We start from the raw sequence: 144,179 nt of genomic DNA on the forward strand, positions 1-144,179 counted from the left end.
CTGACCCTGGACCACACAGCCCAGGAGGAGCCTCTACTGTATGTACACACTCGCACTCAACACTGCACTCACCCTCAATGTACTAATACAATATTCATTGTCGCAAACAGAACACATGTCCAAAACTACGTCATCTGACAATTCCCTAAATTCAGTTAGTGAAGGTCCTCTCTCTACAGTTCTGAACAGGTCATTTGCTTTTCACTAACTCTGGCACATACACAAGCCTGTTGCCCAGTTGGAGGTAATTACATGCGCTAAGGGTGCATATGGAACCTTTACTGCCCATGCAGTTCTGTTATGTGTATGTTGGGTCCTCAGAAATACAGACCATTTTCCCAACACCCTTTCATCTTCAGCTGTTTGGAACCATGTCAAAACAGCGGGTGAAGAAGATCTTACTGCTCTCTGTGCATTATAGTATGGCACTTCTTTTAAGGCAGTGGGGAATCTTTCAATGTGCTGTATCTCTCAAAATGCATCCTTGAAGGGTGCCTGACTCTGCTGTTGTGAGGAGTCTTTAAAGAGCAGAGAGGAGGAGGTAGTGTTAAGTTTGTGGAGATGTGGAGCTAGGCCTCTCACCCAGTCCAGACTGTTGGTTTTCTCCTCAGAGAGTGCTGCTCACTTACTGATCTCTGTTTTTCACCCTCTGTGCTGACTGCTGATTGATATGAGGCGGCCAGAGGTGAGGAGAGGGGAGATTGAGGGGAGAACGGGGAAGCCGCGGAGGATCTGAAAACCAGACTGTTCTCTACACTACTCTCAATGTTCATCACCCCTGTCTCTGAGTGTTCTCTAGGGTCAGACGTTAAAATGAGTAGCTGGGAGTAAACACCATTATACCTTTACACCAGGCACTTGCACAGATAGTAGTCAAACTGTGCCCAGCACATGCCCCCTTGTCCTCACACTCATCCTTTTGGGTGGTGGTCTAATTTTTTCGTATAAAGTTTTGTCGTTGTTGTTCTGGACCCATTGCCCACAAATCGTTGTGGCGTTGTAAAGTTCGTAACCCCCACCCAATGCTACCCAAGCCGGCTGGTCATTTGTTCTATCGGTTTGGTTGCTAGAGACACGACCCAGTCGTTCAGTCTTTTTGTTCTGTATCTATGGACGTGACCCAGTTGTTCGTTCTAAATGCTCCATTGCTATACTGGCTGGAAACGTTCTCATTCCTTGCTTGCTAGCTAGCCAACTACGGCTAATTTACAGTCACATCAAAATGTGCAGCCGGAATAACAGCAAAGTAGCTGCATTTGCATCTGTTTAAGCGGTTTTCTAGTGACATTTATTTGGATACATCCATAACAATGAGCTAATGAGGCGCGATTCCGCCTGGCATAGAACATGTGTTCTCTCGTCAGTCAGAACACTGTTGTTCAGAGGAGCTAGACATCAACACAACTAACACAATCAGTTCAAACTGAAGCTGGAAAGACTGCAAACTAGCTGCACTTTGTTTCGTTTGACCTTTTTTCAATTGACCTTTCTTTGTATATATTCATAAACATTATGCCAGCTGATTCATGATTTCGACTGGCTGAGAAATGCTGCCTGCCTGTCTGTCTCATCCCGACTCTCGACACATTCATTATTATGGGACAGCTGGAGATGGAATTTGAAAATTGAAACAATGTTGCAAATGTTGGAGAGACAGACAGTAAGGTTTATACAAATATCCACTGTTGAAAACTAACAGTTAGTCTAAAAGAAATTTGCTAGAATGTCTAGATGCTTTTTATAGTGGAGATTAGTTTTCCCTGCCTGGGCTGGATGAGACAGTGGATTGCGCAATCAGATGGAACAGAGTAAATTGGCATTTTAACGTCATAGATTTAGCCAGTGGTAACTTGTGGAATAGACAGACACCAGCTGGAATGAGGTTTTAACCAATCAGCATTAGACCCACCAGTTGTATAACATTTGATTAACGCTTAATATACTGTACATTCATGAATATTCGGTCTGATTTGCTGATATGTGCAGCAGAGAGTACCAGAACGACCAGCCTGGTCTCATAGAATAGATGTAACATACTAAATGTAAATCTGGGACAGTCAACTTAGTTATGTTATGTTATGTTTGGTATGGTTATATAGTAAGACAGAAGGTTACTTAATTTACTGCAGCAAGGTAAATCAGGGTCATACAAAGTGTTTATTGGTAGTCTTAAACTACTTGGAAACAAAAGTAAACACCTTAAACTCATGGTTATGGGCAACAACAACAAAAAAGAAGACACTTGTACCATGTCAGATATAGAGTTGAAATCTATTCAATTTTGAGTTTGCACCCCAATGTAACACTCTATAACACTCTGTAACACTATATACATCCCAGAAGACTGAAATATAACTAAACCGTTTGACATATAAACACTGGATTTTCAGAGTTAAAAAAAAAAGTTTATTAATTAGGAAAAATTCATAACATTCTGCCTATGAGGCAAATAGAGGGCAATTTGGTAATTTGACTGCAAGAAAGAGCGACAGCAAAAATGAAAGGTGGGTGGTTGGTGGGCATATTATATCATACGTATTGCAAATTCGTAACATATTGTACGAATTGTAATTCCTTATATATTATACGAAATGGATGATGGACATCCACAAATTAATACATAACATACGAAACGTAAAATATCAAACAAAATGGAGGCAGACAGATTTACATTTACTATGTTACATTTACACCTGAGTCCAGGTTCCAGCGACTGAGGGGAGTGGCTGCATCAACGACCCTCCCTCCGACCCAACTCCTCCCTCAGTCGGCAGCAGCAACACAGGTAGGTCTAGTCTATATTAAAATATCCACACAAGCCACTAGCCAGCCAGCCATATATCTTGAGTTAGAAGTTATGAATATTAAATTATGAAGTTATTATTTAAAGACTCTGAAGATAAATTACAAAACAAATAGGCGTATGCCCTTTTTTCAGTTTGAGCACCTGTCCGTGCACGGCCCTGCATTACACCATGTTTCCCAATGTACTAAAGCTGTCCTTCCAGCATGGTTCTGGAAGGCAAGATCCACAGTTACACTGTGGTTTAAAAGTTGTTTAAATCTACTTGTTTGGGGTAATGGAATTATTATGGAAGTAATCAGGTGATTTGTAGAAAACATGTGAAACAGACTATTGAAACTAATGTAACAGTTTAAGTGTGTTAAAGTTGAAGTATATACACACTGGTTGAATCAACGCTGTTTCCACAACATTTAAATTCAATTTCTTTGAACCAACATTCTATTTCTTTGAATAGACGTTGAATTGACTTTTGTGCCCAGAGGGTACAGAAGGTCTATAACAAGAGTGAAAATAGCTGGTGTGTTTGTTGGCTAACCATGGTATGTGTGATGAATGAATGTCTGTCCATGAATGTGTCTCTGTGTCTGTCTGTGGAAGTTCCTGGGCTGACTAAGGGATGAATTGTCAGCACCTGTCTCTGTCACGTTAGGGGAGCAGCTGGCAGGAGCGTCCCATTCCCTGCTCCTCCGCCCCCGCATGCCCTTCATCACGCCCACAACACAAACTCCATCCCCCCATTCCTCAGCCAGACCACAGGGGGTGGAGAGGAGGTGGTTGGATTCCCCTCTGAACACAGGGAAATAGTCTACTGCCCACTTCTGGCCATCCATGGTCACACGCCAACTCTACATTTCGCGTTAGACTAGCTGAGTTCCATTGTTTTCTCATTGTACAAAGTATAACCCCAATATGCCGTTTTTTTGGTAAGCAATACAAAAATAATATGTTCTTGTCACAGATCATTTAAAAAATATACAGTACCAGTCTGAAGTTTGGACACACCGACTCATTCAGGGTTTTTCTTTATTTGTACTATTTTCTACATTGTAGAATACTGGTCAAGACAACAATGAAATAACACATATGGAATCATGTAGTAACTTAAAAAGGGTTAAACAACAAATATATTTTAGATTCTTCAAAGTAGCCACCCTTTGCCTTGATGACAGCTTTGCATACTCTTGGCATTCTCTCAACCAGTTTCAACTGGAATGCTTTTCCAACAGTCTTGAAGGATTTCCCACACTTGTTGGCTGCTTTTCCTTCACTCTGCAGTCCAACTCATCCCAAACCATCACAATTGGGTTGAGGTCTGGTGTGGGTGGAGGCCTGGTCTTTTGATGCAGCACTCCATCACTCTCCTTCTTGGTCAAATAGCCCTTACACAGCCTGGAGGCATGTTGGGTTATTGTCCTGTTGAAAAACAAATGATAGTCCCACTAAGCGCAAATCAGATGGGATGGTGTATCGCTGTAGAATGCTGTGGTAGCCATGCTGGTTAAGTGTGCCTTGAATTCTAAATAAATAACAGACAGTGTCACCAGAAAAGCACCATCACACCTCCTCCTCCATGCTTCACGGTGGGAACCACACATGCAGAGATCATCCGTTCACCTACTCTGTGTCTCACAAAGACACGGCGGTTGGAGCCAAAAATCTCAAATTTGGACTCATCAGACCAAAGGACAGATTTCCACCAGTCTAATGTCCATTGCTCGTGTTTCTTGGCCTAAGCAAGTCTCTTCTTATTATTGGTGTCCTTTAGTAGAGGTTTCTTTGCAGCAATTGGACCATGATGGCCTGATTCACGTAGTCTCTTCTAAACAGTTGATGTTGAGATGTGTTTGTTACTTGAACTCTGTGAAGCATTCATTTGGGCTGCAATCTGAGGTGCAGTTAACTCTATTGAACTTGTCCTCTGCAGCAAAGGTAACTCTGGGTCTTCCTTCCCTGTGGCGGTCCTCATGAGAGCCAGTTTCATCAAAGCGCTTGATGGTTTTTGAAATTTTCCATATTGACTGACCTTCATGTCTTAAAGTAATGATGAACTGTCATTTCTCTTTGCTTATTTGAGCTGTTCTTGCCATGATATGGACTTGGTCTTTTACCAAATAGGGCTATCTTCTGTATTCCACCCCTACCTTGTCACAACACTACTGATAGTCTCAAACACATTAATAAGGAAAGAAATTCCATGAATTAACAAGGCGCACCTGTTAATTGAAATGCATTCTAGGTGACTACCTCATGAAGCTGCTTGAGAGAATGCCAAGAGTGTGCAAAGCTGTCATCAAGGCAAAGGGTGGCTACTTTGAAGAATCTCAAACAAAATATATTTTGATTTGTTTATCATTTTGTTGGTTACTACATGATTCCATATGAGATTTTTAATAGTTTCACACCCTGACCTGAGATATTTCTGTTTTCTTTATATTTTGGTTAGGTCAGGGTGTGACAAGGGTGGGTACGCTAGTTTTTGTATTGTCTTTTTTGAATGTCAGGGTTTTGTAGGTGTAGGTGATTTGTATGTCTATGGTGGCCTGATATGGTACCCAATCAGAGGCAGCTGTTTATCGTTGTCTCTGATTGGGGATCATATTTAGGTAGCCATTTGCCTTTGGTGTTTGTGGGAGCTTGTCTATGTGTAGTTGCCTGTCAGCATGCATTTGTATCGGGTCATTTTGTTAGTTTGTTCAGTGTTCATTCTTTTAATAAATAAGAATGTACGCATACCACGCTGCGCCTTGGGCTGATCTTATAACGAACGTGACAAATAGTTTTGATGTCTACACTATTATTCTACAATGTAGAAAATTGTAAAAATAAAGAAAAACCCTGAATGAGTAGGTGTGTCCAAACTTCAGACTGGTACTGTATGTATTAAGGAAGAAGTAGTCAAGCATTTGAGAAGAAAAAAAAGCTATAGAAAAAAGCTATAGAGAAAATGTCAAGCAGCAACGATGAGAGCAGGGTTTGTGGTGTTACTCATGCTAGAGATCTCTATTAAGAGTATGGCTCACCTCTACTCTCATTTGTCCTTGTAGAGCTCTTACATTCGATGCCCATGGAGGTGATAATAGTAAGAGCTGCCTGTGGTGGTTTGGTGCTCATTCTCTGTGTCATTTTACTCTGCCGGGGTGACTCTGACCATTCTGAAGCAGCAATAAGAACAGTAGCAAGCATAGCAACCTTTCTCCCCATCGGGCCCAGAGATAATGAGACAGACAGTACAGGGGTGTGTCATTAGGACGACACTCTGGGTGTCCTCATTATAATTATACTGCCTTAGGTGGATATGATGGTGCTGGAAATAAGAAGGTATGTGAATGGACACTACGGTTGTGTGTCTGCTCTCTGGATTGATCTCTAGCAATTATTCAATTCAACATGTTTATTCGGCTTCGAAAGTATTTTACGTTCTCCCATCACTGTATATTTGCTGTGACCAATTCATATTCTGTGTTGTGATTAGTGGAGTTTGTCTTTGTCGTTGGCATGTAAATAATAAAGGAGTTCATACTCACCAGAAGAGGGCGGTAGAAGACTATCTAACAGACACATTGGGCTTCAGAGACGCTCCTTCACTGGTCCTAAAAAATCTACTGCCTCCTAATCGCTTATCTTTAAAACATATATTTCACATGATCTTGATCTTCTTATTCCCCCCTCTCTTTCTCAGTGGCTATGAAGGATAACGTGAATCAGTGGTCATCTTCATCACCCCATTTAGTTTATTGTATCACCTCAACTATGAGATACAATATCCAGGTTCATCAAGCCCCATTTAGGATGAATGATGTGACCATTCTTCCACAGCCTGTTGTAGGCATATAGCCTAATGATCCTATTTGCAATCAACTGCAGAGACAATAGAGCAGCGTTACTCAAGTAGGGGAGACCGGAGGGGAGTAGGGGAGACCGTAGGGGAGTAGGGGAGATGGTTGGAACGATTTTAGATTGTTTTTGTCAATTTCTCCAAGATTGTTTGAGTTACTACTTTCAAACTGTGACAGGAGCAACCTCCATCTGTCTGCTACAAAGTCCTATTGGTATTATCTCTCTAAATCAAACAGACAAGGTGTGACTTTGTCTCAAATAGAAGGAGTGAAATGTTACATTTTACCCCACCTCCCGGGTCAGTTGGAACAGGGCTTGGGGTGAAACATTACCCCACCTCCCGGGTCAGTTGGAACAGGGCTTGGGGTGAAATCATGCTTAAATCATGACATGCAACAAGATACTGAAAGCCTTTATTGAAAACATGAGAACAACACTGCCATGTTTAACATTTTGTGTTGCATATATAATAAAGTCATAATACAAATAATTGTGAGTGAGTGAGTGAGTGAGTGAGTGAGTGAGTGAGTGAGTGGGTGAGTGAGTGAGTGAGTGAGTGAGTGAGTGAGTGAGTGAGTGAGTGAGTGAGTGAGTGCGGTGGTGAGTGAGTGAGTGAGTGAGTGCGGTGGTGAGTGAGTGAGTGAGTGAGTGAGTGAGTGAGTGAGTGAGTGAGTGAGTGAGTGAGTGAGTGAGTGCGGTGGTGAGTGAGTGAGTGAGTGAGTGAGTGGTGAGTGAGTGAGTGGTGGTGGTGAGTGAGTGAGTGAGTGAGTGAGTGAGTGAGTGCGGTGGTGAGTGAGTGAGTGAGTGAGTGAGTGCGGTGGTGGTGAGTGGTGAGTGAGTGAGTGAGTGAGTGAGTGAGTGAGTGAGTGAGTGAGTGAGTGGTGGTGAGTGCGGTGGTGAGTGAGTGAGTGAGTGAGTGAGTGCGGTGGTGAGTGAGTGAGTGAGTGAGTGAGTGAGTGCGGTGGTGAGTGAGTGAGTGAGTGAGTGAGTGAGTGAGTGAGTGAGTGAGTGAGTGCGGTGGTGAGTGAGTGAGTGAGTGAGTGAGTGAGTGAGTGAGTGAGTGAGTGAGTGAGTGAGTGAGTGAGTGAGTGAGTGAGTGTGTGCGGTGGTGAGTGTGTGTGAATGTTGGACATGTTCACTCAATCAGTCACAGTTGTGACAGTGTAATGGTAGTCCTGGGATACAGGTTTGGTGGGTCCATCATTTGTATTCCCAGCACTACACCCAGACCTCATTAGACTTACAACTAAACCTGACCCTTGTGGCCATTAGCTAGCTTCAATTTTAGCTACGCTACAAATTTAGCCCCCAAAATCACTTTCTTACTTCAAAATCAGATTTATTTCAATAATATCTGCAGTTTATCAAAGGGTCTTGCTTCTTCACATGAGGGTTGAGGACTAAACTGAGCATGTGCACAGTGAGTCACATGATTTGAGCTTGTTCCTGATTGGAGATATTGAGAGTGTTACAACTATTCCGTGTTACAACCATCCTCGGTCTCCCCTACAGTACTATTTGTGACGGTCCGGTCACATACATTTCCCAGGTGGCAGAGGTCCGAATGGATATTGTCGTCTATCGGCATAGTAACAAACCCCCACCACGCAACCCATGTGACCCCAAACTGTTCACACCTCTTTTGTTGGCAGAGAGAACAGCTTGTCGATTTAAAACAAATGTCCCGCAATTCTACACATTTTCCATGGGGCAGAGATTTATTTAGCTGTTTTAAAGCTCATATCCGGCAATTCTACAAGTTTTCCATGTCTTATGTGTGTTAATATGATACTAGGGGTCAAAGCCTGACCAAGTTTCTGTAGTCGGGAACATGGGTCCGTATTGACCCCGTTCAGCCATATGAGTATGGAGGCAATAGAGATATGATAGCTCACCAATAAATTCAGTTTGAGATTATTGGCATCACCCAACAGTTAAAAAATAACAATAAAGTGTTAGAATTCTGCAGTTTCATGTTGTTGAAGTTGAGTCCATTCTAGGGTTTCCAGGAAAATCTCCCCGTTGATACTTATCTTTGTTATGAGAGCCCATTTTGGTCTATGGCCCTGAATGAGCTGAGCCGAGGTGCTTTCAATGTCTTTGTTAGATTCCCTTTTAGAAATGAACAAACGTTACAACATCTGTCCGCATTATACATAATTATCATTATCAGCATTAAGATGAATATGGTCTGTCATTAGATTTTTTCCCCAATAATTGTATGATTTTATAACAGGATAATAAAGACTAAAAAGGTATAACAAAATATATCAAAATATAAAATAACAAAATATCATATGCCTCAGATCTTCAAGTTAAAATATATTATTGATAACTAGAGGAGCCTCCAGTTATGGGGAATAATTCATAAACAAATTTCAAATCAATACTGCTTTGTGAAGAGTGTGGGTGTGGGGCAGGAAAAAAATATGGTTTCTAGCAGTGATCAAAGTCTGTTTGTTCTGCGCCCTCTTTTTGATTCATCTTCTGCCTTCTCTGTATTCCATCTCTCTCTCTCTCACTCTTTATAAGACAGACAAGCCTATGCTTTAAGGGGTCTGAGGGTAGCCTATCCATCAGACCCCCTCTATCCCAGCGCACACACACAGACCAACCACAACACAAACGGAGCACAGACGGAACACAGAGAGGGGTGTTCCTAGACTGGCGAGGGTTAAAACCTACAGCCACCTGTCCAACCAGACATGTCCATTCTTCCTCCTTTAATGACCTCCCTGAACAGGAGAAGAGCGGAGTGAGAAAGGAATAGAGACACCCAGACCCAGGAAAGATCAGTCCATTCTGACATGAATCACTACCTATCTGAATAAGATCAGTCAGGATCAGGAGGGTCAAACAGCTATGGGAATTAAACACATGTAAAGCCAAACTATTAACAATGACATGGGATGAAGCTGTGGGTTTTGAAGAGGGCTCACTGTATTATTGAGAGACAGTGGTGGGCAGACAGACAGGGGAGGTTGAGCTAGCTGGAGCTCCACTAGCTAGAGCCAATTAGAGCAAACACGTATGACACACTTGACTCCCCTGTTTGAACCGTGGGCAGGGATAATGGGCCTCTTCCTGCAGCTCAATCGATGACACCGAGTCCCTGGATGGACATCTACCTCACTACACCACCAACACACAACACCGCCGCATCTACCGCCTGTCAGGAAGGCAAATGTCAGCTCTGGCTTGTGCACGCGCACACAATCAATCAAATTCAATCAAATGTATTTATAAAGCCCTTTTTACATCAGTAGATGTCACAAAGTGCTATACCGAAACCCAGCCTAAAACCCCCAACAGCAAGCAAGCAATGCAGACAGACAGACAGACAGACAGACAGACAGACAGACAGACAGACAGACAGACAGACAGACAGACAGACAGACAGACAGACAGACAGACAGACAGACAGACAGACAGACAGACAGACAGACAGACAGACAGACAGACAGACAGACAGACAGACAGACAGACAGACAGACAGACAGACAGACAGACAGACAGACAGACAGACAGACAGACAGACAGACAGACAGACAGACAGACAGACAGACAGACAGACAGACAGACAGACAGACAGACAGACAGACAGACAGACAGACAGACAGACAGACAGACAGACAGACAGACAGACAGACAGACAGACAGACAGACAGACAGACAGACAGACAGACAGACAGACAGACAGACAAAAAATGTATGAAAACAGATGGACAGATAGACACACACAAATACATACTCACAGATAAACATACACAAATAACACTAGAGCCTTTCAGAAAGATGTTCCATTCTACAGCCAGCCATAAGTAACAAAGCATGCCTGCATCTATCCCCAGGGGGGTTCCTGGACTGTCTGAGGGCAGCCGTGTCATGGGGATTACACACATATTAATGCATATGTAATATACTGTATATAAGCCCACTGCTATAGAAAGGCCTCTGTCTGTGAGATACAGTTACTGACTGGGATCAGATACCTCTCTGCTGTTATTAGTCAAGACGTCAAGACGCCGTCATATGGTAATGTAGTACTATAGAGTACTACTGTTGTGAGAGCAATGTGACAGAGGAGTTGGTTTGTGACTGAGGGTGTGTGTGTGTGTGTGTGTGTGTGTGTGTGTGTGTGTGTGTGTGTGTGTGTGTGTGTGTGTGTGCGTGCGTGCGTGCGTGCGTGCGTGCGTGCGTGCGTGCGTGCGTGCGTGCGTGCGTGCGTGCGTGCGTGCGTGCGTGCGTGCGTGCGTGCGCGCGCGCGTGCGTGCGTGTGTGTCTGCATTGCTTCCTTCAAAAATGAAGGAGAAGCAAGAGAGAAAGAGAGCTAGATATATTTTGTTGTACTTTTAAAAATACTTTCACTTACTTAGCTAGGGAATGCAGCTAGCTCGTTTAGCCTACTCAAACGCCCGGCTCAAACAGAGAGGGATGCTATGTTAGCTAGCTGGCTATGGCTTTCCAACACTGGAACTTTTCCAAGTCAAGGTAAGCGTTTGATTTTATTCATTTCTTGACACCGGGGTCCACTGATGTAACTGCTAAACTGCTTGCTGTACACTGTACTGCATGATTGTTGTGGGTTTACTAACATGTTAGTTCTAGTAGCTTTGTTGACTATGAGGTTAGCTAATATGTTGACAATGACGCAGGCTGTGTGTAGTGGCTAGCGGTTATGATATGATGGTTTGACTTGGAAAGGCTTTTTTGCCTGGTCACAGACAGCTGTTGTGTAGTGCAATTCAGTCCACAAGCGAAAGGAAAAGGTGAGAGGAGAGAACGTAGATTCGAGAAGGAATTATACAACAAGCAAAGTGATCATCTTGTTTGTATGTGGCTGCTATGAAAGTGAACTGTATTTGCGGGTGATCAGGGGTGTATTCATTCTGTTTTTCTGTTGAAAAATAATTCTTAAAGGGAAGCAAACGGAAGGAAACAGGGATAAACATACCTGCATTTGTCCAATAGACAATAGACTCTTGTTTGCAACTGTTTTGACTAATGATTACACCCTAGATCAACTAGATGCAGGGAAAAGTGTGCAAGACGGTATTGAATGTTTTACTGTCTGTTACATTGATTACTACAATTTTTCTCTTGACCTGTGCACTTACTTTGTAAACTTTTATTCTTATTGTAGCAACCTCATGATGGGTTTAGGGAAATTAGAGTATCATGTAGTAACCTAAACCTATCAATGTTAGATTGAGCTGGGTGAGTGGAATATGAATGACGGTCATCAAATATGCTATTATAGAAATAAGGCCATGCTCGTGTGTGTGTGTGTGTGTGTGTGTGTGTGTGTGTGTGTGTGTGTGTGTGTGTGTGTGTGTGTGTGTGTGTGTGTGTGTGTGTGTGTGTGTGTGTGTGTGTGTGTGTGTGTGTGTGTGTGTGTGTGTGTGTGTGTGTGTGTGTGTGTGTGTGTGTGTGTGTGTGTGTGTGTGTGTGTGTGTGTGTGTGTGTGTGATCAGTCACTGACTCTTGCAAGTCTAGAGACTGCCAACTTATATTTAAATTATCAGCATGCCTTGTTATTTTGCCATCATCTCTATTTATGAGAGCCTTTCACTCAAGTGAGCTGTGTTACACTGATTGCATTCGCCTAATTTCTGACATCCTCACGTGTGAAATTGAATTGCATTAACTATTTGTTCACTTTCATGGTGTGCTGTGATCTCCCAGATAGACAGATAGACATGAACTACATTGACTTGAGTCCGCTTTTGCCAATTCCATATCACCTCCTCCCTCCCCAAACTAATTGCTAAACACGCCTCAGAACTATAGTTAAAAGGAACTGGAACTTATCTTCAGGCATCATTCGAACGTCCACATTGTTTTGCTGCTGCTCATCTCCGTCCGCTGTTGGAAAAAGACACCAATCACAACGCTCTCTACAGCACTACTAAAGGAAAGTGCTTGTTTCAAACGTCTGAGTGTCACTCCAATTGTTGGCCAGTAGATGTTGTAATTTGATGTTTTGTGTCCCCCATGGCTACAAACACAGGGGAAATACCTAATGGAGCTGCGAGAGGCTACATCCAACACTACAACCCAGCAGGCCCGGCGCAAATCGAGAGACAGACCAGCAAGCAGCAACCAATCCAAGCTGAGTGAGTGTGACTCAAATTTTTGGCCAGTACATCCTCTAATTGTATGTTTTGTGTCCCCCGCCACTACACACCACACGCCCGACGCAGCTAGTGTGTATCGAAGGACAGCCGGCAACCTGCCATTGACCACCGAACCAGCTATCGACTAACGACCCCTGTTCGGAAGGAAGAACCGAACCCTGCTCGGGTAGAGCCGAATGAACGAACCCTGCTCAGAAAGAGATGAATGAACTAATATTGGCCACTGCTTAGTGAGTGAATCAACCGTTGCGTTAATTTCCCCCAGTGCTCATAGTTACCCTATAGCCCCAAATCCTAGCCCCTCACCGAAGCAATACGGAGTGCCTGGATACAGCCCTTAGCCGTAGTATATTGGCCATATACCACAAACCCCTGAGGTGCCTTATTGCAATTATAAAAGTTGTTACCAACGTAATTAGAGCAATAAAAATAAAAGTGTTGTCATATCCGTGGTATATGGTCTGATATAGCACGGCTGTCAGCCTATCAGAATTCAGGGCTCGAACCCCCCCAGTTTATAATTGTATACAGTGCCTTCACACCCCTTGACCTTTTCCACATTTTGTTGTTACAACCAGAATTTAAAATTGAATAAATGCAGATTTTTTGGGTCACTGGCTAACACATAATACCCCATAATGTCAAAGTGGAATGATGTTTGTTTGTAATGTTTACGAATTAATTACATTTAAAGCTGAAATGTCTTGAGTCAATAAGTATTCAACCCCTTTGTTATGGCAAGCCTAAATAAGTTCAGGATTAAAAATTTGCTTAACAAGTCACATGAGTTGCATGTGCAATAATAGTGTTTAACATGATTTTTGAATGACTACCTCATCTCTGTACCCCACACATACAATTATCTGTAAACTTCCTCAGTCGAGCAGTGAATTTCACACAGATTCAACCACAAAGACCAGGGAGGTTTTCCAATGCCTCGCAAAGAAGGGAACCTATTGGTAGGTAGGTTAACATTATTATTTTTTTTAAAGCAGACATTGAATATCCCTTTTGAGCATGGTGAAGTAATTAATTGCACTTTGGATGGTGTATCAATTTACCCAGCCACTACAAAGATACAGGTGTCCTTCCTAACTCTGTTGCCGGAGAGGAAGGAAACTGCCCCAAGATTTCACCTTGAGGCCAATGATGACTTAAACAGTTAGAGTTTAATCACTGTGATAGGAGAAAACTGAGGATGGATCAACAACATTGTAGTTACTCATAATACTAACCTAATTGACAGTGAAAAGAAGGAAGCCTGTACAGAATAAAAAATATTCCATAACATGAATCCTGTTTGCAACAAGGCACTAAAGTAATACTGCAAAAAAATGGACAAAGCAATTAACTTTTTGTCCTGAATACATAGTGTTGTGTTTGGTGCAAATCCAACACATTACTGAGTACCCCTTTCCATATTTTCATGCATAGTGGCGGCTGCATCATGTTATGGGTATGTGTGTAATCGATAAGGACTGGGGAGTTTTCAGGATGAAATGTAGCTAAGCGCAGGCAAGCCTGGTTCAGTGTGCTTTGCACCAGACACTGGAAGATGACTTCACCTTTCAGCAGGACATCAACCTAAAACACATGGCCAAATCTAGATGAGTTGCTTGCCAAGAAGACAGTGAATGTTCCTGGGAGGCCTAGTAACAGTTTTGACTTAAATATACCTCAATCTATGGCAAGATCTGAAAATGGTTGTCTAGCAATGATCAACAACCAATTTGACAGAGTTTGAAGAATTTGGAAAATAATCATGGGCGAATGTTGGAAAGTTCTTAAAGACTTACCCAGAAAGACTCCCAGCTGTAATCACTGCCAAAGGTGCTTCTACAAAGTATTGACTCCGGGATGTGAATACTTATGTAAATGAGATTTCTGTATTTCATTTTCAATACATTTGCAAAAATTATGCGGTATTGTGGGAGGAAAAAATCCTCTATTTAATCCATTTTGAATTCAGGCTGTAACACAAAATGTGGAATAAGTCAAGGGGTGTGAATACTTTCTGAAGGCACTGTAAGTGTGTGGCTGCCTGCATGCTGAAATGGGGAGACAGAAGACTGTTTGGGGGTCAGTGCACACCCCTCCCATCTCGCTGCAGGGCAGGTGGAGGGGGCAGCGAGCGGCTTTTTGGGGTTGACAGTTGCCAGCGAGCGTGAGCCTAATCTCCTCCATCAGCTGTCAGAGCACGGGACGTCAGGGCCAGGGAGGCTCCACTCCTCGCCTCTCCTCACTCTCTCACTCCACCGGCAATGTCATGTTGTCAGCCCACATATGCTCGTCTGCACTGGGGGAGATGTGGGGGAGACATGGGGACACGGGTAGCTTCCGTCTTTTTCCTGTCGCTCCGAACTCATCTCTATGCTCCAACACGGCTGCTCGCTCTCGCCTTTAACCCCTACTACTCTCCCCCACTCATGTTCTATCTGCCTCTCTCTCCCACTCTCTGTCCAAAAACACTTCCATTCATGCTAGAATAGTTCCTCTGCCATTCATTTTACAGTGCCAAAGTAAAACAAAAAATGCATTTCAAAATCACCCAGCTTTTCTGATAATAGTCCTAGGTTTTTCACACAATGTGAATAAACGGTAGGTCTGTGTCCTAAATAACAGGAAGTACCATATGCCAAGGACAGCAGAAGGGCATATGTCTGTGTTATTTGACTAAGGCTGACCCAGTGAACTACCTCCCAGCACCAACCACAGGGTTGGTAAGGGACGCAGTGTCAATCACACATAACACATGCAGGGCCCCTCCCTCAGTGCACAGGGCATTGGTGACTCATTATATATGAGCCTGGGATAGAGACACACATATGCCCTGATAATGTCTGCGGCCGTATGTAGCGCATATGTGCCTACCGGAGCGCACAACATCTCTGTCTCAACATGCATGTTGAAATAAGTAATCCCATGCAGCGTGCGCGTAGGGAAAATGCAGTGTAGCGTGTCACTGTATGTGCTGTTATCATGCTCCTCTGCAGCAGTGCATGGGTCACGTCCTTGTCTAGGACAATTCACATTCATGTGGTGTTTTCGATGTTAACCAATATTTGTTCAACTATCACACCACCAAGCCTAGACAGCTCAATGGCATTCTTCTGGAAAGGAAGGAGAGGTCTTCATTCTAGATGTCATTCTACGGCATCTACCCATCTCACTTTCATATTGTGATATGGTTGACAGAACTTAGCAGTACATTAATAAACCCGACCGTATACAGTTTTTCATCAACAACCGTGCACACAGTTAGACAGTCATACAAAGCAAGGTTATTATCTTAGTATATATATTTTTTTAATTATGATAGTTTGAAGATGTTTATTAGAAATATATATTTTTTTGGTAAGGTATGTTAAGAATCCAATTCATACACAATTTTACACATTTTCTCTGCTTAAGATGCCGGACGTCATTTTTAAAGGAGCCACCCCAGAGGAAGTTGCCGCCACTATTTCAACATAATTTCCTGTCCTAGAGATGAAATGCACGTTTAGGTTCCACTCCTCCGAAGAATGACAAAGGCTACTTATACATATTCAACAACTGGGTGTGAGAATTCCACATGGTGTTGATGAACATCACAAATAGGGCACTGACGGCTGTCAGTATAGCTAGCTAGCTATCTTGCTAACCTTATCTAGCTAGCTAACGTTATCTGTAGTTACTGTTGTACACTGTATTCAAAAGATTAGCCAGCTGGCTATGGCTGATTCTGGAGCTGGATTTGTTGTAAGCATTGATTTGGGGAAAACTTCCGACACAGATGGAAACCACTGGCCTATCTTTGACTTCGCCATCTATTGTTATCTCCAAAGTTTTGGCATCTTCCATAAATTGCGGCCACAAATCCGCCATAGAAATAGTTAGAAAGAATAAGATGAAGCTCCGATAATATGGATAAGTATAAAGATGGCTGATATGCATTTGTTTTACATTGTAATTGGAAGGGTGCAAACTTTGTCAGGCTGCTGGCAGGCTTCGGCTGCTGTACAGCAAGGCCAAGTCAGCCTGCGCTCATGGTTTTCATAGGGGAAGTGAAATGATAGACGACAATGACTTTGTTCATGATCATGCTGCAAATGACATGTAACTATAATCAGCGGGGTAAAGTACTTAAGTGAAAATACTTTAAAGTACTACTTATTAAGTCATTTTTTGGTGTATCTGTACTTTACTATTTATATTTTTGCTACATTTTACATTTACATTTAAGTCATTTAGCAGACGCTCTTATCCAGAGCGACTTACAAATGACTTTTGCTTCACTACATTCCTGTGCCCAAAAGTACTCGTTACATTTTGACAGAAAAATGGTCTAATTCACACACTTATCAGGAGAACATACCTAGGCATCCCCTGTCTCTGATCTGGAGGACTCACTAAACACAAATGCTTTGTTTGTAAATGATGTCTGAGTGTTGGAGTGTGCCCCTGGCTATCCTTAAATAAAATAAAATAAACAATAATTGTGCCATCAGGTTTGCTTAATATAAGGAAGTTGAAATTATTTTAAGTACATTTTAGCAATTCTATAAGTACATTTTTAGCAATTCCATTTACTTTTGATACTTAAGTATATTTAAAACCAAATACTTTTAGCCTTTTACTCAAGTAGTATTTTACTGGATGATTTTCCCTTTTACTTGAGTCATTTTTTATTAAGTACTTTTTTCACCACTGACTATAAGTGCCTTGAATTTTCTTTTGCAGGTGCTTTTTAATCTTTATCTGGATAGACACTTGTGGTTTCTAGCTAACGTTACATCAATCAAAGCAGTGAAGAGTGTAGTGAAGCAACATTTTAGTGGACAAAACCCTTCATCTTTGGGCGCTGGGGAGCGGGTTTACAAAATGCTGGTTGGTGGTAACATTGAAATAAAAGACAGCCCTGAAACAAAACCTAGGCTGAAAATAAAGTATATGTCACATCATAGGAAAGGATACTGCATTCACATGGAGTTGCATGAAGTGGGCATTTCGGATTTGTCAGTTTGAGCCCAAATATATCATACTTTGACTAAAACGATGACTTATTGACTTCAAGCAACATCATGGGTAGACTCTGCCCATCGTCTTTCAACAGTGGTTTTCTACTGGTGTGTGCATTTAAGTTGAATAAAAACATATTTTGTTTTTGTTATTTACAGTAGTTTGTTTTATACTGAACAAAAAAATCAATGCAACCATTTCAAAGATTTTGTTGAGACACAGTTCCTATAAGGAAATCAGTCATTTGAGAGAGAAAAAATCATTAGGCCCGAATCTATGGATTTCACATGATTGGGCAGGGGCGCAGCGATGGGTGGGCCTGGAAGGGCATAGGCCCATCCACATTGGAGCCAGCCCCAGGCAACCACAATTAGTTTTTCCCCACATCTGTGGCATTGTGTGGTGACAAAACTGCACATTTTAGAGTGGCCTTTTATTGTCCCCAGCACAAGGTGCACCTGTGTAATGGGCATGCTGTTGAATCGGCTTCTTGATATGCCACACCTGTCAGGTGGATGGATTATCTTGACAAATAATAAAATGTTCACAAACAGGGATGTAAACACATTTGCAGTGGTGGAAAAAGTACCCAATTGTAATACTTGAGTAAAAGTATAGATACCTTTAATAGAAAGTTACTCAAGTAAAAGTGAAAGTCACCCAGTAAAATACTACTTGAGTAAAGCTCTAAAAGTATTTGGTTTTAAATATACTTAAGTATCAAAAGTAAATGTAATTGCTAAATTATACTTAATTAAAGTAAAAGTATAAATAATTTCATATTCCTTATTTTAAGCAAAGCAGACAGCACCATTTTCTTGTTTTAAAAATGTACAGATATCCAGGGTTTTTGTGTTTAGTGAGTCTGCCAGATAAGAGGCACTAGAGATGACCACGTGTTCTCTTGATAAGTGCGTGAATTTTTACATTTTCCTGTCTCGCTAAGCATTCAAAATGTATTGAGTACTTTGGGTGTCAGGGGAAATGTATAGAGTACATTATTTTCTTTAGGAATATAGTAAAGTAAAAGTTGTTAAAAAATGACAGATGCCCCCCAAAAATACTTAAGTAGTACTTTTAAATATTTTTACTTAAGTACTTTACACCACTACAAATCTGTGCACAAAATTTGAAATAAGCTTTTTGTGTGTACGGAACATTTCTGGGATCATTTATTTCAGCTCATGAAACATGGGACCAGCACTTTATATGTTGTGTTTATATATTTGTTTAGTTGTAGTCTTAGGGACAGAAAGAAACCTATGCGTGGGAAGCTCGGAGACAGTCTTTGTTTTTTGGGATGTCACTTTTTGCCACTGTGGGGCAGTAATGCGTAAGGTGATGGGTCAGGCCATAGGATAGGTTCGGTTTAAAGAGTGACTGCCACTAACAACCAACTAATCCCTTTGAAAACGGCCCATGCGGCATTGATATGAGTTAGAAAAATGTATTGTCAAAATTGACTACAAAGTGTATATAGGATAATTTTGGTCACAAAGTCAGTCTCGTCTGAAATGGAGTTTGGAACCTGAGTGCGTCACAATTAGTAAATTAAGGTTCATACCTGTTTACCTGTACATAGCCCATCTGTAAATAGCACATCCAACTACCTCATCCCCCTACTATTATTTATTTATTTTTTGCTCCTTTGCACACCAGTATCTCTACTTGCACATTTATCTTCTGCACATCTATCACTCCAGTGTTTAATTGCTAAATTGTAATTATTTCGCCACTATGGCCTATTTATTGCCTTACCTCATTTGCACACACTGTATATAGACTTTTTCTCTATTGTGTTATTTACATTTACATTACATTTAAGTCATTTAGCAGACGCTCTTATCCAGAGCGACTTACAAATTGGTGCATTCACCTTATGACATTCAGTGGAACAACCACTTTACAATAGTGCATCTAAATATTTTAAGGGGGGGAGGGGGGGGGTGAGAAGGATTACTTTATCCTATCCTAGATATTCCTTAAAGAGGTGGGGTTTCAGGTGTCTCCGGAAGGTGGTGATTGACTCCGCTGTCCTGGACTTATTGACTGTATGTTTGTTTATTCCATGTGTAACTCTGTGTTATTGACTGTATGTTTGTTTATTCCATGTGTAACTCTGTGTTATTGACTGTATGTTTGTTTATTCCATGTGTAACTCTGTGTTATTGTTTGTGTTGCACTGCTTTGCTTTATCTTGGCCAGGTCGCAGTTGTAAATGAGAACTTGTTCTCAACTAGCCTACCTGGTTAAATAAAGGTGATTTTTAATGTTTTATTAAAAGGTTGCGTTTGGTTAAAGTGATGTCAACAAATCGCCCGTCCACGTGCAAATCGCCCCCTTCGCCCACATCACGTCCCTTCATTGAAAGGGACTCTGTTGTTTCTTTGCCACCAACCAACGCTTTCAAGGGATCACGGCCGTTTGAGACTGAAAAGCCCTACACAGATTTTTAAAAATGTAAAATTGTTTGATCATGCAATGCCTACTTCCAGCAGGATGCACAGCCAATAACTATGGCATGCCCTGCTGAAGGAACCTATCATGTGGAATAGGTGGTTGGAGTTCATTGGTCCCCAGTGGTGGTGAATCTACCAGTAGCTAGACCATAGACTGCTGGTTATGTATATTGATAATCATTATCACTAACATCGCTAGCATAGCTGACATTAGCTAGCTAGCAACCTAACTAGCTCGCTAGCTAGCTGACTGTTAGCCTACCTCAATACAACTCGGATTTGGCTTGGAAACACGATAACATTTCAAAAGGCAAATAATTAGTAGGAAAACCTTTTGTCATTGTGCTATGGTGGTACTAGCTAACTCAGGTCTGACTACAACAGTGTACTAACTAGCAGCAACAAACTCAAACCAACCCAGGGCCATAGCAAAATATGTCACAGTTGGTGCATAGTGTAATGGCATCAACGGACTGAACCTAATCCAATCTGGAACAAGTCAGTCTACATCTGTAAAGCATATAATTAGCTTCCAAACAAGGTTACGTTATTTCTCGAGCTGTGTTTATAATTGAGGGATGATGACAATCGTCAACCTTGTTTTTCTGTCAGACAAAGTGCACAGTTGGGTGCCAGACCGATCTTCTGGTCATGAACAGATGCTGGGACCTACCAGAGGGAGCAAAGGTGGGCATCATAACATGTCCAGCAATGTGATTGCAGTGGTTTAGCGACCTTAAACTCCTTTCATTTACTGTTCACTAGCTATTTTCACTGCTTGTCAGGCAAGACCTCAAAATAAAAGTTTGTCATGCGACACAAGTACCCTTAACTCCGATGAAAGTCTCCCTCAACTTCTATTAAATGGACACGCAGTTATGAGGCCTCTGATAGTGACCCGAGTTAATGCCCTGATTACACAGATGACTTCATCAACAATGACAGGTGTTATGTGAATTTTTTTTATTTTAATTTTGGTTCATAAAATAGTAGGCTAATTCCCCAGCCAAGCAGATACAACTAGAAGAGTCATATTGGTTAGGAAGTGCATTAGCAAAAAGCTTTTCTTTAGAACAAAATGCAATTTACCACTTGGCTGCCTATTATATCACCCTGTTACAGACCCTCCCAGTCAACACCACCTCCTAAGATTGCCTGCTGCAGGGCCTCCAGAGTGGCGCTACAGAGCCGGGTTCGATCCCGGGCTGTTTTGCGACCGGGAGACCCGAGGCGGCGTATAATTGACCAAGTGTCGTCCGGGTTGGCTGGCCAGGATGTCCTTGTCTCATCGCGCTCTAGCTACTACTGTGGTGGGCTGGGCGCATGCACACGGTCACCAGTTGGACAGCGTTTCCTCTGACACATTGGTTCGGCTGGCTTCCGAGTTAAGCGGGCAGTGTGTCAAAAAGCAGTGCGTCTTGGCAGGTTCATGTTTCGGAGGACGCATGGCTCTCAACCTTCGCTTCTCCCGAGTCCGAATGGGAGTTGCAGCGAAGGGACAAGACTGTAACTACCAATTGGATTTAACAAAAATTGGGGAGAAAAAGGAGTATAAAAATGACAAAATAAAAGATTGCCTTTTGAAGTTGCTTTGAGATATGACCAGTTTGAAGCCGAACATGCATTATAGAGAAGGCCAGCAAGAGGGCCCTGTTCAGCATCATCCAGACAGGCCCTTGCTGTGAGCATTCCTATGAATAGAACAATTGGCAAGTATCCGGCCAGCAACCTTCACCTGTCAGCGGCAACAGCTTTCAAAGGCTCATCATTTGTACAAATACAGAAGGTAACCCTCTTTGATACATTTGATAACCCAATTGTGAAACATAAAATATGTAACCTGACGTTATTTGTTGCTTATTTTCTACTTCTTAGTTGCATATAATGTCCAGGGCATATCTTAGCCTGCTAGAACCAGTCTGGTTGCTGTTTTCACCATTCTATTTCACTTCACATTTTAGGATATCTGAAGTCAAATAAAAAGGTGAATGCAGCGATCAGGTTGGTTCCATCAGGCTAATCATAACCACCATTGATAATGTAATCAGTGATCTCTCTCTCTCTCTGGGTCTCTGAGGGATGATGACTGACAGACAGACAGACAGACAGACAGACAGACAGACAGACAGACAGACAGACAGACAGACAGACAGACAGACAGACAGACAGACAGACAGACAGACAGACAAAGACCTCCCCTCCAATCTCATCATGGACAACTTGAGCATTTTAGATAATTAGCTACTTTGCAACTACTTAGCATGTTAGCTAACCCTTCCCCTAACCCTAACATTAACCATTTTAGCAAAGCCTTCCCCTTCCCCTAACATTAACCTAACTCCTAATATTAACCCTAACCTCTAGCCTAGCTAATGTTAGCTACCTAGCTAGCATTAAGAACAACAAATTGTAATTCGTAACATATCATACATTTTGCAAAATCGTAACATATTGTCCAAATTGCAATTCATAACATATCATTTGCATTGTAATTAGTAACATATTATACGAAATGGATGTTGGACATCCACAAATTAATACATACCATACGAAACGTAACATCATTCTAAATGGGGTATCTAGGATTTATGTACAGAATAATACAAAATGTTTTGAGACCAAGTTGGTTTGCCAAGGTAGCCCCATTACCTCCAGAAGAAATGCAGATGGGCACAGTATCTGTATCGGCTGGGAATGAAAATGAAAGATGAATGGTGCACATTGTTATATTGGCATAACACTGCTTCTTTGGTGTTATGAAAAGGGTTGTTTATTTTATATGGACCTGTTACTACTTTTGAAAATTATTAAAACACTTTGTTTAGAATATCTACAATACCAGTCAAAAGTTTGGACACATCTACTCTTTCAGGGGTTTTTCTTTATTTTTACTATTTTCTACATCAGTTGTTTTGAACACGCATTCATCCTGCAGCCATTTCCTGCATTGTGGGAGGCTCTATTATCAACCAATCATTAGGGTGTTTTTGACCTACGTGAACGTGGCCAAAGACGTGACAGAAACAGGAAATTTGTTGTGATTTATGTGCAGTGGTGGAAAAAGTACCCCAAAAAAGTGAAAGTCACCCATTAAACTACTACTTAAGTAAAAATCTAAAAGTATTTGGTTTTAAATATACTTAAGTATCAAAAGTAAATGTAGTTGCTAAAATATACTTCAGTATCAAAAGTAAAAGTATTAATCATTTACAATTTCTTATATTAAGCAAACCAGGCGGCACAATCTTCTTTTGTTCAGTGAGCCAGATCAGAGGCAGTAGGGATGATCAGGGATGTTCTCTGTTCAGTGAGCCAGATCAGAGGCAGTAGGGATGATCAGGGATGTTCTCTGTTCAGTGAGCTAGATCAGAGGCAGTAGGGATGATCAGGGATGTTCTCTGTTCAGTGAGCCCGCCAGATCAGAGGCAGTAGGGATGATCAGGGATGTTCTCTGTTCAGTGAGCCCGCCAGATCAGAGGCAGTAGGGATGATCAGGGATGTTCTCTGTTCAGTGAGCCAGATCAGAGGCAGTAGGGATGATCAGGGATGTTCTCTGTTCAGTGAGCCCGCCAGATCAGAGGCAGTAGGGATGATCAGGGATGGTCTCTGTTCAGTGAGCCCGCCAGATCAGAGGCAGTAGGGATGATCAGGGATGTTCTCTGTTCAGTGAGCCCGCCAGATCAGAGGCAGTAGGGATGATCAGGGATGTTCTCTGTTCAGTGAGCCCGCCAGATCAGAGGCAGTAGGGATGATCAGGGATGTTCTCTGTTCAGTGAGCCCGCCAGATCAGAGGCAGTAGGGATGATCAGGGATGTTCTCTGTTCAGTGAGCCAGATCAGAGGCAGTAGGGATGATCAGGGATGTTCTCTGTTCAGTGAGCCCGCCAGATCAGTGGCAGTAGGGATGATCAGGGATGTTCTCTGTTCAGTGAGCCCGCCAGATCAGAGGCAGTAGGGATGATCAGGGATGTTCTCTGTTCAGTGAGCCCGCCAGATCAGAGGCAGTAGGGATGATCAGGGATGTTCTCTGTTCAGTGAGCCCGCCAGATCAGAGGCAGTAGGGATGATCAGGGATGTTCTCTGTTCAGTGAGCCCGCCAGATCAGAGGCAGTAGGGATGATCAGGGATGTTCTCTGTTCAGTGAGCCCGCCAGATCAGAGGCAGTAGGGATGATCAGGGATGTTCTCTGTTCAGTGAGCCCGCCAGATCAGAGGCAGTAGGGATGATCAGGGATGTTCTCTGTTCAGTGAGCCCGCCAGATCAGAGACAGTAGGGATGATCAGGGATGTTCTCTGTTCAGTGAGCCCGCCAGATCAGAGGCAGTAGGGATGATCAGGGATGTTCTCTTGAAAATGTGTGATTTGGACCATTTTCTGTCCTGCTAAGTATTCAAAATGTGACGAGTACTTTTGGGTGTTAGGGAAAATGTATGGAGTAAAAAGTACGCAATTTTCTTTAGGAATGTAGCGAAATAAAAGTAGTCAAAAACATAAATAGTAAAATACAGATACCCCAAAACACTACTTAAGTAGTACTTGAAAGTATTTTTACTTAAGTACTTTACACAACTGTTTATGTATGCAGTTTGTCGAGATTTATGTGCAGGGGTGAAAGTAGAATTACATTTAAGGGAACTCCTATATGTATTTTTTATGGGCCTAATCATATAATTACAAAAAGAATCCTTATTAATTCAATAGGATCTCTATGGGCCTAGTCCTAAAAATGTATCATTTAACTTTTCAAATGTATTACCTTTTATTGTGGCATAAACACATCCAGTCATAATGTTTTCATCTGATTCTCTAACGTTCATACCTCAAAGGGCTCCTTTACTAGGCTACCCATGAACATTCATCCACTCGCAACACATTTCCAGCCTCCAAACTGTGGTGAATGGAAAGAGACACACAAAACAAGTGCCATTAGGCCATAATGTATGCGTCCACTGCTGTCTCGGTGTCGCCACGCATCTCTGCCTTGGAAAAAGTGTTCTCGCGGAACCACATCTCATTTTGGAGCGTAGGCTATACCACCTGTTCAAGTCCATTCCCACATTTTTCACGCCTCTGACATGCGGTAATGATAAAAAAAAGTGGTGTAATAGGCTACATTTTTCGTGACATTTTGTTTTAATTATTATGATTATAACATGAGGCTCATGTTTTACCGATACAGCGTACCCCCACTATTTATTTTTCCGGGACGCCGTACCGTACCGGACCATACCACCTTACTTTCACCCCTGTTTACATGTACTCTATCACTAATTCATTTTACAATGTGTACACACATTATATTATGACTTCCGTTTTTGTGAGTGTGTAATACGGGGGTTAGATACATGTTTATTTCAGCATTACATAAACAATGCCAACACTGCCATGTTGATCTGAGTCTTGCTGTTGGAAAACCACATTGGTTTCTGGCTGTCGCAGACGCACCACTCCAACTTCATTCCTCGACTTTGACTTTGGTCTACAGTCGGTTGCTTTAGCCTTACCACTGAAACGCGTACAATATCTATAGGGCAGCTCGTGGCATCGTCATCTCGCAGAGTCTACCTATATATTAAGTAAATCTCAATGTGACCCGCCAGATTCAGAAGCTTGAAAACCCCATTTGAAATACCCCATTTGATTTTTGCTCCCCCCCAAAAAATGTAAACTAAACATAATTCATGATGGTTTTTATTTTAGTTAGTTTTGGAGCCAACGTTCATAGTTTCAGTATAGTTTTTCAAATGGGTTTGTTCATTCATTTCAGTTTATTAAATTGTCATGATTCGTTTTTGTTTCAGTTTTCGTTTACTATAATAACCTTAACACGCAGACAGAAACACACAGAGACAGAAACGCGCACACACACACGGATGGGCCCGGACTATGAGTGCCCTTGCCCTGGGCCTGAAAACACTTCCTGCCACCTCCTGCGGCCCTTCTGCTCCCAGAGATAGTGGTCTCTTTGGTAGGGAGGCTGTCTAAATGCTTTATGTGTGCTATAACAGAGTAATCATTGTCAAAGTGAAAAAGATTTGTCAACATGGTGATACCAAAGGCAATTTTCCAGTATATATGGATATTGGCCCATCCTGGGCCTATTTGTGGTTTCCTTTCTGGGAAAAGATAGTACTCCTGTTGATCTCCCCCCTCCCTCTCTTAGATTGCCTCGGCTCTGTTTTATCCTCCTCCATGCGGTTTGAAAACAATAAAAGAAAAGTGATGTGTCTTGTTCAGCCACTAAATAGCTGTCTCCCCCCCCCCCCCCCCCCCCCCGAGGTGGCTGCACATCACTGCCTGCCCCATTTATCAGGTCCACGCAGGGCCCTCAAACTTCCAGGAATAAAGATGATAAATACCTCACCCACTTCTGCCTGTACAGAGGTAAAGGGCAAGGAGAGATGGAGGGAGAGAAGGAGAGTGGGAGGGAAAGAGAAATGGAGATAGAGAGAGACCCTGAAAGTGGAACTAAAATGTCCTTAAAGCACACCTGCCTCCCCAGCGCTCAGCCTCCCTCTTCCTCCCTCTCCTCCCCCTTTTGATTAAATAGCATTTTCTCCCTCCTTATCTGTCGCTGCTCCTGCATGAGCGAGCTATCTGCAGCCTGACTGACAGACGCCTGGCTGCTTGCTCTGATAGGATTCCACTTTGGTTAGATAAATAGGAATTTAACTGAACTGAAACAATTTAAACAGTCTAAATGCAGAGATTAAAACTGGTCAAACAGTGACTGAGCACACGGCAGCGTCATTTTCAGGGCGGTTGCAGCATTGCCTGAGAGAAGCACAAACATACATACACTCTGACAGAACCAAAACCAGAATAGCCTGGGAGATCTTGGATGTTTTTGAGGCCCTAGTGCCACTCCACTCCAGTTCATCCCCATGCCTGTCCATGTCCACCATCCCCATGCCTGTCCATGTCCACCATCCCCATGCCTGTCCATGTCCACCATCCCCATGCCTGTCCATGTCCACCATCCCCATGCCTGTCCATGTCCACCATCCCCATGCCTGTCCATGTCCACCATCCCCATGCCCAAACACACAAAGGGAGAGGGGCAGGCAGGATGGACCACAAGACAAGTTTCCGCTTGGACGCCCCACCACAGCCAGCTCTGCCCAGAGGCCTTCCCAGACAGCCCACTCGAGTGAGCGACCTACCCTGACTCTAACGCTGTTTGGCAGGGGGACCGAAAGACAGATGTTCTCTGCCACTGGCATAGTACTGGAGAGGAGATTTCAGCATGTGTGAGTGTGTGTGTACATGTCTGTGTTGCTTGGCTTTGTGCTTGAATGGCAGTGTGGTGAAGGGGGATGGTGGTGGTATGAGAAGGATAAATAAATCAAGTCAAAGCAATTTGTGCCCAGGACGGCTGCAGTGTCATTAGAAATCCTGTCACGCAGCCTTACTGACACATCACGCTGCTTACGCAGGTCGACAGTGGGCCAAAGAGGAATTTTAATTTCCCCTCCCAACACTGCCATTCCTCTGCATTAAAGATGTCCTGGGCTAGATGGATGGGGTTGTGGAGACAGTGCTATGTAGAGATATGCATCTGTATATCAAAGATTGATCTATTATATATAACGCGTACGTACAAAAACCAATACACAAACTCTTCCAGACAGATACAGGAATGCCCATACACACAAACAGTGCCAAAACCCAAGAGATGAGATTGACCAAAACCTTTGTTCCATCAGTGCTCTGGTACTGTCTGTCTGTCTGTCTGTCTGTCTGTCTGTCTGTCTGTCTGTCTGTCTGTCTGTCTGTCTGTCTGTCTGTCTGTCTGTCTGTCTGTCTGTCTGTCTGTCTGTCTGTCTGTCTGTCTGTCTGTCTGTCTGTCTGTCTGTCTGTCTGTCTGCCTGCCTGCCTGCCTGCCTGCCTGCCTGCCTGCCTGCCTGCCTGCCTGCCTGCCTGCCTGTCTGTCTGTCTGTCTGTCTGTCTGTCTGTCTGTCTGTCTGTCTGTCTGTCTGTCTGTCTGTCTGTCTGTCGTTCTGTCTGCCTGCGTGTGTGTGCGTGTGTTCCTCCTGCATTGTGGAGGAGATTGTGGTAATGACCCTGGCCATTGCAGCACAATGCTGCATATTTCTCTTTCCAGCTGCCACTTTAATGAGCAGATAAAATGGGTGCCGCTGAATAATTAATACTCAGACCCATTAACGAGGCATTAGAATGCATTTTTACCTCTTATTGATTTTCCTCCTCTTATTGAAAAATGTTTTAAAAAACGTTGACGTGGTTCGTGGTCCACTTTGGGTCTGGTGCTAGGCTGGAGAGGGTTGAAATATGGCTGGTCCTGTTTAAATGTCAGCTTTGTAATTACACATAGAGCACCCGTGTGGCGATCTCAATGCCCCCTCTGATTTATGATCAGGACTAGACGACAACCCACCCGGCTCGGCACAGACACTCAGCTCCGTCTTAGTGGAGAGAACAGGCATGACATTACACATTAAGAGGCACAGCCCATAACTCATAACCATGGACAGTCACACAGCCAATCTGCACTATTGTGAGACCCACATAATATCCTTGCAATTTTCTCTGGAAGATAATACTACTCAATCACATGCACCAATCCTCCATGTATCCCTTACCCCAGGCCTGCCTGATCACCTTACTGAAGAGACTGTCCTGCCCCTGGCCTTACTGGCTGTATGTCTGAGGAACAGAACAAGACCGTGCATCATGCTCTGAGAGCAGGATTCATCAGTCAGATACCCCGCACAGATAGCTGCACAGAAAATCAATCCCTATCTGGATGGATGAGGACGAGAGGCCAGATCAATGTACAGATATTGATACACGCACCCATGCAAGGAGCTGCTACCTACATCCCCTGTACTCATTCTCCCTCCCTCAAATACAGATTGTGAATCTAGATTAACTGCTGAGTAAGGGAGGAACGGGTGTGAGAGAAGTAGAGAGAGAGAGAGACTCGTGGGAGATAGATGTTACCAACCCAGAGTTTAGTGTCAGTGCAAACGGGTCAATAATGAATAGCTCCCTCCCATTTCTCCAGTCAGTGTGTGCGGCGTTACTCCAGCACCTGCTGACTCCCAGATTTACCAGCAGATTTGTCCTGTATCTATTCATCAGCCGACAATGATCCTCACAGTGGGCCTCTCTGCTACACAGCAGCACACTCAGATACACAGCCACACAGCAGTCAAGCTTAACCACTAGAGAGAGAAACAAAATGACCGTTTCTTTCACACACTAAAGGGATTCCACACCACAGCCATCTGCCCAGCAGGTTGGTCTGATGGAGACGCCTGTTTGTGAGGAGTTTTGATTGGACTGAAGAGGATACTGAGAGGAGAGGAGCATCTCTGACCAGGCTAGCTCACCTTGGGGCTGGGGTTGGGGCTGGGGATGACGGGACAGCCAGGTGTTTTATAGTATTTGTGGCTGTGATCATCCATCAGAGCGATCGATCACGCTCCCAGCAGCTTTTATTAATGATCTTGTCAGCCGCCCAGCTCCTGGGTGCCTGCGCTTGTCCAGAATGATAGATCATTAGCTAGTCTGCCTGCTATTTATTCTCCCATGACCTTGTCTCTCCCCATTGTTGAGAAGAGCGAGTTATGAGTGCTGGAACATGATAATTCAATATTGATCCCTTTTGCTCCTCAAAAAGTTTGCAGCCCAGATCCTCTGTCCATTACAGATAAAAACTGCAAACACACAGACACATTCGGGCACAGAGGCACATGCACACCCACACACAGACTGACACACACACACACACACACACACACACACACACACACACACACACACACACACACACACACACACACACACACACACACACACACACACACACACACACACACACACACACACACACACACACACACATTTGAATTCTCACATATGCAGAAAAGAGAAATATGGAAATGGAAACAACTAACCTCTGGGAATGGACGATGAAGAAAACATCAAAAACAAGATAATACAATTACAGTATGTCTTTATTTATAGTATGTATTTTTCTTTACAGTGTGTCTTTCTTTACAGTATGTCTTTCTTTATAGTATGTATTTTTCTTTACAGTGTGTCTTTTTTTACAGTATGTCTTTCTTTATAGTATGTCTTTTTCTTTACAGTATGTCTTTCTTTACAGTATGTATTTTTCTTTACAGTATGTCTTTCTTTACAGTATGTATTTTTCTTTACAGTATGTCTTTCTTTACAGTATGTATTTTTCTTTACAGTGTGTCTTTCTTTACAGTATGTATTTTTCTTTACAGTATGTCTTTCTTTACAGTATGTATTTTTCTTTACAGTATGTCTTTCTTTATAGTATGTATTTTTCTTTACAGTATGTCTTTCTTTACAGTATGTATTTTTCTTTACAGTATGTCTTTTTATGTATTTTTCTCTATCATTTTCAATCCCTTATATAATTGATAGACAATTTCAAGACATTCTTAAATCTGTTAGGACAATTTATTATTGTAATAATGTATACTTCACATCCAATCCCCATGAGAGCTCAGCCAGTTGTAACATTGTGTCAGTGGTGACGAAGAGTCAATCGCTCTCTGTCCCTTTAAAAGAGATCCCAAGTCAGCAGGAGTTGAATGAAAACCAAGCCTTGGGCAGAACCACAGAGGTAGAACAGAATAAACATTAGCATGCAAACAGCAGCACTGTACTGCCTGAGTGAGCTGGCTTCCACAGCACATAGCCCAAACAGACACTGGGGGGTGAGCGGGGAGGTGAGGGGTGTGTGCCCCCCACCGTGTCCCGTGGCTGGAAAGAGGCTGAGGGACAACACGAGGCCTGTCATCCTTCCATCCCTCACTTCGCTACGTTTTATTAGCTCTGTCACATTAATCAATTAGCCACCAGCTTGGCATTCGGGCACTGCAATGTTCTTTTGAACACAGCCTTTTGTTATTGTAAAAGTGTGTACGTGTACATGTTTGACTGTATGTGTTTGCAGGCTGTTTTTTTCTCCTCCTCTCCCTCCCTCTCGGCCAGTACATACCATCTATGTACTATGTTTTTAATACATTTCATTCCCTGACTTATTCTTTGTTGTTTTCTGTATCTCACAATTACTTCAAACAGTCAGACCTGTTTACTCTGCAGTAGGAGTGTTCAAAGAGGATCCAGCATGAACCTCTCTCTCTCTCTCTCTCTGAATCATTTATGATGGATCCCTTTTATGTGCCGAGTGACTTAGAAGACTCAAAAGAGAGAAGTTTGAAAAAAGAAACATGGAGGGGAAAATGAAGAAACACCTTGAGCTCAACAACTGAGTGGAAATACAAAAGCTCTCAATTAGCCAGGTATCAATACAAAGCAGCAGGGCATTCTCTTTGAAAGCCCACACTCTTTCAAATATTAAACCCCCCTCGCTCATTTCAATTCAGTGTTAGATTGCGATGGCATTTGGCTTGCTCTAGTCTCCTCCCCCTCTTTCTTCTCCCCGTGTGTTAGGGGAGAGGCTGTCTGTCTTTCTGCATGCAGCTATAGCAGTATTCATCGCAGGCAGGCAGGCGTGCAGGAGACAAGATGAGCCCAGTGAAACGCGGCAGAGGCGGGCGGTGCTTGCCCTTCTCTCTGCCTTCTCTCCCTGGTGGCCCCACCGGGCCCTGGAGCCCAATAAGCAGCCATCTGCAGACAACCTCCACCACCACGCTCCAGCAGCTACACAGCCAGTGGGGTGGGGGTGTGTGTATCTGTGTGTGTGTGTTTGGGAGAGAAGGGGGGGAAAGAGGAGGAAGTAGTCCAAGGGCACAAGCCCTCCATCACGAGTCCTGGAAGTGACCTCCCACCACCTGAGTGTTGGGCCCACCCTGAGTGACTGCCATGCTGGCCAGGCCCAGCCACAGTGTGGGAGCTGCGAGCACAGAGCCTGTCCACTGTTGCCCCAGCACATCCATCCTGCCCTGCCAGCCCACAGATCGATAGACCTGCTCTTTTAATCAGGTCTCTGGTGACTGTGGGTAGAGGAGGAAGGCTAATTCCTTCTACTCTCTCCCCACCTCTTTACCACTCTCTTGTTTTCCTATTTTTTTCCTCCCTTCCTGTCCATTTACTCCATACTTGTTACATTTCTATTTCTTTCCTTCTCGTCCTCTCTCTCTACACGCTGTACTGTAGGTACCTGTGTTGTCTTCCTCTCTCTACTGTACCTCTCTCTCCACGCTGTACTGTAGGTACCTGTGTTGTCTTCCTCTCTCTACTGTACCTCTCTCTCCACGCTGTTGCCATGACGTTGGCCTGGGGTAGGTTTATGACAGTCATAAATACCTCTTACCTCCTTTTTCCTCTCTCTCTACCCTACCCTTACATTTGCAAACCCCTTGGTTAACATAGAGATTCTGGGAACATCAGAAGGTGGGGGGAAATGGACTATATTCTGGTAACCCGACCAATTGAACATATGCAGTGGTACTTAATGAATATGATGTCAGTTCGGTTGTCATCTGAGACATTCTCATCAATGATAAGATGACATAAACTCTACTGTGTAAAGTCTACACATCAGAGTTATCGGATTCACATGGAATTGTTGTTCAATTTAAATGTTTGAATATGAAATTATTCATGATGGGATGAAATGTGATTTTAGCTTCTAAAATGTGAGATTTGGGCTATACTCAATCAGTGGCTCGCCCCTGTGAAGGGACATGGGCTATAAAACTTTTCAAACACACCCTCCTCTCCCTTCCTATATAAAGCCTTGACGACAATATAACCTCTTGTTCCGAGGATGTGAGGACGACGGTCCGATTTCAGAATGGTTCAGATAATAACTACAGAACGAAGCCAACATCAGCGTGAGTTTTGGTTGCAAATGGTATGAACTTTGAACTCTTATTCACTATAGAAGTGATACCTCCTAGCCGTTGAGTTAGCAACAGCAGCTGCAAACGCAGGTTAGGAAGGAACAGACAGAGTATCCTGTCTACCACACAACGACGTTACTCCAACGTAGCCAATTTACCAGCAGAGACATTCTTCAAAGGACAAAGGACTCGGTTGGGCAACGCGGCCTTCCATCTATCACCAACCTACCGAAGCGCAGCTCAGAGTAAATATTATTGCATTTTCCTTTTCCAAATGGGCGGTAATTTAGAATGCATAAGATATTGTATTTACGATAGCACAGCTTTGCCCTTTGTTCCTCAGTCTTCTCGCTCTTTCACTCAAACCCAGCCCCTTTTCTTTTGTGTAACAAGCTGTCATATCTGTTCCGCCCGCTAGGGACGTTTTCCTTTATGACGTACTTTGTAATCAAGTTACGATTAATTATGTGTATGTGTGATTAGTTAGGTATTTAGTAAATAAATAATAAATAAATAAATACAAAACCCAATATTGTATTGCTGATTCAACTTGTCAGCCAGGGTTCATGAAGATAACCAAGAATATACAACATTCAGATGAGACTGAATTAAGGTGACGATTAATATTGACTGCTATTGATGTAAAATATTACTAGGTCTTTAAGAGTTTATTCGGAAGATAGCAGCTCTATAAATAGTAGTTTGTGGTGCCCCGACTCTCTAGTTAATTACATTTACGTGATTAGCTCAATCATGTAATATTTACGGAGAAATTATTTACCTGTGTTGTCTTCCTCTCTCTACTGTACCTCTCTCTCCACGCTGTACTGTAGTGTGTATCTGTGTTAGCAGGTTGCCAGGTTTCAGGGAGCCAGTATCCCAGGTTTGCCCAGCAGCACCAATGGCTCCCAGCCTGATGCTGCCAGGCTCCAGCACTGCCTGCCTGCTGCTTGGCACACACACTGTAATTGTGCTGATTTATTGATATGGAGCTGCGCCATACCGTAACATCATTTATACAAGATCACTCCCAAAGATGCTAACACAAAGAGAAGCAACGTTGGGGCTCTGATACATCGGCGAACTTCACAGATCTCCCCCTGCCTCCGACACCTCCAACTGAATTTTACTCTGCTATTTTCAAGGGTGTGTACAGACTATCAAATTGTATATTAAATGATATACAAACTCTATATTCAAATTGAACAGGATGTTGCCTCTGGCTGCGCTTAACAAGCCAACACATCAATGGTAGCAGTACTTTTGAGTCTGTCTTCCTCAGAACCCATGGAGTCTTTGTGTAGTTACATAACAAAAATATAACATGCAACAATTTCAAAAATGTTAAGTTACAGTTCATAGAACGAAATGAGTCAATTGAAATAAATGAATTAGGCCCTAATCTATGGATTTCACATGACTGGGAATACAGATATGCATCTGTTGGTCACAGACACTTTATAGAAAAGTAGGGGTGTGGATCAGAAAACCAGTCAGTATCTGGTGTGACCACCATTTGCCTCATGCAGCGCAACACAGCTCCTTTACATAGAGTTCATCAGGCCTGTAGAATGTTGTCCCACTCCTCTTCAATGGCTGTGCAAAGTTGCTGGATATTGGAGCGAGCTGGAACATACAAGTCGATCCAGAGCATCCCAAACATGCTCAATGGGTGACGTCTGGTGAGTATGCAGGCCATGGAAGAACTGGGACATTTTCAGCTTCCAGGTATTTTGTACAGATCCTTGTAACACGGGTCTGTGCATTATCAAGCTGAAACATGAAGTGATGCAGCGGATGAATGGCACGACAATGGGCCTCAGGATCTCGTCACGGTACCTCTGTGCATTCAAATTACCATAGATTTAAAATAAATAAAAAATGGTGTTCATTGTCCGTAGCTTATGCCTGTCCATTCCATAACCCTACAGCCACCATGGGGCACTCTGTTCACTACATTAACATCAGCAAATCGCTAGATTTGCCATACATGCTGTGTGCCCTGTACAGTTGAAACCGGGATTCATACCTGAAGAGCACTTCTCCAGCATGCCTGTGGCCCTCGTAGGTGAGCATTTTCCAGCTGAAGTTGTTTACAAAACCACAATTAGGTCAAGACCCTGGTGAGGATCTAGAGCACGCAGATGAGCTTCCCTGAGACGGTTTCTGACAGTGTGCAGAAATTATTTGGTTGTGCAAACTCAGTTTCATCAGCTGTCCGAGTGGCTGGTCTCAGACGATCCCGCAGGTGATGAAGCCAGGTGTGGAGTTCTTGTGCTGGCGTGGTTACATGTGGTCTGCGGTTGTGCGGCCAGTTGGACGTACTGCCAAATTCTCTAAAACAACATTGGAGGCGGGTTATGGTAGAAAAATGAACATTACATTCTCTGGCAACAGCTCTGGTGGACATTCCTGCAGTGAGCATGCCAAATTAACGAGTCCTCAAAACTTGCACATTTTAGAGTGGCCTTTTATTGTCCCCAGCACAAGATGCACCTTTGTAATGATCATGCTGTTTAATCAGCTTCGTGATATGCCACACCTGTCACATGGATGGATTATCTTAGCAAAAGAGAAATGCTCACTAACAGGGATGTAAACCACATTTATGCACAAAATCTGAGAGACATATTGTGCATATGGAACACTTCTGAGATATTTTATTTCAGCTCATGAAACATGGGACCAACACTTTACATGATGCATTTATATTTTTATTCAGTATAGTATATGAAATGTTGCCATTCTGCTAAGAGGGAATGCTCATGTTATCTGTTCTTGACCCATGATGATGGTGTCAAACAACGAAGGATGTAGTCACTGTCTCTCACAGTAGCCCGTGTGGGAGGAGAGATGAAAAGAGAGGAGGAGGATGGAGAAGAAAGGAGGAGGAGGATTTCCAGCTGTGGGACACTTCTCTATCTAGACTCCTTCCTCTCTGCCTCTAGGCTCTCATCACACCTGTGTACCCACAGCTGCACACACACACACACACACACACACACACACACACACACACACACACACACACACACACACACACACACACACACACACACACACACACACACACACACACACACACACACACACACACACACACACACACACACACACACACACACACGTCACCCCTTACACAGTAGCTGAATATTAAGCAAGGCTGCAATCAATAAACCAAACACCAAAAAACGGCATGTCCATACATCACCCATTTTATTACATTAAAATAAACTTCATTGCCAATTCAAGGGCATCCATCTGGATGGTAATTATGAACAATTTAAGAATGCACTGTACTCCCCTCTTCTTCTTCTTCTGTGTATAATGTCAAGGATCTCTTGCTGCTCTTATCATTTTCACGGTTTACTAATGTACTTGTGTGTTGGCATAATTATTCATGTCATGATCTCCAGTCATGCTAATGATCGCAGCACTCAGTCTTTAAAGAAGGCACCACAGCCTTATCGTATTAAATCAGTTCGCTGTCATAGCAGCCAAACTAAATATATCTCCACAGCAGTTGAATCACGTGTAAGACAGCACTGTTGAGCTCAGTGCCTCCAGGCCCAGCAGTGAACAGTCCTACGGTAACTCAGAGCTGAGTGGGGTCAGTGGTGTAGTTAGTGGGATCCTCAATGAGGTCTCTTTATTCTTCCCCAGACCACTGTCTGGTGAGTCAGTCACTTGGAGCACATCTCAATGGTTCACTGTAGTATGAGGAGGGTCTCTGCTCCTTCTGGAGGGAGGTGTCATGGAGGAGGTGGGCCGTGAAGGAGGTGCAGGCTTCTGTACTAGTTAGCTGGAGTAGAAGTGCTTGACTAGGTCCTTCTTGTTGACCTTCCCCATCTGGATCCTGGGCATCTCCTCCACAAGGACCATGCCTGTAGGGATGGTGTATGGAGCCATGTGCTCTCAAACACAACACATGACAATTAACACACAGGACTGAAACACAACACATGACAATTAACACATAGGACTGAAACACATATAAAGGCATGCGCATATTCATTATTCTACTGCTTAACACACAGGCACGCACACACAGGCACGCACACACAGGCAATCACACACAGGCACGCACACACAGGCACGCACACACAGGCAATCACACACAGGCACGCACACACAGGCACGCACACACAGGCAATCACACACAGGCACGCACACACAGGCACGCACACACAGGCACGCACACACAGGCACGCACACACAGGCACGCACACACAGGCAATCACACACAGGCACGCACACACAGGCACGCACACACAGGCACGCACACACAGACACGCACACACAGGCAATCACACACAGGCACGCACACACAGGCACGCACACACAGGCATGCACACACACGCAGGCACACACACACAGGCACAAAGCCACGAGACACTTATTGAGCGTACACACAATAACAATTACAGTGGAACAAAGGCTGAGCCCCTGGTGTTGCAGTCAGTTTGAGAGATAAGACAACGTCCTTCATACGCACTAGAGCGTCTCTCTCCCTCAGTAATATTCCCCAGACTGCTTCAAGACATTTCCTATTTGGTTAATACAAAACAATACAATCAGCATGAAGTAAAAACAAATAGTCAAGGCAAAAACACAAGGCTGAGCTAATTAAATGTCTGCCATTTTGAATGCATGGTTGTTATGTCGAGTCGTGAAGCCTGCAGCGTTTTTTATTATCTAATGGCTGTGTTGTGGCGATAGACAGAGAATAGTAAATCAACAAATCATATTGTAGCATAGCGTACTTCTGTCCCTCGCAGCAGACGGGTCTGTCTCTCTCTGCATTTCTCTCTATACATGTGGCTGCATGGCTGTGTCAGACAACTGTGTGTGTGTGTGCGTGTGTCTCTCTCTAATGGGGCTTGTTCACACACCCATCTCTCAGAGGCTCTGCCTGTTGTGTGTGTATGTATGTATGTATGTGTGTATGTATGTGTGTGTGTGTGTGTGTGTGTGTGTGTGTGTGTGTGTGTGTGTGTGTGTGTGTGTGTGTGTGTGTGTGTGTGTGTGTGTGTGTGTGTGTGTGTGTGTGTGTGTGTGTGTGTGTGTGTGTGTGTGTTAGTTTTTGTGTGTGTCTGCACTAGTTAGTGAGGAACACAGCGCTTGACACAGATACAGGGTGACAGCTGAAGCCGGGGCACTGAGGAGTGAGCATCCATGCACTTGTTTGCCCCCCCCCTTCTCCACCTCCCTTTCTGTTCATCCTCTCCATCTCCTTCACCCTGGCTGGCCCTGCCTTGGCCCTGTGCTTGCCCGTCCGCAGGCAGCACCTGTGGGTGGGGGGTGACAGGGTCATTGGCAGACAGGCAGCGCTGCTAATCCACCATGCAGGACCAGCAGGGCACAGCAGTAGGGCCGGCACACCCCCACACCATATGGAGCCCGCAGCACAAACAGACACACACAACACACACACACACACACACACACACACACACACACACACACACACACACACACACACACACACACACACACACACACACACACACACACACACACACACACACACACACACACACACACACACACACACACGGCGTGGGCAGAGAGTGATAGAGAGAAAGACAAAGACAGATGGAGGGAGAGAGACAGAGGGAGACAGAAAGAAAGAATACAGACAGCGAGTAAGAGGGGGGGGGGGGCACAAGGAGGGAGAGAGATGGCCTGAGCCATTCCACAGAAAGGGACATTCTGCCAGTGTTGGGGGGCAAAATAAAACCACAGTGACATTTAGAACAAAAAAGAAGCCAAGACCGAAACAGCAACGGCTTGCCTGCCTGACTGACCTCCATCATCACCCCTCCTTTCTTCATCCTCCCTCTCTCTATTCACTCCTCAGCTCTCTTCATCAGTCCACATCTGCCCTTGGCCCCTTCAGTTAAATGAGTGGCCTCTCTCTCTCTCTCTCTCTCTCTCCAGTAGTTAGGTTTCTATTGATTTTGAGGCTTCAGCAGCAGTTACTATAAACAAGTCTGGATGACTCCCCGGGGGACTGAGCAGTGAAGTCTTCCTCTAATTCAATAAATGCAGTGGACAAAATTCTATTTTCAAAAACACACAATTTAAGGTTTTCGCATGTTCCCAAATAGTAAAGCCACAGAACCATGAACACCAAATGGTTGATGGAATGGAGCAGCATGACAAAGCACAGCTAGCTAGCAGACATACCAACAAATCTAATATACAGTAGATCTATGATTTATAAGCACCTGTATGGAGTGGTTTTGAAATAAATACCTCTACATTTATTGGGAGTTTTAATGTTTTTATATATATATTTTTTTACTAATGCTGCTTCATGGCGCTATAAAACTAGTGTGATAATAATGTCCTTTGTTTTGCCTGTAACCTGCCCCAGGTCTTCAGCTCTGACAGGGTCATGCTCCGCCCTCTCTTCAGCTGCACCACCGCTGTCACCTTCTGTTCCCAGGTGGCGTCCCGAGCACCAATCACAGCCACATCTGAGAGGTCAGGGGTCACCACACATGGACAACACCCTGAAAGCTACTGTAATATGTCAACGAGTCAAATGATTAATGATGTTTAAATCCAACCAATCTAAAAAAAATGGTGCTAATCTCAATGGTGCCAGCCATGGAAACACAAATGTCTGAGTCTTTAGGCCAAGCGCCGGTGTAAGTCCCTGCAGTGGAAAAGCACCATGAAGGAGCCAGTGGAGGGGGTGTTTACCTGTGGTATCAGGGTGGGCTAGCAGGGGTCGCTGCACCTCCAGAGCACTGATCCTATAGCCTCCACTCTTTATGATGTCCACAGAGGTGCGGTCCATGATCCAGTACACTCCATCCGTATAGACCACCGTGTCCCCTGCAGGACACCATACAAACAAGGGATACCGGGGCTTAGATAGGAGAAACACAGAAAAAAAGCCCACGCTAAACAAAAACTGCTTAACAGACCTCATTTATCAAAGGCATGCACATCTACCATGTACTGAAAAAACGCACACACTCCATCATTCAACCCCTACTCCCACCGGGTTGTCATATGACTTGGCATATTGGGTGTAATATAGGCTTGTGTGTGGAGGAGGGAGAGAGGGTGGGTGGCATAACCACACAGGCCTGCTCAGTGTGTCTGAGACTCACAGTACCACAACGCAGGCCTGCTCAGTGTGTCTGAGACTCACAGTACCACAACGCAGGCCTGCTCAGTGTGTCTGAGACTCACAGTACCACAACGCAGGCCTGCTCAGTGTGTCTGAGACTCACAGTACCACAACGCAGGCCTGCTCAGTGTGTCTGAGACTCACAGTACCACAACGCAGGCCTGCTCAGTGTGTCTGAGACTCACAGTACCACAACGCAGGCCTGCTCAGTGTGTCTGAGACTCACAGTACCACAACGCAGGCCTGCTCAGTGTGTCTGAGACTCACAGTACCACAACGCAGGCCTGCTCAGTGTGTCTGAGACTCAGAAGAACCCCAGTAAACATGGCCAGCACAGTCCACAGACCACAGCAGAACAGCTGAGACTGAGAGCTCCATCAATCAGCAGGTGAATGGCAATATCCTGGACGCTACACACAGGCATGAAAACACACACACACACCCAGGCTGCTGATGCATTCAACCTGCTTTGCCTCTATCTCTTGGGCAAATAGCTGAGAGGGAAGAGAGAGGGAGAGAGAGAAAGAGAGCAGCTCAGCTGGAGTTCCCCTTAATTACCTCCCCCATGCCCACCACTGATTAGCAGCACAACGCCAAGACTCAGGTGTGCTGGGCTGTCTCAGTGGCACTGTAAGAACAACAGCCTATATAATATATAAAAACACAAACAACCGTGGACTATATCTGGGAGCTGGCTGACATCCAGGCCACCTGACACCTCATCACTAGGTAACACTTTCTCTTAGTGGAAACGCCACACCTACCAGCCAGGGCTCAGAGAGAGGCTGAGGAGAGGAACACTGACTGTCTGTCATACTGTGACCTCAGACAGAAGAGCCACGCTAGACACCTACTGGTGTTACCCCGGGGGAGTATTGGATGGGTGTGTGTGTGTTTGGGAGTGGTGTGTGGAAGGGAGAGTTTATGTGTGTGTGTGCGCGTTGGGTGGGTGGGGGCTGGTTATTGAGTGTGAGGGCTCAGCTGGGGCTGGGGGATGATGAGGAGGGGAAGTGGGTCATTGTGGTGGATGAGTGTGGGACTGAGAGAGGTAGAGAGGGTGAGGGGGAGGTGTGGAGAGAAGGCGAGAGTCCTGGTGGATCATTACAGAGTCCCCAGCTGAGGCAGGGAGAGGGAAATGAAGGCAGCGTGAGAAGTGTGGGGATGTATTGGGCAGCGTGAGAGGTGTGGGGATGTATTGGGCAGAGTGAGAGGTGTGGGGATGTATTGGGCAGAGTGAGAGGTGTGGGGATGTATTGGGCAGCGTGAGAGGTGTGGGGATGTATTGGGCAGCGTGAGAGGTGTGGGGATGTATTGGGCAGAGTGAGAGGTGTGGGGATGTATTGGGCAGAGTGAGAGGTGTGGGGATGTATTGGGCAGAGTGAGAGGTGTGGGGATGTATTGGGCAGAGTGAGAGGTGTGGGGATGTATTGGGCAGAGTGAGAGGTGTGGGGATGTATTGGGCAGAGTGAGAGGTGTGGGGATGTATTGGGCAGAGTGAGAGGTGTGGGGATGTATTGGGCAGAGTGAGAGGTGTGGGGATGTATTGGGCAGCGTGAGAGGTGTGGGGATGTATTGGGCAGAGTGAGAGGTGTAGGGATGTATTGGGCAGAGTGAGAGGTGTGGGGATGTATTGGGCAGAGTGAGAGGTGTGGGGATGTATTGGGCAGAGTGAGAGGTGTGGGGATGTATTGGGCAGCGTGAGAGGTGTGGGGATGTATTGGGCAGAGTGAGAGGTGTGGGGATGTATTGGGCTGTGTGAGAGTGGTGGGGATGTATTAGGATTTGTGTGTGGGGGGGGGGGGGGGGGGGGGGTTAAGCAGGTGCTGGAGAACGGGGCCTGGCCCAAGGCTGGTGGGTGGTGACTGGTGGAGGACAAGTGGAAGGTGCAGCAGGTGACACATCCACAAGGTCACTCAGCCTCTCTCTCTCTGTGTCTCTCTCTGACTGCCTTCATTAGAGATACAGCATCAGGAGAAGAGAACTACGACATGACCTTCTATTCAGTCTCACTTTTACCAGACGATAAAGTCACCTCTACCTTCTATGACTCAGATCATATCAGTGTACATTATCATATGCATAGTACACACTTGCCATCGTATATGGTATCAAGGTAAGGAAATACTAGATAAAGACTTGAGCATAAATCAAAACCAGTTTTGTTACAGTCTCTCATCTCCTCTCTATCACTCGCGCACTTAATCATCTCAACCTCCCAAAATGCATTTATCTTTCCTCTCAACTCTTCATCTCTCTATCCATCCTGCCTCTTTCAGCACGCTCCTCTTTCAGTACTGCGACTCCTCCATCCCCTCCATCTCCCCTTTCTCACTCTCTCTCCCCTCCCCCTCCTTTCTACAGTGTCTCTTCCTCTCCCATTGCCTGCCTGCCTCCTCTCTCTCTCTCTCTCTCTCTCTCTCCTCTCTCTCTCTCTCTCTCTCTCTCTCTCTCTCTCTCTCTCTCCTCCCTGCCTCCGCCGAGCACAGCATCAATAGAGGGCCCATCTGTTCCCATACATCACGCACTTCATTTCAGTTTATTAGCCGGGATAAATCATAAATATTTCATTATACATCACGGGCGGCTGTCGCAGGGACGCCGCAATTTATCACCGCTGCCCTCTCTCCCGGCTCCGCGCCGGAGCAATAAGCTTTCCAGTCTATTAAACAAGATTGATACAGTGTGTAAATTTAGATATTGGGAATTTCTTCACAGACCACTGCTCTGCACTGATAGGCCGGGGCAACGGGGGAGGAGGGGAGGATGAGGGGAGGAGAGGAACTGGATGGGTGTTAACATCAGTAATAGTGTATTTACAGTTTACCCTTCCTTCCCTTCGGTTTTAAGGAAGAAAACCCCAAAAGCCAGGAATAATTTAGTCACAGGCGTGTAGCCCCGTTCTCATGTAAATAGAAAGTAGAATGAGAACATGTTTTACATGACTACAGATGCCTGGAATGCCATGGGGTTGGAGGGGAATATATGCATAGCTTTTCACTTCACCCCTCTTTACTGCTCAATGATATCTGAGGGTAAAGGGGTCTACACTCACAGCAGACAGACATACAGTGGGGCAAAAAAGTATTTAGTCAGCCACCAATTGTGCAAGTTCTCCCACTTAAAAAGATGAGAGAGGCCTGTAATTTTCATCATAGGTACACTTCAACTATGACAGACAAAATGAGAAGAAAAACATCCAGAAAATCACATTGTAGGATTTTTTAAATGAATTTATTTGCAAATTATGGTGGAAAAATAAGTATTTGGTCACCGACAAACAAGCAAGATTTCTGTCTCTCACAGACCTGAAACAACTTCTTTAAGAGGCTCCTCTGCCCTCCACTCATTACCTGTATTAATGGCACCTGTTTGAACTTGTTATCAGTATACAAGACACCAAGACCACTGATAATCTCCCTCGATCTGGGGCTCCACGCAAGATCTCACCCCGTGGGGTCAAAATGATCACAAGAAAGGTGAGCAAAAATCCCACAACCACACGGGGGGACCTAGTGAATGACCTGCAGAGAGCAGAGAGCTGGGACCAAAGTAACAAAGCCTACCATCAGCATTTCAAGGTCCTGGAGTGGCCTAGCCAGTCTCCAGATCTCAACCCCATAGAAAATCTTTGGAGGGAGTTGAAAGTCCGTGTTGCCCAGCAACAGCCCCAAAACATCACTGCTCTAGAGGAGATCTGCATGGAGGAATGGGCCAAAATACCAGCAACAGTGTGTGAAAACCTTGTGAAGACCTTGTGTTTGACCTCTGTCATTGCCATCAAAGGGTATATAACAAAGTATTGAGATAAACTTTTGTTATTGACCAAATACTTATTTTCCACCATAATTTGCAAATAAATTCATTAAAAATCCTACAATGTGATTTTCTGGATTTTTTTTCTCATTTTGTCGTCTGTCATAGTTGAAGTGTACCTATGATGAAAATTACAGGCCTCTCTCATCTTTTTAAGTGGGAGAACTTGCACAATTGGTGGCTGACTAAATACTTTTTTGCCCCACTGTATTACTACCATACAGTACAGTCAAACACACTTCAGCTGACTTTGAGACACTTGGTGCTCACTTGACAATGGCTGTTGTGACCTTCTGTCTTTGAGGAAGGGGAAAATAAGGAGAGAAACAGCGCCTGTTTGGAATGAGGGACCACTGGGAATAGTGATTGGAGAAGAAACCGATAAAAATGGAGAGGGGGGCTTTTGGAAGTGTGTTACCAGGACACACTGAAGAATACTTGTGATTTGGCATCCCAGTCTCAGTACTGTTGTGGAGGACAAGCGGAGGAGGAGGGAGATATGGACGAGTGGCTTTCTTAATTAAAACGATAAGAAGCCTAATTGCGCTGGGCTTTCATCTCCTTCGTAGGCACGGGGGGGAAAAAGCCATGGATGGAACGGAAGAAATGAAAAACAGTGGCGTGAGGAAAGAACGGAACAGAAGATGGAGTGCAGAGAACGTTCCTGGTCTGCAGTGGCATGTCTCCACTCCTCCCACCTCTCAGCACCTTCCCAGTGTCTGCCTCCCCCTGCCTGCCACCATGATCTCAAGCCTGGCCAAGTCTGAGACAGGGAAAAGGGCAGGGAAGTGGCAGTCAGCACTGCCCAAAGCCAGAGACAACACAGAGGCACAAACATACACCCACACTTGTCTCTGGGTGCTCTGGGCACACTCAGTGGTAAGGTTACACCGTAGGAGGTTTTTGGTGTGTGAGGGGGCTCTAGAAAGGGCAGAGTGAGACAAATGACAAAGGCCACGCTCAACGGCACACACACTTCTGTCAACTCCAGGCGCCGCTGCTCTAGGTGTTAGAGAGGGACACATGGAACAACGTCTGTGCCAGTTGAAAGACATCAAGTCAGTCCTGTATCAGTCAGTTAGCATTTTCACCTCACACAAGACGCCATCAACCAACTAAGTAGCGTATTGATGAAGATAAGCCAGTAGCCATGTTCTCAGTGAGGACATCCAGCATCACAGCAAGAGGAGAAGGCCTTATCGGAGCTGGATGAATGGGGGGTCTGCTACTCTGTTCACAGCCATCTCTCTTTAAGAACAACAGTCAACACAAAGCAGGGAGACATTAATATTAATGCCAACATTAAAACCCAGGCGGCTAAATGGAACAGCTAATGAGGATGAATAACAGACAACCGCCGACAAAAATCACCAGCTCTGATGTTATTTATCATCCTTAACTTTTGTCACAGCTCCTTTTTGCGTAATTAATATCGTACAAGAAAGCAGCTTCGCACTCGGATGAGTGATCTCATTTGTTTAATACAATGCAATTAAAGGGAGAGAATTGCTTTATGTTAATGTTACTGACTATGTTGCTCGCGGTTGATTATCGTCTTGGTGAGATAGCGAACAAACTTTTACGATTGATAACCTCTCCCGGGAGATCTGGCGTGTACTTAAACTAACTACTTGACTACAGTTTGCATGCAACTGTTCACCATGTTTGACACACCGAGCCGGTGCAGTAGCAAGCTCCCTAGAATCTAAACCGAAACCGTGTATGCCAAGACATAGCCGAGATCAACATGGCAGCACACTGACTACACTGTAGCGGTATACTTACAGCCTGTTCCTTCCATCCTACCGATACCTCCATCCTCTCCTCTCATGGCCAACTCTATCAGAACAACACAAAGCGCTCCCTCCATCCCTTTCCATCTGCCATCAGCCACAGCATGCCCACAGTTGACAGCCAGCTCAGAAAATATTCACTATTCATCTATCAGTCTTTCCAGTAAAAAGAGAAAATCAATGCCAAGACAAAAGTAGAGTAGGTCAATAAATCTAATGTGGGCTGTCCTCCCGGAGTCTTTGTTTCTTCTTTGGGCACACAGAATGTTTATAGCATTTCAATGTAGAACTAGTGGTTTACTACATATCCTGCAGACACAAGTGCTTAATGTGTTGAATTGCAATACCTGTACCAGAGTATTTGGATACACAGAGTCCCACATGTCAACACCTTGATTGGAACATATTAGAATGGACGTGTAGCCTTACCATAGGGGAAATGGAACAAGGGGAGGGTGAATGGTAGAGTCGTGAGGGGAACATGACATGGGAGGGGCATTGTGTTGTGACCGGAGGTGAAATGTGACATTGGGGAGGGTGAGAGGGAAGGAATGTTTAAATCTCTAGTGATGGCTGCCTGCCTGGAAAATAAGGCACACTGCTGGCTGACTGTCTGTCTGTCCTGCAGACTCTAGTTTCACCTCAGCTGAGAGGTTAAGACTGACAAAACTTTCAAACCTAACACGCACTGAGCACGCACACACAAATGTAAAAAATATTTGCTGATTGAATGACAAATACGGCCATAGAACAAACTACACACAAAATCAACGGACCACAGACTAATGATTGTGGAAAAAAATCTATAAATGAGAGTACGCAATATTATTTATTCTATAACTTCAAGTATAAACAAAAAGTCTAATATACAGTATATGAGGAAAGTATTCAGACCCATTGACCTTTTCCACATTTTATTACCTTACAGCTTTATTCTAAAATGGATTCAATTGTTTTCCCCCTCATCAATCTACACATAATACCCCATAATGACAAAGCAAAAACAGGTTGAGACATTTTTGGAAAACTTGTGAAAAAAACCTGAAATATCACATTTACATAAGTATTCAGACCCTTTAATCAGTACTTTGTTGAAGCACTTTTGGCAGCGATTACAACCTCGAGACTTCTTGGGTATGACACTACAAGCTTCGCACACCCATTCTTTCTCACATTCTTCTCTGCAGATCCACTCAAGCTCTGTCAGGTTTGATGGGGAGCGTTGCTGCACAGCTATTTTCAGGTCTCCCCAGAGATGTTTGATCAGATTCATGTCCGGGTTCTGGCTGGGCCACTCAAAGACATTCAGAGACTTGTCCCGAAGCCATTCCTGCGTTTTCTTGGCTGTGTGCTTAGGGTCGTTGTCCTGTTGGAAGGTGAACCTTCGCCCCAGTCTGAGGTCCTGAGCACTCTGGAGCAGGTTTTCATCAATGACCTCTCTGTACTTTGATCTGTTCATCTTTACCTCGATCCTGACTAGTCTCCCAGTCCCTGCCGCTGAAAAACATCCCCGCTGCCATCATGCTGTTGTAGAAACATCTCAAGGATGATCAATGGAAACAGGATGCACCTGAGATCAATATCAAGTATCATAGCAAAGGGTCTGAATACTGATGTAAATAAGGTATGTTTTTTATTCTTAGTAAATTTGCAAACATTTCTAAAAAACTGTTTTCCCTTTGTCATTATGGGGTATTGTTTGTAGATTGATGAGGAATAAAGAATAAAATTGATTTTAGAATAAGGCTGTAACGTAACAAAATGTGGGAAAAGGGAAGGGGTCTGAATACTTTCCAAATGCACTGTAGTGTGTGTGTGTGTGTGTGTGTGTGTGTGTGTGTGTGTGTGTGTGTGTGTGTGTGTGTGTGTGTGTGTGTGTGTGTGTGTGTGTGTGTGTGTGTGCGTGCGTGCGTGCGTGCGTGCGTGCGTGCGTGCGTGCGTGTGGTAAAGTAATGGTAATGAGCCTGGCTCTGTGAGAGGTTCTGCACTCCTCTCTGCCCTGAGATGAGCTGAGGGAGGAAGAGCTCCACTCCTCTCCTCTCCTCCTAGTTAACATTCTCCCCTCTCCCTCCAGTGGCCTGCACACCCACATCCAAGCCTGCCTGTTATTTACGAGCACAGCAAGGCTAATGTGCAGTCCCCAAACAGTGCTTACCCGAGCACTGGCAACTTTTAGGACGCATCCATTATTCATAAGTATGTGCACGCAGCATTTGGAAAATTGCTAATGCTTTCCCTCCCAGCCATCTTTATTTATTGATATATTTATTTATTTATTGTTTTTCAGCGCATAATCCATTCCCGGGGAAAAAGAGTGAGCTGTCCTGCTAGAGCGCTGGAGACCAGCTGAACCCCACTTCTCCCAGTCTCTCCCTCTCTCCATTTCTATCTCTGTAGCCCTACCGCTAATAAAATTAATGGTCTTGTTTACGAGGGACAGTCTTAAGGACTCCACTGGCACAATGGAAAAACCTTATTAGTAAGAGCCTAACCACACAGGCAGGCAGCCTGCACACAAACACCAGAGGCAGACGAAATCTGACCACAACAGTCAATATCTCATGGAGAGAGTCGAAGATAACGATCCATCTACAACATTGGTTATGAATTCATGATGGCGTTAGGCCTTGACAGGGTTCCTCACACCGTCTGCGTGCTTGTGTGTCACCAGGTTGAAAAGATGTTAAGATCCTGATAGAGGGATGAGACTAGCGGAGGCAAGGTTTCAGTTACCACGTCCAGAGACTGGCTCATCATTAGTGCTGTATACTTGGGAGGCCATTGGAATGGTAGACCCCAGTCAAACAGTCAGTAACTCTAAACCAGTGTGAATGATCTGCTCAAAAGGTGGCCTGGAGTCCCTGGCCAGTTAACGAGACTGACACACACTGTCCCTCTCCTTGGTAGGTAATCTAGCAGACACAGACAGCTGAAAGGGAGCTACTGAGGAGTACATTTGAAAGCAGGGCAGATTGGAGGAGAGGAGAGAGGCCGAGTGAGTGAGCTGACACAAAGAGAAGTGAGGAAAATCAATGGGAACAAACGTGGTGTGGAGATGGGCGCAAAGTGAGCGCTCAACAGGGTGACAGCTTATCCATAGAGGTGCCAGTCAGGCTGCAGCAGGGCCACACTTACCCAATTAAAGAGACCGCGAGGCAAACAGAAACCATGTTGACCTCTTGGCTCTCCCTGTTCTTTTCTCTTCCTCCCTCTCTCCCTCGCTTTCTTCCTCTCTCGTCGCCCCCCCTCTGCCTGAGGGAGTCTGTGTGTGTGTGGTAAAGGGTGAGCACACAGGGTCAAATCCAATAGGAGGATGAGAGGTTTAAGAGATGGTGAGAGACAGACAGCTAGTTCAGGTGAGGGAGGGAGGGAGGGAGGGGTGTTAGATGGAGAAGCGAGCTGGCGGAGATGGGGAGAGTGTAAGAGGGGGAGTAGGTGTGAGGGTGAAAAGGGTATGAGTGTGAGAGGAAGTCGGTGGAAGTGAGGGAGAGTGTAAGTAGTACTCGTCTTGAATCTCACACCTTTTCACCCTGCCTACCAACAGAGCCAAGATCACACATAGCGACAAACAAAGAACCAGGCACTGGACAGGGAGTAGCATTGTGAAAACTGACAGTGTGTCATGAGTTTATCATTACAAATAAGGCTATCTGCGTACCTTCTCCAGCCTCCCTATCCAAATACATGAACTGGCCAGAAGCCTTCAGATGAGGTGACATCAGATCTGACACTCCTAACACCTAGAAGGGCAGCAGAATAGAGTGAATAGACCTGGGCATATAGGGTATGTCAAAGTAAATGTAAAGTAGTGCTGTGGTGAGCAGAGGAGGCTGCTGCGACAAGCTATAGGAGGACAGGCTCATTGTAATGGCTGGAATGGAATAAATTCAACGGTATCATACAAATCCAACAAATGTTTGACTCCGTTCTATTCCAGTCCAGCCATTACAATGTGCCCGTCCTCTTATAGCTCCTCCCACCAACCTCTGCTGGTAGTGAGGATATAGCTGCCTATGGAGCTGGTGGATGCAGGGTCGCCATGGCAAGCAGGCTGCCTGAGGTGATGGTGCGTGTGACTTTGTGTGTGTGTGTGCATGTGTATGTAGGATGGAACAGGCAGGCAGGCGGGTGGGCAGGCAGGCAGGGTGCTTGGCAGTAGCAGCGGCTGGCTAGGGGACTGACTGGCTGGCTGTTCTGTCTGCTGGGAGCTGATTGTGCTGGCTCTCATTATCCGGCCAGTGGGCCTAATGGAGTGTGACAGCAGCGTGCGGCGCACTGGAACTCTGTCCTTCCAGCCCTAAAAGCCAATTAAACCCACTCCACCCTGCCAGCTCCCGCCTTCCTCCCTGCCAGTTCTCCCGAACTCTCTCCCCCTGCAGCCCCTTCTCCATCTGTACCTCCTCCACTCTTTCTTGCCCACTTCTCTCCATCCTTTATCCCAGCCCATCTCTCTGTCTCTGAGCAGCTCCTCTCTCCCTGTAGCCCTGTTCTAAAGCAGGGCTCCTTGGGGGAATGCACTGGGCCAGAGAGGGCCTAGTCGGCCTCTGCACCACTGACAGCTCTGCTCTTCCTCTCCCCAACCCACAGAGGAGTCACAACCACTTAGAGAGGAGAAATGCCTCCCAGCACCAAAAACACACATCCTCCATTTATCACAAGCCAGTCACTGAAGGGGAGCGAGACGCATTCTTCCTAAATGTTTAAATACAGCTCCTGGAGAAAGAGAGGTCATGACAAGCGTAGTTCTGACAATGTGCCTCATCCAGTGTTCTGGGTGTGATTGGTGAAGTAGAGAGAACATGGTGAACCCTAGCCAATATTTCACATGAGCTAGTGGTCATGTGAAATATTCACTAGTCTTTCGCAGCCCTCTCGTAGTATTGTATCATCAGGCTGTCCCTCAAGGTATGGGCCTGTGTCCTGTAGCTGCATACCAGTCAATAAATCATGAGATGACAGTGTGTTCCTGACAGACAGTGTACTGTACCTGTTTTGAACCAGTCCTCCTCAGTGAAAGACTCCCTGGTGGCCTCTGGTTTGTTCCAGTACTCTGTGAAGACCTGGTCTCCCCGCACCCTCAGCTCCCCCTCCTTCCCCTCCAACGCACCTAGAGACAGAGAGACAGACACACACACACACACACACACACACACACACACACACACACACACACACACACACACACACACACACACACACACACACACACACACACACACACACACACACACACACACACACACACACACACACACACACACACACACACACACACACTACAGTGGGTGGCTAAGACAGACAGGGTCCTGGACATGCTAACCGTATATGTTTTTTAACAACATGAACATTCTGCTTAGACATATTTTTCTTCTTCTACAGAATCTGTAAGTTCTAATGTATCTATGGATGTGAGTGTTTCTGACTGCTGAATACCTGAGTTTCTCTGCTGTTGCCCTCGGCGACGGTGGTGCTGACTGCTTTCGTCATGACGATGCAAACCTCCACTCCTGGAAGAGGGACACCGACTGCACCTGCACACACACAAACAACGCTAAATACTCACATCATGCATACACAATGGAACTAATTACACTCTCACAATTAATGCGAATGGTTTTAAGTAAAACCATTTTCACGTCCAAAATATTTGCATGAACAAAAATAAATGAAAATATAGTGATTTAATGACAATCCTTCTCCTACACATATGAATGCACACACATTCCCCTCTCCTGAGGCATTTTCTCCTTCTGTCTGACCTATAGAGAGATAAGCTCTAATGACTGCCTCCGCCAAAAGAGAAGGAAACCTTTGTGCAGCCTTCTCTCTCTCTCTCTCTCTCTCTCTCTCTCTCTCTCTCTCTCTCTCTCTCTCTCTCTCTCTCTCTCTCTCTCTCTCTCTCTCTCTCTCTCTCTCTCTCTCTCTCTCTCTCTCTCTCTCTCTCTCTCTCTCTCTCTCTCTCTCTCTCTCTCTCTCTCTCTCTCTCTCTCTCTCTCTCTCTCTCTCTCTCTCTCTCTCTCTGACACTGTGGGCCATGTCATTTCACAGGCCACTGCTCTCCCAATAAAGAACAGGGCAGACAGGCCATGATTACAAAATAACTCCCTGCTTCATATTGATCTAATCAACTTTAGCCCTGATTGGCAATGCCAATCAAACACACTCCGTTTCCACTTCATCATCAGAGCAAGAAGCACAGAGATACAAACTCTCTTCCCATCGTTTCAAAACCAGACCAGCCTAGTTTATCTCTGTCAAGTCAGTCTTCTCTCTAAAGCCACTTCCTGTCCTATCCCTCCTGTCCCCTTCATTCAAGGTTTTTTTTTGTGTGAGAGGATGATGTCCATCTCAGTCCCTGTCTTGTTGTTTTTCTCCCAGGGTTGTGTCCCAGTGAGCTGGGTAATCGTCAGCGTGTCCTCATTCCTCCTCACTCTCCAAACACAGCAGAAAGCTGCCAATGACGGGGTGATAAAAAGAGCTTTCTCCCCTCAATCACAAAACTAAACAAAATCCATTTATACTTGAGCCCGAGCAATCTCTCGCTCTTCCCCTCTTGGTCTCCCTCGCTTTTTCTCTCCATTCACGAAGGAGGCCAGACATATTTTGGAGCCATGTAGCATTCAAGTCATCGTTACTTTACTGAGAATTGAGATTGACTGCCACTTCAAAGGCTACAGGCAGAACAGAAAGACTGGAGGGGAATTACAAAAAGGGGACGAGGGCTAAACGAGTGACTAGAAACTCAAAATAGAAGATAGAAATATTACAGAGCCGTGTTCTACCCACATTCCACACAGGGAACAATTACTAACCATGCAGGGGAATGAAGACAGCATTGAGAGGGGCATAAGGTCGTTGAGTGACAGCTGGAAATGACTAATGAACTGATATGGCCAACATCAGCCCTCTGCCAAAAATAGCATAAATAATCCATTCAAACAATAACAACATTCCAGTGGTATTAGGAATAAGATAACATCTTATTATGCTGACGTCCTCATTACTGCCCTTTTCTTCATGCCTATTAAAGCAGAGTTGAATTAATATAGCTGTACAGATATACAGTAAGTGTGTGTGTGTGTGTGTATGTGTGTGTATGTGTGTATGTGTGTGTATGTGTGTATGTGTGTGTATATGTGTGTATGTGTGTGTATGTGTGTATGTGTGTGTATATGTGTGTATGTGTGTGTATGTGTGTGTATGTGTGTGTATGTGTGTGTATGTGTGTGTATGTGTGTGTGTGTGTATATGTAGTGGAATGTAGCCGGCCCTGTGGCGACAGCCCTGTCAGAAACACAATAGCTCCCCTGACTGCACAGAGGCCCATTAACAAGGCTCCATCAGTGGGCCCATCTGAACCTCTAATTACGACTGCAGCATCAGCCATGCCAGCCAGCCACACACTCAACCAGCCAGCTAGAGTTTTCAAATGAGACCAGCCAGGCAGAGAGGAGGAGGAAAAGGAGAGGAGAGGATGGAGGGAGGGAGAGGAGCAGAGAGCTGTGTGCGGTGCAGCTCCAAGCCTGCCTTCACCATGCATAATTCAGCAGCCTTCCTTCACGCTGTGCTCTCTCTGGGCTGCCCTGGGGAACTGACAGCCCTGCGCCCCCTGGAGCCCTGCTGGAGCACTGCTGCTCAAACCCCCCAACAACCTCCCCACAACCTCCCCCAAACACAAAGCACAGGGAAGGGAGAAAGTGAGATGGAGAGGGGAGAGAGAGGGGGAAAGGGGAGAGGAGAGAAGGGGGAGGGTGAAAGGGTGTGAAGTGAAAGGGTGGGGGTTGAGATGCTCAAAGTCATTCTGCTGAAAGGGGACATGTGTCTCCTGCCAGGGCTGGTGTTAGAGGGGGAAACAAAAGAGGAAACAAAAACAGAATGAAAGAAAAAAATACAAATGAGATGGAGATGAATAGATTAAGAGAGAGATAGCTTTAGGGTATAGCCTACTCCTCAGTGTGAAGCCAAACATAAATCAAATTACGACCACAAACATGACACAAATACAACTCTGTGTATACTCACTCATAAAATAACAATACATGTCTTTAATAGACTGTCATAAATATATGCCATTTAGCAGACACTTTTATCCAAAGCGACTTACAGTCATGTGTGCATACATTCTACGTATGGGTGGTCCCGGGGATTGAACCCACTACCCTGGCGTTACAAGCGCCATGCTCTACCAACTGAGCTACAGAAGGACCATAATAAAACAAGTTGATTAGTTAACAGTTGACAGTTGTTTTGAATGGGTGGAGTGCTGTGGAGGGAGGGGTCGGGGGACTGGAGTGTTCTTTTCTGAGAGCTCTATGGTTGTTATTGATTTGTTTCACCTACTTTAAACGGAGACGGCATCGCACACGCTCTTCCACAAGTGTCTCATAGACTGCTGCTGGAAAGACGTCGATGCGACCGCAGCATCTCAGGGCTGGTCTTAATAACCACCTCCCAGGATTAAATAGAACCTGCCTCTTTATTTCAAACAGGCGCTCACAACAACAGACACTGCATTAGCTGGGCTACTGACAGCCAAATTAGGCTGCCTTGTCATAATGCTGCTTTGAAGATCCTCCACTCAAAAGACTAGAAGGGGAATGGAAAGACTGAAGAAAGGAACACAGCCCTCCAGTCACCTGAGGATGAAACCAGAAACAACAACAACAGCAGCATAGAGCTTTGATACTGAACCACCTGGAATAAGAACATAGGTAAACCAGACAGAAATAGTCTGATCAACACCATGTTCCTCAGACAACTGAGACAACTGTCAGACAGAGCAAAAAGACAGCGCTCCAACAGAGCCTGTCTGCATGTTGTAATATTAATTAAAGACATTCTCACTGTCATACAGTTTCTGGATGTGTGTGAGGTTATGACATCACTGTACAAAGGAAAATGGTGGTGGTCAATGGTGTGTGGGATACGAGGACCCTCCAGGGGGTTGGACAGGGCCATGCCTATCTCTGTCATGCCGTAGCGATCCAACAGGGTGTGTCCTGTGATCTCCTCCCAGCGTAGAAGGGTGGGCTGGGGCAGGGCAGAAGAGCCAGACACCATCGGCCTGGAGTTAGAGGGGGAAGTCTGGGTCACACACAGTAAAGGCCCAGGCCCTGATGAAGCCATCTCTTTTCAATGGCCTTAGCATTGACTGGAGTAGCTTCAAGAGGGAGTAGGGTTGCAAAGGGAGGGTATATTACTGTAAACTTTCTACCAGTAAAACTTTTTACCAGTGAACTACCAGCATTTTGGTGACTTTCAGGTTTTTGGGTATATTTTACAAGGTGACATCTAGTGGCCTTTTGGGGTACTTCAGATTATTACATGTGTCTTATCTCTGGCCCTGTGTGGCCTTATCAAATTATGACAAAGCTGTAAAACATTATCCTAAATCAAGATTCCCCAACTGGTTGGCCCATGAGCCAAATTTGGCCCACGGGTGGCTTTATTTCCCCCACCCAAAGGTTTAAAATTATTATGTTTTAGTCAAATATGATATCTGTTTGGGTTTCTTGCGGTCAATTTGCAGTCTACAAATTATTTGTAATTATGTTCCGGCCCCCCCAACCAACCGCGCAAGAATTTTTTTTTATCGGCCTGTGGCCTAAATATAAACCATCAACTTAGTGAATACCATTGGTGTTTGAAGAGTGACTGCCCCTGAAAAGCAACTTCTCGCTTTGAAAACAGCCTATGTGGCATCGATATGAGTTGTAAAAAATTATTCTAGTGTCAAAATGTACTACAAAGTGCAAATAGTATAATTTTGGTCATAAAGTCAGTCTCATAGAAAACGAAGATTTGCGAGATGATAGGTTAAAATGGTATGTTAACAGAATGAAGGGTACCGTAAGAGTTTTCCGTGGGTTGGATTTATTTTAATCATGCTCACATGCCCACAGCTGGCAGCACCCAAGTAATCATGAATTCAGAGAGCAGCTGCACGCGACCCAATCATAACGCCCATGGCCAATTTGGTTTGACGTTCAATATCCCTATGGGGCTAGTGAAGGACCCTCAGTAAATTACACAATGTACATGGGACAAGATTTTAAAATGACAAAAGCTCCAAATTTCAATTACTTAAAAACCTCAAACCAACTATAAATTGTAGAAATTAATTTACAATATTGAAAGCATTTAATGTGCAACATTATAATATTGTCCTATTTACATTGTGTGATTTATTTGAAGGTCGCTAACTCACCTCAAAGATAGGCTATCCAATGTCAAACCTACTTTGCCACGGTCACACACCAATATGTCTTTGTTGTAAATGTTTTGCCGCCAAACTGGTAGCAACGGTGAAAAAAGTCAATAGTTTGAAGAGTCGCAGAGTTAATTGAAAACAATGCCATTGCTGATTAGATGCTTTTTCCATTAATTAGGTCATTTTCTCTTGAACCATATGGTCTATCCACTAGAAACATAAAAAGTTGGTACTTTATATTAACATTTTTTAAATTTATTATTCAGTTATAAATGATCAAAGTTACCATACATTTCCTGTTAATTACCGAAGATTCAGGTCACTTTGGTAAATTACCGGTAGCTTTGCAACTTTAGGTTGGGGTAACAGAAGTGCTAGGCTTTACATAGAATGTATAACTCTATTCCATCTACCGCGTCCCAATGCTTTCTTCACTCTCTCTTGAGCATAAGCCCTGGTACATTTGCAGAAAGCGTCTGTCACATCTCACTACAAAGCCCTGTCTCTCTTTAAAAACCATCCCTTTGATCTCTGACACATATCCCTTCCCCTTCAAACTATCGCTTCACTCTCTGACGGAATGAGAAACCACTGTCCAGATTCATGAGAACCCATTCGCTCTGAAGATGTCTTGTCAGATATTTTAAGAAAGCAATTTCATCACAATAGATAAGCAATGAGCTTGTTAAAAGATATTTGTCCATTTATATGAATATTATGATACTGCTAATGATGGAGATCTACTCATTTCCTGAGGTATTGACACGAGTATAAGTAGACTATACGGTTCTTGCTGCCTGATTCTCTTCTTGCAGGCAGCCCTGACAAAGTCCTGGTCGTGTGGCTGGGAGAAGTGCTGCTCATTGTGCCGGATCAGCTCGGAGTAGATGGTTGGAACAGCCATGAACACATTCACCATAAGAGCCTTGGAGCTGAGCAGGACTTCCCATACCTGAGAGAGAGAGAGGAGGGGGGGGGGGGGATTGTACGTAGATGGAATATCTACCCTATATTAATGCAAAAAAAAAAATTTCATCCAGATCACAATATGTAACGCAGATGGATAGGGTGTCATGGTATTGTGAAATCACAATATGTAAAGAAGATGGATAGGGTGTCATGGTATTGTGAAATCACAATATGTAAAGAAGATGGATAGGGTGTCATGGTATTGTGAGATCACAATATGTAAAGAAGATGGATAGGGTGTCATGGTATTGTGAGATCACAATATGTAAAGAAGATGGATAGGGTGTCATGGTATTGTGAGATCACAATATGTAAAGAAGATGGATAGGGTGCAATATGTAAAGAAGATGGATAGATAGAGTGCCATGGTATTGTGAGATCACAATATGTAAAGAAGATGGATAGGGTGTCATGGTATTGTGAGATCACAATATGTAAAGAAGATGGATAAGGTGTCATGGTATTGTGAGATGACAATATGTAAAACAGATGGATAGGGTGTCATGGTATTGTGAGATCACAATATGTAAAACAGATGGATAGGGTGCCATGGTATTGTGAGATCACAATATGTAAAGAAGATGGATAGGGTGTCATTGTATTGTGAGATCACAATATGTAAAGAAGATGGATAGGGTGCCATGGTATTGTGAGATCACAATATGTAAAGAAGATGGATAGGGTGCCATGGTATTGTGAGATCACAATATGTAAAGAAGATGGAGAGGATAGTGTATTGTGAGATTGTATGTAAAGAAGATGTGCCATTGTATTGTGAGATCACAATATGTAAAGAAGATGGATAGGGTGCATTGTATTGTGAGATCACATGGTATTGTGAGATCACAATATGTAAAGAAGATGGATAGGGTGCCATTGTATTGTGAGATCACAATATGTAAAGAAGATGGATAGAGTGCCATTGTATTGTGAGATCACAATATGTAAAGAAGATGGATAGGGTGCCATTGTATTGTGAGATCACAATATGTAAAGAAGATGGATAGGATGCCATTGTATTGTGAGATCACAATATGTAAAGAAGATGGATAGGGTGTCATGGTATTGTGAGATCACAATATGTAAAGAAGATGGATCACAATGAGATCACAATATGTAAAGAAGATGGATAGAGTGCCATTGTATTGTGAGATCACAATATGAGATCACAAATGTAAAGATGGATAGGGTGCCATGGTATTGTGAGATCACAATATGTAAAGAAGATGGATAGATGGTGTCATGGTATTGTGAGATCACAATATGTAAAGAAGATGGATAAGGTGTCATGGTATTGTGAGATGACAATATGTAAAACAGATGGATAGGGTGTCATGGTATTGTGAGATCACAATATGTAAAACAGATGGATAGGGTGCCATGGTATTGTGAGATCACAATATGTAAAGAAGATGGATAGGGTGTCATTTTATTGTGAGATCACAATATGTAAAGAAGATGGACAGAGTGCCATTGTATTGTGAGATCACAATATGTAAAGAAGATGGATAGGGTGCCATGGTATTGTGAGATCACAATATGTAAAGAAGATGGATAGGATAGAGTGCCATTGTATTGTGAGATCACAATATGTAAAGAAGATGGATAGGGTGCCATGGTATTGTGAGATCACAATATGTAAAGAAGATGGATAGGGTGCCATGGTATTGTGAGATCACAATATGTAAAGAAGATGGATAGGGTGCCATTGTATTGTGAGATCACAATATGTAAAGAAGATGGATAGAGTGCCATTGTATTGTGAGATCACAATATGTAAAGAAGATGGATAGGGTGCCATTGTATTGTGAGATCACAATATGTAAAGAAGATGGATAGGATGCCATTGTATTGTGAGATCACAATATGTAAAGAAGATGGATAGGGTGTCATTGTATTGGTGTAGATAGGGTGCCATTGTATTGTGAGATCACAATATGTAAAGAAGATGGATGTGTATTGTGAGATCACAATATGTAAAGAAGATGGATATTGTGAGTGCCATGGTATTGTGAGATCACAATATGTAAAGAAGATGGATAGGGTGCCATGGTATTGTGAGATCACAAAATGTAAAGAAGATGGATAGGGTGCCATTGTATTGTGAGATCACAATATGTAAAGAAGATGGATAGAGTGCCATTGTATTGTGAGATCACAATATGTAAAGAAGATGGATAGGGTGCCATGGTATTGTGAGATCACAATATGTAAAGAAGATGGATAGAGTGCCATTGTATTGTGAGATCACAATATGTAAAGAAGATGGATAGGGTGCCATTGTATTGTGAGATCACAATATGTAAAGAAGATGGATAGAGTGCCATTGTATTGTGAGATCACAATATGTAAAGAAGATGGATAGGGTGCCATGGTATTGTGAGATCACAATATGTAAAGAAGATGGATAGGATAGAGTGCCATTGTATTGTGAGATCACAATATGTAAAGAAGATGGATAGGGTGCCATGGTATTGTGAGATCACAATATGTAAAGAAGATGGATAGGGTGCCATTGTATTGTGAGATCACAATATGTAAAGAAGATGGATAGGGTGCCATTGTATTGTGAGATCACAATATGTAAAGAATATGGATAGGATGCCATTGTATTGTGAGATCACAATATGTAAAGAAGATGTCAGGATTTGGCCAGGGTTGTTCCGGTTTTTGTTCACTAGATGCCCCCATTGTGCCTTTTGACCTTTTGTTTTCTCTTGATCCCCATTATTATTTGCACCTGTGCCTCGTTTCCCCTGATTGTATTTAAACCCTTTGTTTTCCTCAGTCCTTTGCTCTGTGTTTGTATGTTAGCACCCAGCCCTAGTACTCTGTGAACTCTTGTTGATCCCGGTGGACTCTCTTGTGGAATTCTGTTTTTGTTTGTTTGTTTGTTTTTTAGTATTTTTTTTAGGCTTTTTGTGCTATACCTTCCACCTTGTGGATTTACCTTTTTGTCTTGGAGGATTACCTTTGTTCTTGTGGAATTCCTTTTGAGGTTGTGGAGTTACATGTTTTCCTGAAGAACTTCACTTTTTGCTTCATTAAATACACCGTCTCAAGTACTGCTGTGTGGGTTCTGCCAACTGCCTCATCTTCTGGGTTCTGCCAACTATTCGTTGCTCAGTTGGTTAAGTGACTGTTTCTCACTCCGGAGACCCGGGTTCGTAACTGGGTCCTGACAGAAGATGGATAGGGTGCCATGGTATTGTGAGATCACAATATGTAAAGCAGATGGATAGGGTGCCATTGTATTGTGAGATCACAATATGTAAAGAAGATGGATAGGGTGCCACTATATTGTGAGATCACAATATGTAAAGATGGATAGGGTGCCATTGTATTGTGAGATCACAATATGTAAAGAAGATGGATAGGGTGCCATGGTATTGTGAGATCACAATATGTAAAGCAGATGGATAGGGTGCCATGGTATTGTGAGATCACAAAATGTAAAGAAGATGAATAGGGTGCCATGGTATTGTGAGATCACAATATGTAAAGAAGATGAATAGCGTGCCATGGTATTGTGAGATCACAATATGTAAAGCAGATGGATAGGGTGCCATGGTATTGTGAGATAACAAAATGTAAAGCAGATGGATAGGGTGCCATGGTATTGTGAGATCACAAAATGTAAAGAAGATGAATGGGGTGCCATTGTATTGTGAGATCACAATATGTAAAGAAGATGGATAGGGTGCCATGGTATTGTGAGATCACAATATGTAAAGAAGATGGATGGGGTGTCATGGTATTGTGTGTACATTATTTACAGTGAATGAGGATCGAGGGCATGGCTGAAAAACTGTCAACAGGCTAGTTTATTACAAAAACGTTGACAGGATCGGTCAGTCTAACAGCTTCTTAAAGAGGAATTCAACAGGAATGTTATTGAGGTCAGTCATAACGCTGTGGCACGTTGAATTTTAAAAATACCTTTTGCCCGCTTTTATTTTTTAACAAACGTGGAGCCAAGAGCCCTCCTCCTTCTCTTTCTCAGTCGTACTCAGAGACGGATGCACATAAACAGAGACTAACTGACACATGGCTACACATTTATACATAAGCACCTCGTATACACTCACGCAAGGACAAAGCTACTTACACAGTACGCACAGATACAAACACACACACACACACAGATATTACGAGTCCCTCATACACCCCCCCGCACGCCTGGCTGCACCCCCAACACACAGTGGGAGGACAGTGTGAATTAATTGAAGGTGAACGACAGATTCTCCTTGGCTCTGTCCCCCCTGGGAGCACGCGCACGTCTCTCCCTCCTAGAACCTCCTCCCTCATTCTCCCTCATCCTCTCTCCCACACCCTCACTCTCTCCATTTCATAATTTCCTGCTTCACTGCCCCTACTCTTATCAGTCTTCCTCTGTCTGTCCCTCTCTCCATCACACCCCACACCGATTCTCTCCTCATCTGCCACCCATTCCTCAGCTTCCCCTCCTCCCTGTCCTCTTAAATCACCCTCATTTACTGCCTACTCTCTTTAGTTAACTTCCCCTTCTCAACTTACCTGCTTTGTCATTTTATCAACCCTGCCTTTTCGCTCCTCTTCCCTTCAAGCTCTAAATATTGCAATATCAAAATAGATTAAGGTTGAAAAATGATGTGTCTATTAAATAAACAGGCAGAAGCGTGGACTATCCCACAGAGACCCATCTATTCACGCAAACTCACAAAACTTTATCTATCTGCTCAGCCACACACATCCACAACCACGCGCACACACGGACAGACTAGATAGCGGGGTTCAGAGGGGAATATTATTTCCTGTGTCTGTTCTGGGCATTCTGGGCCGTGTCTATCAAGCGCAGTGGAGCGCTTCCCCCAGCAGCCACTCAGGAGGGGGGAAAAGCCAATTTATGTCCGTCAAAGAGCTGCCCTCCACCTGGGGGAGTGTATGTTGGAGACCCTCGGCTGCAGCCTGCATCCCAAACAGCCCTTAACCCAGCAGCATCCAGCTACTCTATACTAGCCCTGTAGCCAGTACCTTTTCTCCACCACCACACAATGATTCAGTTCAGTTTTATGAGGATGAATCAGGACCTCCCAGCCATTAACCTCTTGTCCTCTGCTCTCCTGGCCTCTGGTCTGTGAGTCCAGTCCTGATATGTTATGTTATCTCTCCTACTGTACTCATGGCTGGGGCCCATGGACATTAAAACCAGTCGCGTTGACGTCATTCACTTATTCCTATAGAAAAACCCCGATGGCGCATGAAGCTGGCAGTATTTGAAGCGCGCCATATTGCTGAGTGGTACCCCCAAAAATCGCTAAGGATCATAGATAAAGTGGCCATAACTAGCAAAGGATCATGGTCGATGTAATCGTTTTCATCTTGTCTGAGAGTCAACCTTAATGTTTACGGCATGAGGGCGCGAGCCTCCTCATAGCCTGCCAGCCCATAATTGGTCTGTCAGAATGTGATCCTGTGTGCTGACAAATGTAGATGTCAGAATAGAAATATATCTCGATTTGTAGCGAATTAAAAACATTATTCACCATGGGGGTCGGAATTGTTTTTGTGTGGCCGTTCTGGCGATCGTAATTTAAATAGGTTTTCTAAGGCAGACTGGGGATTTTGGCACTGCTAGGTTGCTACACAGTAGCCGACCAGCAGATCTCGAGATTTCACGCTCCAGACTGGACACTGGGGGCCTGCTGGAGCTACACACCCACTCCTCTGCTTGATCGACTGAGCAGAGCCCTCCTTCCTCTGGGGTCAGAGACAGTCATGCACAGGGACCTCCAACCATCCCTCCACCCACTCACACACCAGGGTTTCCGTTAGGAACATGCTGCTTAACTGGGAATATTTTAATTTACCCACAATTTGAGAAATTTACCAAACCCATATGCATTGGTTGCGTAACCCATTAGGGTGTCCACCCACGGTGCGCAGAATTAAATAAATCACATTTAGATGATGGTAATTCATCCAAACAGAACATGCAACTCCTGTAATGAAGTGGCCGATGCAATTCGTGGGAAAACACCATTCTAAACAGTTCACCTGATGAGAGCTGTTCCGTATCTCTTAGAAACTTAGAAAGAGGGGGAATCTAAAGATGCAACAACTAGGACGTTTTGCTAATATGACTAGGATTGCACCTTTGGCTTCTGCATGGACAAGGAAAGAAGGTTGATATGAAAACAAATACATTTGCCAAAATTAGGCTATATAGGCCTAATTACTCCTGTCTATACAGAAAGAAATAAAATCATTCAAAATCATTAGCGTCTTTAAAAAAAAAAGATGTGTGTAACGGTTTTCTTGTGTTGAAGGAGAGGTGGACCAAAACGCAGCGTGGTTATTATTCATGGTTCTTTAATAAAGAAACTATACATGAATAGACTAAACCAAGAAATGTGAAAAACCAAAACAGCCCTATCTGGTGCAAACACAGAGACAGGAACAATCACCCACAAAACCCAACACAAAACAGGCTACATAAATATGGCTCCCAATCAGAGACAATGACTAACACCTGCCTCTGATTGAGAACCATATCAGGCCCAAACACAGAAACAGACAAACAAGACATCCAACATAGAATGCCCACTCAGATCACACCCTGACCAAACAAAACATAGAACATACAAAGCAAACTATGGTCAGGGTGTGACAATGTGAATTGTTTCAAATCACAAGCTTATAGGCCTATGCCTATTTGAGAAGCCTGCAATTTTGGCAGCGCACATGGCAATAGGCCAAGTTGATAAATGAGTTGCGGCTGTCAGTGAAAAGCATCTAAAATATGTGTGAAGATAATATGTCTTGAGTATAATTTAAAATGTTGAGACAAGAAGGGTGTTGTGAAGATATAGGCGAGATCCTTTTAACATGTAAATCTGGATTGCCACGCTTGTTTCACCCTAATGTTGGTGCTAGCAAGCAGGCTAGGTCGTGCTAGGTATCAACAGCCAAACCAGTAGTCTGGAAACTATAGTGAGCTTCGATTGGTCAATAGCAAGGCGATTTCTCTGAGTATTAGTATACAGTTCAACTTTCCCAAACTGTTGTCCCCCCAGTTTTATCCATGCAATATGATACAAAATGTGGCAAAGATGTGCTTCAGGACCATGCGGATGCCTCAGAGCAGTCGACTGGATTTCGGACCGCATGGACACCACAGAGCAGGCTTGAGTAAAGTTCAGTGTGTATGTGTTGCGCTCTTTCACCAAGTTGAAAAAGCCTTAACCTGCCTTAATGACTACCGACATGTAGCACTCACGTCTGTATCCATGAAGTGCTTTGAAAGGCTGGTCATGGCTCACATCAACACCATTATCCCGGAAACACTAGACCTACTCCAATTTGCATACCGCCCAAACAGATCCACAGATGATGCAATCTCTATTGCACTCCACACTGCCCTTTCACACCTGGACAAAAGGAACACCTACAGTGGGGCAAAAAAAGTATTTAGTCAGCCACCAATTGTGCAAGTTCTCCCACTTAAAAAGATGAGAGAGGCGTGTAATTTTCATCATAGGTACACTTCAAATATGACAGAGAAAATGAGGGAAAAAATCCAGAAAATCACATTGTCCGGGCGGTATGTTTGGGATCATTGTCATGCTGAAAGACCCAGCCACGTTTCACCTTCAATGCCCTTGCTGATGGAAGGAGGTTTTCACTCAAAATCTCACGATACATGGCCCCATTCGTTCCTTTACACGGATCAGTCGTCCTGGTCCCTTTGCAGAAAAACAGCCCCAAAGCATGATGTTTCCACGAACATGCTTCACAGTAGGTATGGTGTTCTTTGGATGAAATTCAGCATTCTTTTCATTCTTTGTCCTCCAAACACGACGAGTTGAGTTTTTACCAAAAAGTTATATTTTGGTTTAATCTGACCGTTTGACATTCTCCCAATCTTCTTCTGGATCATCCAAATGCTCTCTAGCAAACTTCAGATGGGCCTGGACATGTACTGGCTTAAGCAGGGGGACACGTCTGGCACTACAGGATTTGAGTCCCTGGTGGCATAGTGTGTTACTGATGGTAGGCTTTGTTACTCTGGTCCCAGCTCTCTGCAGGTCATTCACTAGCCCCCCCCCCCGTGTGGTTCTGGGATTTTTGCTCACCGTTCTTGTGATCATTTTGACCCCACGGGGTGAGATCTTGCGTGGAGCCCCAGATCGAGGGAGATTATCAGTGGTCTTGTATGTCTTCCATTTCCTAATAATTGCTCCCACAGTTGATTTCTTCTAACCAAGCTGCTTACCTATTGCAGATTCAGTCTTCCCAGACTGGTGCGGGTCTACAATTTTGTTTCTGGTGTCCTTTGACAGCTCTTTGGTCTTGGCCATAGTGGAGTTTGGAGTGTGACTGTTTGAGGTTGTGGACAGGTGTCTTTTATACTGATAACAAGTTCAAACAGGTGCCATTAATACAGGTAACGAGTGGAGGACAGAGAAGCCTCTTAAAGAAGAAGTTACAGGTCTGTGAGAGCCAGAAATCTTGCTTTTTTGTAGGTGACCAAATACTTATTGTCCACCATAATTTGCAAATAAATTCATTAAAAATCCTACAATGTGATTTTCTGGATTTTTTTCTCATTTTGTCTGTCATAGTTGAAGTGTACCTGTGATTAAAATTACAGGCCTCTCTCATCATTTTAAGTGGGAGAACTTGCACAAATGGTGGCTGACTAAATACTTTTTTGCCCCACTGTATAGCCTCGCTAATGTTATTGTATTGCTGCTCTTTAATTATTTGTTACTTTATTTCTTTAGCTATTTTTCTTAAAACTGCATTGTTGGTTAAGGGCTTGTAAGTAAGCATTCCACTGTAAGGTGTTGTATTCGGCGCAAGTGACTAATACAATTTGATTTGTAGTGTTTCCAAATCTAAATGATTAGGAAATATTCACTTTGATGCAAGTGTGCTTGCCATTGTTTGTTTTCATGTGAAGCTGATGACTTAGTTCTCGTTGCCTGTTACCTTGGTAATAACTTGAAGTGAAGTCAATAAAGTCAGCTAAACCAAAGTTACTTGTGTTGTATTTATGTGACTCACTTCCATTACTAAAACACTATGGAACTCAAGTGGAATTTAATCACACCAGGTAAATTCAACATAAGTAGAGGATTTAGAAGTGAGCTAATAAAAGCGCTATCTATAGCATTCACTCAATACAACCGTGTTAGATGTACCTAACTCTATTTAGTAGTAATCTATATTTGATCATTAATATTTACTCAACACACTTTTTGAGTGTAGGCTATCTGTATTACTGGACAATATCAGCCAATATGGGAGATGTAGTTTGACGAGAGCAGAGTAGGAGAGACTTGAACTTTCTCTTGAGCTATTCTCATAGCCTACCTTTTAGGAGTCGGAAGATCTTCAGATGGAGAAATATAGGTGATCAATGTTTATGGTATTAGGCTATAGTAAACTATACCCTAATCATAGACCTATTCTCCGCCCATTCATTGGCCTACTCTATTTAATTGAGACCACACGCGCACCTGATCTAGCAGGTATGGTTACTGAACTTGAAGCAGCAAGAATTATAACAGCAACACTTGCTACGTTTTGAATAGGCCTATAGGATATAGCCTACCTGTTAGGAGGACGATTTGCAGGCAGAGACAAATAAATGGGTAATCAATACCTACTGAAAATGAAAAGGACCAACGCTCGCTCACCATAGTCGCCTACCTATGTGCGCATTGTGCCTTTTCCATTTCAATGATGATTACATTTTTTGATTGCACTTCGACTCACATTGGTTGAGCGCCCACCACTTTTTTTCCATGATCAATATTTATTTACAGAGACATTGTAGTAAACTACAGTAGAATCATATTTAAGTTAATTTCATATTTAAATTAACTGCCACGTGATTCTCTGCCCATCTAAGCAGCATGCTATATTTCAATGAGACCACACATACTAGGCATACTTGAGCTTTCACGCCCAATGAGGAGAGGTAGGCTACTGAAGTCGAAACAGCGAATTCTGAATGTGTGAATAATGCAACAAATATCTGCTTTTAATACAATAGGTAGGTTAACGCATACAAAGCAGAAAGAGGAACATTTCTAAATAGTGTGTGGGATAACAAAATAGATTTTCATCCCAAAGTCGTCTGTCTGGCCGCCCGCAGAATAAAAAATATTTTGCGAAAACCAAACACTGCATTCCACAGTAAGAACCTCATACCAATGGTCAGCATGGTGGTGGTAGTGTGATGGTTTGGGGATGCTTTGCTGCTTCAGGTACTGGAGGACTTGTCTTAATAAAAGGAACCATGAATTCTGCTCTGTATCAGGTAATTCTACAGGAGAAAGTTAGGCCATCTGCCTGTGAGCTGAAGCAAAGCTGGGTCATGCAGCAAGACAGTGATCCAAAACACACAATTTAGTCTACATGAAAATGGTTCAAAAGGAATCAATTCATATGTTGTGACTTGGAAAGAGCCGTTACGAAACCAAATTTCAATTTACTCCCCAAAAAATGACTGTTTTTGTCTTTTGAGCTTCTAGTCACGAAATCTATGCAGCCTACTCAATCATTTTTTATAGCTACTGTTTACATGCTTCCTGGGCCGTATACAGCATTCCTCACTGAGTTCTCTGAATTCCTATCGAACCTTGTAGTCATGGCAGATAATATTCACATTTTTGGAGACTTTAATATTCACATGGAGAAGTCCACAAACCCACTCCAAAAGGCTTTTGGAGCCATCATCGACTCAGTGAGTTTTGTCCAACATGTCTCCGGACCTACTCACTGCCACAGTCATACTCTGGACCTAGTTTTGTCCCGTGGAATAAATATTGTGTATCTAAATGTTTTTCCTTATTATCCTGGACTATAAGACCACACATTTTATCACATTTGCAATCGCAACAAATAATCTGCTCAGACCCCAACCAAGGATCATCAAACGCCGTGCTATAAATTCTCGGACAACCCGAAGATTCCAAGATGCCCTTCCAGACTCCCTCCACCTAACAAAGGATGTCAGAGTACAACAATCGGGTAACCACCTGAGGAACTTAATTTACATTACATTACATTACATTTAAGTCATTTAGCAGGGGTGAGAAGGATTACTTTATCCTATCCTAGGTATTCCTTAAAGAGGTGGGGTTTCAGGTGTCTCCGGAAGGTGGTGATTGACTCCGCTGTCCTGGCGTCGTGAGGGAGTTTGTTCCACCATTGGGGAGCCAGAGCAGCGAACAGTTTTGACTGGGCTGAGCGGGAACTGTACTTCCTCAGTGGTAGGGAGGCGAGCAGGCCAGAGGTGGATGAACGCAGTGCCCTTATTTGGGTGTAGGGCCTGATCAGAGCCTGGAGGTACTGAGGTGCCGTTCCCCTCACAGCTCCGTAGGCAAGCACCATGGTCTTGTAGCGGATGCGAGCTTCAACTGGAAGCCAGTGGATAGAGCGGAGGAGCGGGGTGACGTGAGAGAACTTGGGAAGGTTGAACACTAGACGGGCTGCGGCGTTCTGGATGAGTTGTAGGGGTTTAATGGCACAGGCAGGGAGCCCAGCCAACAGCGAGTTGCAGTAATCCAGACGGGAGATGACAAGTGCCTGGATTAGGACCTGCGCCGCTTCCTGTGTGAGGCAGGGTCGTACTCTGCGGATGTTGTAGAGCATGAACCTACAGGAACGGGCCACCGCCTTGATGTTAGTTGAGAACGACAGGGTGTTGTCCAGGATCACGCCAAGGTTCTTAGCGCTCTGGGAGGAGGACACAATGGAGTTGTCAATCGTGATGGCGAGATCATGGAACGGGCAGTCCTTCCCCGGGAGGAAGAGCAGCTCCGTCTTGCCGAAGTTCAGCTTGAGGTGGTGATCTGTCATCCACACTGATATGTCTGCCAGACATGCAGAGATGCGATTCGCCACCTGGTCATCAGAAGGGGGAAAGGAGAAGATTAATTGTGTGTCGTCTGCATAGCAATGATAGGAGAGACCATGTGAGGTTATGACAGAGCCAAGTGACTTGGTGTATAGCGAGAATAGGAGAGGGCCTAGAACAGAGCCCTGGGGGACACCAGTGGTGAGAGCGCGTGGTGAGGAGACAGATTCTCGCCACGCCACCTGGTAGGAGCGACCTGTCAGGTAGGACGCAATCCAAGCGTGGGCCGCGCCGTAGATGCCCAACTCGGAGAGGGTGGAGAGGAGGATCTGATGGTTCACAGTATCGAAGGCAGCCGATAGGTCTAGAAGGATGAGAGCAGAGAGAGAGAGTTAGCTTTAGCGGTGCGGAGCGCCTCCGTGATACAGAGAAGAGCAGTCCCAGTTGAATGACTAGTCTTGAAACCTGACTGATTTGGATCAAGAAGGTAATTCAGAGAGAGATAGCGGGAGAGCTGACCAAGGACGGCACGTTCAAGAGTTTTGGAGAGAAAAGAAACAAGGGATACTGGTCTGTAGTTGTTGACATCGCAGGGATCGAGTGTAGGTTTTTTCAGAAGGGGTGCAACTCTCGCTCTCTTGAAGACGGAAGGGACGTAGCCAGCGGTCAGGGATAAGTTGATGAGCGAGGTGAGGTAAGGGAGAAGGTCTCCGGAAATGGTCTGGAGAAGAGAGGAGGGGATAGGGTCGAGCGGGCAGGTTGTTGGGTTAAATTACGTAATTTAACCTTACGTAATACTCTAGACGCAGTCGCACCCCTAAAAACAAAAAACATTTGTCATAAGAAACTAGCTCCCGGGTATACAGAAAATACCGAGCTCTGAATAAAGCTTCCAGAAAATTGGAATGGAAATGGCGCAATACCAAACTGGAAGTGCTTTCACTTCAGCAGTGATAAATTCATGAACTTCTTTGATGAAAAAATCATGATCGTTAGAAAGAAAATTATAGATTCCTCTTTAAATCTGCGTATTTCTCCAAAGCTCAGTTGTCCTGGGTCTGCACAACAATGCCAGGACCTAGGATCAAGTGAGACACTCAAGTTGTTTAATACTATATCTCTTGACACATTCATGAAAAAAGTCATGGCCTCTAAACCTAAGCTGCATGCTGGACCCTATTCCAACTAAACTACTGAAAGAGCTGCTTCCTGTGCTTGGCCCTCCTATGTTGAACATAATAAACGGCTCCCTATCCACCGGATGTGTACCAAACTCACTGTAGCTCAGTTGGTAGAGCATGGCGCTTGTAACGCCAGGGTAGTGGGTTCGATTCCCGGGACCACCCATACGTAGAATGTATGCACACATGACTGTAAGTCGCTTTGGATAAAAGCGTCTGCTAAATGGCATATATTATTATTATATTATAACGGCATTCAGAGGAAGAAGGTGAGGACCAAGGTGCACCGTGGTACGTGTTCATATTATTTATTCGAAACTGAACACTAAATACAAAATAACAAAAGGAATAACCGAAACAGTTCTGACAGGTGATACAAACACTCAACAGAAAAGACAACTACCCACAAAACTCAAGTGGGCCAAGGCTACCTAAGTATGGTTCTCAATCAGAGACAACGATAGACAGCTGCCTCTGATTGAGAACCACACCGGCCAAACAACAAAGAAATCCAAAACATAGAAAATGAACATAGAATGCCCACCCTAGTCACACCCTGGCCTAACCAAAATAGAGAATAAAAGCCTCTCTATGGCCAGGGCGTGACAGGGAAATTACTCGATAGCAACAGCTCATGGTCCTCCTGGAATCAGAAGTTTTTTTGACTCAATGGAGGAACATAGTCAGAGAAATGCTGATGAATGTCTTGCTCGAGCTGTGTATTTTCATTTATTATGGATCCTCATTAGCTGCTGCTAAAGCACTCTTCCTGGGGTCCAGCAAAATGAAGGCAGTTTATACAATTTTAACAACTGGTTCACCTCTGATGCTCACAGGCAATGTGTATTGGAAGAGATTTCTGAATGTTCTTCGTCCAGCATACACTCCTCCAACCAGACATGCTTTATCTACTCATTTGCTGGATGCAGAGTTCAACAGAGTTCAAGTGAAGGTCAAGCAAATCATAGAGAAAGCAGACTGTATTGCAATCATCTCTGATGGGCGGTCGAATGTTCGTGGGCAAGGAATAATTAACTACATCATCTCCACCCCTCAACCAGTATTGCACAAGAGCACAGACACTAGGGACAACAGAAACACAGGTCTCTACATTGCAGATGAGCTGAAGTCAGTCATCAATGACCTTGGACCACAGAAGGTATTTGCACTGGTGACAGACAATGCTGCGAACATGAAGGCTGCTTGGTCTAAAGTGGAGGAGTCCTACCCTCACATCACACCCATTGGCTGTGCTGCTCATGCATTGAATCTGCTCCTCAAGGACATCATGGCACTGAAAACAATGGATACACTCTACAAGAGAGCCAAGGAAATGGTGAGGTATGTGAAGGGTCATCAAGTAGTAGTAGTAATCTACTTCACCAAGCAAAGTGAGAAAAATAAGAGCACCACATTGAAGCTGCCCAGCAACACCTGTTGGGGTGGTGTTGTCATCATGTGTGACAGTCTCTTGGAAGGGAAGGAGTCTCTCCAAGAAATGGCCATATCACAGTCTGCCGATATGGACAGCCACATCAAGAGGGTCCTCCTGGATTAAGTATTTTGGGAGAGATTGGTAAGCAGCCTGAAACTCCTGAAACCTATAGCAGTAGCCATTGCACGGATTGTGGGAGACAATTCCATCCTTTCTGATGTTCAGACTCTGCTTGCAGATGTAAAATAAATCCGTACTGCCCTGCCCACTTAACTGTTGCTCCAAGCAAAGGAAACTGCAGTTCTGAAATACATCAAAAAGCGTGAAGACTTCTGCCTGAAGCTCATACACGCCGCAGCGTACATGTTGGACCCCAAGTATGCTGGCAAGAGCATCCTGTCTGGTGCAGAGATCAACAAGGCCAATGGTGTCATCACTACCGTGTCTCGCCACCTTGGCCTGGATGAGGGCAAGGTACTTGGCAGTCTGGCGAAGTACACTTCCAAGCAAGGGCTTTGGGATAGAAATACAATATGGCAGTCATGCAACATATCTCATCAGCCACCTGGTGGAGGGGACTTTGTGGATCTGAGGCTCTTTCCCCTGATGCCTCCATCATCCACCACATCCCACCAACATCAGCCACCTCAGAGCGCAACTGGTCCTTGTTTGGGAACACACACACACCAAAGCATGCAACAGGCTGACCAATACAAGAGTTTAAAAATTGGTGGCCATCCGGGCAAATTTGAGGCTTTTTGAGCCTGACAACGAGCCAGCCTCAACAAGTTTGGAAAGTGACAGTAAAGATGAGGCCTCAGAGTCTGTTGTTCAAGAGGTGGACATTGAGGCGGTTCAGGGAGAAGACATGGAAGCCTGAGAGGAAGACAACCAAAGCTTTAGCTTTTAGACTATCATTTTACAGATGTATGTTGAAAACATTTTTGGGAGATGCGATGGATCATTGGGGATCATTAAATGTTCCCTTTCTTTTGTTGTTCAGTGAAATCATCCCATGTGAAGAGTCAACTCATTTAATTAAAGTTCAATTCATAACACATTTTTTTACTTGTATTTATATTGGAATGATTTAATCAATTGCAATTATGTCGACTTATGATAAGGTAAAACAACGCATAGCTGAACACTGCAGCTCAATCAGGTGTAGGAACATTGACTATCCAGTAGCAGCTCACTTTGTTGAAGCGAACCATCCCATCTCCTCCCTCAAATACACAGGCATTGATCATGTTGTTCTACCAAGGAGAGGAGGTAACATCGAGATCCTACTACTACAAAGAGAGGCTTACTGGATATCCTATCTAAAAACATTGACCCCTAGTGGTCTGAATATTGACTTTGTCTCAGGCCCTTCTTATGAACACTTTTGCCTTTATGAACAAGTCTTATAAATTGAAAACATTTTTTTACAGCTTATTAACTTACACCTAATATGTTCCCCCTGTTGGTGACGCTCATTATATATAAGGTTGAACCAATATTACATGTAATAAAAATTAAATATGAAATTATTATGTGAAATTGAATTAAACAATAATGTACAGTTGGAAGTGGGAAGTTTACATACACTTAGGTTGGAGTAATTAAAACTCGTTTTTCAACCACTCCACAAATGTCTTGTAAACAAACTATAGTTTTGGCATGACACAAGTCATTTTTCCAAAAATTGTTTACAGACAGATTTCACTTATAATTCACTGTATCACAATTCCAGTGGGTCAGAATTTTACATACCGGTACACTAAGTTGACTGTGCCATTAAACATCTTGGAAAATTCCAGAAAATGATGTCATGGCTGTAAAAGCTTCTGATAGGCTAATTGACATCATTTGAGTCACTTGGAGGTGTACCTGTTGATGTATTTCAATGCCTACCTTCAAACTCAGTGCCTCTTTGCTTGACATCATGGGAACATCTAAAGAAATCAACCAAGACCTCAGAAAAAAAAATGTAGACCTCCACAATTCTGGTTCATCCTTGGGAGCAATTTCCAAACACCTGAAGGTACCACGTTCATAATATAATAATAATAATATATGCCATTTATAGTACGCAAGTATAAACACCATGGGACCCCGTAGCCGTTATACCGCTCAGGAAGGAGACGTGTTCTGTCTCCCAGAGATGAACATACTTTAGTGCGAGTAGTGCAAATCAATCCCAGAACAACAGCAAAGGACCTTGTGAAGATGCTGGACGAAACGGGTACAGAAGTATCTATATCCACAGTAAAACGAGTCCTATATCAACATAACATGAAAAGCCGCTCAGCAAGGACCAAGCCACTGCTCTAAAACCTCCATAAAAAATACAGACTACGGTTTGCAACTGCACATGGGGACAAAAATCGTACTTTTTGGAGAAATATCCTCTGGTCTGATGAAACAAAAATAGAACAGTTTGGCCATAATGACCATCGTTATGTTTAGAGGAAAAAGAGGGAGGCTTGCAAGCCGAAGAACACCATCCCAACCGTGAAGCACGGGGGTGGCAGCATCATGTTGTGGGGGTGCTTTGCTGCAGGACGGACTGGTGCACTTCACAAAATAGATGGCTCAATGAGGCAGGAAAAGTATGTGGATATATCGAAGCAACATCTCAAGACATCAGTCAGGAAGCTTGGTCGCAAATGGGTCTTCCAAATGGACAATGACCCCAAGCATACTTCCAAAGTTGTGGAAAAATGGCTTAAGGACAACAAAGTCAAGGAATTGGAGTGGCCATCACCAAGCCCTGACCTCAATCCCAAAGAAAATTAGTGGGCAGAACTGAAAAAGTGTGTGCAAGCAAAGGAGGCCTACAAACCTGTTTCAGTCACACCAGCTCTGTCAGGAGGAATGGGCCAAAATTCACCCAACTTATTGTGGGAAGCTTGTGGAAGGCTACCCAAAACGTTTAACCCAAGTTAAACAATTTAAAGGCAATGCTTCCAAATACTGATTGAGTGTATGTAAACTTCTGACCCACGGGGAATGTGATGAAAGAAATAAAAGCTGAAATAAATCATTCTCCCTACTATTATTCTGACATTTCACATTCTTAAAATAAGGTGGTGATCCTAACTGACCTAAGACAGGGAATTTGTACTAGGATTAAATGTCAGGAATTGTGAAAACTGAGTTTAAATGTATTTGGCTAAGGTGTAGGTAAACTTCCGACTTCAACTGTATGTTGACGCTACAATATTCCATTATGTTTCTATATGATAACAATCGCATTATATATTTAATATGCCATATATTATTTTTTAACAGTTTCACTAATTAATTTTAATTAACTTTATCATTATGACACACCCCTCACTACTGTCATTGGTTACCGGTACACTAATTGCACTGTGTGTCTACATAACCTGGTTCAAGTATTCAAGACATTACCCAGGGAAAGGCACAGTGATTCCTGAAACGTTGGTAAATACCCATTAAATTGCTGGGAGATTATACATGGAGTATGCAACTTTCTTTATTTTGATAGTTTATAGTTTATTTACCGTTAGTCAGCACCTCCACACAAACTATTATTCTGGGTGTGCGCCAGCTCATGTGTTTTTTATCTACTTTTGATAAGGTAAAATGTTAATGTTTCTGTCTCCACATGATATTGTAAAAATATCTACATTTAAATGGTATTAATATTAATTTGCATATATTTCCATTCATTCCCATATATTCCAAGGAATTCCCATATATTCCCACGGAAAGGTTCCAACTCTGAATATTCCCCCCGAAATGTGCAACCCTAATCATTACACAGATGCACCTTGTGCTGACAACAATAAAAGGCCACTAAAAAAGTAGTATTTCTTTCTGTAATAAAGCCCTTTTGTGGGGAAAAACAAATTATTATTCCCTGGGCCTGGCTACCCAGTGAATGGGCCAATGACCTCTCTGGGCCACCCATGGCTACGCTCCTGCCCAGTCATGTGAAATCCATAGATAAAGCCTAATTTATTTATTTCAATTACTGATTTCCTTATATGTACTGTAACTCAGTAAAATCGTTGAAATAGTTGTATGTTGCGTTTTGATTTTTGTTCAGTATATATATCAATGTAATGGCTGGAATGGAATAAATGTGGTTTCCATATGTTTGATACCGTTCCACTTATTCCATTCCAGCAATTAAAATGAGCGCGTCCCCCCATAACTCCTCCCACCAGCTCCAATAAAAAATATATGTATTCGGGATGGGAAAACTAAAACCAAATATAAAAAATGTAGAAAATATAATGGGCACATATATTTTTAAATAAGATCATCTTTGAGAACTAACAATCACCAAAATAAAAGCTGGACAGAATCAAAAATGTTATGCAATTACGCATTCAGGAGTGTTTTTGTCATGGCATGGGGCCCCCAGTGATTCACTCAGATAGCATAAGCCATGGCAAAATGTGTAGAATGTTTGTAAATTAGCTTTAAAAATACAAATTTCCTCTCAGCCCCAAGTCAAGATGTGTAGAATTGCTGGAAATGTGCTTTAGAAATGCTAAAATAATTCTCAGCCTCATGGCAAAACGTGTAGAATTTCAGAAAATTAGCTTTAAAACAGATACATTTTGTCACTGCGGCCTACCTGAGGGCCTCTAAAATTTCCGATCAGTGACCACACCATTGGCCACGCCCCAGCAATACCCACCACCTAAGCCCCATTATTATCCAGAAAAAACCCTGCACACACAAACTACCTAGAGTCAGTCAGCACTCAATTTCCATGTCTATCCTCCCTTCTGTCTCCTTTTCTGTACTGGTTATCATTCATCTAGTTCACTGGAGGATTCCAACCACAGGTATGTCCATTAGAGGCAATAATACTTTTATTTTTCAAAATGATCATCATACACTACATGACCAAAAGTATGTGGATACCTGCTTGTCAAAAATCTCACTCCAAAATCATGGGCATTAATATGGAGTTGGTCCCCCCTTTCCTGCTATAACAGCCTCCACTCTTCTGGGAAGGCTTTGCACTAGATGTTGGAACATTACTGCTGGAACGTCTTCCATTTAGTCACAAGAGCATTAGTTTGGTTGGGCACTGATGTTGGGCGATTAAGCCTGGCTCATAATCAGCATTCCAATTCCTCCCAAAGGTGTTCGATGGGGTTAAGGTCAGGGCTGTGCAGGCCAGTAAAGTTCTTCCACACCATTCTCGACAAACCATTTCTGTATAGATCTCGCTTTCTGCAAGGGGGTATTGTCATGCTGAAACAGTAAATGGCCTTCCCCAAACTGTTGCCACAAAGTTGGAAGCACAAAACTATCTAGAATGTCATTGTATGCTGTAGCATTAAGATTTCTCTTCACTGGAACTAAGGGGCCTAGCTCGAATCATGAAAAACAGTCCCAGACCATTATAATGTACTACCTCCATCCAACTTTACATTTGGCACTATGCGTTTGGGAAGGTAGCGTTCTCCTGGCATCCGCCAAACCCAGATTCGTCTGTCGTACTGCCAGATGGTGAAGCGGAATTCATCACTGCAGAGAATGCATTTCCACTGCTCCAGAGTCCAATATGCGGCGAGCTTTACACCTTTCCAGCTGACACTTGGCATTGCGCATGGTGATCTTAGGCTTGTGTGCAGCTGCTCGGCCATGGAAACCAATTTAATGAAGGTCTATACTAACATTTCTTGTGCAGATGTTGCGTCCAGAGGCAGTTTGGAACTCTGTAGTGAGTGTTGAAGCAAAGGACAGACGATTTTAACGCACTACATGCTTCAGCGGTTCTGTTCTGTGAGCTTGTGTGGCCTACCACTTCACGGCTGAGCCGTTGTTGCTCCACTTCACAATAACAGCACTTATAGTTGACCGGGGCAGCTCTAGCAGGACAGAAATTTGACGAACTGACTTGTTGGAAAGGTGGTTCTTCAGTAAGTCCATTCTACTGCCAATGTTTGTCTATGGAGATTGCATGGACGTGTGCTCGATTTTATACAATTTGAAGGGGTGTCCACAAACTTTTGTATATATAGTGTACTCTCAGTACAATTTCCAACCGGTCTATTAGACAGTCACTCAGAAATAGCCTAGAGCTATATTAATATATTACAGTATATCAATTTATTTCTCATTATGACTTCAAGAAAATGAAAAAAAAAACTACAAGGCATCCTCAGGGGTGAGAGTAAAGCGTATGCTGTCTGTTTGGTACACAAGGTCAGGTTAGGTATAAAGAAAGTGAAATGCTCTGATACTACAGTAAACCTCCTCTTTATTGGTTGTCCTCTACAGCCCTTACCTGTCAATCATACCCTTGACTCCCATTAAGTTCTCCTAGACCTTAAAACCCCTCTGACACCACCCCCCTTACCTACTCCACCACCACCTCTCCAAACAAGCACTATCATCCTTCAATGTCATCCCTCATCTATTGATCTTGCTCTAAAGCCTGTGCTGTGAGTTGGCGTGGTCAGATACAAAGCCACACTGGGCAATCCATCACCCAGCTCCAAACGTTTAGCATGACAGTCTGGGGGGGGAGCACTGACTGCCAACCTGGAGCACTGCCTGCCTGGCTGCCAACACCCATGACCCCCAGTGGCCCGGCGGGATGAGGCGGGGGGCATCATGGACCTGTCCGTGTCAGCTCAGCTCCAGGCTCTGTTATTGACATCCCCGGCCCAGTGCTTTCAGCACGGCAACACTGCCACAATTAGCGCCCATGGCTGACAACTAGCCGATAAGGTTGAACAGCAGCCCCCTTCTACTCCCCACCAGCCTCCCGCCCCGGTGCGTCTCCATTGTTCAGGTCTGTGGAGTGGATCCCCGCAAGAGGACAGACAGCCTCCACTGAAGTCCCTTACAGAGCACTACTTACTGCTAACACACACAAGGCAGACAGCAGTAGAATACCTGACAGCACACAGACAGGACATGAGGTGGGAGTCAACTGAAACATGTTAGAAGTAGTAGTACCAGTAGTAGTGTACTATAGTTGTAATGTACCTTCTGAGGCTGGAAGGTAGGCAGCATGACGGTGGTGGCACCCACCCAGAGAGGGCAGAGCAGCTTGTTGACGATGCCATAGATGTGGTGCAGGGGAAAGGTGTGAAGGATGACATTATCTCTGGACCAGCCCCACTCTGACACTAGAACCTGAACCTGGGAGAGGGGGAGACAGGCCATGAGAGATCCACTGAGCTATTTGGTCATACAATGTGTTCCTACCAGTTCTTTGGACATTTCCTTTCCATATAATGATGGGTAGCTCACTCAAAATCTTTCATGGTGGTCCTGCCTGAAGGTTCCGTTCTGCCACTCCTTATCAAACATACTTAATGTAACCACCATGCAAGAAGAGAGTAAACCCCTGTCTTTAGTCAGCAGGGCTAGACAGCTGGAAGGAGCAGAGGGAATGGATAGTGTCCCCAAGCCCTCAACCTTCCAGGAACCATCTCTTCCGTGTTCCCTCACTGACCTCCCTCCCTGGGCTTGTCATTTACAAATGAATCTCCTTAATTGAGGGTGATCTAATTTTCTACTCTATTGGACATGCAGGTCAATTGTGGTTGAAAATGTACCCCCAAAAAATTCTACATAGCCTGAAGTGCCCCGTGTAATGAAATAATTTGGGCGATTATTCAGAAAGCTCACGTGGAACAAAAGCAAAACGACACTCTTGTCTGTCGCATGTGTAACCCCCGACAACCCACCCTTACATACTACCACTGGGCTACAGAAAACTGTCCCAATAGAACCTCTATTAATACCTCAAGAGAAAAATACTTCTGAAGTTCACAGTACCAACAGCAGGAAATAAAAAAATAACTATGTTTCCATTCAATTGGCGACAGATTTTCATGTGAGTATTATAAAATCCTTGTAAAAAAACAATATGAGTTGTGTTTCCATCTAATTGACTTGTTGCAGATAAAAGGCTGTGTGTGATGACGTAGTGCATATAAAAATATTTTTTGCAGTTAAATTCCCATGTACCAAACAAAAAAATTAAGTTAAATGGGTTTCCATCGCATTTTCAACTCTACTGACGGTCGTCTCAAAAAATGTTGCCTACACATGATGAGATTATTATGGAAAAAAATAGAGATTTATTTTGATTTCTCAAACGGCAGTCAAGCATCGATGATCATGTCACCAGAATAAGATCCTCGATAGTTATTGGAAAGGAGCATCAAGCTCATCGCCGTGCACTTTCACCACCCTTTGAAGTTCTGCATCATTTGTTTCATCTGTAGCCTAATAAACTGCATGCTTTCCTGACTACACAACATGCCATCACGTGACTCCAAGTTTACTTTGATATGATTATTATTTATATCAGTATTTGCTCAGAAAAGCTTTTCCACCTACATTTCTTGCATAATTCATTTTATGACACCTTTACCAAAACAAAATTCTGTTTCCATCAGGACTGTCATGACATTTTATTATCTGATATGTACTTTACTCTAAAAGGGTTGGATGGAAACCTGGTTAGTATCAGTAATGGAAAAAAGCTGAAGTTTAGCTTTTAAAATTCAGTCCAACCTTCAGACTGATCAAATATTCAACATGCCTCAGAACATCATTATGATAAATAGCAGTGTACAGAATAACACCAGTATTCATCTTATGCTCACAATTCATGCATATAACAACTGAATAATCAATTTACCATGGCCTGGATGTTGCTGTGAGTGTGGAGAACCCCTTTGGGCCTGCCTGTGGTGCCGCTGGTGTAAATGATCATGGCAAGACGCTGGGCCCAGTCTGTGATGCCAGGCTCAGGCTGGGTCTCTGGGGCTTCCAGAAGACAGCTGAGGCTGTAGGTGGGGGCAGATGGACGCCCACTGGGCTACCGTGTACAAGGCATCGTTGGCACACAGGAAGGAGATGCACTTTCCCTGTAGGTCCCCAGAGGGACAGTCCAGAACTGCCTTGATACGCCCAGCCAGGCCCCTACTACTACCATACAACACCCTGTAGCTGTGGCTCCCACTGTCGTCCACCATGGCCAGCTTGTCCCCGTACACTCGGGCTCACAGGGGCACTGTCCCCTGCTGCAGCCTGCCTTGCTCTTGTGGAGGTGTAGGCTCTCCTCAAGACCTGTCCCAGCAGCCATCTCCCTGGCCCTGCCTCACACTGTAACCAGCCAGCAGTCAAAACAGAGAGCCACAGAGGGACCAAGTGACGTACTGCCCCTGGCAACATGATGGGAGACTATGCTACTCAAAGCTACCAATGTTATCCTCATGATGTCAAGCCACACAATGGTCGCATTGGAGTACCTGTTAATTTTGAGAGATTCATAATTAACATAGGCTAAGTGAAATTGTTATGACAAGAATAGGCGCTATCCCTGCTATAGTGATAAGACTGTATTTCTGACAGGCTTGCAGTTAGCCTTTATCTGCAGTGACACTTCTATGAATACTGTGCAAGCTAGACTGCTAGCAAATATTTTGCTATGCCACACAGTTTATTTTGAAAGGATAAATCATTCAGGGACAGGCAGTGGCACAGAATGTAATCAGTTTGTGGCGTGAGCGCAGTGTTGGTTTTTGCTTCAAGTCACTTTGGTATAGTCAAGCTTTTACAGATACAGTGAGGTAGCTCTGCAACTTTAGCAAACAGTCTGTCACCGGACTTGATCTTTGGTCTTTGGACTTGAGGGTAATGGTGCAGCTAACTGGCTAACTAACGTAACACCAATCAATGAATATGCTCATACATAGCAGCTAGCCAGTTCATGCCGGTGGCTGGTGAAGACTAATTTTAGCGAGAAACCCCGACTGTGTTTTACATTCTAACATGCGATGTTAGTATGCTTAAACGATATCCGTTTTCTCAAAGAGGGCAACGTTTGCTAACCTAGTAATTCAAACCTACTGCTAATGTAAATATTCACCTTACCCAAACACCGGTCATTCTTGTGACGGTGCGTCAGAATAAAATTCCCGAATGGAAACTGGAGCTAGAGTTTAGAGTTCTGGTTGTGAAACACGGAACAAAGAAATCTGAGACTGAAAATCCAGGTGAGTGAATTTTGTTAAATTTGCAGAATATATAAACAATAGTACAAACAAGTCATTTTCATACAGCAATGCTTGACTACTTTAAAACACAGATGTGTCTGTGCTATATTATGATGTTAGGCTACACTATCTTTTCCAGGAAAAGATGTGGTGGAGGAGGAGATGCTACTCCACTTGAACACAAAAGAGTCAATAACCTCTTGCTAGATTGTTGTACATTTCATTTCGTTATGTTTATGCAATATGGTAATTCTATTTGTATTTTTTTTAAATCCTGGATCAAGAGTGGTGAGGAATCAAGTGGTAGAAGACTTCACTGACCTCTTAATATAACCTCTATGACTGTGAGTAACCCATTCATTAATGTAAACTGTGACAAATCTCAATGTGTGGAGTTCGCAAACTTGAATCTCTTTCCACCTCCTCTTGCCTCAACCTGGTGGCATCTGTTGTTGAGAATCTCACTAAGACTTCTTTTGTGAACACGTGTCAATTCAAACTGAGACATGGGGCACGAGGGAGATGGAAGAGAGAAAGTGGGATATGCACCACACAGAGTTGTTTTGGCATTAGATCACTCTATGCCACTTCTCCAGCGTGCCAACTAGCTTGGCATCATCTCACAGAGCCGGGCACATTCAGCCACCAGCTGGCAGTCGCGGGCCTCAGATAAGAATTGTTCAGACATGGCACTCATTCAAAAAGTTTTCACTTCCCTGAACCCCTACATTGCAAACGAGGATGGCATGTTCCTATGAAACTGGAGGCTTTGTCTCAGAAAAACTCCCCTCCAGTTTCAGAAGTAGTATCGTCAAAGGGAGAGCCATTCCATTCGCAGAGGAAACGCCAGTCGAGAAGATGCCACCAGCAGCTATATCATCTTCATAGAGCATCCCTTTATCACAATATTGGCTCAGTAATTATTCATACAGATGACACCGCTATACTGATACAACCTAAACTGTCGAATGTGGATACATATTTTTGTTTTCTACGTTTGTACTTTGGTCACAAATACCATGTTTGTTTGGATTAAAACGGCTTATTTGCGGCTGTCGAGGTCAGCCATGTTGCTGACACATAGCATAAGGCAGATCTGGAATTCCAGCCACTCAGCACTAGATATGGAGCTGCTCTGGAGAGACATACTGGGATGGATACAATGGGGGGCATGGCGACCTAGCGAACAGACTCTTGGCACTCCGCTCTCCTCTCAGGATGCCAGCCAGCGCCTGCCGTTTTGACGGAGCTCCGGAGCGGGCGAGCAACTTGGCCGGCAGCGGGCGACAACTCCCCTTTCGGTTGGCACAGGACAGGCATATAAGACTTCAGACAGGAGAGAGCGTGTGAGAGCGAGAGAGGACCCCCCCCTCATATCTGAGGGAAGGAGAGGAGCGAGCTGGGAGAAGAAACCTTTGGGAGTGCCAGAACATGTGTCAGGTTGGCACCATGTGAGAATGATCTTGGCAAGCGCCTCTACTCTCCCCCTCTTGCCCCACTTGGAACACATGGTACGTCGGCAGTGGCATCTGGCCGCGTTGACTCTCAGCAGCTGCGCTTTGTCTTCGCCAGTTGGGACGCTTGGCACTGCCACTTCATCAACTACCTGTGGATCCTCCCGGCCGTGGAGGGGGTGATGAATTATTCCGTGCTGCAGCTGCAAACTTGACTTACATCCAAGAGATGTAGCACTGTAAGCATATGACTATCTCACACCACCCACATACTAACCACCACGGCCGGGACCACTGCGTTTGGGCTGTACCCAAGCATATTGGGATATGTTTCCTTGGGCGATGGTTTATTCTAGGCGAAAGACAGAGAAACTGCTTCTTTTCTTGTTGGGAGAAGTTGTTGATGCTTTCAAAAGCCAGCTGAGGATTTTGCTGTACAAAGCGAACAAAATGCATTCAATCTTTTGCTAAGGAATGATTACGAATGAATGGATGACCTTTCCACTCTCTTTTGAGTCTTCAAAATGATCGATGCGGAGGCACCGAGGTCATTTGTTAGAAAAGCTCTTAGAAATATTTTCAACTCAGAAAGGAAATAAATAACAGAACAAGAGACACTCTCTTTGGTTAACACAGTGTTTATCTTCCCGGCAGAGCTGTCTGGAGAGGAATTGTATCACATTCTTTGCTATGACTGGATAGCTGTGCTCCATACACTCTTTGGAACTTGACTGGGACCTCACTGATGCCTAATGCTCCCCATCTGTGCAAAAACATGTTTGGTTTATGCTGAACCGTTAATTAAAATGTCTACTATGAAAGGCCCACATGCTAGCTTTCTGGGGCAATTCCCTGAGCTTTACTACTGTACCCTTTTCCAAAACGTCAGCACTTCCATCTCCTACAGTGATTACAGAGTACTCACACCAGTTGTAAGGAAATACAGTGTCTCTTCTCAGGATAACTCTGTCGTGTTCTTTCAAAGTAACATGAAAAAGAAACCTCTCGAGTCTCGAATGTAGTGCAAAACAACTTTTTTTTCCCCCTTCAGGATTTTGCATTAACCACGCATTTGAGATCTGACATCAGGTAGAGGATTTTGACAAAAGCACATCTTCTATTATATTTAAGAGATCCAGACATCCACATGATTTTGGAGCCTGGGGTTTGCTCCTAGCAAGATAGGTGACCTTATTTGGATTTCAAGTGCTTGTTTCATTCTGGATTTTTTTACAGTGAATAATACTTTGTAGCCGAACAGATCATTTCTGTCAAGATTCAAAGGCAGTTATTTTTCGTGTTCTGCTGATAGTGACCCACTGGGAGTTTGGCTCCATCTGTGTCGCTCTGACCCAGTTTAGCCCTCGGCCACGTCCAACTGTTCCGCATCCCTGACATATGTGCTGTGGCAGGGGGATAAGCGATCATCACCACTCGGGACTCTGAAACACACACTGCAGATATGACACTGGACCCATCTCCTGTCTGCCCATCTTCCCACAGCATATGTCATCAATGCTGGCCCCCAAGAATCACACTCACTCTGGAGGTGGATTTGGAGAAAAAATAACTCCTCCTGAGGGGTACTCCTTTGTGTGGCAACAGCTAAAATGAGGTTATGGCGTGCGTGTGGTGGTGGTGTATATGTGTCTTTGTTTGTACAGTATGTGTTTATGTGTGTGTGTTTTGCCAATCTAGTATTGGCTATAATGTGTGCATTGTCATTGGCCCAGCTGCTCAGTGTCTGACCTCTGACTCCCCCCTGTCTCCCCACCCTCCAGTACTGAGCTGGCCAAAAAAACAACCATGGGGTTGGCAGACTAGCCATGCAGCTCACTAGCCAGGGCCGTGGCACTAGAGCCTTTAAAAATACCCTTTGTTGGCAGACAGGCATGCAGACAGTATCATTGCACAGGGCTGAGGCCCACTGGGACCTTGGTGTGTGAGGCACATATGGAGCACCAGGCTGTTGATGAGCTGCTTATGTGAGCTGCTGATGGCCTTGGAGAGCTGCTCCGTCTGCATGGGGGATTAATGGCTCTTTAGCCTACTACCTATTTACTGTATATGAGCTTGGACTCAATCAAAGTACTTGCCGTAAGCTCTGGACCATTGCAGCGGATCATTGCTGCTACCGAGTGGCTATAGTGGTTAACGCCCCTGCCCCGAAGCTAGCACCAGTTAGCCGCAAGCCAGGCGCGTAGCTACATAGCTGATGTCTGTTCATTAACATCATTTCTTTTGTTTATCTGTCGGCCCTAGCCCCGAACTCAGGCCCTGTGTGTAGTTAACTGACCCTCTCTGCCCATTCATCGCCATTTTACCTGTTGTTGTTGTCTTAGCTGATTAGCTGTTGTTGTCTTACCTGTTGTTGTCTTAGCTAGCTCTCTCAATCAACACCTGTGATTGCTCTCTGCCTCGCTTTATGTCTCTCTCAAATGTCAATATGCCTTATATACTGTTGTTTAGGATAGTTATCATTGTTTTAGTTTAGTGGAGCCCCTAGACCCACTCTACATGCCTCAGATTCCTCCTTTGTCCCACCCCCCACACATGCAGTGACCTCACCCAGTATAACCAGCATGTCCAGAGATGCAACCTCTCTTATCATCACTCAGTGCCTGGGCTTACGTCCACTGTACCCGCAACTGCAGTAGCTTGCAACTCCTCCCCCTTTGGTAGTTCTATCTTAACAGAAAATGTTGTAGTTGGATATGGAGATCTCAGAATTTTTGTTGGCCATACCCCTGTCTGCACATTAAGCCCTGAATCTATTCTACCACACCCAGGCACGCCCATTTGTTGATTTCTGTAATTGGAAAAAGCCTTGGTTTCATGCATGTTCACATCAGAAGCCTCCTCCCTAAGTTTGTTTTACTCACTGCAATAGCACACTCCGCCTACCCTGATGTCCTTGCCGTGTCTGAATCCTGGCTTAGGAAGGCCACCAAAAATGCTGAGATCTCCATACCCAACTACAACATTTTCCATCAAGATAGAACTGCCAAAGGGGGAGGAGTTGCAATCTACTGCAGAGATATCCTGCAAAGTTATGTCATACTTTACAGGTCTATGCCCAAACAGTTTGAGCTTCTAATTTTTAAAATGAATCTCTCCAGAAATAAGTCTCTCACTGTTGTCGCCTGTTATAGACCCCCATCAGCTCCCAGCTGTGCCCTGGACACCATATATGAATTGATTGCCCCTCAGAGTTCGTTCTGTTAGGTGACCTAAACTGGGATATGCTTAACACCCTGGCAGTCCTACAATCTAAGCTAGATGACCTCAATCTCACACAAATCATCAAGGAATCCACCAGGTACAACCCTAAATGCGTAAACATGGGCACCCTCATAGACGTTATCCTGACCACTGCCTCATTGCCTGCATCCGCTATGGGTCCGCGATCAAACGACCACCCCTTATCACTGTCAAACGCTCCCTGAAATCACTTCTGTGAGCAGGCCTTTCTAATCGACCTGGCCAGGGTATCCTGGAAGGATATTGACCTCATAACGTAAGTCGAGGATGCCTGGTCGTTCTTTGAAAGTCATTTCCTCACCATCTTAAATAAGCATGCCCCTCTCAAAAAATGTAGAACTAGGAATAGATATAGTCCTTGGTTCACTCCAGACCTGACTGCCCTTGACCAGCACAAAAACATCCTGTGGGGGACTGCAATAGCATCGAATAGTCCCCGCAATATGCAACTGTTCAGGGAAGTCAGGAACCAATACACGCAGTCAGTCAGGAAAGCAAAGGCTAGCTTTTTCAAACAGAAATTTGCATCCTGTAGCTCTAACTCCAAAAGGTTCTGTGACACTGTAAAGTCCATGGAGAACAAGAGCACCTCTTCCCACTGCCCATTGCACTGAGGCTAGGTAACATGGTCACCACTGATAAATCCATGATCATCTAAAATTTCAATAAGCATTTCTGTACGACTGGCCATGCAATCCTCCTGGCTATCCCAAACCCGGGTCAACAGCTTTCTGCTCTTTTGCACACCAGTATCTCTATTTTCACATCATCATCTGCTCATTTATCACTCCAGTGTTAATCTGCTATACTGTAATTACTTCGCTACTATGGCCTATTTATTGCCTTCCCTCCTCACGCCATTTGCACACACTGCATATAGACTTTCTTTTTTTCTATTGTGTTATTGACTGTACGCTTGTTTATTCCATGTGTAACTCTGTGTTGTTGTTTGTGTCGCACTGCTTTGCTTGATCTTGGCCAGGTTGCAGTTGTAAATGAGAACTTGTTCTCAACTGGCTTGCCTGGTTAAATAAAGGTGAAATAAAATGAACAGAGTGACCCAGGCCAGGCCAGGGCTAAAATGATAGCCTTGTGGGAGCTGCTTACTCCAGGTCACACAGTGACAGTATATTGACTGTACAGTTAGGCACCAGGTAGAAACAGTAAGACATCTGATGAATAGGGAAAGTGTGATAACTAGTGAAGGTGCCTCCAGCAGGTATCCTCAACCAATCAGACACCGAGGGGCTTGCTCCACTGGCTTTATTATAAACTTCATAGAGCAATGGACCGGCTGATGGTTCCTCACTAATGACTTATAGATTCCCTTCTTTCCCTTTCAACATCCTTCCAAGGAAATGGAAACAATGGAGCAGACTAACTATAACTTTCAGAGATGTATGTCATTTAGCAGCCGCTTTTAGAGATGAGGACTCACCGCAAGCCACCAAACAAAATGTCTTGCTCTGTTTGGGGTTTGCACTTGGAAACGTTAAAGTATTTAATTCATCTGAACGTGCTGTGATATTACATCCAGATGTCAACTTTGATTCTTTAATCAAATCCATATACGTCCTCTTTCACAATATGTTCTCAATTGAAGTAAAATTGCCAAATTCCTTCCTAAATTCAAATGGAGGGATTGTGTTTATTATGTCTAAGGCATTGCATGTGTTTGCAATACCTGATGTTTATGGTTTATGTGGACATGAGAGAAATAAATCACTTGAAACATACATCCTCCTCTTTTAACACTGAGCACTGTTTTTATTTCCCCTATCCTGTTTCTCAGCACAAAGCTTGACATCCGTCTGTCTTCCTCTTCACTCTTCTCTCATTACATTACCCACCTCCTCCCCTCTCTCTCTCCCCCTCTATCTGAGACTGGCACTCTGCTTGGGTGGTGTGTTCACAGAGAGACAGTGCCATATGTTGTCTAGCCTCCAAGGGAGAACGTAACAGTACCAGCTCTGCTGCACTGCTGTGGCTGGGGCTGGGGCTGTGGCTGGGGTTGTGGCTGGGGCTGGGTCTGTGGCTGGGGCTGGGGCTGTGGCTGTGGCTGTGGCTGTGGCTGAGCCTGGGCTGGGGCTGGGGCTGTGGCTGAGCCTGGGCTGGGGTTGTGGCTGAGCCTGGGCTGGATCTGTGGCTGGGGCTGTGGCTGAGGCTGAGGCTGAGGCTGAGGCTGAGCCTGGGCTGGGGCTGGGCCTGGGCTGGGGCTGGGGCTGTGGCTGGGGCTGGCTGTGGCTGAGCCTGGGCTGTGGCTGTGGCTGTGGCTGTGGCTGTGGCTGGGGCTGGGGCTGAGCCTGGGCTGGGGCTGTGGCTGTACATGGAAGAGTCTATCATCACAGAGTTTATAAGCTCTCTTGAGGCTCATACATGCTTAACAAGTAATCAAGCATTATAACTGTATACTGTAAAATGTTAACTCAAGGATATTTTTGTAAGGGGAATAGTATAGTCAATATCCAGGATTCCTTGGTAATAATCTGACATCAGTCAGACATAGTTAACTTGTCCCTCCATCCAGAAACTTCACAAACCGTATATTTACATAGCCTCTCTCTAATCCCACAGTGGATCTTCATCATTGTCCTCTAGTTCTGTGTCCTCACCTTCTCTCTGTGGCTGAGGGCAGACTCCTCTGTGTAGCTGTGCACTGTGACTCCACCCTCGGCTGTTATTGTCTTCATTCTGTGAGCTGCCAGCTCCTGACAGACCTGTCCCATATTTCAACAAGGGAGCCTCAGAAAGCCCTCCATACTAGTGAACACTTCACGTCTGTCGTTAACAACCAGAGAGCTATTGGGATTGATTCTTGAAAATGGTCGACCTTGTAGCGAGTGGACCTGCCAATGCCTCCCCACAGCTGCAAATATGAAGTCTTCAAAAATTCATCAGAGGGAGAGATGTGAAAAGCTTTTGTTCAGAGGCGCCGTATCTCAAGTCTTAAAGAGGCTCTGAACTTTTTTGTTTTGTTCCTCTGTGTACTTTGAGTGGTGGTGGTGGGGGAGGAGGGTGTGTAGGTAGAGGATGTGAGCTGTGTGCGTTGAGGGGGATGCGTGTTCAGAATTCATCTTGTCTGTGTATTCATTACCACTTTGCATTTCAAGCAGAGGGGTTCAGTGCTCCACTAAATCGCAGGAAGGATTGTTAGGCACGCGTGTTATTAATTTTTCCAGGTCCCGTGGCGTCTGTATGAATCTTAATGCTGCTGACTGGGCTAGTGCGCTATCGACTTTCTTTAAAATATGAAGAAGCTTGCTGGAAGCGCCCAGGGTCATTAGCTGAAGAGTGGGCGCAAATCCCTCTCTGAGGCAGGATGGCTTCACCGTGTTAAATGTGCTCTTAAAATATTCATAATCATACTCGTGCACACACACACACACACACACACACACACACACACACACACACACACACACACACACACACACACACACACACACACACACACACACACACACACACACACAATGCACTGGGGAGAAAGGGGGCGGTGAAAATCAATATTAAAATGTATTCCTGTTTTCTCGTCTGCTTAATTAGCTGTGGTTCTTAAGCCATGAAGTTTGCGAAGAGATTATGAGTATCTATTTCAGTGACAAGATAATATGTATTCCATCAGAGGTCGACCCTGTTGAATTAGATAGCAGTAGTTGTGTTGATGAAATGGATGATAATATAAATGGTATCAATTATATAGTTTATAGCTTTTTTTGAAGTCTCTTCGGATAATAGGTCAAAACAAACTGTGTTCCACAGAATGACGTGTACACAGACACATTAGTACGGGTTCTAATGCACTCGTTTGTTTTTGTCTGTTATGTATACTTTTTATGTACTGTAAAACTGAATGAAATAATCACAGCTTGGGTGCTAATAGAAAGTGGGGCACACATTGCTGGCGTAAATGTCTGTGACAAGCACACTTTATTATTTGTCCCGAGGATATGCCATCGTAAACCGAACAGAAAGGTATGTCATTCTGAGGAGGTGGAGACTGTTGTGTGGTCAGGTGAATGATCATTTTAATGCTGATATGTAGAATGCACCAAACTGTGCTGTAAATAATAAATATGATGCTTTTATCGTACGATGGTCCTCCCCACATTGCACTTTTAGAAAAAAATGGTTTCATAGGGGTTCTTCGCCCGTCCGGAGAACCCTTTTGGGTTCCAGGTAGAACCCTCCCTGTGGAAAGGTTTCTACCTCGACCCAAAAAGGATTCTACCAGGAACTAAAAAGGGTTCTAGCTGGAACCAAAAAGGGTTCTACCTGGAGCCATAAATGTTTCTTCAAAGGGTTCTCCTATGGGGACAGCTGAAGAACCCTTTTAGGTTCTAGAAAAAAAAGGTGCCATCTAAGAGTAGGTACAATAAATCCTTTGGTGATAGCTGATCTTATTACATATTAATTAACTTTATGATGTGACAACAGTTGGATGGATATGGATATCTCTTAATACTGTCTACCACTGGTTCAGTTATTTATTTATAGTGTCTAAAAGCACTGGGATGGCAAACAACAAGAAAACCCTTCGCATTTCATGTGACATGCTTGTGTGTCAGCCACACATTGTTACATCACACACACACACACACACACACACACACACACACACACACACACACACACACACACACACACACACACACACACACACACACACACACACACACACACACACACACACACACACACACACACACACACACACACACAGAGAGAAATATGCACCCTTGAATTAACATGACATTCTGAGGCATGTCTTCCCCTCTATTTGCCGTCTGTCTGTTTATTGTTAAAGGGCCAACTTTACGAAGTATCCCTTTATCTACTCCTCAGTCAGATGAACTCCTGCATCCAGTATGAAGGAAGTTCGAGATTAGAGAGTCAGAGAGTTTAGTGAGCCAATGCTAATGAGCGTTAGTGCAATGACTGGAAGTCTATAGTATCTAGTAGCATGCCAACAGTTACCATAGACTTCCAGTCATTGTGGTAATGCTAGTTAGCAACTTCCTTCAAAAGGCACGCAGAGACATACCAATGCTTTCCACGACCATGAGTTCATCTGACTCTGGTGAAGTAGAATCCTGAAATATCCCTTTTTAAGACGTTTGTGGTGGTGAGGCATTTGAAAGGGCCTAATGAATTGGCCATTAATGGGTCTTTGATGGGTTGGGTTAATGAGGTCACTTGTTTCATCTCACCACCTTACAGGCAACAGGGTTCCGTGGTAATGGCCTGGTCACGGCACTTTGACATGTGGCAGCAACTGAGGGATCAGGGGTCACAAATGCAGTCCTACTGGTGAGGAAGGGTTCCAGCAGTGACTGACAGGAGAGGAGGGCTCATAGGTTCCCATATAGAGGTACATAATGACATTGCAATTCAGCAGTGTAGCATGTATTGTGTGTGAGTGCACATGACTCTTTCTGTGTGTGTGTGTGTGTGTGTGTGTGTGTGTGTGTGTGTGTGTGTGTGTGTGTGTGTGTGTGTGTGTGTGTGTGTGTGATTGTACATATGCATGTGTGTTTGTCCCTTGGTGGATTTGTGTTTTAGGAAGGGACTACCACATGGTTCCTCTTTAAGAAGATTGGATCCAGCCCACTGCCTGGCTTTCATTATGCAATCACCGCTCTGTACTTCCTGCATCCAACCCACAGACTGACTAACTAGCCGTTGGGGACTTCCACTTCCAGCCACAGGACACCCGTTGGACCCAGAGATGGACCGGCCACAGCCTGAACAACAGTGCTCTTTCCTGGGATTACAAACCTGGGGTGTAAGGCATGCTGCTCCAGTCGTGCCCTCTCTCATTACAGATCCTCAGTGAGGATATAGAATGTCAAACGCAACAGAAGAGAGGGTGTCATTTCCATCTTTCTATCTAACTGTTCCTTTTAAGTATTCATGAGATGAGTCCTTTTTTTCCCTAGGAACTAGGCATGTGCGACGTGTGCTATTTATATGGTAATAATTTGAGAGGGGTGAAGTTACGGGTCCATCAATGGGTTGAACATGTGTGAGACAGGTGCTGCGATGGAGATCTGGCCAAAACAATCACGTTGCTACAGAAAGGACTGCCTAATTGAGCTCTGTTTGTGTGGCATGGCGCTGAACAATGGCTCATGGCTGGCAGATGCAATAGGGGGCCAGTAATATCGACAAAGCCCACAGAACAATACCAGCAGGAGAACAATGGAGGGTTACTGCAGAGAGCAGAGATGACAGGAGGAGAGGAGACGATACAGGAATTAAATGGGAAATGGCATTTGTAGTTTTTCACGACTGCCTTATCGCCAGTGATGGCCTGAAAACGGAAATCGACTAACAAAATGAAAAGCGAGACTTTTGTCTGGACACCTCCCTGCAGCAATTTCTGAGATACTGGTATTCTGAGTTAATGTACCTGTCTGGCTCAAGGGGGAAAAGTAATTCCCTAGTTCTATACTGTACTCTCAGACTATGGGGGAAACATGTTCTGTTTCATTTGACGAGAAAAGAATGTCCGCAACTCTGGTATGCTCCCATGGTGATTGTAACAGATGCCCAAAAAAGACAACGTTTCGATCCGAGTTGGATCTTCGTCACGTCATACGCCACTGTGAAACACGGCGACTTAAATAACCTCGAGAGGCATGTTCATCCGGTCAATTGAATACATATAGTACATGAACGTACCAATACATATTACACAGTAGACATATGGAAAAACGTGAATACATGTTGGTTTGTTTATCCATGTCAAGTAATATAGATTACTTTGCAATAGATTAAAAACAGATGAGACCAATGTGTTCAATCATTTTGTATACAATACTGTATTATATAGGGAAAATGGAAACCCTGTGAGCGGTTTTGACTAGAATGGATAACAGCTTATGTCCGATTTGACTTTTCATAGCAGGTTAGGAGAACTTACGAAGCAGGTTAGGAGAATAAACATAGCAGGTTAGGACAATTGGGTTAAGTGTAGGGTTAGCTAAAACGCCCCAAAAATCAACTTTAGACGTCAAATTGACAAGCTATATCTTGTATAGCCATAAACTCTGTGAGCAGAACACATTTTATAGAAAAGGTTCTATGTTTAGTTCCTCATTTATACCTCTTGGAAACAGTGTTGAGGGGAATGCATCCTAAAGGACTCTTGTCTCAGGAGGAAATTGTCACCTCGCTAGAAGTTATTTAAGTAGGCGTGTTTCACAGTAGTGTATGACGTGACGAAGATCCAACTCGGATCGAAACGTGGTCTTTTTATGTGCGTCTGATTAAATCACCATGCCAGAGTTGCGAGCATTTATTTTCTATTTTGATACGTTTCCTCTGTCCTGCACCTGTTAAGTGCATATTCTTTCCATTTTCATTTGACCCCGTCTACAGTATAGGACAATGTGACCCTAGCTGTCTGAAGTGTTATCCCCATGGTGGAGTGGTGAACATGAACACTTTGTTAGAACTCTTCTCCCTGAGGCCAGCACTTACATCCCCCTCAAATTGTTTTATCTCGCTACGTATTGATCTCAGTGTATTTTTTTATGTTAGTCGTTATGGCGAGTTGTGGTCAGGCAGGCTTGTGAAGGACTACTTACTTACTCCAGGGCACTGCCTTAACAACTTTATCAATCCATTACTTTAGATGTGTACTGAAACTGTGGTCACTTGCCCCCTAATGATTATATATGGCTGTAGATTGAACAATTTAATTTGCAAGGCAGTTATGGGATCATGTAAACCCCAGATAGAGATGAATGTCTCTTCTAGTCCCATACATTAACATGAAAATGGGACATTAGTCTATGAGTCGATTAAAGACCATCCAAAACAGCCATGGTGCGGAAGTTGGTGAGTGGGTGTGTACGTGCCTGCTTGGCTGTATGTGCATACTTGTGAGTGTGTGTGTGTGTGTGTGTTCGTTCTCACACACAACAGGCTCAGAGCCTGGGAAAGAGGGAGCATGTTTGGTTTGGCCTCCTGTCTTCTGTTCCGGGGGACTGTGAAATCTGAAATGAAACGCATCGCCATGGTGAAGCAATTCAGCCTTATAAGTCATCCTCTCTGGTAATTGTTTGTTTATTGGAGCTTGTTCAAAAGCAATATTGTTGAGGGAGCCAGTGTGTGAGTGTGCTGGAGGGAGGTCACGCTGTTTCAGTTAGAAAGGGGGGTAGAAAGCAGGGATAGAGAGAGAGGACGTGAGACTGAACTACTGAACTAGACAGGCAGACGGTCGGGGATGGAAGCAAGGGGAGATGGGGAGTGCTGGGGGGTGGGCAGCTGGTAGTCTAGTGGTTAAGAGCGTTGGACCAGTAAACGAAAGGTCAATGGTTTGAATCCCTGAGCCAACTAGGTGAAAAATGTGTCTGTGTGCTTGAGCAAGGCACGTAACCCTAATTTCTCTGCTAAATTACGAAAATGTCAAATGTAAATATATGGCCTGGCGGGGCTGAGAGGTCGGGGGTCAGCTGTGTGTGGTCAGACCAGACAGATGTGAGAGGAGCTGACCAGCAGCCTCAGAGATGGTGCCTAGACAGGGCAGGTACATGCTAACTGGCAGATAAGGTCATGACCCCACTGACCCTCTTTTATGCCTGGTCTGTCTTTTCATTCTTACCAGTGCACACTGGGAGACATACAAAGACCCAAACCATGTAGAGACTTAACACCATGGTTAATGAGTTGAAAGGGGTTGCAATCTGGGTTGATCAGTATAGATTACTGCTGCCTTCTCATGAGCACCACAGAAAGATCAAATGCAAATGTTAGAAGTTGTGATATATGGTATATGGCAATATCTCCACAATTGTATTTATTGATGGTTTATTTGAATATGGACAGAAATCAACACATTGCCACACTAACAACACATCATCAGATACGTTGTCGCACCACAGTGTGAATGCTTACGCTCATTTTCAACAGCCAATGCCTGTGCAGTATGTGGTTTTATAGTGCAGAATGTACTACTAGTGTGCCGTATTCGAACCCGTACCAGTAGAGTGACATGGTGAGAGGGGGACTGTGGCAGTCGGAGCTGGAGGGGGGAGTCGTTTGAACCATGAGGTGGACCATCGCTGCTGAGGTATTCATCTGGTTAATGTAATCCCAGTCAGACTGCCCAGGCCCTGCCCAGCCAGGGGTATGGTCTATTTAAAAGCACCCCTGTCTCCCTCTGCCCTGACAGAACATGCTCCATATGCCATCTGTCAATCCCCTCCTCCTCCTCCTAACCTCCCCCCTTTCCCCACGCAGTCTGTGAAGCCCAGTAATGAGAGGATTAACTGTGTGTGTGCTGGAGGAGGAAGCTGCACAGCCCTGGTAACTGTAAAGCAGGTCAGCGGTACTGTAGTCTTGTGAACAACAGATGGAGAGAGGGAGAGAGAGACTGGGGCAGAGAGAGCGATATGGATTTGATCCTCTGTATCAGGGATCCATTGTTGCCTGGCGAGGGCAGCGTGTGTGTGTGTGTGTGTGTGTGTGTGTGTGTGTGTGTGTGTGTGTGTGTGTGTGTGTGTGTGTGTGTGTGTGTGTGTGTGTGTGTGTGTGTGTGTGTGTGTGTGTGTGTGTGTGTGTGTGTTGACAGGGCTGACTGACAGCTGCAGGGTTGGAGAGCAGGTGTGACGGCAGAGCAGATCAGGGGAGACAACGGGGCCCAATTTAGCCCTACACTTTTGGTGCTAACGAGGACGCGCCCACTGCTACCCGCCCTGCCCGCCACTATCATCTGTTTATGTGTGTCCAAACCTCTGGCTCCTGCCTGGGTTGCTACATGAGGACACACCCAGAGAACTGTCACTCACAGCAAGGAGAGGATGTCAATGACACCATAAATACATCAACTGAAAAATTGTGCTTAGAGGCCTGATGATTAAACTGTAATCTGATTTTATACAGTGATCTGGCGTAGTACTGTACACATCTGAGAGATGGACACTGTCTGGATGTCCAGAATTTGGACAGGGGTATTTTCCCATTGCGTATTAACATTTAGAAACTGTGATTTCACCCGTACAGTATGTGAGAATGAAGCATTGCTCTGACAACTAGCATGGTGGTAAAACATGGACGATTCTCACAGAATATTTTGGTTGTGCAAAGCATAATTTCCACATCCTTTTGTTTTCACTTCCACATCCAACCATAACAGAATCTGTCTTTCATGATTACAGAGGAGTCACAGAGAAAGATGTGAGACCAGGGAGCTATTTTCTTCTAAAACAGATTCAAGGCAGCAGAGTGAGCAGATGTAGGGAAAACAATCTGTCCAAGTATTTCAAGTTATCAATCAATGTTAAAAGTAATTGGCAATAAGTTGCCAAATTTGCTGTAATAGGAATAGAAAACCACTTCCCTCTATGATTGTGGCTTTATCAATGAAGCGTGTCTCCTGAATATCTCACTTGAATAAGCAATTAAACAAGCCAACAGTGAACTAAAGACCAGAATGCATATTGATGCGATAGATCAGCCAAAATAAATCAATGCCCTCTAATTATCTTGCAGTGTTAAAACCAATGCCATCCATATTCATTCAGTGTCATTCATAATACCCAAGGCCACGCATGTTAATGAGTTATTGTATCACGCAGCCGCAGCCTTTTGAGCATTAAACCATATTGTCCTTGGGTCTGTGTTGGAAGACGCTGTAGAAACCAGAGGAGACAGACAGACAGACAGACAGACAGACAGACAGACAGACAGACAGACAGACAGACAGACAGACAGACAGACAGACAGACAGACAGACAGACAGACAGACAGACAGACAGACAGACAGACAGACAGACAGACAGACAGACAGACAGACAGACAGACAGACAGACAGACAGACAGACAGACAGACAGACAGACAGACAGACAGAATGCCTGGCCCTGGGGCTGTGATCCCATAGAATACAAACAGGACTCAGTGAGCAGGAGAGGTGTTACACTGTAAACGCCCGCGTGTTTGTCACTGTGTGAACGTAGAGTTAGGCCATGTGTTTTACCATACGCCATCCATTGTGTTTATTTACGTGTTGTGGTTGGCAGTTGTTTGTGTGTTTTGCTTGACTTTATGCAATGTGTGTGTTTCTGGGTGGTTGTGTTTGGATGAAGATGTGTGTGTGTGTGTGTGTGTGTGTGTGTGTGTGTGTGTGTGTGTGTGTGTGTGTGTGTGTGTGTGTGTGTGTGTGTGTGTGTGTGTGTGTGTGTGTGTGTGTGTGTGTGTGTGTGTGTGTGTGTGTGTGTGTGTGTGTGTGTGTGTGTATACAGTTGAAGTCGGAAGTTTACATACACCTTAGGCAAATACATTTAAACTCAGTCTTTCAAAATTCCTGAAATTTGTCAGAGTAAAAATTCCATGTCTTAGGTCAGTTAGGATCACCACTTTAAGAATGTGAAGTGTCAGAATAATACCAGAGAGAATGATTTATTTCAGCTTTTATTTCTTTCATCACATTCCCAGTGGGTCAGAAGTGTACATACACTCAATTAGTATTTGGTAGCATTGCCTTTAAATTGTTAATACTTATTTTCCACCATAATTTGCAAATAAATTCATTAAAAATCCTACAATGTGATTTTCTGGATGTTTTCCTTCTCATTGTGTCTGTCATAGTTGAAGTGTACCTATGATGAAAATTACAGGCCTCATCTTTTTAAGTGGGAGAACTTGCACAATTGGTGGCTGATTTAAATACTTTTTGCCCCAGTGTATGTTCATCTCCAGGAGACAGAACACGTCTCCTTCCTGAGCGGTATAACGGCTGCTTGGTCCCATGGTGTTTATACTTGCGTGCTATTGTTTGAACAGGTGAGTGTGGTACTTTCAGGCGTTTGAAAATTGGTCCCAAGGATGAACCAGACTTGTGGAGGTCTACAATTTTGTTCTATTGTCTTCTTGGCTGATTTATTTTGATTTTCCCATGATGTCAAGCAAGGAGGCACTGGGTTTCAAGGTAGGCTTTGAAATACATCCACAGGTACACCTCTAAATGACTCAAATTATGTCAGTTAGCCTATCAGAAACTTCTAAAGCCATGACATAATTTTCTGTCATTTTCCAAGCTGTTTAAATGCACAGTCAACTTAGTGCATCTAAACCTCTGACCCACTAGAATTGTGATACAGTGAATTATAATTGAAATAATCTGTAAACAAGTTTTGGGAAAAATGACTTGTGTCATGCACAAAGTAGATGTCCTAACCAACTTGCCAAAACTATAGTTTGTTAACAAGACATTTGTGGAGTGGTTGAAAAATGAGTTTTGACTCCAACCTAAGTGTATGTAAACTTCTGACTTCAACTGTATGTACGTTTTCCAGAGAGATCGCAGGGAGTGTGGGTTGTTGGGAATAGACAGTCTGTCAGAGAGGGTAGTGTAGTGTAGTGAGTGGGCAGCAGATGTCAGACCTCTCAGCCCTCCCCTGCCCAGGGAGCACCTGTTGGGCCGGGGGCCATCTGGAGGTTGAGACCTATTACTCTGTGTGTGTGTGTGTGTGTGTGCGTGCGTGCGTGCGTGCGCACATGCGTGTGTGAAAAGGGGGTTGGAGGCGTTTTGTCCCGCAAGGCCACACCCCAGTGATACACTCTACACTGACCTACATGACACTGCACTTCTCCAGACCTCCACATCCCTCTCTCTCTTTTGCGTCATTTTCCATCAACCTCCAAAACATCTCTCTCTCGCTCTTTGTCTTTCCATCTAAAACATCCATCATCCCTCACATCTGGTCCTATCAGAACGCTTCGAAGGCGCTGCTGTACAGACATGAACAATTGTCACACTGCCTAATAGAAAAGATAAGACATATAGATCAGAAGTAGCGTCAATGACACCCCAGGTAGAGTGCAGCTGCAGCTCTACCACACCTTGGATGGGGATACAGAGGTGTGTATCACTGGTAGGGTTGAAATTCTACCGGTAATTTTTGGTAATTAACAGAAAACATATGGCAATCTAGTTTAACTTTGGCAATTTTGCACTTAAAGAACCATCTTTAAAAAATTGTTAATATATAGTATTCATTTATTATATCTGTGTCCATATTGTCCATGAGTTTCTAGTCAATAGACCAAACGGTTCAAGAGAAAATACTGCCACAAGTTTGATGCCAAAACATTGACAACAAATACTTATTGACATAATAATATAAATAACTTTGTAAAACAATATATATATATGTGTATATATAAGGATAGTTCATGCTGAAACCCTCATATATAACACCAATGGTATTCACTAAGTTGATATTTAGGATCATGTTTTACAGCTTTGTCATTCAATTTTTTTCATTTCAAAATCATCTTATTAAACGACTTCATATATTTGACATGTGATACGGCCACACAGAGGGCCCGAGATCATTACAGACACCTGTGATCATCTGAAGTACCCAAAAGGGCCACATTGTGATAGATTCAATCAAATCCTTTAAAGAAACTTTGAAGGTTTCCAGTAATATACCCTCCCTTTCCAACCCTAATCACTGGTTATTGTATCTCTGCTCTGGTCTGTAGCAGTACTTCTGCATCTCCTCTCCTGCTCCAGCAGATGTGGATCCCCATGGTGACAGGAGAAGAACACCAGAGACACTGCAGATGGATGAGTTACACATCACAAAGAGGAGGAGACAGAATGACAGAGTATGTGTTAGTGTTGCTATGTGTGGTGTGTGCATGTGAATGTGCGTTTGTAAAAGCAGGTGTGAGAGCACACATACAGTGTGTGCATGACTCCATGTAGACAAATGTATATATCTGGGCCTGTAGTTTCCTAATAGATGGGTGTCAGGAGGAGAGACAGACAGACAAAGAAAGAGAAAGCTCTCAATTCAATATTTCTTAATTTTGCCATGTCTCCTGATCCAAAATATACGTGCAGCAATGTCAACGATTTGACTGAGATACGGTTCATATAAGGACATCTGTCAATTGAAATAAATAAATAAGGCCCTAAACTATGGATTTCACATGGCTGGCAGGGGCGCAGCCATGGGTGGGCCTGGGAGGGCATAGGCCCACCCACTTGGGAGAAAGGCCCACTCACTGGAGGGCCAGGCCCAGCCAATCAGAATGGGTTTTTCCCCACAAAAGGGCTTTATTACAGACAGAATGCTCCTCAATTTTATCAGCTGTCTGGGTGACTGGTCTCAGACAATCCCATAGGTGAAGAAGCCAGATGTGGAGGTCCTGGGCTGGCATGGTTACACTTGGTCTGGGGTTGTGAGGCCGGTTGGACGTACTGGCAAATTCTCTAAAATGATGTTGATAGAGAAATTAACATTAAAATGAACATTTAATTATCTGGCAACAGCTCTGGTGGACATTCCTGCAGTCAGCATGCCAATTGCACACTCCCTCAAAACATGAGACATCTGTGGCTTTGTGTTGTGTGACAAAACTGCACATTTTAGAGTGGCCTTTTATTGTCCCCAGCACAAGGAGCACCTGTGTAATGATCATGCAATTTAATTATCTTCTTAATATGCCACACCTGTCAGGTGGATGGATTATCTTGGCAAAGGAGAAACCCTCACTAACAGGGATGTAAACAAATTTGTGCTCAAACTTTGAGAGAAATAAGCTTTTTGTGCATATGGAACATTTCCGGGAACAAATTCAAGCAACACTTTACTTGTTGCGTTTATATTTTGTGTTCAGTAATAGTACGATAGGTCTCAACACCTAATAGCGATACTAGTGTCTATGTGAGAGGAAAATGGAAAACATTACCGAGTATTGGTCGTCATGGAAACCAAATTGTCGTAACGCCGTATGGCTGCTGGGAGAGGTGAATTATGAGATGTTGGGGAGATGTTGAGGGTGAGCCCATGGAAGGTCATGGACTTGCAGTAGTTTGTACAGCCCTGAAGGTGGCGTGGTATTGTATGATCGGTACTATACATTACCAAGCAGATTATTCTGTCATATTTAGTCACTGCACATAAGCCAACAAATACTATTTTCGATACTTTACTCTTTCTATTCACCCATTTCCCTTTTCATTTGTACACAGCATGTGAGGATATCGTAATGGTTGTAAACCATATGGTTTGAAAACGCAACAATACCATAGATTATCATCATCACTTTTGAGCCAGCGTGAGTGGCACAGAAATTAGACAGGCATGTCGTTATGTGGGTTTTATCTGAGCACACAGTCAAATGGAGAGTGAAGGGGCATCGTTCTCACTGGGGCTTAATGTGTTTGGACTCACAGGGCTAAGAGTAATGACAGCTTCGCCAGACAACAGAATCCTCCCGCCGTGCCACGCCTGCTAAAACCGCCCCGTCACATCGTATCCTAGCAGCACCCAGGGCAAATAGACACTACTACCAGACCCCCTCTCTTCCAGTCTCCCCCATCGCGCACAATCATCTTTAGGTGTCACCATGTCCACACACCCACTCAGGACCAGAGAGGCAGACGGGGGGCTTTGGGGGAGGTAGGGGTGTGCAGAAGCCTGTCTATTTTGAGGTCATGTTTGATAAGCCCTTCCTATGAAGTGACGAGATGAAATGACAGTTTGCCAAAAGCGGGTCACGGGGCAGGGTGTAGGCAGCCTAGCATGGTCGTCTATGGTCATAATTAGGCATGAATCATCCTATCAGTTAATTACTGGACTACGGGTTGTTGTCTCCCAGGAAAGATCTCTTCTGGACACCAGCTCAACATAGGGAACACATTTCTGATTCATACGTATAATGTTCCTCCTTCTCTCCAGTTCCCTTATTATAATAGTTGTGATGGGAAAACTATGGCTTTGCTCTTATTCTAGCTGCAGGCGCCATCTGGGAGCGAGATGTGCATTACAGGAGCTATCCATATGGTCGGGGCATCATGACTTTGCTCATCTCATCTCCCGTCAACATCTCTTCTGCTCACGTCTCAGATGATCCACGTACACGTTACTAACAGAAAGACAAAAACATGCTTCTGTTTATGTATTTTTGCAGAGATTATACAATTGTACACATAACAGTCGGTATTAGATTAAAATGTTAAACTCATGTCTTCAATACTCTTAAAATGTACATTTCTTCATGAATCGGGTGCTATAGATTAAGACTCTTCATACAATCTGATTGTAGTACATTTATTATAATACAGAAAATGATTTGCCACCTCCATATCATCCCCACCCCCAGTCGTTGTTCAGTGTCGGGAGCTGGGGGCTTTTTCAGACCCATCTGCTGTCTCGCACCTTCTAATCTGCCCCCCCCCCCCCCCCGGAACCCAATGGCATCGTACTCCTCATCCTGTCCCCATCCTACCCACCCATCACCCAGTGCATAATATATTCCCCCTGTAACCAAATACTACAGCTCACATTGTATTAAGCCACATTGCATATGCTTATAACACAAACAGTGATGTTTACAGACCTGTCATCTGGAATGTACTGTAGGCTAGATGTAAGATAAGTGTATCTATGTACATGTAGAAATAAACCGTGTCAATATTAAATCTCTGTGTGTTTACTAATTATGACAAATTCTTATTCTACTCAAAATCAACACTTATTCGTCGCAATTACTTTTTTTTTTATTGTCGTCTGTTTTGTTGATCAGCTTTCTTTATGTTTACAAATGGAAAACATTCTCTGTCCAGTGATACTTTTCACTGTGTAGCTTTGAGAGAGAGAGAGAGAGATAGAGAGAGGAGAAAAGAAACAGAGAGGACATCCTATGTTGAAACTCAACCTTGACTGTGTACATCAGACCTCCAAACAACTGATGCCCTCTTCCTATCGTGTGTGTGTGTGTGTGTGTCCACGGACCAGCCGGGAGAGGGTCCTAATCCTTGTGATTCCACAGAGTGAGAGGCAGAGGGTATGAGCTGTTGAACAAGATAAAGAGGAGAGAGGGGATGGAGGAGAAGAGAGGAGAAGATGAGAAAAGGAGAACAAAGATTAGGGGAGGAAGGTGTGATAAGGAGATTCCGAGTAGATGCAGAAGCATGGCGAAATAAGAAAGTAGAAAGGGGACGCAAGGACAGCAAGTGAATAAGAAAATCTGATTGCTTGTGGGAGATAGAGAGAGGGGACGAGGACAAAGCTGAAGGCTGTGTGAGATAGGCTGGCTATCCCCCCCATCTCCATCTCTCCTAATCTCACTCTGCCTCCTCCATATCTCTCTCCATCTTGCCAAATAGTCAGAAAATTCACCGCCAGTGTGGTTGTGGTTTAATTGGCTTTCAGTGTCATAATTAAAACAAGGCCTTGACGTGCAGCTCCTACATTGTCTTCCATTAATTTCAGATTGCTCTTGTCATTTGCACATTACCCCATGCAAAAGCAAATTAAAGTGTTTCGTTTTCTCCCTTCATATTCAGCGTCATCTTCCCCAGCTCTCTCTGATTAGACTGCTATTTACCAGATCGCTATCCCACAATTCTGCAGCACATAAAGCAGGCGCAGAGTAGGACCCAGGGGATGCTGGGAATAAGGAAAACAAAGGACTCTGGGATGTCCAGGGCAGTTAATGACACTTTCATGAGGAAATCAAAATAGCTCTTTAAATCTGGATGCTATTTACCCTGGCAGCAGATCCTGTTGACTGGTTGCTGATGGAACAGAACAGAGCAGTCCCGGACCGTATGGACAGACTAGTGTTCAGCAGGCCAAGAGGGACTTTGATTGTTTACAGGATCAGCTGAACAAAAGATAGGGGAATCATTCCCTTCTAGCCTCAGGCTGTTTGGAGGACCTTGGCCTCCTCCCTCTCCCATCTCCCCCCTCCTCTTCTTGTCCAGGGACAGTTTCAGGGGAGGCTATCCTGGTTCCAACCCCTAATGCCAAGCCCAATCAGCCCTCTGGCCCCCAGCCTCCTGGCCCCCCAGCCCCGAGCTGAGGAGAGCAGGGGGAATTCTGGGCTGACAGTCGCCCCCAGGGCCGTTCTGACTATGCCCCAATCACAGCCCAGAGTGACAGCTGGGCACTCTCTCACCTCCTGATCTGGCCTGGCCCTGCCTCATGGGGTCAGTCTCCGCATCAGCCAACCCAGGACCACAGGGCTGGAGGACACTGCTGTTCTTGTGCTGCTGGGGGATGGCGAACTCCACTGATCCAGCTCCACACACTGGGTTCTAATAACTACCCTTCTCCTTTTCCATTGCTAACTTTCTGAGAGCTTGAGTTAGAGTTGGGAATTTGACAGCAGTGGCTATACGTCTTGTGCAGTTCCTTTTTTTATCATACTGGCTGAAAGGTGTAATTATTTGCCCCCTAAATATCCTGACGTGTTCACTAGGCCTTCCACTCAGCACGTATAATTTAATTTGAATTCATTACTCCAGTCAGTTAATATATTCATGACTTCCAATTCCCTGCGCTATCCTGCCACCTGGAGTGTCCTCCCTTATCTGTGTCACGCTCCCCCCTCCTCTCCCCCGCTGTGTCCCTGGGGGGCCATGAAGGGGTGTTAGGGCTGGGGTCAGAGTGGCCCACTGGTCCCCACCGTCATTAGGCTGCAGTGGAATGTGTTAGAGCAACCAGCTGGGACCAGGCTGGCCCTCTCTGGGGGAGTGGTGGAGACAGGGGGGGGCACCTGCACCAGAGCCTGACTGGATGGGCTGGCAGGGCAGAGGGTGTGAGGGAGGGGGCCATATAAGTCTGGTAACATTGGGAGAGGGAATGAGGAGTCAGACTAACAGATCTGAGAGACTGTGTTCTGAATTAGAGTGTGTGATTTTGGTAACACTTTATTTGGATAGTCCATCTGTAGATGCACTGCAAACTATCAGTAACATGTCTACAGATGGTGTGTTGAGCATCTATAGATGGACTATAGACTAACTTGTTGAAAATTATGAGATACAGTTGAAGTCGGAAGTTTACATACACTTAGGTTGTAGTCATTAAAACTCGTTTTTCAACCACTCCACATATTTCTTGTTAACAAACTATAGTTTTGTCAAGTCAGTTAGGACATCTACTTTGTGCATGACACAAGTCATTTTTCCAAAAATTGTTTACAGACAGATTGTTTCTCTTAGAATTCACTGTATCACAATTTCAGTGGGTCAGAAGTTTACATACACTATGTTGACTGTGCCTTGGAAAATTCCAGAAAAGTATGTCATGGCTTTAGAAGCTTCTGATAGGCTAATTGACATCATTTGAGTCACTTGGAGGTGTACCTGTGGAAGTATGTCAAGGCCTACCTTCAAACTCTTTGCTTGACATCATGGGAAAATCAAAAGAAATCAGCCAAGACCTCAGGAAAAAAAATGTTGACCTCCACAAGTCTAGTTCATCCTTGGGAGCAATTTTCAAATGCCTGAAGGTACCACGTTCATCTGTACAAACACTAGTACGCAAGTATAAACACCATAGGACCACGCAGCCATCATACCACTCAGTTCGGTCTCCTAGAGATGAACGTACTTTGGTGCAAAAAGTGCAAATCAATCCTAAAACAACAGCAAAGGACCTTGTGAAGATGCTGGAGGAAACAGGTACAAATGTATCTATATCCACAGTAAAACGAGTCCTATATCGACATAATCTGAAAGGCCGCTCAGCAAGAAGAAGCCACTGCGCCATAAAAAAGTCAGACTATGGTTTGCAACTGCACATGGGGACAAAGATTGTACTTTTTGGGGAAATGTCCTATGGTCTGATGAAACAAAAATAGAACTGTTTGGCCATAATTGGCTGGGCTCCCTGCTGTCGCTGTTGGCTGGGCTCCCTGCCTGTGCCATTAAACCCCTACAACTCATCCAGAACGCCGCAGCCCGTCTAGTGTTCAACCTTCCCAAGTTCTCTCACGTCACCCCGCTCCTCCGCTCTCTCCACTGGCTTCCAGTTGAAGCTCGCATCCGCTACAAGACCATGGTGCTTGCCTACGGAGCTGTGAGGGGAACGGCACCTCAGTACCTCCAGGCTCTGATCAGGCCCTACACCCAAATAAGGGCACTGCGTTCATCCACCTCTGGCCTGCTCGCCTCCCTACCACTGAGGAAGTACAGTTCCCGCTCAGCCCAGTCAAAACTGTTCGCTGCTCTGGCTCCCCAATGGTGGAACAAACTCCCTCACGACGCCAGGACAGCGGAGTCAATCACCACCTTCCGGAGACACCTGAAACCCCACCTCTTTAAGGAATACCTAGGATAGGATAAAGTAATCCTTCTCACCCCCTCCCCCCTTAAAATATTTAGATGCACTATTGTAAAGTGGCTGTTCCACTGGATGTCATAAGGTGAATGCACCAATTTGTAAGTCGCTCTGGATAAGAGCGTCTGCTAAATAACTTAAATGTAAATGTAAATAATAATGACCATCGTTATGTTTGGAGGAAAAAGGGGGAGGCAGTTGTGATAGTGAAGAACACTATCATAACTGTGAAGCACGGGGGTGGCAGCATCATGTTGTGGGGGTGCTTTGCTGCAGGAGGGACTGTTGCACTTCACAAAATAGATGGCAACATGAGGCAGGAAAATGATATGGATATATTCAAGCAACATATCATGATATCAGTCAGGAAGTTAAAGCTTGTCGCAAATGGGTCTCCCAAATGGACAACGACCCCAAGCATACTTCCAAAGTTGTGACAAAATGGCTTAAGGACAACAAAGTTGTCTCTCCCCCATAACTCCTCTCCTCTCCCTCACATAACTCCCTCTCCTCCTCTCCTCTCCTCTCCTTCCCATAACTCCCTCTCCACTCCTCTCCCCTCTCCCCTCTTCCCCATAACTCCTTTCCTCTCCCTCACATAACTTCCTCTCCTCTCCTCTCCTCTCCTCTCCTCTCCTCTCCTCTCCTCTCCTCTCCTCTCCTCTCCTCTCCTCTCCTCTCCTCTCCTCTCCTCTCCTCTCCTCTCCTCTCCTCTCCTCTCCTCTCCTCTCCTCTCCTCTCCCTCCCATAACTCCCACTCCCCCTTTCCTTGTTCTGCTCTTTTGTCTCCTTCCCGACTCCTGGCCCACATAGACTACTAGAATATGTCCCTTCTGTCTTTTCAATATTTCATATGAGGAGCAGCTCCAAGCTTGATCATTGCGGGGTGCCAGTCGAGAAGTTCAAAGCCAGTGGAGGTCCCCTGACAACAGGCAGGAGCAGGGGTTGGGAGGGGGAGAGGTGGAGGGGGAACAGGGGAGGGTGGAGGGTGAGAGGGGGTGTCAGCCATCAAACAGCCTGACTCTGACAGAAGCTCAGCCCAAAGCAGCCCTACTGTACACCTGCCCTGGAGCAGGAAGAACGAACAACTGGCTCCTGCAGGAGAGGAGCAGCATGGATTGATAGATGGGGGGAAGGACTGTCTACTATACTGACTGCTGTAGGTAGATCACACAAAGAAATCCTATCTGTAAAGGGTTGGGTCACACATAAGATGGTAACTCTTGAAAGTGACTCATTTTGTGTTCAGCACCTCCATGCTGTGGACAGCTCCAGCTGCCTCTCAGCAACTGGATAAAACCAGAATAGTCTGTAGTAAACATGAAGTGGAAGACAAAGGGCACTACTGATTGGGTATTGTTCTCATGGAACAACTGGGACGGTTTTCTTTTCCCCCTTTCTCTGTCTTTAGCCCCTTCTTTTATCTGAATATATTCATTTTTAGAGTTGGGTATTTTGAATGTGATCGTGTATGGGATGAGCGCATGTGTGTGTGTGTGTATTTGCGTGCGTGCACATGTGTGTGTGTGTGGGGGGGTGTATTAGACAGGAGGGGGCTTCATTATTAATCAGGGCCCTTCCCTGTGTGAGTGCTGCTCTCTCTCTCCATAGTTTAATGACTGAAAATGAGCCATAATTATGGGCTGTCAGTCCGATGTACGGCTCCCCTCCGCTCCTCCATTTCAGAGGTCCATGTCATCTCCTCTGCTGCCTGGCTGCTCTCTCTGCTCCACCACGCCCAGACCCCCTTGCCCCCTCTGCTGCACACCCTGTACCCATCACCCATCACCTCTTCTGTCCACCTCCACCATGGAAGGAACATGCTATTCTGTCAGCATCACTCTGCGTTAGTTGGTATCACCGAACCACATGCAGGAAGTGCACCTGAAAAGTCCACTCTGCCCCTATGCGGAGGGAGGCAGGGGATGTGGGTGTGGTCAAAAATGAATTACAACAATGACATGCCAGTTTCACAATGGAAACCTGAATATCCCACTTATTACATGCATGTGTTCTGTTACTACAACTATCCTTGCACCTTTCAGCATTTATTTTTTTACCCTTACTCAGATTGAACTTCTTTGCTCTCTAACCCCCCTTTACTCTCCCTCACTCTCTCCCTATCCCTCCCTCCTTTCTTCCATCCCCCCCCCCCGTCGTCTTCCCTCCCTCTGCACTTAAGCTCATCTTTATGCGGTGCGTGGCTTGTCAGGCCTGATGATGAATCTGTATATGACTGGAGAGGGCTCATTTCCCCTGAGTGGCCTCTCCCTCTCTGCCTCAGCCCGGGGAGGATCCCTCCAGCTCTGCAGCCTGGGGTTGACTGCACCAGAGACCCCACTACCACCACGCCATCATCATTTCAACCAATCACAGGCTGGAGAGGTCAACACCAACACACCGTGTCACTGACCACTGACACTCACAGTGGGCCAGAGAAAACAACGCCACACAGTAACATGGATCTTTATACCTCACTGACTGTGTTTAGAAGGAAGCAAATACACTGCCTTACTCTACCACAGCAGCTGGTCGGTAACGCCTAAGGAGAAACAAAACATAGCATGCATACATATAGCTTAGGTTTATGGTTATAAATGCCTTGTAGTAGATACCTGTGGTGGATGCTAACATTTTGAAACATCCACTGTAATTATGTGCAAGTTGAGAACAGATGCTATATATCTAACTTCCTCTTTTTAGATGCTGTATCTTCATTTGTCCATCCTGTTGCTGGAATTTTCCTGCACAGTAGTGTATTTGAGGCTTCCACTTTAAAATGTCACACTTGATCTGCCCTAATGAAAAATGTATCAACCCCTACAAAAAAATACCATGAATTATAATCCACAAAATTCCTGTTAGTGCATTATTTTCCTGCTTTAGCAAACTGGCTCAAATTAAGGTCCTACATATATATCTATTTTCTTGTCACATCTATTAGCAATACAGTATATGTAGAGGTGGGTGTGGTTCACAGGAGGCTGGTGGCGCCTGGATGGGGGAGGACGGGCTCGTGGTAATGGCTGGAGCAGAATTAGTGGAATGGTATCAAATACATCAAACGTGTGGTTTCCATGTGTTTGATGCCATTCCATTCGCTCTTTTCCAGCCATTATTATGAGCCGTCCTCCCCTCAGCAGCCTCCACTGGTGTGGTTCCTTGCTTTGCACCGACACAGACACAGACACACAGACACAGACATGTCCCACTGTGCTATGAGCGCTCACCCTCTCTTTCCCTTTCTCTTTCTCTCACACATGAGGGATTTTCTGCTTGTTTAAGTGTTCAGCATCACTTTCAATATGGAGAGCTTAACAAAATCAAGAAAGCAACGTTATCAACATAGGAACCATATTGTCTGGGACTGGCTGTTCCCTCCTGGGTTTTTGAGTATGAGCTTGCTGTTAAAATTCCGCCAGCGTCTACAAACCCCTGTTGGAGGTGGTGAAGGAGCTAGCTATTATCAATTAATCTTTGCTTTTTTTCCCCTCTTCCAGAGACTTGTACCATATGGTTCTCTGTCAGCGCCTGCTTTTAATTTACTCATTGTGTCTGCTGCGAAAACAGACCAACAATTTATCTGGATTGCTGATTTAATCAGGAGAGCGAGGAGCGATGGAAGAGAGAGCTACACTCTAGCAGTCAAACACACACACACACACAAAGGCACACCAATACATACGGCTTAGTCGCACACACACACAAAAACCCAAAGGACTACACTTTAGATTTCATAATTGATGACTGTTTACATGTTACATACAGTACATATTATGGCAACACTATCTACACACTGATACTAAGACACAGTCCTGCATACTTACCGTACCCTTTTGTACACACACCCCTACAAAAAACCCTACACACACCCCTACAAAAAACCCTACACACACCCCTACAAAAAACCCTACACACACCCCTACAAAAAACCCTACACACACCCCTACAAAACCCCCTACACACACCCCTACAAAACCACCTACACACACCCCTACAAAACCAACAACACACCCCTACAAAACCACCTACACACACCCCTACAAAACCGCCTACACACACCCCTACAAAACCGCCTACACACACCCCTACAAAACCGCCTACACACACCCCTCCACTTGTGCACAAACGTGACCCCAGAGGGTAGTTATATTGACACATGGAAAAGTCATTGGCTTTGGTTGTGCGTCTGAGCAGTAAAAACCATTGTGTTCCGTTCGCTATTCCTCAGAAGGTGCTGATATGCCTGTCGTGACCTTTAGAGGAAGAATGTGATTTGTCCAGCCAAAGAGACTGTCCAAGTCCACTTTCCAGAAGACCTAGCTGTTACACCCACTCATTCTTCTTTAGCTGTTTCATCATCTAAGGGAGGCAAAGTGCCAATAATACAAGAGTACTGCCTGTCTGCAGTGGATGAACATATGTTTCTTACAAGGTTGTGAAGCACCTTAGACTAACACATCGCCAACAGAAGTCTGGGAAGGAAAATAATGTGTGTGAATGCTGTCTGCTCGCTGTTATGTTCACGCCAAAAAATGTGGGGTTAAAAACAACCCAATTTGGGCTATTTGGTAACCCAGCACTGGGTAAATATTGGACAGAACACACGCTGTGTTATTCTGACCCAGCCCGTTGGGTTGTGTGAATAAACCAACATGTTGGGTTGATGGAATTCCTTTAGCCATCATTTGGGTTGTTACATACTTTCATGCTGGGTTGACCTAGCAGCTGGGTCTTTTTGAATGTAATCCTTAGGCGTGCCTTATTAGGGACGAAGCTTTCAGGTAGTTCTTTTTGACCACCAGTGAGAGTAAATGTAATTCCTATTCATTATGTTAGGTTTGTGCATTACAAAAAAAAATCATCTTGAATATTTCTGCACATTACATATTCTAATATAATAATAATAATAATAACATTATTATTTACATATTGTAACAAAGTGTTAATTATCCCAACATTGGGATTTACATATGCTTTTAAGTAACTCAAACACTTGTGTAAGCCTCATTGAAGCTTCAACTGTCAGGGTTCAACCTTAACATATGTTAACAATACCACAGAACAGGTGAACCGGAATGACACTGAAGTATCTGAACTATCTAGAGATATAGAGAGAGACGTGGGTGGTTTGGTTCGTCTGCTGTATGTGAAGGTCTCAGGTGGAGAGTTTGTGTGTGTGTGTGTGTGTGTGTGTGTGTGTGTGTGCGCGTGGAGGGAGGTTGGATGATGGATGGAGTGATCTCATGTGGTCTCTCACCACAGACTCTCAAATACATTATCCATTGCTGCGTTTTACGGTAGGGGATTCCTACACCCTGATCATTTCTCTGTACAGTACAGTATTACACAGATCAGCATGCTCTACGGAGTCCTCTTACATAGATCAACTATCTCATCTACCTCGAAATAACTAAAACAGCTAATGCATTCAAACACACGCCTAGAAATTGCTGTTATATGCCCACAAGCAGCTGTTGCAGGGAGACCCTCAGATGTGTGCTATTGTCTGTATAAGGAGCTCTTAAAACACACACAGGTGTCAGCTACTTATAGATGCCTGCCAATGAATTCACACTGAGTCCCTGAAAAACCTGGCAACAGTGTGACACCGGGAGAGATACCCACACATTACACATCTCCTGTGGCAGCTGCGTCTGCTGAATTGGGTCTCCCAGAGTCACGTCCTTACACATCAACCGCCTACCGTTTTATCAGAGGACGCTGAATAACGCTTTCAGTGAAACGTAAATGAGCGTTTGGATTGGCGGGACGGGATATGACACGAGAGTGAAATGGAAAAGGAATGTTGTCCTTCTTACAGATAGTGTGTCTGTGTGTGTTGCTATATGACAAACTGCTTTAGAATCAGCATTGTGCAGAGGGACCAACCTACCTCCAGAGGGACTATTGGGTAGGTGCACGCGTGTGCACTCAACTGTGCCTGTGCGTGCCTGTGCACATTGCCTCCAGTGGAGCTGGGCGCTGTGTTCAGTGTGTATGAGGGATGGGCAGCAGCTGTGTGGAGGAGAGAAGAGGAGAGTGGTGCTCAGGTGGTGGGTAGTGCAGGCTGATCATCACACAGTTGGGTCTGCCTAATGAGGGGACCTCTGTGAGCACACAGGCAGGACAGGCTGCCCTGACCTCCCATACCCAGAGCAATCCCTACCCCAGGCTTTCAGCAGCGCCGAGGCCCCTCTAGCACAGACAGAGTAACCAGGGCAGTCTAAATGAGAGATTGTTCAGCCACGGTAAGATCCATTTTATGGACATAGAGGACCCCACAAAACTCAGAAAATAGCCCCAAATACTGCGCCACTACCTCTGTCACTTTATATAATAAACTCGCAAACAGGGCTATTACTCTTCATATAAAGATGGACAGAAATGAAACCAATCTAAATAAAGCATCTTCCGCTTTATGAAAGCATTCCCCTAGAATACAAGGTTGCCAACTTTTTTTTTTTAAACGTGAATCATGACATTATTGTGTTATTTGGCGGGGAAAGTGGTTGACTGAAGCGTACTGCAGGCCTTGAGATGCTACTTACAACACAAGAAGGGCTCCGTTTAAAAGCTCTCTGACACAAAAGACTCAGAATTAACCTCACAAGGCTTGAAGATCTCCGGAGTGCAGAAATGGGTGAAGACAAGAACCAAAAACAATAGGTCTTTGAAGAACAGAAGAATTCCACTGACAGGAGAAGACAAAACATCATTTGCTTAAGCAAATCCAATGCTTTTTAATGAGAGTGTGAAAAAAATATTTGGAAATAGCCCCACAAAAATCCATTCTCCAATCCTCAAGCAGAAAACATTTTTTTTAAACATTTCACCAAGTCAGACTAATTGCACATGCCCGCCGGCTGTATCTCCGTGTTTCAAAACAACCCTCTCTCCTGCTCCTATGAAGTTTATCTAAACTAACAAGCATCCCAACAACAGAACATATTTGCATATGCTATCCCAACTCAGAGACTGTGCCAAGAAAGAAAGGGAAAGGAAATTATATTTGGTCAGCCTCAGAGAGAGAGAGAGAGGGAGGGAGGGAGGGAGGGAGGGAGGGAGGGAGGGGGAGGAGGGAGGGAGGGAGGGAGGGAGGGAGGGAGGGGTAGGCACTGACAGCTGTGTGATTCTCATCCCTTGGCTCTTGGCAAATATAAGGTCATAGATTGAGGTGGCCAGGGAGCCACTCCACACGCCCTCCATACACAAACAGCTCCATGCCTATATAACAATATCCCACTCTACATCTGTGCTGCCACCAGTCAACGGGAAGGGGGGGGGTGAACGAGGGGTGAGAGTGAGAGAGGGAAAAAGAGAGAGACAGCAGTGAAGAAAAAAAGAGAGGTGGATGGAAATAGAAAATAAAAGATGATTGGTTAGATGATGGTATGGAAGAAACAGAGACAGAGCAAATGCAACGTACAAGGGTGCAGGTATTTTGAGAATAGTGTCCTTCCATCATGTTGACAGGGAATCTGAACTAAATGCTAACACTGATGGAAAAACTGCTGCTGTACCTTTTTCTGATCATTACAGCTCCGTCCATTTGTTTAACAAGGTAGTCACGCTCTTATTGATCAAATCAAATGGAAATCAATAGCCTCAACGACTACCATTGTGCTCTCTGATTCTGCCTGTGTCTGTGTTCTGTGTGAGATTGAAACATCAGAAGATATCATCCACAAAGTCAACCTCTTCCTCACCTCATTTACCTCCTTTTATCTCCCACTTTAAAGATGAAGACGTTGCCGGGATGTAGTTGTGCTGTTCAGAGCGTTTCATCTTTAAATGGATGACCCTTGACTTTTGTCATCAATAGCCTGAGTTGCAGCCACCCCTCTGAAACAGTCATTGAACCTGGCACATTTCTCCAATACAAGTGAACATGATGATGCTAGCTGGTCAGAAACTCAATGGCCTACGACCAATGAATATCCAGTCAGACCCTGGGGTCCCAATTTAATCAGAGACGGAATGTTGAGATAACAGAAGCAGAATGAATTGATACTGTAAAGTGTAGATTTTGTTGCAGAGGTCGACTATTTGCTTGCTGAACGACGTACCTGAATACTGAGCACAGTTTTACCTTATGGTGATAATTAGGGCCCCCTTAAATGTTCCACCTCAAGTCATAGAAATGTAGGGAGAGTGTTCTCAGCATGCAATACAGTGTACAGTATCTGAAAGCAAGTAGCGTTGATGAACAAATAAAGCTTCTTCACCTTGATGCACTCTGTCACACTGATGGGTACTCAGAATAAATGAGACCTCTTTCATGATCCAGTGCAATTATTCCATACTACAGTCAGTGACGTGTATTCGTGGATGCCAAGGGAAGCCGGGCTTCTCCACAAAAAAAAACATACAAAATGATATATCTTTCGTCTCTGTGTTTCCTTCAATTCGCAAGAGGCTGAACGTAAATGTATCTCACTGAAGAAAACGTCAGAGCGAACGAAACAGCGCCCCTCTGTCTCAGTATGTGTAGAGAATCTATCTGATTCTGTCTGGTCAGAAAGAGTATGACATTGTTGCTGCCCTAGCTTTGAATGCAAGGGAAGCCAGCAAGCATTTGGCCTCCCTTGATTAAAAAAAAGTATAATAGCCAATCAGCGTTGAGTTAAACTGAGTAAACTCAGCTGTGAATGGTCTGGCGCACCAGTGTCAAGGGAAGCCAATTTGTATTTGACCTATCACATCAGTCAGTTAAATAAAGGTTAAATAAATCAAATTAAAATTAAAATCACAAGCAAAACAACAGAAAAAATATGGAATTGTTCCATCTCATTGTGTTGTTGTCTTCTGGTGGCTAGCTAGCTATAATCGGCCCTTTCCTAAATTAGCCATGGATGGACTTGAGGTTTTACTTAATTCTCCGTATTGGCCAATGATAACTGCGATTCTGATCCAACCATAAATTCATACATTGTGTCCTTGGCCTGAGGGGATGGAAGTTCAACATGTAGTAGGCTAATGCTAACTAGCTGGCCTGGTGTATCATTACCCATGAAAGGAAGTTAGACTAGCGAGCAAGTATTTTAGCCAGGTAGCCTATGATGATAAAAACGAAGCGTATACTGTATGACATAGTCATAGACTGCTTAAGCAAAATGAAAGAGGAGGATGGCATTGGCGTTTCTCTACAAGTAGGGTGAGTCAACATGTCTTTTCTACTTGCACACGCACACACACACTCACACACACACACGCACGCACGCACGCACGCACGCACGCACGCACGCACGCACGCACGCACGCACGCACGCACACACACACACACACACACACACACACACACACACACACACACACACACACACACACACACACACACACACACACACACACACACACACACACACACACACACACACACACACACACACACACACACACCAATGGTGTAAAGTACTTCAGTAAAAAGTCTTTAAAGTACTACTTAAGTCATTTTTTAAAGTCAACTTTTACTTTTACTTCACTAGATTCCTAAAGAAAATAATGTACTTTTTACTCCATACATTTTCCCTGACATCAAAAAGTACTTGTTACATTTTGAATTTAAAATGGTCCAATTCACACACTTCAAGAGAGGACATTCACACACTTCAAGAGAACATCCCTGGTCATCCCTACTGCCTCTGATCTGGTGGACTCGCTAAACCCAAGTGCTTCATTTGTAAATTATGTCTGTGTTGGAGTGTCCTCCTGGGTATCAGTAAATAAAACAATCATTAAAATGATGCCATCTGGTTTACTTAATATAAGTAATATGAAATCATTTATACTTTTACTTTTGATACTTAAGTATATTTTAGCAATTAATATATATTTAAAACCAAATAGTTTGACTTTTACTGAAGTAGTATTTTACTGGGTTACTTACTTTTACTGAGTCATTTTCTATTAAGGTATTTTTACTTTTACTCAAGTATGACAATTGGGTACTCTTTCCACCACACACACACACACACACACACAAAAACACACACACATCACAACCATGGCCAGCCACATCATTCTTAGCTTACGTTGATTGGACAAAATAGTTAAGGTATCTTTTAGTTGTCACTGTATTAGACTAAGCATCGTTGGTTAGATAATGTTGAAGTTGAAATGGTGCAGTAACTCTGGTTCTAAATCAATAGTTGTTTCGTAGTCTGAAAATGTCTGAAACATTTCCTTGCTTGTCCATGCTGTAGGTTATGTAACTGTTTGTTACATGCAATATGCTTTGTGGAGATCACTGGACAGATGTTGCTCTCTGGTTTTGTGAGGAAACAAAGGTGTGGTTGAATTTATTCCGTGTCTTCTTAATGTCTCAGCCTTTAGGCCTATATATCACGGTGTCAAAGCATATGAACTAGCAGGTTATAGAGCAAACAACACAATTATCACAACACATAGGATGTAATATGGCTTTTTTTCTGGATTGGCACCACTACAGACTACAGTAAGTGTGAATACGTCCCTGCAGTGTGCTTGTGTAAGCTTTAGTGTGAGATGGGAGTGTGTGTCTTTTGGTTCAATCACCCCCTGCTTTAAAGCTCCAGTGCCTGGACCTGGCCAGTTACAGTGGGCCAGGTCTGTCTCCACACAGTAGCAGAAGCAAAAGGCCGCTGTCATTCTATACCGGTGCACTCTGCCGCATTCTGCTACCGTCATTATGCGGATGACAGTCCCATTCTTACCCTTCTCTCCCTTTACCTCTCTCTTTCTCCCACGTTCTCTGCTAACAGCGCTCTTCACACCTGAGTCAAGGCTATTGAGCTCCCTCATCACAGCTTCCCATTGCCATCTCTGTCTCCCACACAAACTCTGTGGAGGTGGACAATAAGCCATTCAGCCATGGACTCCCATTACTCATACACTCATTGAGCCCATTCAATAAGGCCCCTCGGGAAAGGCGGCAAAAGCTCAATAAACCATCCAATAGGCAGCTTAGGACTCCACACTTAAAACAGAAATGCAAACCCAATTCTCAAAAACACCAATAATATGATTGTGAAGCTGTTTTTAAAGAAATAATGAAGCCTACACATAATGTTTTGCCTCATCGAGAATTTACCAACACAAGCTTAAAGAAACAATAGCATCGGTTGCCTTCCGTCGTTTTTATCAGCTTTTATCGTGGCTAGTGGTGTTAAAATCAAATTAGCAAAACAAATCAGCCATATGATGCAAAGGTCTGCTCATAGTTCTTTTTATTGGCAGTTTTCTTCTACCGAAGTTGAAGCTTTCTCGCCACAAGGGTCCCTGTGGACCACACCAGATGTTCCAGGCAGCACACTTCCCCACTCGCCTCCTAATGTAATATTCATGGGCAACCAGGCACTGACTTATTTATTTATTTCGTCATTCTGCACAACAACAGGCCACGTACAAAGCATTTTCTCTCCCTCCTCTCACTTCCTCCTCTCCCTCTCACCCTCTTTGCATCCCCATTTCTTTTTTTCCCTGACATTATTCTAGCTTTTCTTCTAATTTCTTATCCCGTATCTGTAGCGTAGCCATCTCTCTCTCTCTCTCTCTCTCTCTCTCTCTCTCTCTCTCTCTCTCTCTCTCTCTCTCTCTCTCTCTCTCTCTCTCTCTCTCTCTCTCTCTCCTCTATGTTTTCCTCTCAGTGTTTTATTAGGCAGATGGGTGGGGAGTGAATGGGAGTGTTGACTAACTGATTTCTGTCTGTGAAACTTAATGGTGGCTCTTAAATACATTGAGGCATAATTTACTACCTTCTCTAATGCATTGGAACACTTCACATTCTTTGTTTGGTCTTGATAATTGGGCTGGATGTTGTAATGCATTTCTACACACATCCTGTTTGGGTGCCAGCATTTCTATGACAGATTGGCTTGTTGTTTTGTTTAGGGTTGAAGCCTATTTCTTCACAGACACACTCTGGAATTGGGCAGAATCCAACGTGTCAGTTGATAGGTCAGACCAGTCCCTTTCGACCAGTCCCCCACACCCTCAGGGTTCCATGTGTCCTCCTCTTGCTCTGTCCATAAATTGATCAAATACGGCCAAGGAACCGCAGACCCTCATGTTAGTGCCTGGCTAGAGCGAGGAGGTAGTATGGAAATTTCATTTCTCAAAACATAACATCCTTGATGACGCTCTTCCACGACAGATCTGCAGATAGACAAGAGCACCTTGTAAGTCCTCAGGGGGTCGAGGGCTGACAGTGAGATTATGTCACGTTGTCTCTGAGCAGAGACCCGACCCAGCCTGGCTGTCTACTCCACAGAGAGAAGAGGGCCGGTCCCCCTACGGACACACAGAGCCCTGCAGGGAGCTGAAACAAACAGCGTCGGCATTGAGGGAAACACACAGGGAAACACACAGGGAAACACACAGGGAAACACACAGGGAAACACACAGGGAAACACACAGGGAAACACGGAGGCACAGAGCCACGCTGCTCTCCTGCTCCACTTGACTACGGTCCAAGCCGACAGCTGATGGCAGCGGCGCTGAGCTCACATCATGGAGGAGCAGATGTGGAAGCAGCTTTCCAAGTGCAGCAGCACCGCCGTCCGCCACCACTCGCTTCCTCCCTCCACTTTGTAAACTCTCTCTCTACCGTCGCCATTCACTCTGTACAGGGTTGGAGTCCATTTGGGATTTCAGAATTGAATGAAATTCAAACAGTTAATTGAAATTCAATTTGAATCAATAGTTGTTTATTTGTGGAGTTAAAGGAAGTAGAATTGAATTCAAATCAATTCAACTGAGACATGAAACATTAAAGTCTCATTCATTTGAAAACAATTTTATTAAAAGGATATGCCACTTATTTATGCAAAGAATATGCGTACCATTTCAAATATTAGTTTGAATATAACTCAAATATGTCAAACAGTATGTTTCTTAGTCGTGAAACGTTAGATCAGATGTTCCCACTCTTTTTTTGCACATGACCCTAAATTGACACCAGAATATGCAGGGGACCCAACTTGGGAAAATGATATCCCCTTGTTAATGCTATATTCATATTCACAACATTTTAGGTCCCGCCGGCTGTCCAGACACATAATAATGACATGAAAGCGCATTCTTATAGTGTAAGAGGACCTTAGTTGACACAAAAAGGTTGTATTCTATACCCATTTGAAGAGAAACAAGTTCTTCATTTGTTTCATATGATTACAGATTTTCTCAGGGACCCCATTTCAATTTCGGGGGACCCCACATGCGTTGGATTGTTCCCTTCATTACTGCAGTGTTTGATCGAATGCATTCTGGGACATGTCTTTTTTTCTGATATTTAGAAACATTGTGAAATATATTTCCAAACCACTGTAATTATTGAAAATTATTTTAGGGAAATGAATAAAACAACTGTAAAGATTCAACCTCATGCTACTTGTTATTGGTAACTATACCTGATGTCAAAACAAACATTTCTATGGTGGTGTGTAGAATAAATAAGCCATTTGAATTTTGTTGAATTTAATTCTACTTCCTTTCATTCAAATGCTATTCAAATTCTGCTTCCTGTGGGGAAATTCAATTGGAAATGAAGTGCAATTATAGAGCAATTTGCAACACAATTCAGACTTGACCCCAACACTGACACTATACTTACATGACTCTGTCATATACTCCTTTCAACCAACCCTGTTCCTGTCTCACCACCTTCCTCCTCTCACCTCTCCACTCCATTCATCACTTCCTACCTCACTCGTTACCTTCTACCCTCCAGTATCTGTGTCAGTGTTTCTTCCTAAACATGGCTTCTATTTGGCTCAGAGACCGTCTCCTCCCTGTCTCTCTCTCCCCTCCACCTGTTGCAGTACAGTGCCTCCTCTCCTCAGCCAGCCAGACAGTCTTCCAGTCTTCTCCCACCTGAGAAGCACCTGATTACACTGAAGTCCACATCCCGCCCTAATCCTCTCTAATCAAATTCACTTTAAATTACTAGCTAATTAGAAACTAATAAGTAATTACTCTTCATACGGATTGGGAATTGTGGAGTCCTGGTCTCATTTTTTATCTTGGCACCAACCTCATATCTGGATAGTTTATAGTTATGACGGTATGCTCATTCTGTATGAGTATATTGAATGAGCATACCTGAGTAGAGTATATACATGAAAAAAAGTATGCACACGGGTGTGTGTATGTGCATGCGTGTGGGTGTATGTGTATGAATGCATGTCGTGTCTGAGTGAGTGCTGCATTCCCATCACACTCTGTTTGTCCTTAGCTGTAACCCTGGAGACAGTAATCTCCATACAGGCAGGGGGGGGGGGGACTGTCAGTGGGACGAGTATATCAGGTGTCTAGGTCAACTGGGCCAGTTAATATGGCTGTTATCTGAGCTGGAGGGTGGAGGAGGGAGGAGAAATCAGCTGGTGGTACAAAGGGAGTTCTGCCCAGAGAGAGTGAGTCCTGTTGGGCCTGCAGCGGAAAGGCCAGGTGGTGCTGCCAGGTGGAGGGGAGGAGGTGGTGGTGGGGGCAGACTGATATCTGTCTCACTCCTACCTCCCCTTTGCCTAACACAACAACACAGCTATGCAAGGCCTGCCATCTTCAATATTCCAGTCAGCCAACTGAAAGAATACCAAAGCAACCTGTCTGGTAGGCTGCAGATGCTCCAGCCTCTCCTCTCCTCCTCTCCTCTCGCTGCTGTGTTCATCCCTTTGCTATTCCCTCACATATGCTCCTGTGTCTTTACTCCTCTCCATCTGATCCCAAAACAAAACAGACTTTTTCCCCCAATGTGAATGTGAAGGCTTATTAAATATTAAGACAAAACTATGTTCCATAGTGCTCTGGTCATTGTGTGCTCAGGCAGATTTACCTGAGCATACTCTTTAGTACACTGTCAGCTAATTCAAGTATAATGTCTAAGCCGGTTCTATACTGTAGTTGAAAGAATTTTGGCAAATAGCCTCCGCATTTGATCCTTCAAAGGGCCAGTAAATATAGGAGAGAAATACGATAGGATATACAGTAGCTACAGGCACTACTGTACCTTGCACAGACAAAAGAAATGGGGACTGCGGCATTTAAAAAGGAAAGAAATTCAATCGCCTAACTCAATTTGATATGTTTTTCAGGCTGAGGATAGAGCTCATGTCTTTTCATTGTCAGTTAATTTTTCTTCTTCCCTTTCTCACATTTAGACAAACATCAAGTAATAAGATATGCGTGTAGTGTTGAGAAGAAGGCATGCTCCGCAGAACAAATGGTGTTAATTTGCCGCACGTCTCTGAAGCTGCACATTAGAGAGAAGCCTTCGGGGAGAGAGAAAGGGAGGGAGAGAGATGGAGGGAGGCGGGGGGAGGGATGGGGAAGAGAGAGAGGAGGCAGCAGCTGTGCTGGAATTAATGTCTGCATGCCAAATTAGAAACACCATGCATCTCCGTCAGAACCACCGGGGGAAAAGATAGGAGAAGGGGTGAAATAGGGAGAGGCTCAGACAGAGAGACAGACGGACAGAGATATAGACAGGCAGCGAGAGACAGACAGACAGATGTGGCTAGACAGATACCTTGATAGTTACATTGATAGATACTGTAGTAGATACAGGAAGAATGATAGATAGGGCTAAATGCTACTAGGAAATCAGTGGCGTGTATTCATCGGGGGAAGCCAGGCTTCCCCCAAAAAATGTACCAATAAAAAAAGAAAGAAACGTATAAAATAATTTATCTTTCACCTCTCTGTGTTTCATAACTGTCACTAAAATTTCACAAGTGGCTTAATGTATCTCACCAGAGAAAGCATCAGAGTGAGGGAAATCTAGCTGATGCTGTTGAATTCAATAGCAAGGGAAGCCAGCGAGCATTTGGCATCCCTTGATATTAAAAAAAATAATGAATAGCCAATCAGCGATGAGCTAAACTGAATGAGCTCAACTGCCAAAAAAAAAAAGGGTCAAGGGAAGCCAGTTTGGATTTGGCTTCAAACCAGTCACATCACATCAAAAGCAAAACGTCATTGAAAGAAAAAATGTGAATTGTTGCATCTCGTTATGTCATTGTCCTCCTGTGGCTAGCTAGCTACAGTAGCTAAAAGCGTCCCTTTCCTCAATTAGCCACGGATGGAGATAGGGATTTGGACTTGGTGTAAAGGCCAATGATTGTAAAGGCGATTCTGATCCAATCATAAATGTATACATTGTGCCCCTGTCCTGGGAAGATGGAAGTTCAATATGAAGCTAGATGTAGTAGGCTAAAGTGAACTAGCTAGCTGGCTCATTGTTACCTATGAAAATAAGTTAGGCTAGTTAGTCAACTTTAGGACAACAACAACTAAAAGTGTGAAAGAGAGGATGGTATTGGTGTTCCTCCACAAGTAGGGGGAGTCAACATGTTTTTTCTACTTGCGCACACACACTCACAAACACTCACAAACACACACACACACACACACACACACACACACACACACACACACACACACACACACACACACACACACACACACACACACACACACACACACACACACACACACACACACACACACACACACACACACACACACACACACACACACACACACACACACGTAAATCAGTACCAAGAACAGCCACATGATATTTAGCTTACATTGATTGGACTAAATTGTTCTTGGTATCTTTAAGTTGTCACTGTGCTAGACTAAGGGATAGGTGTTTTTATGACGCTGAAATGTTGAAGTTGAAATGGTGTTGGAATGACGTTCGCAGAGGCAGCTCCTTTTTTTTGCGACTTGCGGTAACTCTCCGTGGTTATAAATCAACAGTCGGAAACATTAACTTGCTTGACCATGCCGCAGGTGATGTAACTGTGTATTACAGGCGATATGCTTTGTGAACTTCCCCAGACAGATGCTGTCCACTGTGTGACTGTCGTCTTCTCGTTGTCTCGGTCATATATATCAAGGTTATAGAGAAAACAAAGCAATTATCACAACACATGTAATATGGCTTTTTTCCTAGCTTGGTTTCCCCATTGACTCTACCCACGCACCACTACTTTTATCTTGCCCTCTTTCTCTCTCTCTCTCTCAAACCCCCAGGATAAGTGAGTGAAATCCACTGTGTTCATCCCCCATCTCCCTATCCTTACCAGTACACACTTGAATCCTAAATCCTGAGGGTGGACCGTTCCTTTAAGTGATGAAAATTCTGATCTATCAACAGGCCTTATCTCTCTTTCTCACCACTGTGTTCCACTGCTCATCCTGCTATTACTTTAGGGAGGAAGACAGTGGCCTTGTCTCATGTCTGTAGGGTGGCTTTAGGTTTAGGCATGTAGGCACACAGAGGAGTCTGGTGGGAGGAGCTATAGGAGGAAGGGCTCATTGTAATTTTTAAAATTGTAATTTTTATTTCACCTTTATTTAATCAGGTAGGCTAGTTGAGAACAAGTTCTCATTTGCAACTGCGACCTGGCCAAGTTAAAGCATAGCAATTTGACACATACAACAACACAGAGTTACACATGGAATAAACAAAACATAGTCAATAATACAGTAGACAAAAAGAAAACAAAAAGACTATATAGACTGAGTGCAAATGAGGTAAGATAAGGGAGTTAAGGCAATAAATAGGCCATGCTGGCGAAGTAATTACAACATAGCAATTAAATACTGGAATGATAGATTTGCAGATGATGAATGTGCAAGTAGAGATACTGGGGTGCAAAGGAGCAAGATAAATAAATAAATACAGCATGGGGATGAGGTAGATAGATGGGCTGTTTACAGATGGGCTATGTACAGGTGCAATGATCTGTGAGCTGCTCTGACAGCTGGTGCTTAAAGCTAGTGAGGGAGATATGAGTCTCCAACTTCAGTGATTTTTGCAGTTCGTTCCAGTCATTGGCAGCAGAGAACTAGAAGGAAAGGTGACCAAAGGAGGAATTGGCTTTGGGGATGACCAGTGAGATATACCTGCTGGAGCGCGTGCTACGGGTGGGTGCTGCTATGGTGACCAGTGAGCTGAGATAAGGCGAGGCTTTACCTAGCAGAGACTTGTAGATAACCTGTAGACAGTGGGTTTGTCGACGAGTATGAAGCGAGGGCCAACCAACAAATTCGTACAGGTCGCAGTGGTGGGTAGTGTATGGGGCTTTGGTGACAAAACGGATGGCTCCAATTTGTTGAGTAGAGTGTTGGGAGGCTATTTTATAGATGACATTGCCGAAGTCGAGGATCGGTAGGATGGTCAGTTTTATGAGGGTATGTTTGGCAGCATGAGTGAAGGATGCTTTGTTGCGATATAAGAAGCCAATTCTAGATTTAATTTTGGATTGGAGATGCTTAATGTGAGTCTGGAAGGAGAGTTTACAGTCTAACCAGACACCTAGGTATTTGTAGTTTTCCACGTATTCTAAGTCAGAGTCGTCCAGAGTAGTGGACGGGCGGGCAGGTGAGGGCAATGATCGATTGAATAGCATGCATTTTGTTTTCCTTGCATTTAAGAGCAGTTGGAGGCTACGGAAGGAGAGTTGTATGGCATTGAAGCTCGTTTGGAAGTATTTTGGAAGTATACAGAATGGTGTTGTCTGTGTAGAGGTGGATCAGAGAATCACCAGCAGCAAGAGCGACATCAATGATGTATACAGAGAAGAGAGTCGGCCTGAGAATTGAACCCTGTGGCACCCCCATAGAGACTACCAGAGGTCCAGACAACAGGCCCTCTGATTTGACGCACTGAACTCTATCAGAGAAGTGGTTGGCTGGAATGGAATAAATGGAACTAAGTCGAACATGTGGTTTCTATGTGCTTGATGTGTTTGATACAACGTATTCCAATCCAGCCATTACAATGAGCCCATCCTCCTGTAGCTCCTCCCACCAGCCTCGTCTGTGCTGCACATACCTAAACAAAGCTACCCTACAAACATGAGAGAAGCTCCTATAGCTCCTCCCACCAGCCTCCTCTGGTGTGGCGTCACACGGCTGTAGTGGCCCGTGGGGAGGCATGACGTGACACAGTGATGGAACACCCTCATTGCAGAGGTGCAGGGGCCACCAGCCTCAGACCCCGCCCCCTGGGGACGGTCACGCATATCATTAGCAGGCAGGGGATCAATAATGACTTTACAGGCCCACTCTAATGATACCTGCAGGGCAGGAGGGCAGGGGCCTGGGGGCATGGAGCTGGGAGTACAGCACTCATGAATACACGATGAGACAGTGTGTGTGTGTATGTTTGTGTGTGTGTAGGCCTATGTGTATCTCTCTGTATATATTTGTGTGTGTATATGATTCAGTATGTGTGTACGTGTGCGTGCGTGTGCTTGTACTTGCGGGAATATGTGTGTATTTGAGTGTATGTGCACGTGTGTGAATGTGTACCTCTGTGCTTTTGCATGCATATGTGTGTGTGAGTGAGCTTGTATATGTATGTGTGAGTGTGTGCTGGGAGGACAGAGCAGAGCAGAGCGGGTGAGGAGGATGTCAGATGAAGGACACAGAGCAGATGGTGGAGCGGGTTCATCTGAAAGCCTTGCAGTGTTTCTGCTTCTCCAGGCCGTTTGTTTTTCCACTGCAGCAGGGCCAGCCAGACAGCAAGGCAGGATCCCTCACAGCTCGGCTCCCTGACACAAACCTCCACAGGACCACGAACCACAGTAAGACCCAGTCAGCTTACATACCGTGGTGCCAGAAGCCTCTAGTCATATGTAGATTCATACAGCTATGTTCCACACAGACATAAACACTAGGAAGAATCGCGGTGGCTGCTATCATTTATTCTGTAGCTGCTATCTATTTACACCATGCACGTAAACAGCTGTACATGTGCTATCATCATATATAACACTGGTATAATGAGCAAATGTGTAGCTCTGCAGACGATCTCAACCCAATTACACACAATCCTCGCATTGTTTCCTGCAGTTCACAGTAAACACACCCCTACAGACACACAGAGTAGTCATACATAACTGGTGTCTGATGGTGGATGACTGTAGACACATGCTGTAGCAGGTCACAGAGTTAGAATACCATTGACTCCATAGGAGAGGAAAAACAAAAATGTTCTGTTCATTAGCCATTTAATCTTCTATCTTTTTCCCCCTGCGAGGCTAAATTAGGCGTGCCATTCTTTGTGTCCTCTGCAGAGACAAAGCACTGTATCCCCCCCACCCTCTCCTCTCCTCCCTCCTTCCTGTCATTGTGTGGTGTGCATCTCCTGTCTGACCAACGGACCCCCTCCCTCGCTGTGCCCCCTTCCCTACACCCCCCCGGGAGGTGACATCTGCCGGGACGCGCTCCGCTGGTTCCAGATGCACTGCCGCCAACACCGGAGCGCTCATTTCAATTCCATCATCCTCTCCCAATCATCTCCACTCTCCCCTGTGCAACATTAACGAGCCTCTTTCATTTGAATACATAATTAGCCGCCCGAGCACTCTGCTTCACTAATTTTGAGACAAAAGGATCGAGGAGACGAGAGAGTGAGGGAGAGAGGGGGGGTGTAGGGTGGGGAGAGAGTGAGGGAGGGAGAGAGTGGGGGTGTAGGGGGGAGAGAGTGAGGCAAATAAAAAATAAAACATTTGCATTCTAATTCAGGGGGAGAGGGGACAGAGGGACGATTTTCCATGTGCAGTTTGGTGCATCTCCTCCTCTCTTCTTTGTCTCCCCTCTTTCTTCTTCTGTTCTATTCTCTTTCGGTCTGTCTTTCTGTTTCCAGGCACATACTGTAACTAACTGTGTCAAGGAGGAGATGTGAGTAGGGTTGTCCAGGCCTCTTCTGGTCAACACACCTGGGCCTCTCATCTCAGAGTGTGTGTTTAGTGGATCTGTACTGCAGCCCTTGGGGGCATTTGTGCACCCCAGCCAAAATAAAACACACTCCAAGACAATAAATCACTACTCTCAATGAGCTGCAGCCAGCTGAGACACTGCACTTATCACACACACACACGCACACGCACACACACGCACACGCACACACGCACACACACACACACGCACGCACACACAGACGAAGGCAGCAGTTCATAGTACTTTAATATCTAGAAATCAGCTCTTACTTTGCCATTTCATATTTGAATGTGTCTACTACAAAAAAGGAATAGTTATCTAGTTGTACATCATTTTACAGATGACAAGGATTTTGAGGTTCTTTTTATTTGTAGCTCCTGAAAACATCTAGTCATCTCTAGCGTTTACTTATTCCAAATGAGCTTGAGGAACGACTGCAGTCGGTAGCTGTCACATACAGAACTCAAACGTTTTATGGAAACATTGTCTACCACTTCTGACTCATTTTGATTAGAAGGTTTATATGGAGCCCTCACACGGTATATGGATCAGCACGTTCAAGAGAAACATAGAATCAAGTACTGTCCATGTGTCCTCAGCACCGCATTCCTGTATCCTAAAGATGTGGCATATCTAATGTAGTACTTCTGTGTTAAAGAGTGAGAAGCTCTGCTGTGTAAGTATTTCCACCAACTGTGTGTGTGTGTGTGTGTGTGTGTGTGTGTGTGTGTGTGTGTGTGTGTGTGTGTGTGTGTGTGTGTGTGTGTGTGTGTGTGTGTGTGTGTGTGTGTGTGTGTGTGTGTGTGTGTGTGTGTGTGTGCGTGCGTGTGCGTGCGTGTGCGTGTGCGTGCGTGTGTGTGTGTGTGTGTGTCTGTGTGCTCGTCTCACTTCCTCTTTGGTCTCCTGCCAACCCTACACCGCTGTCAGTCAGCCGGGAGCCAATTGGGCGCTTTGATCCTATTAGGGCGCGTGCCAAATCAACACTTTCCTTCATTAAGGGGCCGCACGTGCCAGCTAACCACGTGCCCGCCCAGCTCAGAGCTGTGCCAGTCAAGCCCTACAGGTGCCCGCCTCACCTGCCGCTATCCCCAAGGGGCACCTCTGCCCTCTGATATGGGGCGGATCCAGCATCAACATTACCAAGTCCTATAGGCCCTCTCTCTCAGTGATAACAGTATAATCACAACAACATGCAGAGTGTAATCCACCACCCCCATGAAACATGATTACATGTTATACCCCCCCCCCTCCCATCACATCACGTCTCAGGCCTCATTCCACTATACAGTATATACACTAATGAGCATGACTGCCACATTCTGTACATTGGCAACGTAGACACCAATCACAGTCAGACATGCTGATGAGTTGAATACTGTGGGTAGGTAGAGCCACCTTGATGTGTGGGGAATGTTCAACATGAATATAGTACTACCAGAAAGTCCAGCAGTGTTTCTCATTGTTTCTCAATGATTGAGTTGAGCAGGGTTTCAGGGAGGATCGGCCGTTACCATTCCAGCTCATTTATCATGTATTGACTGGGTGGTATCTACGGAGCATAGTATTCTGACATTTCTGACTCTGCCCTGTGTATGAATGCAAAAGCCCTGTCTACATTGGCAGGTCACAGGGGTCGGCGAGGGTCACAGGGTCAGGGTCGTGGCTCGGGCAGAGGGTCCTCCAGGAATAAGTCAGCACAGAGAGGAGATCAAAGCTCAGCTCCATCTCATTTACTGCACCTACATGACCTCTACACATGACCCCTGACCCCTAGACGGTGGATGGCTATGGATCTACAGGAAGCCAGTTTCACTACACTACACTGTCTGGCTTATTGAGCTGTGGACATCACTGCCAAACTTGGGATTCTCAACGGCTTAGTTCACTTCCATGCAGACTGATTGTTAGCTGTCATTCAAATGTTTTTTGTTTGTTTGTTGTTGTTGTGGTCTCAACTTAGTGGTGAAAATTAGAATAGTAGAATACACAAGGTGCAATTTCTAAATGCGGTTGTCATCAGCGGTTTTTCTCTTGTGATGTCAGTCACTGATAGTCACTCCATTAGCCCAGGTCACATTTCTTGGGGGAGGGATTGGTAAATTAGTCGAGCAGCAGATGTAGGTACGCAGATTCTCGAGTAACTTCAGCTCCTCATGACGACTTCAGATCCCCATGAAAGTTGCCCATCCCTGCTATGGTTGGTTAGACTGGGTCAGTATGAATCAGTATAACAGTAATCTACAAAGTGGCCTATAAGAGTTCGGTCATATGGTGAGATACTCCCATTTCATACAAAATGTGCTTTTCTGCAAACAACAAAAGACCTGAATAAATTCAGTCATGGAAATCAGCAGAGAATTTCAAAGGCATAGTAGACATACTCCAAACAAACAGACTAGTCCACGTATTCCATGTTGCTTTGGCATCTTTGTTCTTATTTAATGATACCAGGCTTTGAGGAGGCAGACACAACACAATAAAGTCACAGAGGTGGAAGTTAATTCAGCATGCCAAATCACCAGAGAGGCCTAGCAGTGACATATCAGTTCCATCTCTCAGACGATCTCCGGCATCAAGCAGAGCTAAGCAACTGGATGATGTTATTGTAGATTTGATGAACAACGCCATTTCCATATTGTGGTTGTGTAGACCATCAGACAGGCCTTTTTATTTACACAACATTGGCTCGGTTTCTCCCTCAGTCAGGGAAGGGTTAAGTCCTCTTCCAGTGTGTTGTCTCCGCATCGATGTACATTATGTACTCCTCATTTGCATACTGCAGCGCGAGCTCAATTAAAATGAACTTTTAATTTCTTACAAGTAAATTAGTTTTGCATGTGATGCGTGCAAATGTCGGGATAATGGGTGCTTTTTAATGAGCTCCGAAGCTGAGCGCATCCGATAAACTCCCGGGGAAGAGGAGGGAAGGGGAGCGGCACGGCACAGCACAGAGCAACCAGGGACGCAGCACCCTGCCTGCCAGCCTCTCGCTCTCACCCCTTCAAGCCCTCTCTCTACCTCCCTCACTCCCTCCAGCTCTCTCCCCTTCTGTCCTCTTGTCTATACCTCTCTCTCACCCACTCTCTACCTCCCTCCATCTCTCCCTCTATCCCTCCATCTCCCTCCACTCCAGGGGCCAGAGGTGGTCTTTGTGTAGTGTGTCTGTGTGTGCTGGTGATGTCAGGGACTGGGAACAGGTGTGCTGACAGAAAGAGGCCCGTTGTTGTAAGGCAGCGGCTGCGTAAACAAACCCACCGGTGGCTGGCCGCCTGCGCCACCATCGCCACCCCCCCCCCCCCCCCCTGACAAACGCAGGTTAGAGATGCTCAGCACTGCATAGGGCGGATCACAGGAGTCACACACACACACGCTGTATGGACACACACACACACACAGCTGGCTAACGTCTCTATTCTGAGTGCGTAGGGGCATAGCAGTGTGTGAGGTGGTGGAGGACGTGGCATGCTGGACCCACATGACAAACAGACAGACACACACACACACACACACACACACACACACACACACACACACACACACACACACACACACACACACACACACACACACACACACACACACACACACACACACACACACGCCATTAGAGCCGAAATCCCATGTTCACTCTGCTGCAGGTGTTCCCAGCAGGAGTCGCCATGGGCCAGGGAGCCAGTGAAGGATTATCTGAGGGAGAGCTGGGGCCACTGCCACACACACATCCTTCCTGCTGAACTACCACAAACAACACACAATACAGTCAAACTCATGTATTACCTACTATATGCCTGTTTGTGGGGTTTTTCTGCATGTTTTGCTATCTTAGTACCGTGTGTGTGTGATTATATTAATGGGATGCCATGTGCTAGCTCCTGTTGTGTTGTGTGTGTGCGTGTACAGGAGGGGCGTTACCATGGTGAAGGGCCGGTCATGGGGACTGACATCTCTCTCCTCCTCTTCTCTCCTCCTCTTCTCTCCTCCTCTTCTCTCCTCCTCTTCTCTCCTCCTCTTCTCTCCTCCTCTTCTCTCCTCCTCTTCTCTCCTCCTCTTCTCTCCACCTCTTCTCTCCTCCTCTTCTCTCCTCCTCTTCTCTCCTCCTCTTCTCTCCTCCTCTTCTCTCCTCCTCTTCTCTCCTCCTCTTCTCTCCACCTCTCTCCAACCCCCTCTCCCAACACAGCTGCACAGCTCCAGATTAGCGTGGCTGTACCTGAGAGGCAGAGAGAGGCGCGGCAAGCTGCATGCTAAAACCCAATCAGCTAATGTTGATAAAGGAGGCGGGGTGCGGACATCTGTTCACACAACACAAAACTCATTTGAATCACAAGATTAAATGACTCACATCTGGTGAATTGGAAAATATCTTTTTGGCCTCCTCATTTCAATTTGGGTGGTGGAGGTGGGCAGGCAGACTCCAGATGTAGACCTTTCGAGTGGTGGGGTCTTGTAGCGAGAGAGGGAGGTATGTGGGCGAGGATGATGATAACCTGAGCCACTGTCTGTCTGTGATTCTCAGTCATTAGTTTAACAGACGGAAGCAGGATCAACTGGATTTAGCCCAAGCCTTGGCGTAAATGAAACAGTACCTGGTTGTAACCCTCCGAGCCACCTGCTTCCTCTCCCATGAACAGGGAATGGAAGCAGCTGCTGGAAGGAAGCAGGCAGCCGCTCTGATAAAGGTGCCACTGACATGCCATGGCCGTGTTATAGCCCCACTAACAACACAAGCACACTCTCAACACTTAACCTACGACCTGAAAACCACTAGGAGACACTCAACTGCATCTTGATAGAACCAGAAAAGGGGGATACCTAGTCAGTTGCACAACTGAATGCATTCAACCGAAATGAGTCTTCAACATTTAACCCAACCCTTCAGAATCAGAGAGGTGCAGGGCGCTGCCTTAATCAACGTATTCAGCACCCGAGGAGAAGCTGTTGTGGGTTAACTGCCTTGCTCAAGGGCAGAACAGCAGATATTTCCACCTTGCCAGCTCGGGGATTCAAACCAGCAACCTTTTGGTTACTGGCTCAACACTCTTAACCACTAGGCTACCTGCCACCAGGTAGTGATGAGGAGAATGAACACAAGTCTGCCTTATTCATTAGAACTTTAGAGAACCAGAGATAAAGAGGCAAGATTCCAGTAGTTTTAGACATGATGGCCTATTTCATGTTCCATCATTGTGCACCTCAAACATTTAAAAATGCTTTGTCCTTTTGTTGTGACAGTAGAATAGAAATTGGCTGAGGGAGAGAGAATGGGCAGAAGGGGTCAAGGCCCTGAAGGCAAGAAGCTGAGAATTCTATTGTGCTGCCATTTTTTCTGCTTCCAAAACACACACACGCACGCACGCACGCACGCACGCGCGCGCGCGCGCACGCACGCACGCACGCACGCACACACACACGCACACACACACACACACACACACACACACACACACACACACACACACACACACACACACACACACACACACACACACACACACACACACACACACACACACACACACGCCATGCCCTCTGCTCTCTTTTGCTTGAGTGAGTTTGGAGCAGGGTTGCTGGGGGGACTGTGAGAGGCATCACAGCCGTGTTCAGGGCGGCAGAGGGCTGTGGCCACGCTGGAGTAATCAACCACTATACCGCTACTTGGCTACAACCGCAGTGAAGGAGACAATTACTGTACCATACACACAACAAGGCTGCCCCACTCCACTCCCTCAACAACACGGATTCAATTCATTTCTATCAACAACAGGAAAAAATCAACAAAACCAGGTTCAATAATGATCCCGTTGTGTTGATCCTCATTGCCATTTATTTTTGTACATCCAGTATATAAACAGTAGTCCTGGTGTGGTGTGGCTTTCTCTTCTCTCACCACGTTATGTGGACATACATACAGGACATAATGTATGTACCTAATGCTGTATGTGTCTGTGGGGATTCCATATGTGCTGAGCCAGTGAAGTGGACAGGAACTCAGGTAAAGGGACAGGTGTGTACTGTAGCAGGAAGGATCTCTCTATCCATCCCCAGGCTGTTCTGTTTCTGCCTCCCTGGGTAAACTACTTCCCTGCTACTGCTCCTGTGATGATCAGAGCTCCTATGTGGAAGGAGGCTTTATGAATTATGAATGGCCCAGGCAGGCAAGCTCTGTTTAAGTTTTAAAACAACTATCCTCTCCTCCTCTCTCCACCCCCCCCACTCCCTCCCCCCATTCTCTTCTCCTCCTCTCCTCCTCCTCCTTTCCTCGGGCGGCAGATCTGGGCAGCCCAGTATAATTGCATCCTGGACAGCTGGTGTGTGGTGCAAGAGGGAGTTTGTCTCCATCTGTGACGACGGGACTACTGGGTACATGTGTGAGGATGCTCAGCTGAGGAGAGAGGTGTGTGGAAGGGTGGTGGTATAGGGACACACAAATATACAATTAACACACTAATAGATGCACACATTTACACTGAGTGTACAAAACATTAGGGACTGCTCTTTCAATCACATAGACTGACCAGGTGAAAGCTATGATCCCTAATTGATGTCACTTGTTAAATCCACTTCAATCCGTGTAGATGACGGGGAGGAGACAGGTTAAAGGAGGAATTTTAAGCCTTGAAACAATTGAGACATGAATTTTGTATACGTGCCATTCAGAGGGCAAGACAAAAGATTGAAGTGCCTTTGAACAAGGTTATGTAGTAAGTGCCAGACGCACCGGTTTGTGTCAGGAACCGCAATGCTGCTGGGTCTTTCACCCCCAACAGTTTCCTGTGTGTATCAAGAATGGTCCACCACCCAAAGGACATCCAGCCAACTTGACACAACTGTAGGAAACATTGGAGTCAACATGGGCCAGCATCCCTATGGAACACTTTCGCCACCTTGTAGAGTCCATGCCCCGACGAATTGAGGCTGTTCTGAGGGCAGAAGGTGGTCCTAATGTTAGATATATTCAGGGTATAGTCAGGGTATAGTCAGGGTATATTCAGGGTATAGTCATGCTGTGTCAAAGAACAGCAGTATGTTGGAAGATTGCTATGGGGAATAAAAATAGCATGTTTGTCTGAACATGGTGAAACACATACATTTATAAAGAAAAAGGTTTTATTTATGTACGGAACTGATATATAAGCAAGCTACTTGGCCACCGCTGGGGATATGTGGGTTTAAATAAGTGGAATATGGATTCATGTTATCCTAGAATGAATTTTATACTATATGCCTGTATGGTTAGTGCTGGTGTTAAAATGGCACTGTTTTACAAGTAGGTGTTTGTGAATGCGACTGTCAGTGTCAGTGCACCTGGTGACTGTGTGTCTGTTGACTGTCTGTGTGTGTGTCAGCATGTGTATTAGTGTGTGTGTTTGTGTGTGTGTTAGTGTGTGTGTGCATGCTCGAGGCGTGCATATTTTCTTTGTACATGAGTGGTGATTAGCACAGCTCTGCCAATCACTGAAATTTACATTAAACCTGAAATTAATTTCATACTTTTTTTTCTCTCTTTAATTATGCCAACATCTGCTGCGGAGCCGAGCTGCACACATGAATTTTAATAACTCTGTTTTTTTTCTAATTCCCTCTGAACTCTGGGGAAAAACAGCTTGGTGGCAAATTTTTCCGTCAACCACAAAGAATTGTTGGTGGAGAAAATAGACTTGATCAATTAGTTTCCTCTGGCTCTATTTCTCACTGCTGTTGTCACAGCCCCTCAAATGAATACATTACCCAGAAACACTGTGCCCTTCCTCTTTGTTAGAGAGCACACAGACACAAATTCCATCTTAATGTCTGGGAGGGCTCCACTTTATGATTAGAAATGATACATAAATCCTCAACCAAACCAACGAAGCTAATAATAAAAGGACTACATGTGCCCAGTGCAGTTCAATAACACCCTTCGGGATTATTGCACCAATTGCCCCATTTAAAATCACTGCGATACAATAACAGCTCGTAATATCTTTAACTCCATTGTAAACACTCAGCTGGCATGTCATATCATTTATCATCATGGTGCGTCAAGCAGAGAGCGGAGGCTTTGCCGACTGCTGTCTGTGATGTTTTCCTCTTTATATCCATGTCATCTCCTAACAAGTGTTTAAAGGGGGCACCTGCCAGTCCAGCCGCTGCAGTGTTTTAACAAACCTCCTCCAACCAGCAGTGGCCCTCCATGAGACCTCCACCCCCGCTGGGTAGTTAGTCATTCATCAAAGGCCCAGAGAGGAAGCAGGGCCCGGGGTCAGGGCTGGGCCACTGGAGTAGCTGCCTGCCGACCCGACTCCACACAGCAGGACACTGAGCCATCAGCCCTCACACACTGGAGCACGAGCCCTGCAATTACACAGCCATTCAGACCCAGTCCACAGCCCTAGTAACCACCGCCCATAGGCCCAACCCACTGTCACTACAGCAATCAATGAGGAGGCTCAAGTGCACAATATCAACACTGATAACTAGTGATTGCTGGAATGACCTTTGAATACCTAATATGTCCTCCTGGCATTCCTGATGAATGAAAAAATACAAAGTCTAGTAAGTCAAGACTCCTTTCTGAGAGACTCATCAAAGACAACTGGTGTTAGTGCGCTTCCCCTATGTAGCCTGAGGTGGCGCTGTGTGCGGTGCTGTGGTGTGATGGAGGGATGGGGAGGCCATGAGACAGCACTATGTAATGTCTCCTTAACAAGAGGCTCAGGACTGAGGGGTCCCACCACCCACTGGTCCTGCGTTGTGTGAAGTCTATGGGCTGTGGGATGGGAGAGGGGTCTGGAGGGGGAGGGATGGAGAGGGCGGGAGGGGAGGGAGAAGAGGAGGGGGAGGCAGTGGTAGCAGTAATTGGGATGTGTGAGAGGTAGAGTGGGAGTGTGTTTGTGTGGGGGGGTGATGGGGGTATGGAGGGAAAGAGAGAGGGTTGTAGGGTTGCTTGTCAGTGGGGTTTCTGTAAATACGTTTCAGTTCACGGTGGGGGGCGCTGGATGAGCTATACCCCCCACACCCACCTCACCCTCCCACCCCGCCACCCCGCCACCAACCCAACAACACACTATAATTAATCCCTCTGAAGACAGATGAAAGAATCGACTGCACAAAAAGAATAGCAGCCCTGGCACCGCACGGCAAAACAATCTTATCTCACCTCAGACTGTGGCGGTGGCTCAACTCAGAGAGCAGGGAGAGACAGATAGAGAGACAGTGGAGCAGAGACAGAGAGAGAGAGAGAGAGAGAGCAGGGTAAAGCAGGTCTCAGTGGTCCCAACTAGACCCTCTCAGATTGATGTGTTTTAAAAGACTCATCCTGAGAGGATGATGCAGAAAGGGAGGGAGATGCTTGCGTGCACGTGTGTGTGTGTGTGTGTGTGTGTGTGTGTGTGTGTGTGTGTGTGTGTGTGTGTGTGTGTGTGTGTGTGTGTGTGTGTGTGTGTGTGTGTGTGTGTGTGTGTGTGTGTGTGTGTGTGTGTGTGTGTGTGTGTGTGTGTGTGTGTGTGTGTGTGTGTGTGTGTGTGTGTGTGTGAGTGAGTGAAAGCTGGTGATGGTGGGGGGGGTTGATGGGAGTTTGATGATGAATTCAGCAGGTCTCCACAGCGTGAGCCTGCCTGCCTACCGCTGACGTCTCAATCGTATCCAATCACACAAAGGATCTATTGATTAGTGGGGTAAGAAAATGAGCTCTCCCCTGTGCACGTCGGGCTCGGCAGGCCGCCTCATGTGGACTAAGCCCAGGTGATAATGAGTGGCCCTGCTTTCTCCTCTCTCACTTTATTCAAATTTCCCCTGGCTCCATCGTCTCGTTGTCTCCTCCCCATGCCTTTCCTCCCTCACACTGCAGCCTCTCTGCCGCCCTCCTCCCCCCACCACCCTCCCGCACACTGCAGCCCCTCCTCCCCCATTAGTTACACTTATTTTCACAAAAATAATGCATCAAGAACATTGATGCGTTCCCACTTATAGCAGGGTGCTTGTTTTCTGACAATAGACAAATCATGTTGCCAGCCCAGTGCAGGAGCAGGGAAGACTCAGTATAGCTGATCACCATGTGTAATTGTTGCCATATAAAGTGTATCGTTGAAGAGTGCAATGGAGGTGAAAGGAATGGAGCTCCAGGGATGCTTTTGTTAGATGGTGTTTATAGCGTTTTAAAGCACCTCTTAGCTAATTCTCCAAGTTTGATGTGCATTTGAACGAGACACCACATTAAAAAAGGCAAAACACCACAAATACCCAAAGATCTGACCAGAACATTACCTACGCCATCTCCTCAATAGCTCCTTATGACAAGAAACACTTTTCCTCTCTCTTGAAGGGGATTATGAAATACTCTGCATTTTGAACACAGGTTAGTGTTCAAAATGCAGGCTCCATCCAACAAAGCAAAGGAGCTGATCGTGGACTTCAGGAGACAGCAGAGAGAGCACACCCCTATCCAAATTGACGAGGCCACAGTGGAGGAGGTGGAAAGCTTCAGATTCCTCGCCGTGCACATCGCGGACAACCTGAAATGGTCCATCCAGACAGGCAATGTGGGGAATAAGGCGCAACAGCGCCGCTTCAACCTCAGGAGTCTGAAGTAATTCAGCTTGGCACTTAAGACCCTCATAAACTTCTACAGATGCACCATTGAGAGCATCCTGTCGGGCTGTATCACCGCCTGGTACGGCAATTGCACCGTCCGCAACTACTAGGCTTTCCAGAGGGTAGGGTGGTCAGCCCAACCTATCACCGGGAGCACTCCAGGACATCTACAGCAACCGGTGTCACAGGAAGGCCAAGAAAATCAACAAAAACCGCAGCCACCCGAGCAACGGCCTGTTCACCCCGTTACCATCTAGAAGGCGGGGACAGTACAGGTGCATCAAAGCTGGGTCCAAGAGACTGAAAAACAGGCCATCAGACTGTTAAACTGCATTGTTGGAGCTAGAAACACCAGCATTTAGCTGCACCTGCGATAACATCTGCAAAATATGTGTACGTGACTAATAACATTTGATTTGATTTCATGATTTATATGTAGCAATAAGCTGACATTTTCCATATTTAAAATAAATACCATAGGGCCTAAGGCATTGCAGTGCTAGCTGTGCCACTAGAGATCCTGGTTCAAGTCTAGGCTCTGTTACAGCCGGCCGCGACCGGGAGACCCATGGGGGCGGCGCACAATTGGCCCATCGTCGCCCGGGTTTGGGGAGGGTTTGGCCGGCAGGGATGTTCTTGTCCCATCGTGCTCTAGCGACTCCTGCGGCGGGCCGGGCGCAGTGCACGCTGCCATGGTCGCCAGGTGTACGGTGTTTCTTCCGACACATTGGTGCTACTGGGTTAAGCGGGCATTGTGTCAAGAAGCAGTGTGGCTTGGCTGCTTGTGTTTCGGAGGACATGTGGCTTTCGAGCCTTCGCCTCTCCCGAGTCCGTACGGGAGTTGCAGCGATGAGACAAGACTAACTACCAATTGGATACCACGAAATTGGGGAGAAAAATGAGTAAATGTTTTTTTTAAATACATGTATATATAAAAATAAATACCATAAATTATATACATTTAAAATATATGAAAAATAGAATCTAAGCAGTATTATAACTGTAGGTAAATTAACAATGTAGATGGCAGTACCACATAGCTATTCACAGAGAGACACTGTTGTGGTTCATCAATTCAGTACAGCTGGTTTCCTTGGAGATGGGCTTCTTTAGTACTGGCATTTTCCATTATCTTATTTGCAACAAAAGCCTTTGCTTGTAACTGTCAGTCCTTCAAAGACATATGGGCCTCTACATGGATGGAATCACTTTATACAAGTTTAAGGGGTTGTTGGAATGCTTTTAGAGGTACCTTTGGAAAGAGGGATGTAGTGTTGGTTAAAAGCTCTTTTCCAAACGGATGTAGGCATGCACATCACATTGTATCTCTGTGTGGCGTTCCGAATATAATGGCATGAAAATAACCAACAAGATACTTAAATTCCCCCCTTTAGAGTGGATATAAAAGTATCCTACACACATATGCACGCACAGAGAGAGAGAGATGGGAAGAGAGAGAGAGAGAGATAGGAGAGAGAGAGGCACGAGCTTCATTTTCTCATTAGCTCATTCAGGCGAAATCCCTCGCTCCTCACTGGCCTTTTCACATCCACCTGTCTCCATTGTGAGTCCCAGTGCACCCCCCCTCTCTCTTTCCCAGAGCCCCAGACACTCTGCAGGCCACCTGATCCTAAAGTTGTCAGCATTCCACCACACACAATTAAACCCATTCCTGCTCTCCATACGCCGGCCTTAGTCCCTACACACACACACACACACACACACACATTCACACACACAAGTCCACAAGGACACACGCACACAGACACACGCCGCACACAGACACACACAGGGCTTGGGCTCGGGGTGAGACATCAGCCCTGCAGGTAGCCACATGAGGGGGTTCAAATACCACTCAACCTCACAGGGGAGCCTGATGACCTTTACCACAATACCGTCACTCCTCCTCTTCCCTCCCTTCCTCCCTCTCTCCAGGCTGCCCATCACACAGACACAGGGGCCTTTATCTGCCCATCCGTCTGTGTCTCTCTCTCAGATCAGCAGGAGATTATGGGGCCGTGTCACCAGGCCTGATGGATCCCCTAGCACACAGCAGGGACCAGTTCTGTCTGTCAGGGGACGCCCTCCTCTCGGTCTGGGGATGGGAGAGCTTCAAACACAGCCATTCCTCATCCAATCCAACGCATCATTATCTGAGTATCAAGTGCTGCTTTTGTCTCCAACACCATCAAACCAAAACATCACACCGCAACACCCAGGACACTATATTATAATTTATTCATAAAGATGACACAATGGAATCCCAAAGACCCATGGAGACCTGAGAGGAGCAGTGAGATAAACCCCATATGGGTGTTTCTCAGTGTGAGCTGCAGTCAGATAATAACCCCCTGAAGCCTGAAACACACACACACACACACACACACACACACACACACACACACACACACACACACACACACACACACACACACACACACACACACACACACACACACACACACACACACACACACACACACACACACACACACACACACACACACACACACACACACACACACACACACACACACACACACACACACACACACTATTCATGAGCTGAAGAGGGGCGAAGCCAGGGGAGGTGAGAGAGGGAGAGTTCCACCTGGTGTACTTTACAACCAAGTAGGGGGGGGAAAACGACAAAATAATCATAAAACGTAGTCGCACTGCCTTCTGTTCCTGACAGGAGCTGTGTCTGTGCCCTCCGTGTGTGAGTGTGTGTGATGAATAATGCATGGGTGTTCATTAAGCAGAGTGTGTGTGGTGTGTGTGTGTGCTCCCTTCCTCGCGCTGTGCCGCACCGCCTGCCTTGTGGCTGCCATCTGGATTCACGCCATCGACTGCCAGCCTTCAGAGCCCCAGTTCCAGCAAACATGGGGAGAGAGGGGGAGGGGGAGACAGAGAGAGAGAGAGAGAGAGAGAGAGAGAGAGAGAGAGAGAGAGAGAGAGAGAGAGAGAGAGAGAGAGAGAGAGAGAGAGAGAGAGAGGAGACGTCAACTTAACCATTTCCAAGTGACGCGGTGTGTAGAGTGAAGAGGTGGCATGAGGAGAATCAAAAGGATGCACTAAACTGGATCGAAGAGTTGTTTATTAAATCACATTCGGAATATTTGCAATATACTAAATGACTTGCCAGTTATCCCATATGTAAAGCAGTACTTAGGCACCGGTCGTACACACTCCTCTACAAATAAAGGAGCCACGTGACTTGGAACATCTCCTGTGTGTATCCGCAGTATCCACCGATGCAGAGATGTCTACTAGCACAGCATGAACTATCCCACCGCCTGAGGTCTGGGTGGGATGCATTCAAATAGAGCACTGTACCATAACATGTGTAGAGGTTAGTAGTAACTATCCTGCAGGGCAGGGGACTTACTGGATGGGGGAGAGGGTAGGGGAGGGGGCCTTAGTTTAATGACTTCAGCATGAAGACATTTTACAACATAACACAATTAGGAATTACAACAAGGCTTTAAATAGCGACCCACTACACCACACTATAGACTATTATAGCCCATACGGTGCTCTCCGTTTCAATGGGCTTTGATAAACGTGTGATCTTCAGAGAAACACATGACAGTGTGTTGCTTTCCAACCAGTCCTGTTCCATGATGTAATTTCTCTTTCTCGCTTTCCAACCAGTCAGCTTCCCCCGGTTATGACGACAGTCTATGGTAGTAGATTACCCATGACCGCCAAACCAGAGAATGGCTATAAAACATTATTACGGGTGGAGGGTGGGCACACCAATAAACCTCACACATCACACGTCGACCTCCTGGTGCTCGCTGTGCCTGCACTGCATGCGCTCACACTGTAGACCGCTCCTCTGAGGAGGTCTGCTACCGTTGGACCATGCAGCACCGTGGTCGGTCACCATGCAGAATCGCGGTCGGTCACCATGCAGCACCGTGGTCGGTCACCATGCAGAATCGCGGTCGGTCACCATGCAGCACCGCGGTCGGTCACCATGCAGCACCGCGGTCGGTCACCATGCAGCACCGCGGTCGGTCACCATGCAGCACCGTTGTCGGTCACCATGCAGCACCGCGGTCGGTCACCATGCAGCACCGCGTTCGGTCTGAGACTATACTGAGGTGCAGAGGAGAAATAGAAAGAGCGGCTGTTATTTCCTGGATACCGCATTCTATTGTGGGACGCAATCGGATTCTTTTGCTTTTGTCAGCATTTTGTGTTTCACTGAGGATACGAGGCCTTTGTACATCTGTGTTTCTCTTCATCTCCAGAGTTGTAGCATGTCAAGTTGAACCTCCAGCTCCATCTCTCTGGGACAAAAACACACTTGCTTCCTTTTGATTATCGAGCCCTTTGTATGAATCAACCACAGAGGTTGAATCGTGACAGTTCTTTTGCCAGTGGGCACATTCTCCCATTAACCTTTTACTGCAGTGGCCTAAATCAGAGTCTTGGTAGTCTTAAACAAATCACTTTGAAACAACACATGGTTAGGGCCTTAATAAAGAAGACCCCTGTACCATGTCAGATATAGAGTTGAAATGTATTACATTTTGAGTTTGCATCCCAATATTTCACTTAATATAAATCACAGATGTCTGAAATATAAATGAAAAAAACATTTGACATAGAAACACTGGACTTTCGGAATCTTAAAAAAAAAAAGTTTATTCATTATGAAACATATGAATAACATTCCACCCATGAGGCCACTAGGTCAATTGACTATGGGAAAGAGGCTACACTATCTGCCTGCCTGTAGCACAGCCAGGTCTGAGACACATAGCAGGGAGTTAGTCAGAGTGACTGAGCCGGTTGGCAGGGTTGGTGGCTGGCAGAGACGGTGTGAGGAGTAAATGTGTGGGTGGGTGTCTGTGGGCCGCTTCATTAACACTCCTGCTGTTGAAGGTACAGCTACACACAACATTCCTCTGGTGAAATGTTCACCTCCTGCTCTCCCCTCCAGCTGTCTACTGCTGCTGCAGCTCCCCCCACCCCCCACGCACTGCCCCCTCTCCTCCCTACTGCTGCTGCAGCTCCCCTCCCCACGCACTGCCCCTCTCCTCCCTACTGCTGCTGCAGCTCTCCCCCCACACACTGCCCCCTCTCCTCCCTACTGCTGCTGCAGCTCCCCCCACACACTGCCCCCTCTCCTCCCTACTGCTGCTGCAGCTCCCCCCACCCCCACGCACTGCCCCCTCTCCTCCCTACTGCTGCTGCAGCTCCCCCCACGCACTGCCCCCTCTCCTCCCTACTGCTGCTGCAGCTCCCCCCACGCACTGCCCCCTCTCCTCCCTACTGCTGCTGCAGCTCCCCTCCCCACGCACTGCCCCCTCTCCTCCCTACTGCTGCTGCAGCTCTCCCCCCCCACACACTGCCCCCTCTCCTCCCTACTGCTGCTGCAGCTCCCCCCCACACACTGCCCCCTCTCCTCCCTACTGCTGCTGCAGCTCCCCCCACCCCCACGCACTGCCCCCTCTCCTCCCTACTGCTGCTGCAGCTCCCCCCCCCCCACACACTGCCCCCTCTCCTCCCTACTGCTGCTGCAGCTCCCCCCACCCCCACGCACTGCCCCTCTCCTCCCTACTGCTGCTGCAGCTCCCCCCACGCACTGCCCCTCTCCTCCCTACTGCTGCTGCAGCTCCCCCTCCCCACGCACTGCCCCTCTCCTCCCTACTGCTGCTGCAGCTCTCCCCCCCACACACTGCCCCCTCTCCTCCCTACTGCTGCTGCAGCTCCCCCCCCCCCCACACACTGCCCCCTCTCCTCCCTACTGCTGCTGCAGCTCCCCCACCCCCCACGCACTGCCCCCTCTCCTCCCTACTGCTGCTGCAGCTCCCCCCCCCCACACACTGCCCCCTCTCCTCCCTACTGCTGCTGCAGCTCCCCCCACCCCCACGCACTGCCCCCTCTCCTCCCTACTGCTGCTGCAGCTCCCCCCACGCACTGCCCCCTCTCCTCCCTACTGCTGCTGCAGCTCCCCCCACGCACTGCCCCCTCTCCTCCCTACTGCTGCTGCAGCTCCCCCCCACACACTGCCCCCTCTCCTCCCTACTGCTGCTGCAGCTCCCCCCCCACGCACTGCCCCCTCTCCTCCCTACTGCTGCTGCAGCTCCTCCCCCCACGCACTGCCCCCTCTCCTCCCTACTGCTGCTGCAGCTCCCCCCACACGCACTGCCCCCTCTCCTCCCTACTGCTGCTGGAGCTCCCCCCACCCCCACGCACTGCCCCCTCTCCTCCCTACTGCTGCTGCAGCTCCCCTCCCCACGCACTGCCCCCTCTCCTCCCTACTGCTGCTGCAGCTCCCCCCCACACACTGCCCCCTCCCCTCCCTACTGCTGCTGCAGCTTCCCCCCACACACTGCCCCTCTCTCCTCCCTACTGCTGCTGCAGCCCCCCCCCCCCCCCACACACTGCCCCCTCCCCTCCCTACTGCTGCTGCAGATCCCCCCACACACTACCCCTCCCCTCCCTACTGCTGCTGCAGCTCCCCCCACACACTGCCCCCTCCCCTCCCTACTGCTGCTGCAGATCCCCCCACACACTGCCCCCTCCCCTCCCTACTGCTGCTGCAGATCCCCCCCACACACTGCCCCCTCTCCTCCCTACTGCTGCTGCAGCTCCCCCCACACACTGCCCCCT

At 45.0% G+C, this 144,179-nt stretch overlaps 1 protein-coding gene and 1 long non-coding RNA gene across 4 annotated transcripts; one reads left to right on the forward strand and one right to left on the reverse strand.

The window, feature by feature from the left end:
- Positions 1-39,005: 39,005 nt before the first annotated feature.
- Positions 39,006-81,352, reverse strand: LOC124033831 (malonate--CoA ligase ACSF3, mitochondrial-like). Its single transcript, XM_046346192.1, has 8 exons — positions 80,094-81,352; positions 78,425-78,580; positions 56,814-56,968; positions 54,740-54,870; positions 51,233-51,337; positions 50,794-50,913; positions 39,765-39,899; positions 39,006-39,535 (listed from the first exon to the last, which is right to left on the reverse strand). The coding sequence occupies exons 1-8, from the start codon at positions 80,166-80,168 to the stop codon at positions 39,387-39,389; spliced, it is 1,026 nt and encodes a 341-aa protein (XP_046202148.1). The 5' UTR covers positions 80,169-81,352; the 3' UTR covers positions 39,006-39,386.
- LOC124033832 lies at positions 80,898-102,581 on the forward strand. 3 transcript variants are annotated; one of them, XR_006838458.1, is made up of 6 exons: positions 80,898-81,453; positions 81,738-81,797; positions 91,389-91,539; positions 91,731-91,953; positions 99,667-99,792; positions 101,928-102,581. It is a non-coding gene; the product is annotated as an uncharacterized LOC124033832 (long non-coding RNA). The 3 variants fall into 3 exon arrangements; XR_006838459.1 differs by having other exon boundaries at positions 91,835-91,953; XR_006838460.1 differs by lacking the exon at positions 91,731-91,953.
- The last annotated feature ends 41,598 nt before the right edge of the window (positions 102,582-144,179 follow it).

The sequence above is a fragment of the Oncorhynchus gorbuscha genome, linkage group LG04, assembly GCF_021184085.1.
Source record: "Oncorhynchus gorbuscha isolate QuinsamMale2020 ecotype Even-year linkage group LG04, OgorEven_v1.0, whole genome shotgun sequence".
NCBI classification, from domain to species: Eukaryota; Metazoa; Chordata; class Actinopteri; order Salmoniformes; family Salmonidae; genus Oncorhynchus; species Oncorhynchus gorbuscha.

Excerpts from the sequence above, each read along its gene's own strand:
- LOC124033831 (XM_046346192.1), bottom strand. The coding sequence starts at position 80,168 with ATGATCATTTACACCAGCGGCACCACAGGCAGGCCCAAAGGGGTTCTC. Across the intron at positions 78,581-80,093 it reads ACAGCAACATCCAGGCCATG|GTTCAGGTTCTAGTGTCAGA; the intron begins GTAAATTGATTA and ends CCCCTCTCCCAG. Across the intron at positions 51,338-54,739 it reads CCTGTCCAACCCCCTGGAGG|GTGCAGTCGGTGTCCCTCTT; the intron begins GTCCTCGTATCC and ends GTGTGTGTGCAG.